Here is a 131785-nt window from a genome sequence, read left to right on the forward strand (position 1 = left end):
TAATACCGGCGATGCCCCTCCTATTCACCGCCGCCTGTATCGAGTGTCACCAGCTGAGCGTCAAGTTATTCACGCAGAAGTTCGCAAAATGCTTGCCAAGAACATTATTGAACCATCATATAGTCCATGGGCGTCACCTGTTGTACTGGTCAAAAAAAGGATGGCTCATGGCGCTTTTGCGTGGACTATCGGCACCTTAACAGGGTTACCAAAAAGGACGTGTATCCCCTACCTCGGATTGATGACGCCCTTGACTGCCTCCATGGTGCTCGCTATTTCTCCTCTATTGACCTTCGCTCCCGCTACTGGCCGACGACTGCCGTGGACGATCTCGACCGCGAGAAGACTGCTTTTGTAACACCCGACGGTCTTTATCAATTCAAAGTGATGCCGTTCGGTCTATGTAACGCCCCTGCCACTTTTGAACGCATGATGGACTCCCTTCTTCACGGTTTCAAATGGCCCACGTGCCTGTGCTACTTGGATGACGTTATCATATTCTCCCCAACGTTCGCTACGCACCTCGAGCGCCTCTCAGCAGTCCTGGACGTTTTTCGTCGAGCCGGTCTGCAACTCAACGCATCGAAGTGTCAATTCGGCCGTCGCCAGATTACCGTCCTTGGACATCTCGTTGACGCGAACGGAGTGCAACCGGACCCAGGCAAGATCCATGCTGTTGCGCACTTCCCTGTTCCGAAGTGTGTCAAGGATGTGCGCAGCTTCATCGGCCTTTGTTCGTACTTCCGCCGTTTCGTAAGAAATTTCGCCGCCATAGCACGACCACTAACCGAGCTTTTGAAAAAAGACGCCCCTTTCCAGTGGGGCGATAACGAGGCCTCTGCATTCTCACATCTAATCGACATTCTCACAACGCCTCCCGTTCTGGCTCATTTCGATCCTTCTGCGCCTACCGAAGTCCGTACTGATGCCAGCGGTCACGGAATTGGCGCAGTACTGGCACAACGCCAGCATGGCCACGACCGTGTTATCGCTTACGCCAGCAGGCTCCTCTCACCCGCGGAGCGCAACTATTCTATCACTGAGCGTGAGTGTCTGGCCCTAGTTTGGGCGGTTGCGAAATTCCGCCCATACTTATATGGCCGACCCTTTTCCGTTGTCACAGACCATCACGCGCTTTGCTGGTTATGCTCACTGAAAGATCCTACAGGAAGACTTGGTCGCTGGGCCTTACGCCTCCAAGAATATTCGTATACTGTCACCTATAACTCTGGCCGTCTACACTACGACGCTGACTGCCTGTCTCGCTACCCGGTAGACGAGCCTGACGACGCCGACAGTAGTAGCGCCAACGGCATTTTTTCTGTCTGCCTTCGCTAACATCGCCGATGAGCAGTACCGAGACCTATCGCTGCGAGCACTTATCGAGCGTCTGCGCTCTACACCTACCGACGCATTCGTTCGACGATATGTCCTCCAGGGTGGCATTCTGTATCAAAGGAACTTCCTTCCTGACGGCTCTGATCTTCTTCTTGTCGTGCCAAAACAGCTACGACAGACTGTGCTCTTTGAGATGCATGACGCACCCACTGCAGGACATCTTGGGGTAACACGCACGTACGACCGCGTCCGCCGCCGCTTCTATTGGCCTGGTCTCGCTCGCTCCGTTCGACGCTATGTTGCTGCCTGTGATCCCTGCCTCGTCGGAAAACACCTCAGGTGCTACCTACCGGTCATCTCCAGCCGATCACCGTCCCTGTAGAACCGTTCTTTCGTGTTGGTTTAGACCTGCTCGGTCCCTTTCCCACGTCATCCTCTGGGAACAAATGGGTAGCCGTCGCGACTGATTACGCCACCCGATACACTATCACTCGGGCTCTCCCTACCAGTTGCGCCACTGACGTCGCGGAATTTCTCTTGCGTGACATTATCTTGCTTCATGGCGCCCCGGACAGCTGCTTACTGACCGTGGTCGAAACTTCCTCTCGAAAGTTATCACTGACATTGTGCGTTCCTGCTCCATTCAACACAAACTGACTACCTCATACCATCCTCAAACCAATGGCCTGACAGAGCGGTTAAACCGTACTCTTACCGATATGCTGTCCAAGTACGTTTCCAAAGACCACCACGACTGGGACATTGCCCTTCCTTACGTAACATTTGCGTACAATTCTTCCCGGCACGACACCGCCGGATTTTCTCCATTTTATCTACTGTACGGTCGCGAACCTACCTTGCCCCTAGACACGACACTTCCTCCTGCTGCGATCTCAACAAGCGAGTATGCGCGCGACGCCATCGCCCTCGCCGATCATGCACGCCAGCTTGCCCGTACTCGACTGACGGACTCGCAAACCACTCAGCAGCGTCAGTACAACGCCCGCCATCGTGACGTACAGTTTTCGCCTGGTGCACTCGTGCTCCTATGGTCGCCCTCCCGTCACGTCGGACTTTCAGAGAAGCTCCTTTCGCGATACACAGGGCCCTACCGCGTGCTGCGCCAGGTGACGCCTGTGACTTACGAAATTGCTCCTGTGGGTTCAACCTCGTCCTCTCTTCTGGCATCAAGTGATGTCGTGCATGTCAGTAGGCTCAAGGCCTACTACACTGCTTCCGAGTCCGATCTTTAGTCGCTCCGGGACGGCGCTTTTGCAGCCGGGGGTAGTGCTGCGGAACAATATGTGCGATCACGAAAAGGCGAGCAGTGCGAAGACGACGACGACGATGAGAAGCTAGCGCGGGCTGTTGCCTCTTGGCCAAGCGCAGCGTATTTTCTTGTAAATATACTTGTACATAACTTTTCGTCTGCGTCTTCCTACGTAACAATATGCTTCAGTAGTGTGGGACCCATACACGAAATAAGATATAATGATCCTTGACAAAGTCAATAGGAAAGCGGTTAGGTTTATATACGGAAAATACAAAAGGGAGACTCTCCCTCGCAGTTAATGATTTCAAAAACCATTCATACACTTGAAACCCGCACAAAGATAAATATACTGATATTCTTGTTTAATAGTTTAACAGAAAAAAATAAGCTCAAGCTTCCAGAGTGCATTAAGCGTCCTCTAGTGAGGACTCGGATCGTTGTTGAGCATTCACTTGCTCCCCTTTTCGCCAAAACTAACAGTTTTAAATACAGTTTATTCCCTAGAACAGTGCAAGATTGGAATTCGTTACCGGCATCTGTTTTTTCCTCACAAAATTTTTCTGGTGCGTTACATCCTCTACTTACCTGATAATATGTATGTTTCGTATCTGTGTGCTGCTAATATTGTATAATATTGTATAATTTTATTCTTTTGGTTTATTCTTTTGATATCCGTGTCCTGCTAATATTGTATAAATTTTATTCTCTTGGTTATGTAACAATGTAAATTCAGTCCTGCTTGGGCCAAGCAATGGCCTGCAGTATTCTGAAATAAATAAATAAATAAATAAATAAATAAATAAATAAATAAATAAATATTTCCAGGACCGCGTTTCTACCAGAAAGCTCGCCTTCGTGCATAGCGTTAGCCGCCAGCTTTTCCCGGGGAACATTACGGGGACATAAGCTGCACTTGCTGGTAAGCGTGAGAAGGAATCAGAGGTCTCTGAATGCTATCGCGTTCCACTCTTAAATGGGAAGCTTAAGCGTCCGCCAATTTTTATCTGAAATCCTCGTGCGCTAAAATGACATGAAATGCGAGTTCTGTCGTCATATAGTAATACCAGTACCGAAAATAGTTCACTAGCGTCGATACCGAAACCAGCAGCTTCACCCTCGCAGCGTTGGCACTTTTATCTTTCTTTGTGACCATGGGTCGAGTCCGCAATAAGCCTGAAACACTAAGCTTTGTGCATGCAAATCAGGTCACAGTCGCACGCCTAAGCATACTCGTCTTTCTGGAAGTGACATCTTACGGAAAGTGGATCAGACCGACATGTTGGGCCAACGATACTGTCAGCTGGCCCAGCTGACTTATGCACCGAGAGCCTCCATCTGACCCTATAGTGATTGGCATGCGCAGGGCTCCTCATCACAGGTTGACAAAAAGAAGACTGCGGGTTGACGAAATGGTGCTTCGGAAATGTCTTTCTATAAGCGGGAGAAACGACGACAAAATAAGACAAAAGTGATTCGTTGTCTCATAGTGGCCACAGGAGGGAGGACGCTAGACCACCCCTACGCTGATAAATGTCCAAAGGGGCCGTAAAACACTTTTCCAACTAATCTTAGAATGGCCTCACTATTAAAGGACGTCGTCTCACGAGTCTCGTGCTGCAAAAATGTTTTCGAGTCCAACTATAAGTGGAGTTATCGCACTGATACCAGGCTTTCTCTCTCTTTTCGTCCCCGCTAGCTCGCTGGCAGCTACACAGCGGAGAAACTGGGAGAAGCCAAGAGAGAAAGCCCGGGTCAAAAGTGGAGTGTCGCAGCGACGAGAGGGCTCGTCGCAGAACTCCGTGGCAGCCGCGGTATAGACTTCACGGTGCAGCACGCCGCAGCTTTGTCGAAGGCGGAAGCGCACTGCCGACGCCACAAGGCGCAGTGCGAAGATGAAATCATTTTCTTTTTCTGCCATTTTGAGATCGAAGACATACACGTATATATTTTGTTCATTTACTTAACTCAGTATTAGCAACTGCATATTGCTGACATCGCAGACCCACACGTATGTACATTCTCATTTATTTAAATTAAGATTAGCAATTGCGTATCGCTGGGAATGCTCTCGCAAACACAAAATTAATGAATAGCATTGGTGGGCCAGCTGTTTTCGATGACGTTGCATGACAGCATTGCGGAAGCGAGAGCAAGCGATATCTCTCTTTTTTTTTTTTTTTGCTGCGTCTGACATTAGATTGTAAGTTCACTGCTACGTGCCGGGCAGTAATATTTGGCTCACATGTTCGCAGCAGTCTCTATGACATATCGGCAACGTTTTCTTACTATGTTCAAGAAAGTGCTTCAGGCGTGCATTAGGTCGTGTATCAGACAATGTCATCGAGTGAAAGTAACTTCACTTCTTCTAGAATGAAAACAAAAAGTCTATGCCAGGAGAATAATATGTGTTGATACTCTGCAAAAGTAGCTCTGCAAAAGCATCATTGCGTGCCTCTTGAACCTAGCTGCGATTAAGTAACTGACGCGGTAAGTGTCATTTCTGTCATAAGTGACAGTATCTGTCATTTCATAAATAAAAAAGTCCTCATGGGCAGGTACCCGAACCAATATAAATTTAACTGAGCCGGCACTTGAGAATGGAATGTACCAAAGTGTGAAAATCGCTATTTGCAGTAAGCGATGGTCATAAAAATAAAGAAACCGTTACTTCAGTAACGGACCTTCCTGATGAATTGAATTTGCATAAGTTTAACCCTTTCAGGCACCAATTCAGTTCGGCAATTTAAAACTTAATTTCACGACATTTTTTACATGTTCAGAATCATAAGAAAAACGTACAGCTACAGAATAGAAAAAAAAATTTAATTCTTTAATGTGCTTTGTCAACTTTCAATAATGTGGACTGTATGCGAAAATTCACTACAGGAACACCGGCCATGAGAACATGAACTATTTCATGTCTAGCAGGCTTAAAAGGCGCGTATCCAGTCACTCCGAAATGCTTGGTGCAAAACATTGCTAAAAACAATGTAATAAGAGAATCCACTACATACAACGACATGCTTACACTGAGCAAAAATACACAACCGTCTACCTTCCCACTCGTTTTGCTCAAACATTTTGCAGGCCTTGTTCAAACTTGCAGCGCAATTTTAATCCGAACTGTTTCATTGATTGAAGTAATGATTTTACATATCATTACTTCAATCAATGCTTTTGCAGTTGATGCACAATCTTGGAGTACACAATTCAGTGAGAAACACTTGCATGAAGTCAGCAATGCCAAGGGAGAAGCTGCAGTCATCAGTAGGAGAGAAAATGCCAATACTAAATTTTGTTTGTCGGAATGTGTCCGTCAGGATGACAGCAGTAGTCGCCAGGCCCACTAAATAATCTTGTAAAGTCCCACTTAACATATTTTAGGAGTGATGTGTTGCGTTGCATAGAACGTAGGGTTGATGATTACGATGAGCCTTTAAAATATATCGCATAACTACAATGGTGGAGGGACAAAGGATCGGGTTGTGCGCAGAGATAGCGGCTTCAGGAAAGTGAACTTGAAAAAGGAATAATTCGAGTAAAAGAGTAGTGAGTAGTTAAGTGAGACCAGGTGAATGGTACGACATATTAAAAAAAAAATAAAAAGGTTCACTGAACAATGTAGAGTTGAAGGAATTTAGAGCTTGGTGTATCGTGCCGTCTTCTTTTTCATTGTTACTGTTTGATTCGACTAGATTCGTTGAGATTGGCTTCGTTCTAAACACATTTATTATGTTGTATGAGAAGGCCGCTCGTAATGTTTGTCTTACGCAGCTTACGCAACATTCTTCGATTCGTTCCTTTCTGCACTTAAAACAGGCTGCATTTTGACAGCTGTTTTTCGTAGTGAAGCGAGGGCCTGGAAGGAGAAGAAGTCGAAGTTCAGTTTTACCAGGCGTGGAAGCTACGACAGGGGTCCGACAGGCCAGATTTCCCCGTTCCGCACGGCGTTTCAAGGCCGCCCGCCGATGCGGCCTGTCTTCCCAATGGGCCCTCCTCCCATGAGCCCCTATCCCATGGAGCCGACTCCCCAATGGCTCCCTATGTGGCCCGTAGCGCCGACGCCAGGAGAGCGCCTCGACTCGACCAGGTACGGCACCTACGGCGCCTACGGCGTCGGCAGAAGCAAACGCAGCCGTTACAGCCTGACCATCCTCGTGTTGCTGTCGGCCGGGTGCTTACTCGTCGGCGGCGCCATCGGCGCTCTGGTGACCGTCGTGAGGGCCCGCCGCGGCGAGGGCGACATGACCGACGGGGAGACCGCCATGCGCCGATGGACAGAGCCCGTGCTACGCCTGGACAGGAGCTCAGGCAGGCGAGGCGGGCTCGTCGATGGGGACTCGGATTCGCCCCGCGCCTTCGACCTAAACGCGACCGCTGTTGCCGGCGTCGACGGCGAGGCCGACAGGAAAGACGAGACAAGCGGGGCCGAACGCCGCCAAGTCACCGAGCTGACGCGGGAGAGCGGGGCCGAGAATGGCGGCGACGTCGTCGACGCAGCGGTCAAGAAAGCTGCGGCGCGTTCGGCGGGAGGCACGAGAAGGCGAAGAACACGGGGCGCCTCCAGAAAAATGCCGCGTCGACGCTCGGCTCGACGATCTCGGCGTGAGGAGTAACGCGGTCAGCCAGGTGCCGGCAGTTGAGGCCGAATAAAGTGCAGCGCTTCCTTACAAGTGCAAGCTTCTGGCAAGATCTGCGCAGCGCCTCCTCGAAATTGAGCTGGCTCTGCAGAAAGATTTGAATTCTGGCTGCCGCTTGTTTGGTAAATTAATAAACGCTCGTGGATCGCTTCGCGGCTCAGTTACTTATACAGCAAGCGCGTGGCTGCATCGGTCTTCTTGTGCAACAGTTTTCCAGTCCGGAGCAGTTTACGTTCTTGAATCTATTGTGCTTCAACCGAGGAAGTACAGTTAGGACATTTGAGTTATAACTTTGTCAGTCAGGATTCATATCAATATTAGTTAATAAAGCCTTGGAAATGGTTTTTTGCAGGCTTTTTTGAATTCTTTGAGGTAATTAATGGAAGTTTTTGTTCCGTCACAAAAAACGAAAATCCGAGGACACCTAAGCATTTTTGATGACTTGTGAATGCGAAAGCATTAATGTCCAATTGAACGCCTCTGACGGTTCTTCCGATTTATGAACGACTTGCAGGCGAGCGAGAGCGTCGAGATGCTTGGCGCGTTTGGATTTGGACTGGCGATAGCTTGCGCGGTCGAGGAACGCGCGGGTAACGCAGGCTCCCGAGATCGAGACTGACGTAGCGTTGCGGCGATGCTCTCGCGCGATACCGCGGCAGCAGGTATCGCGCGGTATCGCGCGGCAGCAGGTATCGCGCAAGCTACCTTGTGCCCACTCTGCTCCGTCGAGGACCGAGCCATCAAGCGCGAGCCAGCATCACGTTCGTGACGTGGCGCCGCAGCGAACGCGAAGTTAGGTCCCATTTCACTGCTACAGACGCTGCTACAGACATTTCGCTGCTATAGACACAGATTCGATGGAGGCTTGTAAGTATCGTTCGTAGTCATATTAATTAAACAAACGATTCCGCAATAACACCGCGCGATTGAGCAGCAGAAGCGAAAGAAGAAAATCGCAAAATAGCAGAGCAGGCGTAGTGCGTGCCAGCTAGCGTTCAAAACGCGCACGCGCCCAGAATTGAAACCGGAAGGAGTTAATCCCATCCGCTTGGTGCGCTGCAGTCGATTCGGCCACTGGGCTCTATGAGAGTGCCCGCTCTTGTTGAACGTCTTCATAACAGCGATAAGCAGGCGCAACGGCAGCACAGCCTGGCACAGCCGCCTAAATGCTATGTCCGTTTGTGCGCGGAACGCTTGGGAGCAGTGCAATCACGACGGGCAAGCGGCCATGGCGCGTAGTTGGTTTTTTTGTATTTCGCGGGCATCCGCAGTATAGCTGAAAAACGCAATCGATAGAAAGACGGAAACTGTTTATTCGGACGTTTTGCAAGCCACTCTGCAACTTTCTAATTTGAAATTTTTTCCCTAGCTTCGTTGCTTCAGGAGTTGGTTAATTAATCTTCGCTAATTACCTAATTAGGCAAAAAAAAGTAGCATGACACAGGCCAGTGCGTGGTAGATCTAATGCCGTCAAAACTGGATGTCAGGTCAAACGAAAAGCTCGTCAATCAGAAAGAAATGCAGTCGTATCTAGTGCAGCAAGGCAATGACAGTACTGAAACGAACATGGAGTACGTTACCAGACGCACCGCGTTAGAGAGTGTGCTAGTGCTCGCTGGAAGAGCTAAGTGCAATACCAGAGCACTGCGCATCGTTCGAAAAAGGAATCGAAACGTGGTGGAACTTGGCGAGCGTATATTTTTAAAAATTAAGAGTCAAATCTTAAGAAATGCAAACAATAAAAACCGAAACTAAATCCGGCGAGAAAAGAAACCATGTTCTCGTCTGCATTTTGCAATTCAATCGCACAACACCCAACAGCAAGTCAGGCATGCCAGTGAGAATTTTCCCATCGCTGTTTGTGAGAGTCGAGGCATCTAATAGTATCAAAGAACAGGTATATACGTTCAAGAAGGCGGAACGGTGTTTCTAAGTTTTTTTTTTGTGCCAGTTGATAAATTGTTGACAATCATCGAAAAACTGATCTATGGTCCAATCCTTCTCACAAACACAGCAATTTGGTCAGTGTGCCAGACGTGTTCGGTGTAAACAACAAATTGGAGATCATGTTCGACGACGTTACCTGGTGACGGCGACTTCAAGTATACCTGGGGGGTAAAATGCTCGTGTTGTGCGTGGGAGGTTTTCCTTACTATTATAAACACTGGACATCATGAGGCAGAGCTAACTATGACAGTAATGAGAGCTTAGCGCGTAGTGTCACATGGTGACCTAATCGTGTCTGAAGTATGTTGTGCGATGACAGTCTTTTCAGCACGGGCATTCTGCGCGCGGCGATGGTTCCACGTCTAACCAGGGCGACCAGGTGCAGTTATGGTATTGCGGGTAACCGCGCTCGTCCGCTTCGTTGTTCGCCGGGCGAGGAGATAATATGGTCGCACGGTACGTTGTCAGTCTACCTAGTAAATCGTCGCGCACCTGTAAAGAAAGAAAGTTAACGGTGTATTGCATGCAATTTTCCTCGTACGAAAACCTCCCCATGTGCCCGTGATGTGTGCTTTATTATTTCCAGCTTTCTTACGAAGTGGGCTTCTTTTGCGGCCCTTTGTAAACTATACTCATTGATTTCTTGAATTTTGCCCCCACCATCAGACCCTTTACCTTGCCCTTGTAATTGGTATGTGTCGTTGCATAAAATTAACAATTACGAGAGCACGAGAACGAGAACAATGACCAGGATAAACACCAACAAAAAAAACAAGAAAATAAACGCAAAAAGTACTTTACACGCGCTACAGTCAGTACACAGACCGCCTCAAAAAAGTGTGCAGGTTGACGATGCACAAAAAGTGCCGCTTGGTAAAAATTACTCGTCCGAGGTCGCACGCTTCATGGTGGAGCCAGATATCAGAATATTGTAGCCTCACGTTAACACGTGTTTAAGCGTTCAATGTACGCCTTGATGACAGCAGCATATAGCTTACACGGAGGTCGCTCGTACTCTTACTTCCATTTTCCTATTTGTACATTCCAATTAAAGAAAGAAACATTTGAATTTCCCCATCCTTTCCTTGGATTCCTCGTTCCCTAACTTCATCTTTTGGCTTCGTTTCTTTTCCGGAATGCGCGCTATTAAAATAGAAGCACTACGCCGAGTAAAGCAGCGTAGATGGCACTTGGCACCTTACCTCACCTCAACTGCTAGCCTCGTGGTGAGGTAGAATTGCAGAATTTGTTTTTATTCTGCCTTGATGCGAGGTTAACTGACACACGACATTGTTCAAACATTTCAACAGATGGCAGTGCGCTGTGTTGGACGGGTAGTTGTGTCACGTGCCGCCGTATGGTGCCCTGATGCCCGGCATGACGACAGGAAATCGCAGCTGCTGCAATGAACCCGACGTTGATCGGCGCGCGTTGTTCGCGAAGCTGGGTGTTCTGATGGCACATTCAACGTACGAAGTTGCAGGAACGGGGCTGTGCAGTGGCAGTTTGCTTTTCTTCTTAAGGCTTGAGAACTCTAAGCACCACATCGCGCAGGTTGTATTCCTGATTGTGCCGTAACATACCGCCCTACTCACCAGATCGGTCGTCTGGTCGCTCGCTAGGTCGCTTACTCGTATGCTCATTAACTGGAGTGACAACCGACCGGCCAACTTAACCGAACCGGGCTAGACCGAACCGACCAACCAACTCACACGCTTCCTCACTCACTCACTCACTCACTCACTCACTCACTCACTCACCCACTCGTTCACTCACCCACTCGCTCCCCCACCCACCCACTCACTCACCCACTCATTCACTCACTCAGCCAGTCACTCGCTCGCTCACTCACTCACTCACCCACCCACTCACTCACTCACTCACCCACCCAACCACTCACTCACTCGCTCACTGCGCCTGACTCTCTCACCTCGGGTAAGGATGATGCCAGATTGTTAATCTCGCATGGGTCGCTGAAGATGTCGAACACGAAGACGGTAGCACAGGGGTCAAAGTCGTCCACCGCGAGGTCGTCTGCCCCGTCGGCGCTGCACGTGACGGTTGCCTCACGGCGCCAGTCGGCCCTCGGGGCGGAGTGGAGGCGCGACCCCGAGTCGGCGGACGCCTCCTGCAGAGCTTTCCAGGCCTCGGACGATACCATGAGGGCGTCCAGGTCGAGCTCTTCGGGAGGTTCTCCTTCCGGCAGGGGAATTCGACTGTCGAGAAGCGCGTCGCAGTATCCCTCGGAGCGGTTTACCAGTTTGTACCTGGGAGTACAGGCAGTTTTGTACAGAGGTTGTACACCGACCTCCCGCACACGTTCTGCGCTGTTTGCGCAACCACGAACCGGAGAAAAAAAAAGGAATTGGGGATAGGCCTCGAGCCGGTTAAAGGAAAAATGCCACGAAGTCTTTCTTCCGCGGCCGCCAAATAACTGAAGTGACGCAGAGAGCAGACTCAAGAATGGCGACGTTGTCAACACAGCGGTCAAGAAAACTGCGACGCATTCTACGGGAGGCGAAGAACACGGGGGATGTCCAGAAAAATTCCTTCGCCGACGGTCAAGTGAGAGTACTCAGTACATCGAATAATGTAACCAAAATCATCTCTTTATTGTACTTTTTTTGTAGTTCTACAAAAAATAATTGTGTACTTTATTGTATTAAGGGAGTAACCTTTACTGCCCACACGACTGCAGCTTTCATGTATATAGCACGAACGACTAAAATGCTGGCGTGTTATTGTCACAGATCCTGCACCGTACAGATGAGCACGCCACGTAGAACATCTTGGATCTGACCACTGACAAGACACCTGGCGCCAAGACACCCGCCACAATGCGCCGCATCCAAGTATCACCCTACGAGTCCATATGGTCATGTTCTGAGAGGCTTCATTCGCCCTGATTGCAGCGGTACTTTATTGAGGAACTAAGACCAGTTGGCTCGCGTATACGACGTCTACCCTGCGTATACTTGCGTGGTTGGTGAAGCTAGACACAAAAGTTAATTGAGGACCGTAAAAAGACGAACTAATTCAAAGCAGCAAGACAGACGTGCCACTTATACAGGTCTTCTCATTCTTTCTAATATGGCACGCTTCCAATTTCTCTCTCGCAAGAATATACCCGCTCTTGCCGATAATTCGAATGCTAGATAGTAATGGCTCACAGGAACACTGATAATAATAGCTCTCTGAATCTGCGTTCCGTTCGTGGTTTGCGCTTTTCTTTATTCCTTTCATAATGAACCAACAAGCCTATCAACGCACATTGTTAAAATAACATCTGTTTCTTTCTTTAAAAAAATTCTGCAGTAGAAAGGAACAGCTTCCGTTTTTATTATTGTTCTTTCACATTAATTTTTACAGTACTATTGAAAGCACTCTCACCAAGTTTATGGAATGGGTATTGCTTAATTTTTTTATTAACAACAGTAATTGCACCTTGGCAGACGAGTGCACCTGGTAGTAGTTAATTTAGCGGATGTGACTAAAATCCCTCTACACCGCCTCCGAGATCTTCAGTGGGCCACTGATGCCGCCTTATCTGGGACGTCGTTCCGAGGAGCCACGCTGGTTCCCAAAGTTACATGTTCTGCGTCATTTCTGGTGAGTGGCAATGACGACGTGTTTTAATATCAGTATATCAGTATCAGAAACGTCTATTTTACGAGCTCTTCTTGACTCAACTCGTATTTAAATACTTCAACGGTTGCACTATATATATATATATATATATATATATATATATATATATATATATATATATCCTGAGGTTAGCACTCCCAGGTTCATACCACCTAACACTACGCTAACACCCCCAAGGTTAGTTCTAGTAGTACCACATAAATACCCAAGAAAGTGGATGGGGAGAGCATCGCACGCGTAATGTGAAGACGTGGGATCGTTCCCCACCTGCAGCAAGTTCTTTTTTCTTCCTCTTTCATCGCCATTAACTTATCATTTCTTTAATTCAATTAGTAAGTACAAGTAATTTTCCCTATGTGTGCCTTGGTGTCTTTGTTGGCTTCTCACGATATGGTTATATATATATATGTATATATTGACACGTGTACTCATCTTTATTGGGCGACCACTTTTCGCCACCTAACAAATGTAATCGCACAGCGCGGGACGCGCCTGCATGTATCCGAAGTTTCTGGAAAGTTATCGATACTTCTACCCGGCTATCTGTTGTCGCCGAACGTTGTGTTATCTGGTTTCATCGTGTGACGCGAATGGTGTAGAACCTTGTGGAAGGTACGCGGGTCCGAACGATTAGTCTGGAACATTCGACGACTGCTGTATAAAAGCCGACGCGCTTGACTCGCTGATCAGATTTTCGACGATCGCCGACCGTGTTCGCCGCTATCGTTGTGCTATAAGTGTAGCCTCTTTTGTGGGCACAGGTTCGCCCAATAAAAGTTAGTTTTGTGTTCCACAGTATTGCTACTGTGTTCTTTGACGTCACGACCACGTGACATCTGGTGGAGGTGCTTTACCTTCATGTACTGGACGCCCCCGACAAGCCGTAACTCAAGCCCGGACCGCAAAGACAACACCAGCGCCGTCCCGGAACATCGAGCAAGCCGCCGTCTTCAACAGCTGCCCCCGGAGCACGGACCTGACACCAAGAAGATTGTGCCCAAGGCAACTCCAATGGCAGCCCCAGCGTCCCCCATCGTGCTGCAGCAGCCCAGGGAACCACCGACGTTCCGCGCTTCCACATTGGAGGACCCGGAAAGCTGGCTGGAAACGTATGAGAGGGTCGCTAAATTTAACAGCTGGGCAAACGAGGACAAGCTGCGACATGTTTATTTCGCATTAGAGGACGCCGCCAGGACGTGGTTCGAGAATCGAGAAGCCACCTTGACGACGTGGGACCTGTTCCGAAGCGGCTTTCTGCAAACATTTACAAGCGTCGTGCGAAAAGAGCGAGCCCAAGCTCTACTGGAGACCAGAGCGCAGCTGCCGAATGAGACGATCGCGATCTTCACTGAGGAAATGAAGCGTCTGTTCCGCCACGCCGACCCGGAAATGTCCGAGGAGAAGAAAGTCCGCCTGCTGATGCGTGGTGTAAAGGAGGAACTTTTCGGCGCAATGATACGAAGCCCACCGACGACCGTAGAAGAGTTCCTTCGCGAGGCCACGAGCATTGAGAAGACACTCGAAATGCGGAACCGGCAATTCAACCGCCGCACGAGCTCGACAAACTACGCCGGAGTTCAGTCACTGGCCACCGACGACCTGCGCGAGACCATCAGGGCAGTCGTACGAGAGGAGCTTCAAAGGATCTTCCCTTCATCGCAACCTCAAGTGGCCACAGTCGCCGAAATTGTCAAAGAAGAAGTTCAGCGATCGCTCGGAGTTCCCGAGTTACAACCACAATCATCGCAGCCCCAGCCAGAAGCGATGACCTACGCCGTCGTCGCCCGCCGTCAAGGTCCCCCTCCACGACCGCGGCAGGGCCCTGCAACGCCGCAATTCCGTCGACCACCGCCGCCGCCGCCAGCGCGCCCACCCGTCGCCCAGCGCAGCTACCCGAGAAAGACAGACATTTGGCGAGCCCCCGACTACCGCCCGCTCTGCTATCACTGCGGAGAAGCCGGCCATGTGTATCGCCGATGCCCATACCGCGACTTGGGACTGAGAGGGTTCGCCGTCAACGCTCCGCGCCCGCAGCAAGGTGAACGCCCTCGCGATATCGCCGACTACCTCGCCGCTACTCAGTGGAGCTCTCGACGACCGTCGCGTTCGCCATCACCAGGCCGCTACCTCTCGCCGCAGCGCCGACCATACACTGGCCCAGCCCGGGGCCGGTCAGCGAGCCCATATCCGGAAAACTAAAAGCAGCAACCGATGGAGGTGCGGTTGCTGTTCGTCGAACTGACGAAGATCCTCCGCCGCCGACGAAGACGCCGAAGAAACCATCTCGACGACATAATAACGACACCCCGCCGTCCCGAGGAAGTCAGGAAGCCAAGACTACACCGACGAAAGACGATTTGACGACGCGTCGTACCAGCTTCAGTTCAACACGACGCAGCCGTGATCCGACGCCAAGACCCAACTGCAACGCAAGACAAAGAACCACCGACCTCGACGTGCTTCTAGACGGCCACGCAGTCACCGCCTTAGTCGACACAGGCGCCGATTACTCAGTCATGAGTGGACACATCGCCGTCCAGTTGAAGAAGGTTAAGACTGCATGGGAAGGCCCTCAAATTCGGACCGCTGGAGGACACCTGATTACGCCGACAGGAATGTGCACGGTAAGAATTACCATCCACGACCGGACTTACCCTGTCACCTTCGTTATCCTCCAACAGTGTTCACGAGACGTCATTCTCGGCATGGACTTCCTCAACCAACACGGCGCAGTCATCGACCTGAAGTCGAAGTCAATAACGCTGTCGGAAGATCATGCGATACCGCCGGAGAGCCCTCGTAGTCACCACGCCTTGAGTGTGCTCGAACATCAAGTGAGCATCCCGCCTCGCTCCAGCATTTTTATTTCGGTCGGCACCGAAACACCCGCTGACGTAGAAGGCGTCATCGAAGGCGACCAACGTCTACTGCTAGACCGTGAAATTTGCGTCGCAAGAGGGACCGCTCGACTGCACGGAGGACACACGAAAGTGTTGCTGACAAACTTCAGCCAGGAGTTCAAGCACATCAACAAGGGCACGACGATCGCATACATCGAGGAAATTCTGGAAAACAGCAATGCGTTTGTCCTCTCGCATTCCGCCGCATCTACCCCGACGACCGCAGTTCCCGAGCCAGACTTCGACATAAATCCAAGTCTCCCCACGATTAAGCAACAACAGCTCAGAAGTCTACTTCGACGATACAAAGAGTGCTTTTCGACATCATCAAGGATTCGACGAACCCCAGTCGCAAAGCATCGCATAATAACCGAAGAGGGCGCTCGACCTCTCCGCCAGAGCCCATACCGAGTTTCGACGCGAGAACGTGAAGCTATAAGGCACCAAGTCGACGAAATGCTGCGCGACATCATCCAGCCGTCCAAAAGCCCGCGGGCATCTCCTGTAGTCTTGGTGAAAAAAAAGGACGGAACCCTGCGTTTCTGCGTCGATTATCGTCGTCTGAACAAGATCACGAAGAAGGACGTATACCCCCTCCCACGGATAGACGACGCACTGGATCGGCTATGCAACGCTAAATACTTCTCGTCAGTGGACCTCAAGTCTGGCTATTGGCAAATAGAAGTCGACGAAAGAGATCGCGAAAAGACGGCCTTCGTCACCCCAGACGGCCTCTACGAGTTCAAGGTTATGCCATTCGGACTGTGCTCGGCGCCTGCAACGTTCCAGCGCGTGATGGACACAGTTTTAGCAGGATTGAAGTGGCAGACCTGTCTCGTTTACTTGGATGACGTCGTCGTCTTCGCCGGAAATTTCGACGATCACCTGAGGCGGCTTGCGACAGTACTAGAGGCCATCAAGTCATCAGGGCTCACTCTGAAGCCGGAAAAGTGTCGATTCGCTTACGATGAGCTTTTGTTCCTAGGCCACGTCATCAGCAAATCAGGAGTACGCCCCGACCCACAGAAGACAGCTGCCATCGCAAAGTTCCCGCAGCCAACCGACAAGAAGGCAGTGCGCAGATTCCTTGGCATGTGTGCCTACTATAGGCGGTTTGTCAAGGACTTCTCACGCATCGCGGAGCCGCTAACACATCTAATCAAATGTGATGTCGAGTTCAAGTGGGAAACGCCGCAGGCCAAGGCATTTCAAGAACTCAAACGACGCATGCAATCGCCGCCGGTACTTGCACACTTCGACGAGGACGCCGATACCGAAATCCACACTGACGCCAGTAGCCTAGGCCTCGGTGCCGTCCTAGTCCAGAGGAAAGAAGGACTTGAACGGGTGATATCGTATGCTAGCCGGTCGCTGTCAAAAGCGGAAAGCAATTATTCTACGACTGAAAAGGAATGCCTCGCCATCATTTGGGCTACAGCTAAATTCCGCCCTTACCTCTATGGCAGGCCATTCAAAGTCGTCAGCGACCACCACGCGTTGTGTTGGCTAGCTAACTTAAAGGACCCTTCAGGACGGCTGGCGCGGTGGAGCCTCAGACTACAAGAATATGACGTCACGGTAATATACAAGTCCGGAAGAAAACACTCCGACGCCGACTGCTTATCACGCGCCCCCATCGATCCCCCGCCGCAAGACGACGAGGACGACAACGCCTTCCTTGCGATAATAAGCGCGGAAGACTTCACTAAACAGCAACGAGCAGACCCGGAGCTAAAAGGCCTCGTCGAGTATTTGGAAGAGAACACCGACGTTGTCCCTAGGGCATTTAAGCGCGGGTTGTCTTCGTTCACGCTACAAAACGACCTCCTCGTGAAGAAGAACTTCTCACCAGTCCGCGCCAGCTACCTTCTTGTTGTACCGTCAGCGCTGCGTCCAGAAATACCGCACGCCCTACACGACGATCCAAGCGCTGGGCACCTCGGTTTCTCCCGGATGCTGCCGCGAATACAGGAAAGGTATTACTGGCCGCGTCTGACCGCCGACGTCGCCCGTTACGCCAAGACATGCCGAGACTGTCAACGACGCAAGACACCACCGACAAGGCCAGCAGGATTACTACAGCCGATCGAACCTCCTCGCCGACCATTCCAGCAGATTGGGATGGGTTTGTTGGGGCCGTTTCCGATGTCAACATCCGGGAATAAGTGGATCGTCGTGGCGACGGACTATCTCACCTGCTTTGCTGAAACTAAAGCTCTACTAAAAGGCAGCGCAGCCGAAGTGGCGAAATTTTTCGTCGAGAACATCCTGCTGCGACATGGTGCTCCAGAAGTCCTCATCACAGACAGAGGAACGGCTTTTACAGCAGAGCTCACCCAGGCCATTCTGCAGTACAGCCAGACAAGCCACAGGAGGACAACTGCCTACCATCCGCAGACGAATGGTCTCACGGAGCGCCTGAACAAGACCCTCGCCGACATGCTAGCAATGTACGTCGACGTCGAGCACAAAACGTGGGACACGGTCCTGCCGTATGTAACCTTCGCTTACAACACGGCGGTGCAAGAAACAACACAGATCACGCCGTTTAAGCTTGTTTACGGCAGGAACCCGACGACGACGCTCGACGCCATGCTGCCCCACGTCACTGACGAAGAGAATGTTGACGTCGCTAGCTATCTCCAGCGCGCCGAAGAAGCCCGACAGCTCGCCCGCCTGCGGATCAAGAACCAACAGAGGACCGACAGCCGACACTACAACCTCCGACGACGCTTCGTCGAGTACCAGCCCGGCGACCGTGTTTGGGTTTGGACACCGATACGCCGACGAGGACTGAGTGAGAAACTATTGCGCCGCAATTTCGGACCCTAAAAGGTCATTCGACGTATTGGCGCACTGGACTATGAGGTCGTGCCAGACGGAATTTCGCATTCACAGCGGCACCGCGCACGATCTGAAGTGGTCCACGTGGTGCGTCTGAAACCATTTTACGGACGCTGACGAACTTCCTTATTTTGTTGTTTTCTTTGCTACGGGTGTTTTTCCTTATTTCGTTTGTATGCAGCATCGGGTCGATGCTTTCCTTAAGAGGGGGGTATTGACACGTGTACTTATCTTTATTGGGCGACCACGTTTCGCCACCTAACAAATGTAATCGCACAGCGCGGGACGCGCCTGCATGTATCCGAAGTTTCTGGAAAGTTATCGATACTTCTACCCGGCTATCTGTTGTCGCCGAACGTAGTGTTATCTGATTTCATCGTGTGACGCGAATGGTGTAGAACTTTGTGGAAGGTACGCGGGTCCGAACGATTAGTCTGGAACATTCGACGACTGCTGTATAAAAGCCGACGCGCTTGACTCGCTGATCAGATTTCGACGATCGCCGACCGTGTTCGCCGCTATCGTTGTGCTATAAGTGTAGCCTCTTTTGTGGGCACAGGTTCGCCCAATAAAAGTTAGTTTTGTGTTCCACAGTATTGCTACTGTGTTCTTTGACGTCACGACCACGTGACAATATATTGTTAAGAATGGCGCCAGTCAGAAGACGATTTGACGTGTAGAGGTAAAATCGGTCTCGACAGCAATCTTTTTTATGCATCGTTGTCTCTCTTGCAAATATCGTAAATACATCTTTATACGTGACTTCTTCAACGTAACAAATTGGTGGAGGTGTGGGGTACCCACGAGAAACAACGGAGCTCTGCAGTGGTCATCTCGAACTGCACAACGTGACGGACGAAAAAGGACCCAATATGGCGCGGCCCTCATCAACGCTTACAACCCCGATGGTTGTGGTGGCTCAGCCGCGGGATCCAGGAACGTTCTGCGGCACCGACCACCTCGACCTAGAAGACTGGATCGCCACGTATTAGCGTGTAAGCGCCGACAACAAATGGGATTCGACAATCGTGTTGGCTAATTTGGTCCTCTACCTACAATTCACGGCGAAGGTGTGGTATGACAACCACGAGGAAGAGCTAAAAGACTGGGACACGTCCAAAGAGAAGCTGAGCGACTTGTGCGGCCGTCCTACAGGGCGGAAGAGCACCGTTAAGAAAGAACTAGCGACCCACGCCCAAACGTCCTGAGAATCGTACGTCTTTTGCATCCACGACGGGCTGGCTCTGTGCCGTAAGGCCGAGAGGCATATGGCTGAGTCAGTCAAGGTTGGGCATCTGCTGAAAGGGATCACTGACGATGTTTTCAACCTGCTCATTTGCGAAAATTGTGACACAGTACAGGACATCATAAGAAAGTGTCAACGCTTTGAGCCGGCCAAGAGTCATCGCATTGCAACGCCGTTCGCACGTCTGCCGAACACAGCTGCGAAATCCTCTTGTGAACACATGTTAGGAGTACAGCGACCATCATCAGATGACCTGACGCGGATATACGTGCGGCGAGACTTTGAAGCCATGGCTCCTGCAGCGCTTTTTCCCGCCCCACTGAGCTGAACAATCTGCCTACAGCAACATTTGTGCAGGCAAAGTCCAGGTCCGCCGAAGAACTAGCTAATCTTCGAGTTCATTCTGTATGTACCGTTGCCGCTTCACAGCTGTCTCATCCTCCAGGTCCACCGACTGGTCCGCGGTGTCCTGCACGCTACCGATATCCAGCCGAGTGGCGAACCGCAGACGATCGGCGAATCTCTTTTGCCTGCCGGCGTATCGGTCACGATGGTCACCATTGTAACAACCGTACTGTCCTCTCCCCTCTGCGGCCGCCATTCACCAGTTATTATCACCTCGAACAGAGCGAGCGTCGTTACCAGCCTCTGTTGGCACCGCAACAGCCAACAATTGCGCTCGTGCTCCTTGGAACAGTCCCTGGTTGTCATTCCGACATCATCGGTCTTGTTTGCCACCCTACGCCCAGGTCCGGGAAACTTAGCGATCCCAGGTACCAGTTTACCGTACAGGTACCAGTTTAGCGATCCCAGGTACCAGGTACCAGGAATCCCAGGAGGATTCTAAATGACGGCCTTTCACCCGTACCACCATAACCAGCACCAAGAAGAAGAAAGAGACCTGTACAATCGTCTAGATTTCTCGAATTGCGTCCTCGCGAAAGCTGATGAGTCACCGGACTTTTTGAGCAACATCATGTGCACAGATGAAGCCAATTTTCGCAGAAACGCCTAGGTAAAGTTGCATAATGCACGCTATTGGAGGGACTCCAATCTACACTGGGTAAAACGCAATCGGCACCAGTACCAGTGGTCGCTCAACGTGTGGTGCGGTATTTATGCCAGTGGTATATTCGGTCCCATCTTCTTCGATCGCACACTGGCGGGACAGCGTTACGTGGATGAAAACCTTGAAGGAGTGGTGGATGAGTTTCTCAGCGAAGTCCTGCTGTCAGGTCTTCCACTTCTGTGGTATGAGCAAGATGGACGGCCAGCACACAGCAGCAGCCGAGCACGAAACTGGCTGGACGCGACTTTTCAAGCGCAATAGATTGAAAGGCACGAGCCTATAAATTGGCCGGCTAGGTTACTTGACCTCCTCCGCTCGATTTGTTTCTTTGGGGTTATGTGAAAGATCGTGCTTACGTGATCGAGACAGACGTCAGCTTAGTTCAAGGCAAGGATAACGAGCGTCTGCAGTAGAGTTCCGGCGTCGGTCATCAAGAAAGCCACTGAAGATGTGATAAAATGGACACAGTACTGCGTAGCTGCAAAAGAAGACCTATTCGAACACGTCCTCTAGGCTGGTGTTCAACGGAGCTTACGAATTCATAGATAATAAAGGGACACTGAAATCTGATGTCTTTTTTGTGTACAAACATCCTGATTGCCAATTCGGCTCATTGAGAAGTCGTATATTTACTTTCCTGAACGAATTGGATTTGCCTTTTCTTTGTACGCTGGTTGCTTCCCGGTCTGTTCATTTCGCTTTAATTTTTTGACACGAACTTGTTTTTGCAGCACGCATACACTTTGATGTAAAATAAAACGGTCACTTTAATTTGGCTTTGGTCCGAAGCAATTTTTTGGCGCGAAATATAGCTTCGCGCGCACTCTTTTGATGCGGTGCGAGCAATGCGGGGATTTTGAAACATAGCCTAGCTATTAAATTACTTTTCGCATTTCGTGCGTGGTCAGAGTGGCGCTTCGGCCGCGTTATCAAGGGGCTTTTGTTATCAATGTGATCAGTCGGCCTTGAGAGAGTGATAATATGTGTGATGTAGAAATGAGAGGAAGGAATAGCTGGGAAGCCGCGAGACCTGCTGTTGATGCTCCTTCCATGCCATTATCAAGCTGATGCGCTCTCTCTTCGGGTTTGCGACCGGCAATGCAAGTGCTTTCAATCAGCTTATTTGAGGGTGCTGCTTTGTCATGCGGGTGGGAGCGCACTCATGTGGCATTTTTCATACTTCGTGAGGTTTCCTTGCAAGTCGGAAAAAATTGCACGCAATCAGTAGGTCGCTGAAAACACCACATTTAGATGTCATTTTGGGGTGTCTACAAATGCCTCATTGACACTTAGAACATTAGGACAGTACTTCTCATGTCTGATAATTATTGCAATTACTAAATTAAATATCAATAAGGAATGAATTACTGGCGGCTACTCCACTGTACTGGAAACAATAAGCACTAGGTTTTCTTCGAGTAACGCAACTGCCCTTCTTTTAGGTCTTCGTGTAGGATAATTGGGGTGACACCGTATAATTCACTCAGTAACCGAAGTGAGCTCAAGCCGGATTCACTCGAAATCAGAATCAACAGCGGTCATGCGCAGCCGCGCTTATACTCCGACTCACAAGAGAGAGAGAGAGAGAGAGAGAGAGAGAGAGAGAGATAGATATATATATATATATATATATATATATATATATATATATATATATATATATATATATATATATATATATATATAGAGAGAGAGAGAGAGAGAGAGAGAGAGGCTGCAGTTCCGCCGGAAAGGCGAAGGAGTATTAGTGATAGCCAAGTATGCGACAATTACACGAAGGAGGATTACACCACCGAGGTGACTCAGGCTGTGGAATTGAACTTTCTCTTACTATGAGGTCTTGTATATACTCATATAACGCCGTCACTGCAGCTCTCGATTCTTCGAGGTCACGCGAAATTTGTTCACGTGCAAGAAATATATACATATATGGAGTTCGGAAAGCCAATCGCTCCCCCCCCCCCCCCCCCCTTCCGAAAGAATGCAAACTCTCCGCCTATGCCCTCTGATAACTTTGCCGACGACACAGAACTTGAGGGTGCTCTTAGCCCTTTTATATATATATATTTATATATATACATATATATATATACATATATATATTCCTTTTGGCACTTTCCAGGCAGTACCGTTGAAGCTACATAAATTGTGCCATTACAGAAGTGTCACTCCTCCGCACGTTTTACGGCACACTTGTTTTGGATCTACGACGGTTTTTTCGAAATAACTACATCGTATGTTGCTATTAGGGCGTCACAATCATGACTTGTTGACGTAAGGCGACGCCAAATTGTGCTCCCAGTATAAGCGTTGTGAGGTTGTGAGTGTTGGTCGCAGAAATCTATGCCTTTGCTCATGTGGTGGTAAGCACGCTAGCGCCTGCGATGACTTGCGTGCAGTATCATTGCGCAATATTTCGCAACACAAAAGTACGAGACAATGGTACATCGAATCGCATGACGAGACGCATCCCTATGTCTTTCCTTCGTACATAGGACTCACTACCTATTGGTCGCGAATGCAAGCAGTGGGAGGAGTTTCGCTATTCTATTGCCACACGTACTGAGTCATCTTTTCCGGTGACCGTCATTCACAGCATAATAAATGTGAAGTGTTATCGCTCAGTGTAAGACGCGCATTTCTGTATCGGAAAGCTTGTCGAATGCTATCGCTGGTTCTATCTGTTGCCTATGTTGCCGCCGAACCTTGTGTAATCGGATAGTGTGCGCGACGCCACTATCACATTCTAGCACTTACGCCAGCGCCAACGGTCATGCTGAAAGGTGCATCGAGCAATCTATACATAGGCGATGCGTCTGATCCGCAGATCGCATTTTCAACGATAGACGAGTGTGCTATCACTGTGTTGAGCCTCGTTTTGCTGAGCACAGATTTGCCCATTAAACGGTTAGTTGCGTGGCTAGCGCTTTTTTTATATCGGTAATTACGCTATTATCATTCAAACGAGATTATGCCGCCATTGTCACCGCCATTGCATCGTCGACAGACAGCCGTTGTCACGCGTACATCGTCATGCCGTCGGCAGTACGGTGTGTCGCCAGATTGTTTGAATGCTAATCGCATTAGCGCCTACACTCATCGCGAGACGGATTCTGCCAAATTCCCCCCCCCCCCCCCCATTTGTCTTGAGAAACCCGCCTATCTCGCAGAAAAATCACGTGCAGCGCTATGCGAAGGGCAGTGCAGCAGAGTAAAAGCGTGCCTACAGTGCATGTGCGGAACGTCACACCGTCCGCATATCACTGTACTAAGCTAGGGCAGTGCAATCAACGGCAGGGCGCTGTGCAACCGCGCGCAAGATGAGCCCGAAGAAAAAAAAAACGCCGGATTTTGCGAAATCAAATTATGGCACTATTCGCTTACTAGCGCAGTGCTTAGAATGTCCGGATAAAAAAAAACGCGCGATCGTTTTTTCGGTTCGAAGTCGGGTGTCTTCGCTTAGTGCGACATTTATCGGCTGATTATCGTTTTCTCCCTCGTCGTCCGGTTAGGTTGTTCAAAGCTAATGTGACGTCAAGCTTTTTTTTTTTAATTTCCTCATCCTCTGTATTAGACAGCAGGCGTTGTGTTTACTTCAGCAGCGCGTCGCGCGTGCGTAGGTTTACTCGTTTTCTCTACGCTTACGTAACCGTGGTTCGTACTACTGGTAGCGTTGGGCGCAGTGCTTACATTTCAGCGATCTGGTTGCTAGATTTCGCAATTTCGTGGTTACTTGAGAAACAACAAGAAGAAAATAAACTTTATCAAAATGAGCGGTCCGGCAGTTTTGGTTGTGGTGGCCTCAGGAGGCGGCTCGAAGTCCTTGGACTGGGGCGGCATCTTCGGCTTGCCGGAGAGCGAGACACATTTTTTTTTTTTTTTTTGGCGATCGGCACCTTTTTGTAGCGACGAGACAGAATCATTGGTGATATTATTGCTATACAACGGACTCTTAATTAAGAGACATGGCGCATGGGTATGGAGCCAATCGTTCGTGTCGGCTTGGACCTCACGGACCCTTTTCCGGCATCTACATAGGGGAACGAGTGGGTTGCTGTCGCTGCTGACTACACTCTAAAAACAGTTTGCACCATTTGAGGTGTATATTTGTCCCACAACAATAATCGTCATCTGCCTTGCTTGCGTTTCCTTTCTTGAAAACTCGGCGCTTGCTACTTTCCTGTCGAGAATGTTGCGTCACACTGATAACGCGCGTGCCGTTCGTGACTGGGAAGTACCGGGCTCGCAGCGTTAAAGAAAGGAAACGCGGGCAAGACAGATGACGATTATTGTTGTGGGACAAATATACACCCCTAAGGGTGCAACTGTTTTTAGAGTGTACGCGACCAGATACGCCATCCGACGCGCTCTCCAAGCCAGCTGCGCTACTGATGTGGCAGAGTTCCTGCTAAACGACGTCATCTTGATGCATCGAGCTCCACGTCAAGTGCTCACAAGCCGAGGCCGTACCTTCTTACCTAAGGTCATTAATGACATCATGCGCGTCTGCTCTATCCAGCATCAGCTTATCACCTCCCGCTATCCACAAACCAATGGCCTGACCGAGCAACTGAATCGCATATCTGTCGACATGCTGGTGAAATACGGTTCAGACGATCACCGCGATTGGGACCTCGCTCTACCTTACATTACCTTCGCCTGTAATTCTCGCATTGACAATGCCGGCAATTCCCCGTTCTGCCTCTTGTGCGGCCGTGAACAGACATTACCGGTAGACACTTTGCTATACTATACACTCTTTTAAAAGTTACACCCTTTGGAGTGTATCTCTGCCACACAACGATAATCGTCATCTGCATTGTTTGCGTTTCCTTTCTTCAAAACGCCGCGCGCGCTACTTTCCTGTCGGGAATGCTATGTCATGCTGATAACGCGCATGCCGTTTGTTACTGGGAAGTGCCGGGCTCGCCGCGTTAAAGAAAGGAAATGCGGACACGAGAGATGACGATTATTGTTGTGTGGCAAAAGGATGTAATTTTGCTTAAGAGTGTAGACAAACCTACACCCTTTTGGGGTGTATATTTGCCACACAACAATAATCGTCATCTGCGTTGCTTGCGTTTTATTCTTGAAAACGCCGCGTCCGCTACTTTCCTGTCGGAAATGCTATGTCATGCTGATAACGCGCATGCCGTTCGCTACTGGGACGTACCGGGCTCGCATCGTTAAAGACAGGAAATGCGGACAGGACAGATGACGATTATTGTTGTGCGGCAAGATACGACCCAAAGGGTGTAATTTTGTTTTAGAGTGTATACTGTCGATTATGACCTCGACATGTGAATATGCGCGTGATGCATTCACTCGCGATGACCACGCTGAAAATGTGCACGCGCTCGCCTATCAGTGTCATAAGAGAGCCAGAATCGTCGCTGCGACTTCTGTCACTGTGAAGTGCAGTTTTCACCGGGTGCCCAGTGCCGCTTCGGTCGCCTTCCCGTCGAGTAGGCATTTGCGAGATACTGCTGTCTTGTTACAAAGGCCATATCGCGTGGTTCGCCAAGTTACTGATATGCATAAGACACGGAATCGTTCGAGCCAGCCTCGCAACGTCCTCGGTTCCGACCACCAGTGATAGCCTCCACGCCGCGAGGCTCAAGCTCTGCAGCTCTCCGCTTGCCACATATATCTAACGGCACCGGGACGGTGCGTCTGCCGCTGGGGGTTGTGTTGCGATACAATGGACACTAAAAGACATGGCACAAAGGGAAACCAAGACGGGCATCTGGGCTCGGAACCCGACTACCCACACTGTCCTTAGTGACTATAAGAGCGCTATTTTTAACTTTGCGAGTGGCAGTGTGGGACTAAATACAGCCAAGATGCTGGGAAACTTCAACCATGATGACCGAACCAAAATCGATTTGGTCTGGTTCCCCGCTCACTAGGAAAGTCTCGGCAACGAGCCAGCGCATAATGGGGCCCGAGGGTTAACAAAGAGGGTCGCGCTCTCCCTCGAACCGGACCCTCCGATAGGAGAGGTAGTGACTTCTTACAACAAACTTACTAACCTACATAAAGAGGACAGGAGAATATACCCTGTACCACACAGGAAACTCACGAGACCGCAGGCCACTGTCCATCGAATTCAAACTAACAGCCTGACCACTTCTCATCGCTTAGCGATCGTTACAAATGAATCATCACCATCATCATCATCACCATCATCATGATCATGTTTTATGTCCACTGCAGCACGAATGACTCTTTCCTGCGGTCTCCAATTACCCCTGTCATGCGCAAACCTATTCCAACTAGCGCCCGCGAATTTCCTAATTTCATCGCTCCACCTAGTCTTCTGCCGTCCTCACTGCGTTTCCCTTCTCTTGGAACCGATTCTGTAACCCTAATGGTCCAACAGTGATCTAACCGGCGCATTACATGACCACCAAGCTCCACTTTTTTCTCTTGGTGAAAAGCAGAATATCGTCTATACCCGTTTTTTCTCTGATACAAGCCGCTCTCTTTCTGTCTCTTAACGTTATGCCTAGCAATCTTCGTTCCATCGCTCTTTGCGCGATCCTTAACTTGTTCTCAAGCTTCATTGTCAGTCTCCAAGTCATTGCCCCATATGTCAGCACTGGTAAAATGCAGTGATTGTACACCTTCCTTTTCAGTGATAATGGTAAGCTTCCAGTGAGGAGCTGACAATGTCTGTCACATGCGATCCAACCCATTTTTATTCTATGAATTTCTTTCTCATGATGAGGGTTCCCTGTGATTAGTTGACCTAGGTAAACGCACTGCTTCACAGACTCTAGAGGTTGACTGGCAATCCTGAACTCTTGTTCCCTTGCCCTGCTATTCATCATTATCTGTGTCTTCTGCATACTAATCTTCAACCCCACTCTTACGTACTCTCTGTTTAGGTCCTCAATCATTTGTTGTAACTCGTCTGCATCGTTGCTGAATAGAACAATGTCATCGCCAAATTGAAGGTTGCTGACATATTCGCCGTCGATCTTTACTCCTAAGCCTTCCCAGTTGAATAGCTTGAATACTTCTTCCAAGTACCCAGTGAATAGCATTGGAGAGATTTTGTCTCCCTGTCTGACCCCTTTCTTTATAGGCATCTTCCTGCTTTTCTTGTGCAGAATTAAGGTAGGTGTAGAACCTCCATAGATATTTTCCAAGGTATTTACGTAAGCGTTCTGTACTCCTTGATTACGTAATGCTTCTATGAATTCTGATATCTCTAATGAATGGAATGCCTTTTCGTAATCTATGAAAGCCATAAGGAGAGGTTTATTGTACTCTGCGGTTTTCTCGGTAACCTGAATAATGACATGGATGTGATCCATTGTAGAGTAACCTTTCCTGAAGCCAGCCTGCTCCCTTGGTTCACTAAAGTCCAATGTTGCCCTTATTCTATAGGAGATTATTTTGGTAAATATTATATGTAATACTTGGAGTAAGCTAATGGCTGTATAATTTTTCAATTGCTAAACGTCCTCCTTTTTGCGGATTAAAATAATCCTTGCATTCTTCCAGTTTTCCGGGACCCTTGCAGTCGATAGACACCTCGTATAAAGAGCCGCCAGTTTTACAAGCATTATGTCTCCTCCATCTCTGAATAAATCGACTGTTATTACATCTCCTGCCGCTCTTCTTCGTTTCATGTCTTGGAAGGCCTTTCTGACCTCATCGCTAGTTATAGGAGTAGTTTCTGTATTCTGTTCATTACTGTTTCTAATGGAGGTATCCCGACTCCTCTGGGTCGTGTACAGGTCAGTATAGTATTCTTCCGCTTCTTTTACTATATCTTCGAGATTGCTGATGATATCCTGCTTATCTTTCAGTGCATACATCTTGGTTTGTCCTATGCCAAGTTTCCTTCTCACTGATTTCAGGCTGCGTCCATGTTTTACGACTTCTTCAGTTTTTCTCAAATTATAGTTTCGAATATCACTTATTTTCGCCTTGTTGATCAGTTTTGATAGTTCCGCGAATTTTATCTTATCTCTTGAGTTGGCACTTTCATCCTTTGTCGTTTCTTTATTAGGTCCTTTGTTACTTGGGATAGCTTGCCTACTAGTTGCCTTGGTGCCTTGCTTCTCACATCAATTGCTGCTTCTGAAGGCAGCCTAGTTACGGTTTCATTCATTAGCTCTATGACACGATGATCATTCTGCTTTAAGGCTGCATATTTGTTTGCAAGTACCAGCCTGAATTTGTCTGCTTTTACCCTTACTGCCTCTAGGTTTACCTGTTTCTTCTTGACCAATTTTGCTCTTTCTCTCTTCACATTGAGGTGAATCCTAGCCCTCACTAACCGATGATCACTGCACTTTACCCTACCTGTAACTTCTACATCCTGAACTATGCTGGGATCAGCAGAAAGTATCAAATCAATTTCATTTCTTGTTTCCCCATTAGGGCTTTTCCAGGTCCACTTACTGTTGCTACGTTTCCTGAAAACGGTGTTCGTTATTCGAAGCTTATTGCTTTCTGCGAAGTATGCCAGCATCTCTCCTCTAGCGTTCCTAGAATCGACGCCGTAGAAGCCAATTGCTTGTTCACCAGCCTGCTTTCCCCCCACTTTTGCATTGAAGTCGCCCATTACTGCAGCATACTGAGTTTGCAGTTCTGTCATCCCTAATCCAACATATCCGAAAAAGTGGCCTGCTTCCTCATCACCGTGACTGGATGTGGGAGTGTAGGCTTGTACTGCCGTTAATGTATACATATCATTAAATTTGTCTGCGGCTACAGCTACCCTCTAATTATTGCTGCAAAATTCGTCAATGCTGCCCGATATGTCCTTATGGATTAGAAATCCTACCTCGTATTGTTTCTTATCTAGGAGACCTCTACAGCAGACAACAAGTCCATTATTGAGCAATATATAGACCTCCCGAGTTCTTCTAATCTCACTAATGCCGATGATGTCCCAAACGACGTCTGATAGTTCCTGAAAGAATCCTGCTAAGCTGGCCTCACTCGAGAGGGTTCGGGTGTTAAACGTTACAAGGGTCAGTTTACAAAATTTACTCAGCCCTTCTAGCCACAATGTTGGTGACATTGAGGCCAAATTTATCTAATTCTTAACGGCTTCTTTGTCTCCGTTCAGGGACGCTAGACAAAAAGAGAAAGCCGGCAACACTGGCTGACACGCTCTCAATCAAGGCTTTCGCTCCGCGTCCGCATTACCAGTTGTGCAACGCCGGCAGGTGTTTTAAAGGCCAGACAGCTGCCAGAGCACTTTAGCGCAAGCTACTAGCAGACAGCTTGAGTTACTAGATGAAATAGCTTAGATACATACCGCAAAGTGGGTAGTTTGCAAACAATGCTTATCGCATTAAAGCAGTTTGCTTAAGGATATGCGTCAGTCTGCTTCTAATGACCACTAAACGCAGTACAAACAGCGGAAGTAAAGTGCACACTAAAAAAAAAAAAAACTAAAACATTTCATCACAAGCGTTACGTGGCAAGTAGCTCGCGTTAAAATATATTCTCACATTGTGAAGGAGCGGACTCCTTTTACGTCATGTTGCGCCGTTCCCGGTGGAAAACATGAACGATGCGACGGCATGAACGAACCAATGGACTCGTTTGCTAGACGATAACCGCTCTTCGTAGTTAGAAATGCCGCAATCAGATACCACAGCTATGCTCCTCTGCTCCGATTTGAAAAATATGAGGTCATATCGGGTCGGCGATTTCCTGATAACACAATTTCTGCGTTTCTCGTGTCTTTCGGTGGGATGGGTTCGTGCAGAGTTCAAGACACTTGTTTAGAACGTGCTCCTCACGAGAAGGCAGCAGCCAGATATTGTGGCGACCAGCAGGGCGAGAGGTGAAGAGGCATCTCGTAAGTGTAGCCGTGCAGAATCGCATCCAGATGGTTTGGCCCCACGTATTATCGCCTTGTCATCAGTGAAGTCACGAAAACGCATTCTAGACAAGTGTCAATTGACCGCCGTGCGAAGGTTTTCTATCATAAAATTTATTCCTTGCCTGCCGGAGATGATGGCCGCCGCCTCGTTCCGGCCTTCAATCTCCAGGATTACGTCCCCACGGTCGATGCATTTGCGCTCAGTCAGCGCCTCCCACTGGTTCTTTCCGTCCACGTCGCCGAGGTCCGAAACGTCTCCACCTTGCAGAAACAACAGTAAGTGCAAAAGTGAATAGGTGTATAAAACTTTAAGCCCAAGTGCAATTAAACTTTACGTTGGCGAAATTGGTAGTAAATTATGAGCCTATGGCACTATACTGACGGAACCTTGGCAAAGGTGCAGGACTGGTAATCGTCAATTTTCTTTTACTGGAGGCCTTAAATAGCACTCAAGCAGACGACACTTGCGTCTGGTGGTTAACATAAGCCGTGAGACCTAGCGTAACGGCTCCGAAATTTGTGAGCGCTCCGCGGGAAGCCGCAGGCGCCAGCTAATCTCGGAGTTCATGCCCAAGAGCCGCTCCTCTTTAGTCATGCGGCGCTTCCGGCGAGTGGTAATGGTGGTATTTTTTTCACTTTAGGTATGAAAACTTAGCTTTTTACTTAGTCTAAAATTGCATTGTAGGTATTTTATGTTCGGCGATTTGCCGCAAGGCATATGTACGAAACATTCAGAAATGGTATAAAATGAATGCGCGCGCACGCACGCACGCGCGCACGCACACACACACAAACATGCACATATTTGAAATGTAAATTTCAATTTGAAATCGCTATCACTAAGCCCCGCACACCAGCAGGTGCCGCCATTTTGGTGTAGTCTGTCTGATGTCTGAAGGTGCGGTGCCCCCGCTGTGCCGTCAGCTAGGAAAGAGTTCGAGACCACATCGGACGGTTCGCTTTGCATGCTCGATATTCGTTTCGCATATTTAGCCTGTGAAGAGACGCTTAGTTTTGTGTCGACGGACGCAGCAAGGTATTCCATTCCATCGACCTTGGGCAATGGAGCATTCCGAAGTGTGTAAGAAAATTGCACAAGGTGTGTTTTTCCACATATAGCCTATTAGCGTAGTTTTGGAAGCATTTAAGAGTAGCTCACTGTGTCTGCACCAGTCTGAAAGAGGAAAAAAAGATGTCTTTTTCGAGGTAAATGCAGTCGTGAACACTGATGACAGTCTTAAATAGCTCCAGGTCATCAGCATATATAAAGAATGAAGAGCGTCGAATTGCAGATGAACTGTCATTTATGAGCACCAGGAAGAGAAAAGGGCCAGAAATCAGTGTCCTTCCACTCTGTGAAGAAGGATGACCAGCGAAGCTGTGTATGTGGGCCTATTGATGGCGAACTGCCCCTCCGCCGCGGGTCAGCCCGGTATTGCACTATCTTCCGGATTTTTGTCTACACGCGGACACGATAGTGGGGAAGTAGCCCTTAACAGCCTCACTGTAAAACAGATCCCTGAGGAACTGCGCTAGTGACCTCATTGCTAACAGAATTAAAAATTAAATAATGGGGTTTTACGTGCCAAAACCACTTTCTGATTATGAGGCACGCCGTAGTGGAGGACTCTGGAAATTTCGGCCACCTGGGGTTTTTTAACGTGCACCTAAATCTAAGTACAAGGGTGTTTTCGCATTTCGCCCCCATCGAAATGCGGCCGCCGTGGCCGGGATTCGATCCCGTGACCTCGTGCTCAGCAGCCCAACACCATAGCCACTGAGCAACCACGGCGGGTCATAGCTAATAGAAATTTGCCTATTAATGCGAACGAAGTGTCGACCTTTTGCGCAGGCAATTTGTTGCCAGGGCAGTGATGGAAGAAGTTATGGAAATCTGCGTGAGCTTTGTAATAAGGAGCTCATGGCAAGCTACATGAAATGCTTTGCTTAAGTCAAAGTCGAGAGCGTCTAATTGGCCCCCTTCTATGTACAACACTTGAAGCATGAGTCATAAATGTGACCAAGTTCGTTGTCCTGGAGCTGCCCGCTACAAAGTCATGCTGTTCATCTATTAAAATGTCCTTAGCACTAACAAAACGCCGGGAATGCAATATAGATTCAAACACTTTTGACGCAGCGCCGAGAGTAGGTAGATATTGGGTGCCTATGACGTAAAGCTATTCCAAACTTTTCTATTGCAGTTTTGCAATCAGCCTTCCACGATTGGTCAAAACATTTTTTTGGGCAACCCCCACTTCGCCTGTCTTTCACACGACGTCACAAAAACCGCGATAGCTAACCATCTGATATGACGTGCGCACACTGATTATGCGTGATTGGACCGAACAAAAAAAATTGTTATTTTTCATTCGACGCCTTTTTGCTATTAGCCCTCGGCTATTGGTCAAAAGATTTCGGGCTGCACCCACTTCACCTGCCTGTCACGCGACGTCACAAAACCACGAATATTCACCGCATCAATGTGACGCGTACGCATTAAAGATGCATTAATACGCAGAACAAAACGGATTTTTTTCTCTGAATAGCCGCAGGCTGCCTCGTTCCGGAAGGAATAGATGACTACCCACTGATTAATCTGGCACTAGCTACTGGGAGTGGCCCCGGATCATGAATTTATTTGCGTATAATAAACATTTCTCCGTGCCAGTATAACGTTATCGAGCCATTTCGGCACGTATACGACGTGGCTCTGCCAACTCTTGTTTGGTGAGGATCCGTTCTGGTGGCATTCTTAATCTTCCGTTGCACGCCGCTGCGATTTTCAATAAGCCACCGCAAGCTAAGTAAGGGGAAGCGGACCAATCGCAGACACCGGCATCACCCTCTTCATCCGGTTATCGATTTTCAGTGCAGTGGCTCGGCCCCATCGAATCCCCCTCCACTTGATGGTGCTCACCGCTTCTTGTCAGCGAATTAGATAAGACAAGCCGCTCATTGTAAGCAGTGTTATTCATTTAGAAAGCAAAGAAAGGTCAGCTCCTATAAACTAAGAGAGCGTTTGATTGGGCTGTTGAGGCAACGCTGTGGGTCACCGCCCGATGCTTGCGTCGGCGGTTACGCAAATTTGACGTGAGGAGATCGGAATAAAAACGTATTGGAATATTTTTACGTTATAGCCCTTAGATTGGCAGTTAGTGGATGCACGTCTAGCACCCGATTTGTGTACGGACACTACGAGTGCTACCTTCGAAGCACTGGGAAACGTGCTCCACTTGAGCGGTCTGTTGAGCATGCTAGTGATAAACGGGACAAGTATGCTTCCGTACGTCTTAAGGAGGGTGGGAAGTATGCCATCAGCGCCACAAGAAAGGGGAGGTTTGTGGCACTTCACACACTTCAGAACAAAATCCTCACTGATTGATAGCGTACGCACCATAACAGATTGAGAGGGAAGTTTGAGGAGAATCGTTTACACAAAATACAAAAAAGAAATGTTCTGCAAACGCGTCAGCAGTGTTCAAGACAACATCGACATTTTAATCAACAAAAGACACATCTGCGGCGCTCTTTTTAGAAGAGTGAGAGCGCACGTAGCTCTAGAAGTTTATTGAATTACGTGTCATGGTGGATTCAACACGTCCAATGTGGTTACCGTGATCATGGTCAAAATAAAACTTTCAACGACAGCCCCCGACAGCACCTAAACTCAAGTTTTCACTTCTCCTAAGGCCAGTTCGCTCTGCTTTTCAGTGTGCGCTGTCTTTCAGTTTTATTGCCAATTTAAGTTCTCTAGAAAACCAATAAAGCTACTTCGGCTTTTTGAACAGTTTTCTAGGTATGAATATGCACATGCAATCTTCAATGACATCTTCAATGACTTTCGTAAACAAGTTACCCTGAATACAACAACAACAACAACAAAAAGAACGAGAACTTTATCCGGAGCTTTAGTGCGTTCATTCAGCTATCGACGAGCTCGTGTGTCACTGCATCGTTCGCACCATAATACGTGCTGCGTAGCACTATTCGTGTACCGAGGAAGTGCTACCAATGTCAATGGTAGCCCTGACGTTACGATTCAGTGGAACCCTTTAAAATGTCTTTTGGACATCAGTTATACACGAGGTGAGAAACAGTCATGCTCGCGCACTTAACGCAGCGGACCCCACCACTACGATTTATAGTGGGCCTATGTTTAGTATGCGGCTATAAGCGATTTGGTAAACAGATTCCATATAAGGGCACCGTCTGTTGTTCCCTGCAAAGCACTGAGTATAGTACTTCAGATTCCATATAAGGGCACCGTCTGTTGTTCCCTGCAAAGCACTAAGTATAGTACTTCGAAGTTCTGATGATGCAATCTGATATGTTTTATGACTCAATCGCTATCTGCAAGATTTGCTCTCCTTATTTGAAAGTTCTTGTCACTTCCAACGGGTTTGCGAGGGCATGTCGAGAACCTTGTCACTTACGGATACTCTTAGCACATGCTCATATCTGTTACGGAGAGCGCCTTCAAAGCACTGAAAAGAAAACTGTACGACGTGGCATCAGAGGAAACCAAGCAAAACAGCAGAGCACACAGTGGCAGAAGCAGGCAGTTCCGCTTGATATGGGCGTTGTGTCTGAATGCCTGAAAAGAGGATAGGCCAGCAGGTGAGCATCCTAGTCTTGTTCTCGGTCCCCTAAAAGCTGCTGGGCTTATGTAAAACAAAACACAGGAAGGCGTACTACCACGTTGCTGCCGGACTCAACATCGAAGGCCACACGTCAGATGAGCAGAAGGCATCGTGCAGAAGGTCGCACTTCCGGGCGGCGAACGCTATGTTGGGCAGAACGGACTTTGCGTGAATGGCTGTCTACGTGAACGTGATAATAATGTCAGGCGGCGCGGCGTAGGAGAGCATTTTGCAGCACACTGCACAGAGTGTGGCTGCATGCCAAAGCGTGAAGGCTGCGTAATTGTAGGCAAGAACGGGGAGAGAACTACAAGATAGATAATTTAGGCTGCCGGGATTGCGTGACATGGAACTATTGGCGTAAGTGTGTCATCAAGTGCCTTCACCAATAGAGTTCATTTGAACATCACACGTTCTGTCGATAAGACGTAGTAGTAACAATATTTCTAGGCGGTATGCTTAGGTGACAAAAGTGCTTCTGTATTTGTCACTTTGTTGTTTTCATTGCACAGTCCTATAAACCTTTCTTTCTGCGAATAAAATCAGTTGGGAAAGTCATCGCTGTCCTTGCAGTTTCTCATCTATCTACGTTTAGCCTTGCGCTGTAAGCACATATGGGATAGATTTCTTCCTTGCGAAAAATTGCAGTTGGTGAAGACGCGCCGTTCATATAATTTTCTTCCTGCCGATAATATTTATGAAGAATTGTTTTCGTGTTAGCTTGAAATGAATAAAGAAGCATTTAAGTCCATCGCAGATGGCCGCGTGCAAAGGTTGGGACAAGGTGACATGGAACGACTCGCCCGCTAGTCAATTCACTCGCTGAGTTTGTGCACAGTACCTGCGGCCGCGTAGAAAGTCGGCGCCCAGTCGACGATGTGCATCACGTGCTGCGATGGCGGCCGCGGCAGGCGGCCGCGGCGACGTCCGTACCAGAAGACCGCCGGCGTCCGGACGCCTCCTTCCCACACGTCTTCCTTGGCGCCGCGCAAGGGAAAGTTGTTGCCGGCGTTGGAAACTAATTGGCTGCTAAGCGGTGCGCCCCCGTTGTCACTGGCGAACACCACGACGCTGTCGGCGAGCATACCTCGGGACTGCAGCGCCGCCAGCACCTCACCCACAGATCGGTCCATCACGTGGAGTGCGCCTGCAGAATGACAGCCGCGTGGGTATGTTACGCAATGTTTTGGCAGTGAATCCTGGCTCACAGAGAAGCGCGTGCGAACGCACGTGCGCGCGCTGGGAACTTGCAATGAGTAAATGGGAATACGTTGCATGAAAAGATGACTAAGGAGGCGCGTACAGGCAGGCATTTTACCGCGGGAGCAGTTTGGCTGGGTCTCCCGCAGACTTCTGTTCTACGAAAAACTCCGTCAGTGCGCGACACGGTGGCCCTTTTCAGGCTAAACGGGCAGTGACTTTGTGACAGATTTGTTCCCTTCGCGTGTAGTGAGCGGTGTTACAGACTTCCGCTACCCTTTCATGATCTCACATCAGCAGCGAACTGAAGTCGTGATCTCTGAGGCTTTCGCGAGATCTGCTCTCAATATCGGGGCGTGGAGGGCTGGCTTAGGATAACTCATGCAGGCGGGCCGCGGCGTCACTGGCTGGGAATGGCGTAGCTAAGGCAGCACACGCTTTTCTTCATAGTGGCTCGCGCCTTGAAATGATTGAAAACTCTGCAGATGTCGACAACAGCACGAAGGCGGCTAATACACGCGTTGGCGCAAAATGAATGAGGACACAAAGCCGGAAGACACAACACTGTTGCAGAATGCTGCTTGCTTGTGCACTTGAAAAGAAATGAACAATACGCCCACTTTGTCGATCTTGTCGTTGCTATAAGCCAGGCCTGATATTCCTAACCCAGAGCTGATTGCCAGACTTGTTGGCAATTAGCTCACTTAGCGTGTAAAAATGGACAGACAAAAGAGCAGGCGCTGTGCTAAACGACTTCAAATATCGTGTCACGTAGTAGTGACGGTGAAGAAGGCAGCAAAACTGTGATTAAGGAACCTAGCGTTTTATTGGGCAAACTTGTGCCCTCAAAATACACGCTATACTCAAAGAACAACGATAGCGGCGAACACACTCGGCGATCGTCGAAAATCTCAGCGGGTCAAGCGCGTCAGCTTTTATACAACAGTCATCGAATGTTTCAGAGTATTCGCTAGGACCCGCATGTCTTCCACAAAGGTCTAGATTATTCGCGTCGCGCATACATGCAATCAGATTACACAAGGTTCGGTGACAGACAGCGGATAGAACCATCGATAACATTCCAGAAACTTCCGATACACAGGCGCGTCCTGCGCTGTGCGATAAGATTTGTTAGGCGGTGAAAGGTGGTCGCCCGATAAAGAAGTACACGTGTCAATAGAACGACCAACCTGAAATAATCGATCGTCTTAAGAAGCATCATTCTGTTCCTCTCGTTTCTCTGCACACTGAACTGATATGGTCTAAAATGAACGCCTTATGTATGGCATAAATGGGAACACGCTATATGTGGCACTAAGAACTCAAAACACCAGAGGTAACTCTACACAGGAGCCCAAAATGATGGCGTCCATCGTGGGTCACGCAGTGTACCACAGTGCCAGTATGAGCGCAACAGTCCTGTGATGACCCACTTTAACGGTCTAACGTTTTAACGTCTAACGTCTAATGTTTTAACGGTTCTCTTAGGCGGAGCCCCCGAGAACCCAATTGAGGACAAAGCCGTTGGTTTGAACCCACACACACAAAGACTTTTAATCAAACTGAAAAGGCATAAAGCAATTAGAAAGAAATAGGAAGCATGCATAATATAAACACTCAAGCGGACATTGCGGTAAGGAACACACATAGGGCTTTAACGAGGGCGCGAGTCCGGGCTTGCCACGAGGGCGGGGACGCGTCGCAGTCTCGACGCGGCAACGCGGCGACAAGCTGGCAGAAGGAGTGGCGCCGGTCTCACCAAAGGTCGCGGCGTAAGCTGACCGACCGGGCGCCGGGAGCGCGCCAGCTCTGGCTAGGCGAGGTAACGCTGGCAGCAGGCGGCACGGCAGACGGGGTTGGCGTTCTGGCCGGGCAGCTGGCGTAGAACTCGGGCCCGAAGCCCGACTGTTCTCGTCCTGCCCACTGGCGCAGAAGCTCACCGGCGTTGAGGAGCTGACGGCACGCTCAGGTAGACGGGCGACGCACAGGAACAGGTTGGCAGGAGGCCCCGGGCGGGTGAAGTCCTGGTGGGCTCGGGTCCGGAACCCGACGGCCCGTCTTCAACGCCCGCTCCCGTGGTTGACCTCCTCCTGCCGTTGCTTCCTGGGACTCTCCTGGCGTCTCCCCGGCGTCTCCCTGCGTGTCCTCTTGTGTGTCGCCCCCCTTCTGCCAGCGCACCACGCTTTTTCTTGTGGTCTGGCCGATTTGGCATTTACTGATTGGCTGCCCGACGCCCCGTGGTCTTTTCTAATTGGTTGTTTTTTTCTTTTTGTTGTCTTTCCTGCGCCGCGCGTTCACGTGCCGGGCGCTCTTCGGCGTCGTCGTTTTCCTCCTTCCAGCTCGGCGCGCGTGCACTCAGCGTCGTCTGCTCTCGACCGTCCCGAGCCCCGCACCACGTCGCGCACCACATATCACAAGTCCTCACGCTCTTCAATAAAGGACGTCGCTGTCAAATGCTTAATTGAGACGGAAACCCGCCTCACCTTAAAGTTCCTACTAGCCAGTTCTTTTGCCAACAATCCCGTCCCTCACATTTATGCCACCAATATGTGTACAACTCACTGAAACAATCAGCTCATTTTCCACTCCGGTGATTCACTTCGGCCAATGCGCCTTTTCACACACGTAATAGCAAAACATTTTATTACGTCCCGTAGAGCCCGAGACTACAACAGCTACACAGCAAAGGAGGCCAAGGTCATCAGCGCACTGCACCAGCTTAGTATTCCCAACGACTCGAGCTTACACACAAGACTTATAAAAAATATCTTGAAGAGCCAGCACCCCAGACCTCATCACCTCAGTCCTCGTGTTCTCCCACCTGGCAAAGGCCGGATGGGAGAACACGCAGGAGATGCTCAGGAGAGACTATACCCTGCTCCAGAGGACAAACTTACGGACCTAGTTTCAGATGATGCGTCAGATGTCGCCCCATTACAAAGTGGCATGTCTTGAGGAAAGGGTCCCGATCTTTCCTCTACAACCACCAGACTTTTTTTAATTGGACCAATAGTATTCGTGATCGCGAACGTGCACGCATCCTGGCTCTCACACAATACGATAATGCCCCGAAAGCAAACTGGCACCTGCTCCACCTGTGTGGGCCCGACACCACTTCCTCCGTGGATGCACGAGAAACAGATGCAACGGCAAGTTACAGAAACGCATGCCTCTAATAACCACCGATGTCACTGCTCCCTCAGACTGTCTCACGAGGCAAAGCTGTTTGGGATGATCTTGATAAAAAAATTCAAGGCCATTCCGCTTTGCGAAGGTGGATGACCAGCGGAGCTGTAAACGTCGTGGTAAGAAAACTTGCGCTGAAGACTTTATTGCATCACTCATTGTCACTTAGTAACAACGGTCACAATGACTTTGTGGTCGCTATAATATACACTGATCGGTACACTCGCAACTGCAGACACCTTCTTTGATAATGTCAAATCGATGCACGTATGCCGCTGGGTAGTCAGTTCGGCCGAATCGGTGTGGCGTCGCAAGCGAGATGTCTGTGACACGAAACGCGTAAACCACTCCCTTGTCGGTCCCGACACATGCACATTGAAATCTCCGACGACGACGACAGGAGAGAGAGAGAGAAAAAACTTTTATTTTTACGCCAGCGTCCGGCGCTCAACCCTGGTCGGTCAACTACCAGCCCTCACCCAACACGTCTCTGACGTGCTGGATAAGCACCGGCAGGAGAATGTTAGTTGCATGGGGTGGTGGAGTGAGGCAGTCCGTCCATGACCGTGGCTTGATGTTAGTGGGAATGTTGGAGTGGGCTGACTGCAGTTTGGGTTGAGTGTGAGGGCAATGCCATAGACAATGCTCTAGGGACGGATATTCCATGCAGTTCGGGCATTTCGGTGGCCGTAGTGTCATCCCAACTAAACCACACAAAGTGAGTAGCCATGAAACTTACGGGACTATGAGCCATTCAATCTTTTTCTTGGTTGCGGTGGTATGGGCCACTGATGGTGAGTTTTCGGTATGCTGTTCTGTATGTTGTATGCGTGATTCGGAAGGGTGTTAGTACTACTGGCTTTAGTTTTCTGAGTGCTTGTAGCCTCTGCGTTATGAGGCTATGAATCAATGCAGCTTTTGCTTGCTTACGGGAGCATGAGTGCTTACGGGGCTGTGCGCCATTGATAATGATAGGTTTTGTGCGCGGGCACGAACATTTTATGGTACGCTAGCCATAAACAGCTCTGCTGTATAAACGACCCGACAACCCGTTGGCTCGAGGTCTGAGGGCTCAACTGCCTGGTACAGTCCAAGACCGCAACATGATCATCACCAAACAAACTCCTATATGTTAGTATGGTACTCCAACTTCAATGCTCTGCGTTTTGAAATATATTGCATCCCTAGCCCTGCCCGTAAAGAAATACTATGTAACCACCACCTTAGGCTCCTCCGGCCTTGATAGGGCATAAAAAATTACTGCCCACCGTAATGCGTTTAGAATTGAATCAACATAGCGACACAACGTATTCCCACTATCGAAACGACCTATGTATGAAATGTGTACTGCACCGGGACTGCCTTCTCGCGCTTTCCTAAGAACACGCTGCGCCAACGAGTGCCGCCGCCGCCGCGAAGCCTGGGGTGGTATCCGAAATGCATGGCCCTCCGTTTCGTGCGAACGCTGAGAAACGCGCCCATGGTAACCTGGCTCCTCTCTCGCACTTCTTTTTGGAGTCGCTGTAGCAGCTGGTGGCACTTTCGCGAAATCCGCGCGCGCAGCCTTTTGAGACGAGAAGCATGGTGCGCCGGCGCGTGCGAACGCTAAGAATCGTTCCCTCGCTGGCCGCACACTCAGTGGCACACACTCGGTGAACCAAGTTGGCGAGAGGTTCACTGAAGGACGCAACACACCCAACGTGTTCGTGGCGCAGCTCGCTGAAGCGTTGGCGCGAAGGACGCTCATTACAAAGGCGGCCCACACGCAGAGCACTTGTGGCGCAGCGTGCTACAGCGTCGGGTTACTGTCCTTGAGGAACCCTTGCGACGTAGGTTCGATTCAGCCCATGAAGTGTCGCTAACGGGCCTGACAATACCATTTTGCAGCTGTCAACTCACCTGCAAAGACACTTCTGTTGTAAGCTGTGATGTAGGCATATTGGTCCACGATCTCTGGGGGTGCCTCTACGTTGCAATCTTTGCAGGCGGCATGAACTGCTTGGTAGGCCAGGTACAAAAACAGGGGCTGAAACGAAACAAGTAAAAACGTGTGTACACTCGAAACACAAATAAAGCTAAAGGTGCGTTCCTCTTTACTCTAGGTGCTTAACTGACCTCGTGCTTAAGGTAAGTTAGATTTGAAACACTATCATGAATAAAGTCAAACACAGACGAAGTTAATACGTTATGTGATTTGTATTCGATTCGAGAATATTTTATTCAGTAAAATCTGATACTTGCTTATGAATAAGTATTTGACGTAATGTAATCTCCGGAATCTCGCCGAGCAAAGAACCATGGTTATTTTATTTCGTTCGGAACGGGGCAACCTGCGGCTATTCAGAAGAAAATTCAGTTTTGTTCGGCATATTAATGCATCTTTAACGCGTAGGCGTCACTTTGACGCGGCAAGTTTTTGCGGTTTTGCGACGTCGCGTGGGAGGCAGGTGAAATGGGTGCAGCCCGAAAGCTTTTGACCAATAGCCGAGGGCTAATGGCAAAAAGGCGTCGAATCAGAAATAACTATTTTTGTTTCGTTCGGTCAAATTATGCATAATCAGTGTCTACACGCCATATCAGATGGGGAGGTATCGCGGTTTTCATGACGTCGCGTGACAGACAGGTGAAGTGGGGGTCGTCCAAAAAAGTTTTTGACCAATTTCGGTGGGCTGATTGCAGAATTGGAATAGAAAAGTTTGGAATAGTTTTACGTTATAGCGCCCATGGTTTCAGAGGCGGCATGCGCATGCGTACGTAGCGCAATTGGAATGCATTCTGTCCGCAAAAAGCGTTTGCTTTCTCATTACTGCGCAGCCGCGGGTGCGTGAAAACGAGCTTTCTGGTTCATTTTTTTTCTTTCCCCCGAGCGGCCGGCGCCACCGCTGCTCCGGATGCGCCACCTAGTGGTGCTGCTAGGAACCCAGCGACGCGCTCTAGGCGAGGTCTCTGCTGTGATTGGTTGGCCTATTCGGCAAGGGAACAGCCAGGCCTCAGCTCCCACGATCACGAAACTTGACGAGATTCGCAAAGAAATTCTTCGCTTTCAATAGAATTTATTGCTGCACATGAATAGCGTTTAGTGAGCCAATCTTGTAGTTAGCTTTGTGAGCTAACGTGTCCAGTGATAAAGCAATGAATACTAGATTGTTTTGATAGGTGCTATCGTGACAATAACATTTTCGCAACGGTGATTTTAAAGGGAAGCTGAAAGGTTTTCCAGAAAAAATCAGTGAAAAGCAGTACGCCGTGGTTTTCAACCCTCTGAATTCGAATATCGCATCGAAATTGAGTGAAAGAAAGCGCAAACATGTTTTATTTCGACGAGAAGTGCAGAAGCAGACACGCCCAGCTCGCGCGCCTCGTTTTCGCCTTTGATTGGTCGGGCGCCTCGTGACGTCAACAATGGTGTTCGTCCGGACCGACTGCTGCAGCTACACACGAAGCACGGTTCAAGGTAGTTTGGTGGTGTTTTGCTGAGACGGTCATGGAAATTTTCGAGAGCTTGCGTTTCCCTGAGGAGTTCGGCGTTAAGTCCAAACTCTACGAGAGCGATTTTGCCCGTGACGGTGACGGGCGACGGCTTCGAGCGACAAAACGGGCTGTCGCTTGAACAGATCGCTCGGTGTTGTCGCTCGATCGCTCGTTTCTAGAAATCTAGAACTCGTCGCTCGTCGCCCGGAAATGCTATGAGCGACTAGCCAATTGTGCGAAGGCGAAACTGGATGTACATAACTCAAATACTGCTGTTTGTCGCACGGAACGAGCAAACTATTGAATTTTACACGTGCAAGAATAAGAACCCAGTGCAAGACCTTCAGAAATATTTTATCCTCCTTCTTCAGTAAAATACATCAACTTAAATTGATAAAGCATGCGTCACGCTAGTTTCGGCGCGTATATTGCTGCCCTCATTCCGGGAAGTCGTCGCTCAAAGCCGTCGCTCGCGTGGAGTTCGGCTTGCAGACGACGAGTGAACGCGACAGCCATCGCCTCGCTTGTAGCGCTGTCACTGTCGCGTGCAAGATCACTTGTAAGGGGTTTATACTTGTACATGCTACACGTACGTATATACTTGTACATACTACATGTACGAGCCGATTCCGAATAGCCGGCCTCTCCAAGAAGCAAAAAATGCTGGTGCAAGCACTGCTTTCCACGCGAACGAAAGCGAAGTGTTAGCATCTCCTTGTGTTGGAAATGTTCTTTGGCGAGTATGTTTTTTGCTAAGCTGCATTCAGCGTTCCAGTGAGTACGTTTCCGGGCAGACAACTGTAGTGTTATGTTCCTGCATGCCTCCTCGTAGAACGTAAGCGGTGATGCGATCTTCAGCATTTGTGCGCTGCCCCAAAGCTGTCGGCAATCTAAACAGACGGTTTAAACGCGGGATAAGTTTACCGGCTGTTGTAGCACGTGTAGTATAGAACCTTCATCAACGCGCCATCCGCACGCTACTCGTAACCGGCGAATTCCGTCGGCTACGTGAGATGGTCGGTTTCTTATGTGTGCGAGAGAAGGGGGAGTGCAGCGTCTTGGCGTGAGCAGGCTTTCCAAAACATGCAAACTTTAGGCTTGCACTGCGTTATGGTAGCTGCATGCAGGCTGTTTCACAACACACATGCGAATAGAAAATTCGCGGCGCTTGGCGATGAAACCTGCGTCAATGGTGGGCGATAAACATGCACCTTCCGTTCAGCGTGCTAACTATCTTTTTAGGAGAACCCAAAGCACGCTTTATTGATAAACTCCGGTAGTAATCGTCACGGAAGTGGTTAGAGCACAACACTTGTTCTTGAGCGCTTGAAGTTGTTTCGCTTCACAGCAGCCTCCCACTTAGCTGAAAGCTTCTTGTCTTGCAGGAACTAATAGAACATCGGAACATCGTCGCGGCCGCTGGTGTTCGTGCAAGCGTAGGCTGCACAGAACGCCGGCATGATCGGCCTACAAGTTCAATTGATGCTGCGTACGTCAACTATCACTCCTGTGTACACATAAATAAAGGAATGTAGGGTCGAGCGAAGCAGATTAGGACGGCACGCACCCAGAAATAAGCCCGGTCAGGCACGGTCGCGGAGGCTGCGAAAGAGCAGAACACCAGTGTTGACGTCACTACGCCGCCGTTTCCGGTCTCCGCTCGCATCGTCAGCGTGAGGAGCAGCGCGCGCGCTCGACGGGGGGCGGAGCTACAACGCAATTTTAACCGACGATTGCGTCGCTCCTAAGTGAAAAATACCCCCAAAATGTTACCTTCATGGTTTATAAGGTTCACGCATCCGTATATGAGCGTCTTATTGAATTCGACAGACTCTTCAGCTTCCCTTTAAAGGTGTCGCCTGCCTGATAAATAACCTCAAGCTAGCCACATCCTGTGGTGTCGACGACATTAATTCTCAAATTCTGAAAAACACCGTCATAGCACCTAGTAGTATACTGTCTCATCTTCAAGCAATCTTAGAGGCTGCCCTCATGCTGGAAGATAGCAAACTTAATACCGATAGTTAAGTCAGGTAATAAACACGCGCTAGAAAACTAGCGTCTAATATCATTAATATCTATATGCTGCAAAATGCTAGAACATGTAATTGCATTAAATGTATACATCCACCTGGAAGCCAACAAATTCTTCTTTTCCAATCAACACGGATTTCGGAGGAACTTCTCTTGTGAGACGCAATTATTAGAATTAACTGATTTGCTTATTAACAAGGAACAGGATCCACAAACTGATTGCGCTTTTCTATACTTTTCAAAAGCGTTTCACCTCGTAGCACATTGCCGTTTAATTTGGAAAATATCTGCTCTTAATTTATATTCTCTTACACTAACATGCATTCGCAATTTCCTTTCTAATCGTCAGCAATTCACAGCAGTTAATAATCTTTTCCTGTCCTTTTTCGCACGTAACTTCAGGTATGCCACAAGGCAGCGTTCTTGGAACATTACTATTTCTAATATACATTAATGACTTACCGAATAACATTTCCTCACACGTGCGCGTTTTTGCGGACGACTGCATTCTTTATCGTTCTCTCAAGTGTGCCGACGTTCATAGAATCCTCCAAAATATCTAGAACTTATTTCTCTTTGACGTAACACTTGGCTAATGATGCCTAATGTTTCTAAATGTTAAATTATCCTTTGCAGCCACAAGCCTACTAATTATACGTTTCTTTGTCACACAAATAACATCACTATTTTGCATGATACTCAAAATAATTATCTTGGTGTTAACCTAACTTAACAATGGTTAACATTGGTTAGGTGGTCAAGGGTTAGGTGGTCAATGTGCGTTGACCGCCTAACGTGGTCAACGCACATTGCATACATATCCGCCAATGCGTCGAGGCCATTGGGGTACAATGTACGCAAGTTACATAATTCTACTAAAGACATTCGTAAACTAACTTCTCTAACATTTGTTCGACCTCAGCTTGAATACGCTGCGTCTGTCTGGTCTCCCCATCAGAAATACTTGATAGAAAAACTGGAATCTATTCAGAATAGGGCGGCGCGTTTTATTTCACGTTGTTATGACTATAACAAAAGCACAACAAAACTTAAACGACCTCTGAGTACATCCCTTGCATGATCGTCGTGATATAGCCCTTTCATCATTATTTCTTAAATACGTCTATAATACAGCGCCATCAGTTCTGCCTCTTGAAACTCCTCATTACCTGCCACAATGGTTGTACAATCGGTTCAATTTCATGTCCCCATCTACGGAAAGATTTACTAATTCAACTACTTCGCTCTTCCAGAAGCTATTCGCCTTTGCGACCATCTTCCTACGCCAACGTTTATGAGAGTGACGAAGAAAATTTCCGCCGTCTTCTACCAATGCATTTTTCTAACTCTACATAAACTAAGTGTTATTTTTTCTTTCCTTTCCCATTATTGATGTGCTACTATCCCTTAAATACTGTCTTCTTATATCCAAATATGTCCTGCTCGCTCTGTAATTCTATTGATTATATTTTACTTTGTGAAAGTTTATTGTTCAGTGACCTCTTGCATTGAAAAGCATTCGGTTTGTCCATTGTACAATTGTAACTCCACATTACTGTATGTTAGCGCAGTAGTTACACAGTATTTCTTGTATATGTATTTATTTATTTATTTAAAATACCTTACAGGCCATCAGAGAGCATTGTGTAAGGGAGGTTACAAAATCAAGGAAAAAAAGAGAGAGAGAAAGCAGGCTTCTGAAGTCTAATACAAAAGATACGCCTCAATGCAGGGCTCATCAACATTACTACCAAGATCAAAAAATGAAAAAGGAAAAACTGAAGTAGTGAAAGGCCACAAAGCTACACTTAAGGAAATAACACGAGTAGAAAACGTAAAGCACAATGTGTATTCAGATATGTATTCTAATTATTGCATATTATAATCTTTGACTGTACTCTCCCCTTTACACAATGCATCTAGGGGCCCTTAAGGTATCTTTAAATAAATAAATGTGCACTAGCCGGCCCCGAAACTTGGTTGCGTGAGACTCAGTTTGCAGCGGCACCTTTGTATCGGAGCTGAAGTTCGACTTCCACCAACCAACCATCGGGCAGCACTAAAACTGCCGAATGAACTAAAGAAAGCTATTGGCTAAAAAAAACACACACACACACACACACACACACACAGAAAACTCCCGGAAAGTTAGAAATGGCATGCTAGCGCACCTTTAAAAACACTGCAATCTGCTGGTGTTTACCTTTTCAGCATCGTGGTCGGCGATGATGCGCTTGGCCTCATCCGTGAACGCGTCCGTCGAGTACGTGCCGTTGAGGTCGGTGACAGCTTGCGTTGTATGGCCGACGTTGCGCCAGAGGTCCAGGCCACAGTGTCCCTCATCCTGCAGCATACCGCGCAACACTTGCTAGAGCAAGGCGTGCTTTGAATCCGCCTCCTCACTTATGAAATCACTGGGTGTTCCTAACTCTTCGCAATGTGCTTATTGAGAGCTTCCGAAGCTGACAGCCTTAACACTTCTGCTACCAAGCCGGTTGCACCTGTGGCACACTGTTCTTCCCAGTCACATTCCACTATTTATGACATCTATTTTTTGTTGAACCTGATCAGCGAAGCAAATAAGAGAAGCTAAGCGCAACTGCAATTTGTCGATCAAATCATCTCCCTGATATCGCCAGGTCTCCTGGCTTGCGCGTTCGTTCTTCGTTACCATCGGGGTCGAGAAAAAAACCTATTGTAGCCTACTGTAAACCATATTGTAATTTCATCGCGACATAACTGTGCGCACATTGCACTGACCAACATGGACACTTTATTACGAGCTGCATGCGACGGCGTCGCAAGCGCCACCGGCCTCGTATCCGACCACTCAGCGCGCTAGGCCCCCGGCTCTCAGCCATCGGCAGCTGTCATGGGTGACGACACTGCAGAAGGCCTTGGCGAAAATTTTCCGCTCTCACAAACGTGCTTTAATGGCATCGTTTGCGTAAAACGAAATAGCCATGCAGAGACGTTTGATTTCACTTTCTTGGGGAAGTTACGAGGTATCTTGAGCGCCCATGCAGGGGTGACGGCTCAGGACGGAGCTATACGCGTCGCTCGATCTTTCGTGTCACGTGTTCCGAGTCGTCGTATGAAACAGGAGGACACCCTAAAGCGTGGCACGACCGATCGCGCACAAAGTCGCGCCATGTGGCTCGCGCTAATGCGGCTTTGCGTCTGCGCGCCCTGCCTTAGTTGTCCGCTTAAGAAACTTGCATGGTGCTTGCAGAAATAACAGAAACGCACCTTCATCATCAGCCTTTTCTTAATGTCCACTGCAGGACGAAGGCCCTCTCCCAAGTATTTCCAATTATTCCCTATTTGCGCTTGCTCATGCAGATTACATAATTTCATCAGCCGGCTTAATTTCCTGCTCTCCTCGACTATGCTTCCTTTCCCTTCCCTTGGTACCCATTCTGTAAGTTTAATGGCCTACTGGTTTTCTACCCTACGCATTACATGACATTCCAAGCTCCATTTTTACCGATTTATGTCAACTAGAACATCAGCTATCTTCGTTTCCCCCCATTTACGCTTAGCATTTTTCGGTCCATCGCTCTTGGTGCGGTCCTTAACTACTCGAGCTTCTTTCCAAACCTCCAAGTTCCTGCCCCATGTATTGGCACCGGTAGACTGCAATGATCATATTGGATTGGATTGGAGCGAACATTATTTATGCCCGCAGTTGGACGCTCGCGCGCCCCGGCGAGGGCCTACGCCATCTACGAAGTCGCCGTTACTCGGCGCGGGTCTCCGCTCGCCTTTGCCGGCTCGCTGGGTCGCTGCCTTTCGAGCGCCTCGAAGACCTGCTGGACGGCCCAGGGCTGTTCGTCTCGGTCGTAGCTCTTCGCGGCTGCCTCGAGCCGCGGTGGGAGCGTTCTTGATTTTGCATCTTCTGGATTTTTAACGCAGTCCCACAAGATGTGCGTGTAGTCTGCGGTCTCCCTCCGGCAGACTCTGCACTTATCGGTCGGATATGTCTCCGGGCACATGCGATTCATCAGTCTCGGGCTCGGTAGTGATCCGGTCTGAAGCTGTCTCAGTACTACCGCCTCCGCTCGACTCAGTCTCGGGTGCGGGGGTGGGAGAGTCCTGCGATCCAGGCGGTAGGCCTTCGTTATTTCATAGTAATCCGTCATGCGGTCCTTGGTTCCGAACCACGTCGGACGGTCTGTCGCCGGGGCGCGCTTGGTTAACCCTCGCGCCGCTGCGTGTGCCGTCTCATTGTGGTTCTCATTACGTTTCGACGCGGCACCCGCATGCGCCGGAAACCACTTGAGTCGTACTTTTCGTTCTTGTAGTTTGACCGCTCGTAGTACGCGCTCAGCCTCCCTGCAGATTTGATCTTTGGCGAAGTTTCGCACCGCCTGTCTCGAGTCACTCAGCACCGTGTGGCAGTCTGCGTCGGCGATGGCCAGGGCGATGGCTACCTCCTCCGCTTGTTCCGCTCCGGCGCTTCGCACGCTCGCTGCAGTCCTCGTGGCGCCGGTTGACGTCTCTATGACGACCGCCACGAAGGCGTTCCGTTGGTATTCGGCGGCGTCCACGTACCGCGCGAGTTCGTCGTTGGCATGCTGGTCGATGAGAGCCTTGGCCCTCGCCGCTCTTCTTCCCTTGCTGAACTCGGGATTCGTGTTCTTCGGTATGAGGTCGATTCTGATCTGGCGTCGGACCTCTTTGGGGATGGGGAGCTTCATCTCCACCTTGTTCGAGCGTCCAATTCCCAGATCGTCCAGTATCTTCCTCCCGGCTTTGGTCATGGACAGCCGCTCCAGTTGAGAGGACCGTTGCACTTCGGCTATTTCTTCGAGCGTATTGTGTATCTCGAGTAGTAACAAGCGGGTCGTGCTCGTGGACTCGAACAGGCCCAGCGCCGTCTTGTACGCTCTTCTGATGAGCACGTTGACTTTGTTACGTTCGTGTTGCAGCCATCTGTGGTAGGCTACAACATACGCGACGTGGCTGATGACGAAGGATTGGACGAGCCTAATTAGGCTCTCATCTCTCATGCCAGCCTTCCGGGGAGTGACTCATTTGAGGAGTCGAATCGCGTTGGCTGCTTTTGCATTGAGACGGGCGATGGTTTCGCCGCTTCTTCCGTGCTTTTCGATGACCATGCCTAGGATCCTAATTTTGCCGACCTCGGGGATCACGTTGCCGGATTTGGTTACGATTCTGATATTTTTGTTTTCGCGTTGTCTGGTCTTGCCTCTGCTGTTTTTGGTAGGTGGGAGTATGAGAAGTTCCGATTTGCTCGGCGAACATCTCAGTCCGGTGCCTTCCAGCTGGTCATCTATTGCGTCGACGGCGGCTTGCAGCGCGCCCTCGATGTGGGCGTCGCTGCCACCGGTCACCCACAGCGTGATATCGTCCGCGTAGATGGTGTGCCTGACGTCTTCGATATCCCCGAGCTTTTCGGCCACTCCGATCATTACCAGGTTGAACAGCATCGGCAATGGATGGATGGATGGATGGATGGAAAAACTTTATTTTCGTCAGAACGTACGTGCGGACGATTCCGTGCTAGATGGCCATCAGCTCATGGCTGACGGCGACCTGGGTGGCCCACTCCATCGGCAAAATAACCGATCCCTGCGGTGTGCCGGTGCTCCCGAGCTTCGTCTCTTGTGTCTGTAGGTCGCCTGCTCGTAGCTCGACGGTCCTGTCCGTGAGAAAGTCCTTGATGTAGTTGTAGGATATCTTTCGCCCATATTGAGCTTGGAGATTTGGGACAGAATCGCCGAGTGTTTCACCTTATCGAAGGCGCTCTGCAGGTAGAGCCCTAGGATTGCTTTGTTGTCGCGGGCGCTGCCGCCATCATCGATGATTTGGTGTTCGAGCTGCAGCATCGCGTCCTGCGTGCTGAGGTGCTGTCTGAAGCCGATCAAAGTTGCCGGGTACAGTCCTTCTCGTTCCAGGTAGTCTTGCCACCTGTTGAGCAGGATGTGCTCCAGCACCTTGCCCACGCAGGACGTGAGCGAGATGGGCCGGAGGTTATCCGTGTCCGGCGGCTTCCTCGGCTTGGGGATCAGGATGGTCTTGGCTGTCTTCCACAGCTATGGCAGCGCGCCCGCCCTCCAGCACTTGTTTTCAAACGAGCCGTCGTCGGGGTTCTTGACCGCCTTGTTCGTGACGAGGTCCGGGCCGGCTGCCAACCGGCTGTTGAGGTCGTGCAGGAGCGTGCTTACCTCCTCGACGTCGATGTCACGATCGAGTTTCGCGTTAGGCAGGCCGCTGGACGGTGCGTGTTGTTCGGTGGGTGTAGTCGGCAGCTATTTGTCGTTAATGCGCCTGGTGACTTCGTCAACGCCGTGTGCTGAGACCGCTCGATGTATAAGCCTGGCGAGTCTGTCGCTTTGGTGGGACTTTGTATTGTTTTCGTCGAGCAGGTGCCGCAGCAGGTGCCACGTCTTCCCGCTGTGCATCTGCCCGTCTGCCACGCTGCAGATCTCGTTCCACTGTTGCGTGCAGAGAGCGCGGCAGTGATCCTCGATCGCTCGGTTCAGCTCCGCCACCTTCTTTCTGAGTCTGCGGTTAAGCTGTTGTTTCTTCCAGCGATTGAGTATCGAGTGTTTGGCTTCGATGAGATGCGCAAGCCGGCTGTCTACTTTGTCGATCTCCACGCCCGTTTCAATTTCTTTGGTCGCGTCACGTACGCTCTTGGTGATTTCGGCCATCCACGAGTCGATGTCTTCGATCTCGTCGTCACCATCGCTCTTCTGGCTTCTGGCGTCTCGAAAGGCATCCCAGTCTATCCATCTGTGTGTTTTGATGCTGGTGTCGTTGTGTTCCGGTATCCCGATTTCCACGATGGCGTGGTCGCTGCCTAGGCAGGTCCCCGTGTTCCTCCAGGTGATCGCGCCCCGGATGTCGTTCTTGACAAACGTGAGGTCCGGAGTGGTGTCCCGGGACACGGATGTGTCGGGTCCTTGATGAGGGTGAAGTCGAGTTCCATGGCGTCTTGGTGCAAGTCGCGGCCCTTTGCTGTGTACTTGCTGTAGCCCCAGGCAGGGTTGATCGCGTTGAAGTCTCCGCACGCGATCAGCATGTTGCGGCCCGCTGCGGTGCTGGCTCTGCGCAGTAATGTCTTGAATCTGTTTTCTCTGCGATGGGTTGCTGTAGACGTTGATACTTTTCTTTTTAGCGACAGTGGTAAACTCCCACTCAAGATTCGGTACTACCTGCCGTATGCACTCCAACCCCTTTTTAATGCAAATAGCATTATTTGCCTACCTCAGCCGTTTTGAGCCTATCAATATATCTGTATACCTAACCTCTTACACAGACCCAATGCCCCAAATTCCCTATCTGCTTGTGCCACTAGGTAATGCGGTCGTCGTCCTGGTGGCGTCATGTTCATGGTTGTTGCATCTTCTTCATTGCAGCTTTGCCACCGTACAATTGCCATGCCCTCATCGTCACGTTATTGCCGTCATACAGTCATCAGGCATTCGTTGTCACTCCAGTTATGTTGTCGTGGTAGTTCAATGGTCGTCATTCCAGCTTCATGATCTGACTTTCGTCATGCTGTAGTCGCCACGCCTTCTGCTCCGACACAGTGGTCCAAGTTGTGTAATTGCTTGCGCCACTAGGTATGTGTTCAGGATCGTGAAACTGTCGTGGTCGCTGCAGTACCGTTATTTCAGCTTTGTTATCCGACTCCTGTCACGCCGTCGTCAACATGTTATCATCGACACAGTCATTTTGTCATTGTCATCACTTCACTAACGTCATTCTATTGTCGTTGGCCTGTCGTCGTCCTACCGCCTTCGTCTTTCCATTGGCGTCAATCGGTTTTTGGAGTTTTATTCTAATCATACTGTCGCCATTAAATCGTAGTCTTGCCTCTTTTGTCATGTCTTCCTCGTCAGACAGCCGCTCATGCTTCCGTTGTCACACCGCCGTCGTAATGCCATCATTCTCATGTCATCATCTACACTGCAGCTTCTTCATCCGACTCTCCTCATTCCGTTGTCGTCATACCCTCGTCGACATGCAGGCTTCGCGATAGTCATCGTCACACCATTGTCATCACACACTTACCATCCCGTTGTCATTATGCCGTTGTCATGGCATCGTCGTCACTGTACCATTGTCATACAGTCGTCGTCGTGCGTTCGTTGTCATATCGTCGTCATGAGACCGTCGCGGCAGTTCCATCGTCATCCTTGCAACTTCAACACTGGACTCTTGTCATCCCGCCGTAGCCATGCCATCGTCATCATACAGGTTTCCCGATAGAGTAATCGTCATGCCATTGCTATCACAGACACGTCGTCATGTCATTTTCATGTCATCGTCGCCATGCATTATCGTCATAGTGTCGTCGTCACGCATTCGTAGTCATACCATTGTAGGGATGCCGTCGCGGTCGTTCCATCGTCATCATTGTCGCTTCGACATACGACTATCGCTATGCTGTCGTCGTCAAACGTTGTTGTCATGCCATCGTCGTCACGCTCTCATTCACCTTCGTCATTGCTTCAGTACCATCATCCCACTGTGGCCATGCCATGGTCGTGATAATATTCTCGTCAATCAATCGACATCCTTTGTTTGTCAATCTATCGTAACCACGCTGTCTTCATTTTGATGTTATAATACCGTGATCAGTGCGTCGTCATCACATAGATGCTATCATGCATCCTATATCATCCATCATCGTCATGCCGTTTTGGTTATGCCATCTACGTCCTTCCTGCTTATCGTTCGGTTTTCGTCATACCATTGTGGTCGTGCCAACATCGTCACTCTACCTTCATCATGCGACTCTCGTCATGTCATCGTCGTTTACAGGCTTCTCTGATGCAGTCATTGCCACGCCACTGTCATAATACACACGTCGTAATCCCATTGTCATCGTGCCATTGTCATGCCATCGTCGTCTCGGCATAATCTTCATACAGTCGGGCGTCATTAATTCGTTGTCATATCGTCGTCCGCATGCCGTCCCGGTCGTTCCATTGTCACCACTGTAAATTCGGTCACCGACTCTCGTCATACTGTTGTCGGCATGCCATCATCGCCATGCTTTCGTTTCGCCATCTTCATCAATTCAGTCACATCGTCTTTTTGTCGTGTGGTCGTTGTCTGGCTACTTTCGTCGATTCACCGAGGCCATTTCTTGTTCGTCATTCTATAGCAAGCATGCGGTCGTCATTAAATCGTGATTATGCCGCCGTTGTCACGCCATCGTGCTCATTGCGTCGTCATCACATATTCGCTATCATGCATTCTTTGCCATACCGTCGCCGTCACACTGTCTTGGTCGTGCCATCGTCGTCACACCCGCTTCTTTACCTGGCTGTCGTTATCTCATCATCTTCATGTCGTCGCCGTCACCTCGTCGACATTATTTCATCGTTACAATTTACGAATCTACACCTCATTGTCGTCTTGCCTCGATGTTATACGTCCTTGCCATTCGATGAGTATCCTTCCTTTCTCGCCATTTTGTAGAGACTGCGTCGGCGTCAAACGGTCGTCGTCGTGCCTCGATGCTAATGGGCGACCTTGGCAAGCGAGTGCTAAGCAAGGAGGGACAATGCCATAGTATGTGACATGAAGGCGAAGCAATGAATGTTTTCAAATAAACACTATGCGTGTTAAAGAAAAGTGACTTCAGGAATATGGTTTGTCTTTATATTGCTCGATTGCTGTTCGCATTACCGTCGACAGTCATCGTGAGATCAGTTTTGCCGTTTTTTATTCTTCTGCAAATTTGCTTGCACGGTCAGAGTCCCGTGTGATTATATGATTTAGATAAATGTACTCCTGTACACATTCTAGAGGCCAACTGGCGATCACGAATTCTTGTTTCCTTGCCAGGATATTAAACGTTGTCTTCTCCATAATCGTCTTCAACCCCACTGTTACACTTTCTCGGTTAAAAAAATTAAATTATGGGGTTTTACGTACCCAAACCACTTTCTGATTATGAGGCACGCCGTAGTGGAGGACCCCGGAAATTTCGAACACCTGGGGTTCTTTGACGTGCGCCTAAATCTAAGTACACGGGTGTTTACACTTTCTCGTTAAAGTCCTCAACCATGTTGCAATTCCACTCCAGAGCTGCTGAACAGGACATTATCTGCAAACTGAAGGTTTCTCAGATACTTGCAGTTGATCCTCACTCCTAAGTCTTCCCAGTGTAAGAGCTTGACTACTTCTTCTAAGCGTGCTGTGAATAGCATTGGAAGCGTATGGTCTATTTGTCATGATCCTTTATGGATAGGTAATTTTCAACTTTTTTTGTGGAGAAGCAAGTTAACTATGAAGTCTTTGTGGATATTTTCCTCGTGTACTGCTTGATTACTCAATGGCGCTATGAGTATTGATATCTCTACAAAATTAAATGCCTTTTATAATCTGTGAAAGCCATAGACGGCGGTTGATTTTATCGAGAATGATCTTGGTGAATATTTTGTATAACACTGAGGGAAAGATAATGGGCACATAATTATTAAATTCTTCAATATTTCACTTCTGATGGATTAGTATAATGTTGGCATTCTTCCAGCTCTCTGGTACACTTGAAGTCGTGAGGCATTGCAAATAAAATGCCGCAAGATTTTCAACCATAATATATCCTCCATCTTTGATTAAGTCGAGTGCTGTGCCATCTTCTCCTGCCGATTTTTCCCGGGGCATGACTTGCAAGGCTCTACTAACTTCATCACTAGTTATACAGGGAGCCTTTGCGTACTGTTCATCACTGCTTCCAACGAAGGTAGAGTGGCTGCTCTTGGTACTGCACAGGTCAGCGTAAAATTTGTCTGCTGCTTTCACTATATCATCGAAATTGATGATTAAATTTCCCTGCTCATGTTTCATTGCATATATCTTGCCTTGCCCTATTGCAAGCTTTTTCTCACTGTATTCATGCTGTGGTGATTTTCTTGTTTTCTCGATTTCTCGAAATAATCCTTATTTTCTTCTTCTTAATTAGTTTTCACAGTTCAGCGGAATAAATCTGATTTTTCAGTAAGTCACTTTTGTACATTGTCGTCGCCTTATTAGATCCTTTATTTCTTGAGAGAGCTTACCTACTGTACTGGGTGGGACCCGAAGAACAAACGTACACATCATCCAGTCAATTCAAGCTCAAGCACTGAGAATACGCCTTGGCCTTCCGAGATGCGCATCTTCAGCAGCAATAGTCGTCATCGCGCCTGATCACTCTAATGCAGCATACATTCCATCCATGCCTTAAGAATGCACATCGGGCATTTCACCTGGATTCAATCACACCACCTCGCCTCACCTCCTGCGTCTAGGCCACAATCTGCGTTCAGCGATATTATTGCTTCACATCGTTCAGTGCTTCCCTCGAACTTCACGACTGCAGTAAGACCACCATTACCGGTGTGGTGCCTAAATTGCCTCGACGCCCTCCTAACCATTCCTGGAATCCGAAAGAGAAAACAGTCGTCATTTTTAGCCCTACAACAAGCCACACAAGTTCTCTTGCATGAGAAATACAGCGGGCGCCTTTATATTTGCACGGATGATTCAGTTTCTTATGCAAGCTCAGCAGGAGCAGTGGTTATTCCTGCGAAGTCCGTGAGTATAAAATTCAAGACGTCGCATTTCACATCCTCGACGGCTGCAGAACTCGCCACCCTCCACGCTGCTCTAGAATTCGTAAGCGAAGAACCGTCAAAGACAGCGCCAACCTTCTCCGACCCCATTGCCGCTCTCCAGCTCATTATGTCGTCATTTCGTCGTGGACCGAATGCACAATTAGTCGCTGACATAAGACTTCACCACCACGCAATAGAGAAAAAAATACATAGTTTATCAGCGGATACCAGGCCACTGCGGTATTTACAAACACAACCATGCAGATAAGTCCGCACGATCGTTCATGATGGCCTCCACTGTGTAGCTGTACCGTTATACAGAGGAGACGCAGCTACAAGGCTTCGTTCGCTCGCACGTGAACTTCCTCTTGCACAGTGGAACTCGACGGAATTTACCAACGACCGCCTCTACAACATGGATACGAATCTACGGCTACGTCTTCCGTCAGGACTATCGGGAGATGAGGATACATTTTTGTGCCGCTTGTGGCTTGGCGTGGCCTTCACGAATGCTAATTTTGGATCGGAATGGCCAGCAGCCATACATTAAGTGGCCTACGTGCGATAACTGCAGGTGCGAGCAAACAATCGCTCACCTTCTCTGTGAGTGTCCCGCTTCAGTGCGCCCAGAAAAGAACATTTAAGAGTGTTAGATAATCTTGACAAAGGCCCCTTTGTCGGAGGAAAGGGTCCTGGGACACTGGCCGAGACCGTCCTCAGCACAGAAAGCTTTGAAACCGTTGTTGCGCTTCTTGCGGAGAACTAGTCTTAGAGCATACTTTACGATGTCCCGTATTCTCCTTTCCTTTTTGCTCTTTCTTTTTTGCACTTCTTCACTTTTTTTGTAATATCTCTTTTCTATCATTTTTTTTTATTCCCCTTGCCTCCTTTCTCCAGCACAGGGTAGCCAGCCGATCTGACAGCTGGATAACCTCCCTGTCTTCCGTCCTATTGCTTCTTCATTCCTTCCTTTCTTACCTACTTACTAGTACTGTTGTCCTGATTCAGCTCTGCGCCAGCAGGCAGCGCCACCAACCCGGCCGCTCAGGCTGACGCCTCCACCAACCTGGTAACGCGCAAACGATACCGGAATACTGGACACGCTAAAACTATGCGTTTTACGGTCGCAGAAACGTCAGCAATTTTCAAAGATGCCTGTTACAGCCGTGTCTGTGAAAATACTGCGAATGCTGGGTGATCGGGGACGTGGTCCGGATGCGAACATGCATGACCCCTCTGAATGGCTGTGCGATGATACCGAAGTGTGATGTGGACATTCAGTCAACTTGTGCTGCATGGCACAAGATCTCAGCGCTGTCAGCTGCATAATGTATCGCAAGTCAGTCAACTTCTATGGAAAATCAGTTAAGCGGAATTACCCAAGGCGAAGGAAGTTTTGTGAAGCGGAATAATTGTCCTCCGCCTGATCGTAGCGTGATGTTAGAAAGGAAACTCATACGGGGATCCTCGGAAGGAAATCTCGTAAAGTGAAGAAAAATTCTTGCTCCGGGTATTTGGGGGGAGGGGGGGGAACTCGGGACCAGCGCCTTCCGAGGAGGTCGCTCTACCATCTGAGCTGACTAGATGGTTAGCAAATTGAAGAGTGAGGCTGAGTTAGCGGACAACTCGAAGCGCAGCTAAGGACTGTGAATATGGCAAATGAGTACTGCGGAAATCCTCAAGGTGAAGGAAGATTCACGAAAGGGAGAAATTGTCATCTGCCGGAGAGCTGAGTAAAGCTATTAGGAAATACCGCACCTTCTTCTTTTTGTTTGTTCTACAAAAAGAAGGCTTCAGCTATTAGCTTTTTTTACGAAACTTGTCCACGTGCAGGATTTCTGCTCAAGCGATTGCCATATTTCGTGCCCCAGTGCGTTCAGTTGTCTGATGTGGCTTTACTCGTCGACCTGATAGGCTTTTGTTTATCTCATATGGTAAAGCGACCGGCTCGTAAAAGCGCTGGTTGCAGTTTCGGTTCCCAAAGTAGAGCGAATTCTTTCAGTTGCGAAGCTTTCTTCGTGCTACTTCAATAACGATGACACTTATTTCCTTTCATGGGCCAACGTTGTAATCGTCAAACCTGTCGCTAAGAAAAGATGGCTACAAACACCACACTCATATTTTATTGATTATATGAATAAACGCTGTAAGGGAACCACCGCGGTGCGGAGTGCTTAGGGATGTAAGAGGAAGTTCTAGCTCGGGGCCAAGTAAGATGCTGCCTATTCAAACACATGTAAAACGAAGAAATGCTTTTCTGAAAGACTGCTGCGCCGTGTTTAGTAAAATTTGTTGCATTTGCAAGAGAAATGCAAATTTTAAGTCTGCTGGAAAGCAATTTTGATTTAATGTCAGAATATGTACAGAAAAATTGCCAAAATCGTCTAGTTCGAAAAAAAGAAGCCACTGAAGCACTCAAGCACGAAGTTTACAAATCTGTAACTCTCCACCAAGAACAGATATCGTAGCTATGTAAACTTCTCTCGTTAGAACACTAATGGAGAAACACTGATTTATTAGTTTATATCTTTCGTGAATATGTAACACTGTTTGCTAAGCTTTTGCAAAATGCTTGCTCACATATTAGTGGTGTCCTTAAAAGCTTTGTACGTTAATCAATGCTTTCACTTTCGACATACTATTAGAAGGTTTTACAGTTTTCTGGTATTTTTATTGATGAGTTACAGAATTGTAAACCTGATAGCTTCCTTTTCTCGTAACTCACAATTCTCAAAATTTTTTATGATACATCGATAGCCTAAATTAGAAATCCGCTTCCAGCAGTCACTACATTATAACTTTTCCTTTTAAATGCAACACACCTAATTAAATTTAGTGCATTAAGGTTGCCGAAAAATACAACTTCTCCTTTCCTATGTATTTACATAGGAGACCCCGAACGAAAGCTTCCTCTTTAAGAAGCTAAAAGGGACAATACAGGCAAATCGTAAGTCATGCTAAAGCGATAGGTTAGTGCTCGAGAGCGTCTAAGGCGTCAATATAATCGCGAACAGACCTTTATAATCGAGAAATTGAGGTAAACGCAGAACGCAATTAAACGCTTCCCCGGAACAATCAAATACTAGCCCGATGACAAACGCACGCCTCATTATAATTCTGTCACTAGTATTCAACCACTCGTGAAAAAAAGATAATTTTATTGCACTTTAAGACGAAACAAAATGCTACTTGCCCAGCTATTGACTCACTGATGTTACCTTGACAACGCCACGGTCGGTCGAAAGGTTTCGCTGTCCGCACTTCCGCCTTTCTATAGTTTCGTTATCACATAGTGCAAAGCTAGTTTTGCTGGCTCGCGAAACTCACACAAACTGCAAGTACCAGAGAATGCCATGTCTATGTGATGTTACGCGATTCCCGAACGGTCCACACCTCTTGAGAAAGAGCCGCTGCAGCGGCGAATCCAAAGCTGTGTCTTGGCTCGATTTCTCCATAGCCGAGCGTTTACGTCTTGCGCAGAAAACCATAGCGCCGTAGGTCTAGCGCCGTTTAATGCACTGACGGCAGTGAAGGGTGCTGATGACGTATGCCACGTCACCACTCTGTGCTCGGGGGCGGGCGATTTGAATTACGCTAAAGATATGCGGAGCCTTCAGAAACAATTTTCTAGTAAACTACGCCTTTTCCAGGCACGAAACAAGCTCTGTGAGAGTTTTGCAATGGAATTTTAATAGTAAACGTCGACTTAGTATTTGCCTTTAGTGTCCCTTTAATCTTAGTTGGACAGGAACTCCAGTGGCTACTCACATCTTCGATGGTGTGATTATAATAAAATTCATGACCGTTGTAGTAGCCGAAGAAGGAGTCGAAGCCACGCCATGTGGGAGTGTACTCGAGGCTCTTGTATCCCAGGTGCCACTGCGCCGCATGCAGCACGATTACTTAGTAAAGGAAAAAAAAAACTCAACATGGGGCAAAAGGGGGAGTCAACAATGGCTTCCTCTCAACTAGTTCGTTACAATTTGCTGTAACGTACAATCTAATTAACTGACAGGACATAAGAAAAAAGAGGCAATACGGCACATATCTAGTCGACTCCTCTAAGTTCTATTTGGCCTGCACGCTACATTAAAGAAGGAAGATGGGCTAGTAAGGGTACTCCGTATTTTACCCTGGTTATGACAGACCACACCACATCAGAGTAGAGTTTGAGGAAAGCAAAACAGCAATAATTATAGACCGTTTTTTCGTAGGCGCCGCCATATTGTGAACGCAGTGGCGCCGCCTATGAGCAGCGCCATACTGGCTTGGGTGAAAGCGGTCATTGGCATGGCAGGTATACGCTCGGCGGTAGGTTCTGGCATTTGTTTTCGCGGTCGTGCGGTCTGTTTAGTATGACGGGCGTCTTCTACGTGGTAAACGGTTCTGTGAGACGTGCTGAAGTGGTTTAAGGCGTCATGGCCGGAATTCTGCTGTCGTTGAGGTGGACGGAACACGCAGCACGATGTGTGCGCGCATATTTGAGCCTACAATCAGCCTCGGAGATCAATTGTGTATTTCCGAATGCTCCAATCACTAATGTGACCTATTGCAGTAGTATCCTCTATTTCTAAGCTGCGGTTTAGGAGGCATGAAACATACGCGACGATCGTAACAGCGTAATAGGAGCTGCGCTGTTATACTTTGACAAGCGTTCAAACTGTTCACTGCAGGTTACATTGCGTGACTACTTGGTTGGATGGATGAAGTTTCCACCCATGAATAAAATTGTTTTGGCTAGTAATAGCAGCATACCTTACCATCTGAATTAAGCTTGTCCAGCAAAGCGACCGTTTACGAACTGCGCAAGCGTCCTAAGCAGTAGTAGGTGCTGGATTACAGATATCTTTGTTCTATATAGCGCATGGTCCAAGCATGCGGCATCAGCGATTATATATTTAAAAAGGTTGTGCGGCGTTAGTCCATTTTCTCTTGCTTTTTAGAGTAAGAGGATGATAACCGAATTTCTTTTTCGGTTGTGTTCGTTCAGTTCTCTACGACGCACTCACACGTATTACGGAAATTTGGCGCTCAAAAATAGCCATCGCATTCTTTTTTATGCGAACCCTTTCATATATTATGGCTGTATACAGGCCAAAAAGGCAATGCCGAAGCACACGGCTTATATATGTATCGTGCTGGCTCACCAAGCGCAGTGATCGCTGTCTTGAGCAGCGCCATGGGCCTCATGCAGCAAGGCTAGCGTAGACATATGGTAATTTCAAGCATACTAGACTTGACATGCGTGAGAACGATGCCAGTGTATCCCAAATATTTGATAGCGCCTGCCGCTCAGATTTTTCGTGGTTGCCTTACGTTGGTCGTGCACGAGCATGCGCTTTTATGCTTTATGTTTTACTCCCCACGCGAATCGATCAGACAGTGAGCTGATTTACTGTTTAATGCTTGTAATGCAGAGACGCCGGTTTTCTTTCAGCACAATGCGTTGGTGGGCTAGTTGGTGCGAATCCATGAATACTTTGTTTAGCGCAAAACGACAAACACAAGTCCTGTCCTGTCGTCTTTCTTGTGTTTGTCGTTTTGCGCTAAACAAAGTATTCCGGTTTTCTTTGTTGTAATAAAATCGATATAAGCAAAATAGTAAACAACACGTACACGCACCGCGACTGATAATGCGCGTACACCGTGGCTGATTATGAGAGTCACATTTTTGCGCCCCAAGACATATTTCTGCCTACAGTAGTTACCGATGCACCGAAAGGCTTTCCTGACGACCTTATATGAACGAACATGGCGTAAATTTCACAAAGTAAGATCTAAAACATCTCGAAATTGTTCCGCAGCACGCGACAACAATACTTTCAAGCAGCGCCGCGCCGGATCGCCCAAGCCAGAGAGGAGGAAAGGCTCTCCGCGCGCCCTATCCTCCTCGCCCGATGAAACGGTCTATATCGGTCAGCAAAAGCTACGTTGCTCTATCTGAACTTTTACAGACTTGCTCCCTCTCCCCTCCCTTTATCCAATCTTTCTATTCGCTCTCCCCCGTCCCCTAGTGTATGGTAACCGACCAGATGCATTTCTTGCTAGCATCCCTGCCTTCTCTCTTTATTTCATCCTCCTCCTCCTTACAGACTTGCTGCCCATTTCGCGGCATTGCGGATTTGAAGCGAATGCAGTTGATCCGTGCGTTTATTACGGTGACTTGTGCCCGAAAGCCTACATAAGCCGACCGCTTGACATAAATAAAGGGGGCGGGGAGGCGGGTGTTTGCAACACGATATCTGCCAGGTGGGCTGTTAAGCAAGATAACGTCAGCATAAACACCAATAAGTCAGATATTGCGTTCGAATTGTTTTCTTGAGAACGCGAAGCACCACGCCATGGTTAAAATATACCACGTAGCTGATCTCCCAACTGGTGTTTTTGCAGAAATGACGCTTCTTTGTACAAAGTTCCTTGATCGTGATCCCTGCCATGATTCCTTGATGCTGTAGTAGTGATCGCGTTACGCAGGCAGTTCATATGCACCAAAATAATAGCGATTATTTGGCGCCTCTACTGAAATCGGGGGATACGGTAATTCTTGTAGCCGATGCGGCCATTGCGATCGCTCTTATCGCGGTCTGCTGAAGCTGAGCCCGCTTGTGCTGTGTGTTCTACTAATGCTGTAGTGCAATGTAGCGCGTGGCTCTGTTCAAGCCGTGAAGCATCGGTTGAAACAATTCTTTTCGAACCCGATTTTTCCGTTCTCGTTGTGCTCATTTTGCCTACATTGCGCCGCCGCCATCCTTGCGTCACAGACAAGCGCAGCTTGTATGTATTCTGAATACCAAGGAATATGCACAGTCGTGAGAAAAAAGTGGAGAGACCGCGGCTCTGGACGCGGGAGCAGCTGCGGAGCCACTACGCGATGCTGCTATCTTGTACCGCGTAAAGTTCCTTGTGTAACGAAGAAGAGTAGCCTGCCTGCGCCACAGCACCATCGCTACCGGCATGAGCTCGTGGTTGCTGTCTTTCGCCGGATGCTTGTGACGGCTACCCGTTCGCTCCCGTTGCTAATAAATCTCTTAGCAAGTGGTGGACGTGCTGGGTTTCGACCACCCTGGAACTTCGGAGTCGCACTCTGCCCCCCATCATGCCCGACGACGCACGCACTCCTCCAGCTCCTCCAACGGCGCCGGCCACATTGGTTTGTGCCGGTGCCTTGCGTCAGCGAGATCCCCCTATCTTCTCCGGCACAGATGACAAAGACGTTGAAGATTGGATCTCGTCTTATGAGCGAGTGAGTGCCCATAACCAGTGGGACGACGTTACCACGTTGAGAAAAGTCACCTTTTATCTTACGGACGTTGCGAAACTATGGTTTCTAAACCATGAAGCCGACCTCACTTCGTGGTTGGTCTTCAAGACCAACTTTACCCAAGTTTTCGGTCGGCCTGCAGTAAGAAAGCTTCGTGCAGAACAACGTTTGCGCACACGATCCCAAGAGGCCGGAGAAAACTTCACGAGCTACATTGAGGACATTGTCGACCTTTGCAAACGGGTGAATGCGTCGATGTCAGAGGAGGAGAATATCAAACATATTATGAAGGGTATTCAGGACGACGCATTTCAAATGTTATTATCGAAGAGTCCTCACACTGTCGCTGAAGTGATAGAATTGTGCCAGAGTTACGACGAGTTGCGCAGGCAACGGCTTCACACCCGACGTCCCACCCCGCCCGCCGACTCTCTATCAAGCCTTGGAGTCGACGACAACCTTGCTGCTCTCTTCGTAAAAATCCAGGAATTCGTTCGTGCAGAGGTCGCCCGCCAGCTATCTTTGATATCTTCTGTCCAGGAACCACCACCTGCTTTGCATCCTACGATCCGCGACTTCATTCAAGAACAAGTATCTCAAGCCGTTCCTCCAGCCGTTGAGCAGACACCAGTCACGGCTCCTCTCACTTACGCTGAAGCAGTTTCCCGACCTCGTCCACAAACGCCCCTGCCGCCCTCTATGCATCGACCACCGACATTTTTGCCGCCATCTATGCCGCTTCACGACCGACGGCATTTTCCTAATCCTCAACCGCGACTCGGACCTTACCCACACCAGTGGCGCACCTTCGATGACCGCCCAATATGTTTTGCTTGTGGTGGTGCTGGTCACGTGGGGCGCCATTGTCGTCGTGGCATGCGTCCTCTTCAGAACATCCGGCGAGCGCCACCTTTGCCCGCTCCGTTTTCCTCTTCACCTTCCAGCCTTCCTACCTCTTCCTTTTCCCCTCACCGCCCAACCGCCTCTACTCGCCGCTCACCATCTCCCCGCCGTCGCTCGCTTTCTCCGATGCGGCGACGTCCCGTGTCCACCGAGCAGGTAAACTGATGGCCGCAGTTTCCGAGGCACGGACTGCGTACACGTCGCAATGCCCAAGTCCTCGTCCCTCTCCAGCCAACGTAATTGATGTCTCTGTCGAAGGAATCGCCGTCCTGGCACTTGTAGTTACAGGAGCCGCCGTATCCGTAATTTCCGCCGAACTCTGCCGCACACTACGAAAGGTTTTGACGCCCCTCTCCGACTTCTCCCTTCGAACCGCGAACGCTCAAAATATAACGCCTCTCGCTGCCTGTACTGCTCGCGTCTTCATTCAAGGTCTACTGTATACCGTCGAATTCGTCGTGCTGCCCACGTGTTCCCATGACATCATATTAGGCTGCGACTTCCTTGCAAATAATAACGCCGTTATTGACTGTTGTCACGCCGAACTCGAACTTTCTGCACTTCCCGACGTCGAGACTACCGAAAACGACCCTTCCAGTGTTAAACTGTTTGTTTACGAAGACAATTCCGTCCCTCCAAGCTCTTCCCTGCTTGTGCCTGTGTCGTGCGCCGCTATTTCTGATGCCACTGTTCTCTTTACGCCCTCTGAGCTGTTCATTCGCCGCCGATGTTCTCCGCTGCCCTTTGCTCTCCTTACTCTTCGCAATGGCGTCACGAAAATGGTCGTCGACAATCACACAGCCTGCCCTTTAGCTTTATTTCATGGTGAATGCCTAGGCCTTGTTCAACCGGTCGACACCTTTTGCATCTTTGATGCTCCTGCCGTTTCTACTTCGGCGGGCCTTGGCGCACTTACTTGTGGCTCTGCGGTTGATCAGTCACTCCTCGACGCTTTGGCAAGTCATCTTCAGAACGAAGCCAGCTTACTGCTCTCCTGCAAAGGCTCAGCGCTTCTTTCGATAGCCATGCTTCCGGTTTGGGCCGCACATCGACCGTTTTTCACCAGATAGATACCGGCAGTCATGCACCTTTACGGCAGCGCCCTTACCGAGTATCCGCCTCTGAGCGCCGTGTCATTGACCACCAGGTTGCTGACATGCTCAAGCGTGGCGTTGTGCAGCCTTCCAACAGTCCCTGGGCATCACCGGTCGTCCTCGTTAAGAAAAAGGATGGCTCTATTCGATTCTGCGTCGACTACCGACGTCTGAACAAGATAACGCGCAAGGACGTTTACCCGTTACCGCGCATCGACGACGCCCTCGACTGTTTGCAGGGAGCTGAGTTCTTTTCTTCGCTGGATTTACGTTCCGGATACTGGCAAGTCCCCTTGGCACCATCTGATCGACCTAAAACAGCATTTGTAACACCTGACGGATTGTACGAATTCATCGTAATGCCTTTCGGCCTGTGCAACGCTCCAGCCACTTTTGAGAGAATGATGGATAATATTTTACGCGGCCTCAAATGGAACACATGTTTATGCTACCTGGATGACGTAGTTGTCTTTTCCGCTGATTTCCGAACCCATCTCAGCCGTCTCGAGCAAGTTCTGAAATGCCTTACTGACGCGGGACTTCAACTTAACTTAAAAAAAATGTCGTTTCGGCGCCCGAAAGCTCACTATTCTTGGCCATGTTGTATCACGAGACGGCGTCCTTCCGGATCCAGCCAAGCTCCGCGCTGTCACCGACTTTCCGCAACCAAAGAAGTTAAAGGAGCTTCAAAGTTTCCTTGGTTTATGCTCATACTTCCGACGTTTCATTCGAAATTTCGCTTCCATAAGTGCACCCCTGACAGCGCTTCTAAATGGCGACAAAGAACTTTCGCTTGGTCGCCCGCCTGTGATGACGCCTTCACGAAATTACGCCGCCTGCTAACCTCGCCACCTATCCTCCGCCACTTCGATCCTGCAGCACCCACAGAGGTCCACACCGATGCCAGCGGCGTCGGACTTGGCGCCGTACTCGCGCAACGAAAAGCGGGGTTTGATGAATATGTCGTTGCCTACGCGAGCCGGACTCTGACAAAGGCCGAGGCTAATTACTCTGTTACAGAGAAAGAGTGTTTAGCCATTATTTGGGCCCTTGGAAAATTCCGTCCTTATTTGTATGGTCACCCTTTCGATGTCGTCACTGACCATCACGCCCTTTGTTGGCTGTCTACCCTTAACGACCCATTCGGCTGACTTGCTCGCTGGGCCCTTAAGCTACAGGGGTACGACATCCGCGTTCTCTACCGTTCCTGCCGCAAACACACGGACGCTGACGCCCTTTCTCGCTCACCGGTCTCCGCTGACTGCGCTTGCCTATCCGCCCTTGAGCCCACAGTTCCATCTCATGCACTACGGAACATGCCGTCGGAGCAGCGCAAGGATCCCTGGATCAGTGCTCTCATCAGCATCCTTTCTGATCCATCCACCTCTTCACCATCTCGCGCTCTTCGCCGCCAGGCTACCCACTTCTGCATTCGCGACGGCCTTCTTTATCGTCGTAATTACCTCTCTGACGGTCGCAAGTGGCTTCTCGTGATACCCCGCCATCTCCGTGACCTTATCTGCGACGCTTTCCACGCAGACCCTCAGTGCGCACATGCCGGCCTCTTCAAGGCCTATGCTCGACTACGCATCCGATTTTATTGGCGCGGTATGTATAACTACGTCAGAAAGTTCATTCGCTCCTGTGCTCAGTGCCAACGCCGAAAATTACCTCCCGGACAAGTCTAGCCGTCACAAACCCTCCCCTGCCCTAGTCGGCCCTTTGATCGTGTTGGTATAGACATATACGGACCGCTACCCTCCACTCCAACAGGCAACCGCTGGATTATTGTTGCAGTGGATCACTTGACCCGCTATGCTGAAACAGCTGCTCTGCCGACTGCCACCGCCCGCGACGTTGCATCGTTTCTGTTACGACATTTCATTCTTCGCCACGGTGTCCTTCGCGAACTTCTGAGCGCTAGAGGCCGCGCCTTTCTTTCCGATGCTTTGAAGGCGCTACTCGACGAATGCCGAATCGTTCACCGCACCAGTACAGCGTACCATCCGCAAACTAACGGCATGACCGAGCGCTTCAACCGTACTCTTGGCGATATGCTCTCCATGTACGTCGCCTCTGATCATTCAAACTGGGACCAAGTTCTCCCTTTCGTGACGTATGCATACAATACTGCGGCCCAAGCAACTACTGGTTTTTCCCCTTACTTTCTCCTATACGGACGAGAACCTTCTACTACTCTCGATACCATTCTGTCATATACACCTGACGCCTCCCAAAGTACTCCGCTATCTGAAGCTGCTCGTCATGCCGAGGAATGCCGCCAGCTTGCCCGCTCTTTTTCCACCGAGGACCAGTGGCAGCAGCACTCCCGTCAACCTGCCGGCCGTTCTGCACCAACTTTTTAGAGCGCAGCTCTTTGGCGTCCGTTCCTGGGTTTCGCGTCGTCGTCGGCGTTGTCGTCGGCCTCGTAACCAGCTCCGCCCCCCTTTCATCCCCCCAGCGCTAGCAGCGACCGACTGATACCGCTGGATGCCGCTGACGCCGCTAGAGAGTCAAGATAACGTGACTGCATAGAACACCGTCGCCGCCATGCAGAAAGAGGAGGAAAGGGTCCCCCCCCCCCTGTTCTTGTGTGGCGGATAGGGTGCTCTTCAGTTGCCGACGCGCCGGTTATTTCACGTAGGCCCCGGCACGTCGACGAATACGTGACCACCTTCCCACGGCTAGACCTGGTTCTTAGCGCTGCGGAAGCGAGGGTATCATATTGTTTGTGTCGGCATCGGCGGCGTTGTCCCTGAAACCAACTCCGCAGCTGGGGTTGACTCACTATCGGCGTCAGCGGCATCAGTCAGTCGCTGCTATCTCTTCCCTCCTCCCTTTATCGTGTTGTCCGCTTGCTGCGCGCGCTTCTGCCCCCATCGTTTGCCGCTGGGTGTACACGCCGCCCCCCTCCCCCCTCTTCCTGCGAGTCTCCGGTTGTCAAAGCGCCGGCTCGAACTTAATTCCTTTCTTCGCTCCTCCTCCAATGCAACCCCTGTGCGGCGGCAATCAGAGAGCCAGATCGGTGGCGGCGGATGTGTATATGTGCACCGCCCGAGCCGAAATTGCCGCTGCCGTTCGCCCTGTGCGGTGGCAATCAGAGAGCCAGATCGGTGGCGGCGGATCTGTATATGTGCACCGCCCGAGCCGAAATTGCCGCTGCCGTTCGCCACTGCGGAATTATCTTGCTGGTAGTAGCTGCCTACTTCGCCCCTACCGCACTCACGAAAGACGTCGTGCACTTCCTGCAACTCGCATTAACCGTCCATCGATCCACACCGATGTTAGTAGTGGGGGACTTTAATGTTGACATAAAGACAAACAGCAATTTCCTAACACTTATGCGGGAGAACATCCCGTTCCTCTCGCTCGTAACGCGTCCCACGGCTGTGACAACCTCGCGAGGCACTTGTATAGATCTCGTCTTTGAGAATCAAGCATTGGTGTACCAAGTCGAACATATATCAGTCTATTTCTCCGACCACAAAGCTTCCTTCATGACTGTCAAGAACTGTTAGTGGAGTCTTTGTTAAAGGAATACGTGTGAAAAAAAAAAAATTCTGTGATAGCGCATACATGTGTTGCTCGATTTCTTTGCCTCAATCTATCGAAAAGGTGAAACAGCTTATTTGCTGCGCTCAAATTTCGCATTAGGAAGTAACGTAATCGTCGATAATTTTTTGCCTGGCTCTCTCGTGTGGCTTCGGGTACCCGCTACTGCACCTGGCCCCTCCTCAAAACTTGTTGCAAAGTACCTAGGACCCTACCGCGTTCTGGAGCAAACGTCCTCCGTCAATTACATCGTACAGCCCCTCACGCCATCGACGGACCTACGCCATCGCGGCCGCGAACTTGTCCACGTCTCTCGCATTAAGCCGCACTACGACCCAATAGTAGTCTCTTCGCCTTAAGCCGCCAGGATGGCGCCTTTTTCTGCGGAGGGCGATTGTAACGAAGAAGAGTAGCCTGCCTGCGCCACAGCACCATCGGTACCGGCATGAGCTCGTGGTTGCTGTCTTTCGCCGAACGCTTGTGACGGCTACCCGTTCGCGCCCGTTGCTAATAAATCCCTTAGCACTTGATAATTTGAAAGTACCGCCACTCTTTGAACTATGCGGCCGCCGCGCAACCTGCCCGCTTCCTCCTCACTCCCTGTGCGTCCCGCCCCTCCCCGCCTCCCGCGTGAAGCGGTCTTGTGCCCGCTTTTCTATACGACGCTTTTTTTCTTTCCGATGGTTTTCTCCCTGCTGTTGCCCTTGGAAACGCACGGATCTTGTGTTTTGCTTGTTTTTTTTTCCGCCTGCGCCATTTTTCTCCTCTGCTCCGCTGGCTCGGCCCTGTAGCTCGGCGTAGCGAACGTTGCGCGCTGTGCTTCCTGCCCTTAGGGCTAGCGCTATGCCGTGTTGTTGCGCATATAACTTCAGCAAGAAGCCTGAAGGTGGTTATGCAGTTTTAATGATGCCAGAAGAAAAGCGTGACGGCTTGCGCAGGAAGCAGCGGCTGCACAACATTGGCGAGAAGAACTTTGTTACGACAAAAAACACTGTTGTTTGCGAGGTGAGGTGTATTTCTTATTGCTCGTATCAAAGCATCTCTAATGCTACATTTTTTTTTTCAGTTCTTCTGGCCTCCTCACCAGCGTCTTTGCTGCGGCAATTTGTACGTTGCATAAAAATAGGGCTGTCCCCAGTATGCTTAATATTTTGCTGGGACTCCATCACCTAGCTCATCGCCACCTGTTGTTATTCAGCCTGAAATGCAGCCCTATAGATTCTGATTTCCGCTGTGAACATTTATATGCGAAGATCAAACTTTTCGCGATTTCAAACTTTATATGCGAAGATCAAACTTTTCGCGATTTTTAGGATCCGTTGCCTATTTCACTGAAAACTGAAATAGCGTGCTTTAGAGGAGCTATTATTTCAGCTTACGTCGATGTGTGCGTCAGTCATACAATGAATGCAGGCGCTGAAAATATTAGTAGCGAGTATACGCGTGGTATTGCAGGTGATGACCGCTAGCTAGTCCACAATGTGTTAAGTTTTAAGGCGAAATCCTTTAGATCTGTTTCAAGGCCGGGTTGCGAACAGAAAATATCACGTGACCCAGGAAGGCCAGAAACGACCCAAAGCATGTCTAGCCGTGTAAAGAGATTAATGATTAGCGAAGTTAAGTATTCATTATTGAATAAATTAATCCGGATTAGGGTGTATTAAGGTGTATTAGGGTGAAGGAGCATTAAGGTGAATTAAAGTGCTTGAACCAGGATTAAGTTGTATTAGGGAGGATTAGGGAAGATTAAAGTGGATGAAGGGGATAAAAGGAGATTAAGGTAGATTAGGATGAATTAAGGTGAATTAGGGTTAATAAAGGAGTAATAAGACCGATTAGGCTGAATTAGGAAACGTTAGGGTGCATAAAGGTGATTAAGGTGGCTTAAGGGGTATAACGGATGAATAAGCTGCATGAACAAGAATTAAAACGTATTAAGGAGGTTTAGGGTGGATGGAGACGGATTAAGTTAGACTAGGGTGGAATAACGTGAATTCGGATTTATGAAGGAGAATTAGGACCAATTAGGCTGGATTAAGGAAGATGAAGGTGTATTAGAGTAGATTAAGAAGGATTAACCTTGATTGAGATGGACTAAGAACTACAGTAGGCTTTACAAGGCTTTCGCATTCGCGCCTCTTAGGCGATACCTAACAACACCTTGGATTTTTGGAATTCGCGTTGAACTGCACTTGCCCACACGCACGAGTGGGCGATGATTAATATTTGGTCTTCTCTCGGATACAGGCAATATGTAGGGGGTGTTCACAGGATCGCGCACGCTTACTGTTGATATCCACATCTAGGCGGTGGCCGGAAATCTTCGCTTTAATAGCGAATGTTTTAAAACCACCTTTCTGCAGTATTTTTCTGCAGAGAAACTTTTTCCATTCATTTAACGCGAGCCGAAATCATTGCATCAATGCGCCTTGATTACAAAGGTTGAGCAATCAGTCATGGTTGTGGTCATGATGTAGTAATGCAGAGAATATTTTGCAGGCAAAAATGTTTAGCACTGCAATGTATTTCATCATAATCCGCCCTGATCCACCTATCTTCCTTCACCGACCTTAATCCACCATAATACTCCTTCATCCACATTAATCCACCCTAATACTCTTTAATGCACCTTAATCCACTCTAATCGACCTTCATCGACCTTAATCCATCTGAATTCTCCTTGATACACATTAATCCGCCTTGGTACACCTTAAACCATTTTAATTCAATCACTAATCAATCCTTAATTAGTTTCGCTAATAAGCAATCATGTCTTATGCATGGCTGCACATACTTTGGTTCACTTCCGGAATTCCTTGTGTCACGTGATGTTTTCTATGCCTCACAACGCGGCCTTGAAACAAATCTAAGGCTTTCGCTTCATAAGCCACACGCAGAGGGATGTGCTACAAGCAATACTGGATCAGACGCACAAAGTAAAGCATCAAACGGCAGAAAAATTGTCTGGAGCACAGAACTCGCCTCAAAGCTCCTTCTACCCCGTTCATAAGGCTTTAGAAAAAAAAACAACCTCCTCATAAATGTTGCCTTCAGCATTATCGAAGCTGTTAACAGCCTTTCTCAAAATTTCAACACGACTGGGGCGTGCAACTGGCCCAAAATAACACACCTCCATAGAATGCTACGGCCCGTCCGCGGGAGCCCAGGAAAGAAAGCGTGCAGTGCGCAGCGCGCACGGTCGGCGGGCGAGGAGAATCAAGGAGGAAAGCGTCACGGGGAGGAGAGTGTCGCTACTTTCGAATTATCAAGGGGCTTTAGCGCCGCGCGCCCGCTTCGAGAGTTCCCCGAGTGACGACAAACTTCACCCTCGCTCTCACGCGGGTGCTTATCATGTTTGATAAATTTCTAGTGCACCGTTCGGTTGCTCTGCTGATGACGGTCGCGGCGAAGGGGATCGCGCATCGAAAAGCGCCTCAAGTGTCTGAAGGGAAAGTAGGCCGACTGCTTCCCTCCTCCTCCGTTTTCAGAGCGGCTTGACGGTTGCGCATCGATGCCGTGCCTGTATCGGCATGCTGTTGGAAGGCGCGCGCGGCTTCCACTCGACTCCCGAATCATTACGTACAGACGAATACATCGAGGCGTAAAATGCAAAGCACTGTGGATCCTCGCTTCGAACACTCCCTTCAAATAAGTATTAAAAATGTTTGGCACTCACAGGTTCTTGATTGCCGTGAGAAATAAGCAATCTGAACGTAACAATCAACTAATACTTAGTCACGGTGTCATTAACGGCAATTACGCCAGCAGCTCGGCGCGGCATCGAATCATACAGTGATGACACAACGTCGGGGAGAGCACAAAGAGTCTGCGTTCCTTGTTTTGCGGCTATCCACAGTTGATCAGCTCTAGCCGTGCGGAGATCCCGTGCCGCAAATTGCTTCTTGATCAGCCCCCACATGTTTTAGATGTCGTTCAGATCTGCACTTACTGGTGGCCACCCCAGCTGTGTATTTGTGATAGAACTCCGTGTTCTACGAGCTGCTGGTGTTATTGCCGTTCATGGCAGCTTTCCTAAGTATTAGTTGAATGTTACGTACAGATTGTTCATTTCCTACGGCAATAAAACGCCTGTGAGTGCCAAACATGTTTAATACTTATTTGAAGGGGATGTTCCAAGCAAGAATCCACAGTGCCTTGCATATTACGCCTCTGTATTCGTCTCTACTAAATCATTCGGGAGTCGACTGGAAGCCGCGCGTGCCTTCCAAGAGCATGCCGATACAGGCACGACATCGACGCGCAACCGTCAAGGCGCGCCCAAAACGGAGGAGGAGGGAAGCAGCTCGCGCTAGAGACTTCAGGTGCTTTGCGATACGCGCTCCCCTTCGTCGCGACCGTCAGCAGCAGAGCAACCGAACGGTGCACTAGCAATTTATCAAGCTTGACAAGCACCCGCGCGAGAGCGGAGGTGAAGTTTGTCGTCACTGGGGGCGCTGTCGAAGCGAGCGTGCGGCGCGAGATAGCAGCGCCGCGTAGCGGGCCCGCAGCTGCACCCGCGCCCGGCATTGTGGCCTCTCCACATTTGCTCACCACAGTACATGCTGGTCGTCCACTTCAGCGTTATGCTTTGCGAAAGTATTGTACAGCTGCGCACCTCCTATTTCCCGCTCTACATCAGAGTCGATCCCGTAACGCTGACGTAAGACATAAGCAAAGTGAATTGTAGGTTCGAAAATATTCATGCGCGCTGAGGCTGCACCGTCGACATTTTTGTACATGGGGAAATTTGTGCTTTAGTTATTCTAAGGTTATGTGAACGAATGTAAACCGAAAATAAATCTATAGTTTTGGTACCAGCGGAGATACACATGTGAGACAAACAGAACACACGCAGAGTGAAAAGTTGTATGCATTCAACATAGAGAAAGGCTTGCTGATGTTTCCCGATCTAAAAGGCGAGTAAAACTCTTGCTTGGGCTAGTTAGTTCATGCTTGAAGTAGTAAAGGCAAGGCGCAGAAGACCAGGACTCAAGAAGAAGAACACAAACGACAGGACCGGCGCCTGTCGGTCAAATTTCAAAAGGCAAATTTTTCCGTGTCGGTGTTCTGTTTCAGCGTGTGTGCGGTGTGCGTGCGTGTGCGTATGTTTGTGTGCGTGCGTGTCTTGCCTGCCAAATGCGCCTTTCTTTTGCGGGCTTAATGGTGCTGATAGCACTACTTTCGGCGTCCTCGTGTTTATTGCTTCCGATATTAGCACGTTAGCGTTAACGGATGCTCACAAGAACGCCGAAATTTCAAGTAGGACAATGTTGCGTCACGTATACATGCTACAATTTCCAAATCTCACCTTTCCCACCATGTGAGTGCTGTATCCTTGTCGCTTCAACCACTGCGGCAGAAATTCAAACGTCAGTGGTACGGCAACCTTCGGGGCCGCCGTCAGTACGTCGTAGCCAAGGTCTGGTGTGGCGCCGAGAAACGTCCAACAGAGAAAACACATGTTAGACCGAGTTCCCTTCAGCAAGAAATTTTCGGCGACGGTCTAATCACAGTCAGATTTCTTTATAGAGGTACACTTACTGAAAGTTTAAACCCAACCAACGCGTTTTCCTATGGATGTTTTTTTTATATATCATCACGAGTTTGGTTGCTTTCAACTTCAATCTTCTGAACCAAGTATGTCAGCGGTCAAGTAAGTTGGATGGCCGAAGTTTGGTAACTGTGTTCATATCGAGTAACCTCCATATGAATCGCCCGCGCCGAAGCGGGAGCTGACGTAAACTCCATATGACGATCTTGTGTACTGCTTTTTGCGATCAGCCAGTGCAGACGTCAAACGAGAGGTGCCATAGTTAAACGTAGGTGACGCCACTTTGACTTCTTTATTTTCGTCCTTTTCTCGCAAACAAAATCTGTTCTCACTACAAATGACGAATTCGTAATTACAGAATCCTAGTTTTTTAATGTAGCTTGATTGAGTACTTTCTTTTAGTGTTCTTCTAAATGCATGCAATTGCCATGAAATGTTTGGAAGGTATTTCGCATACGCAGGCAGCTAACGCTTTTTGCGTAGTTGGCGCTGTGCACAAGTGTAAGTGCTTAGTAGCCCACGTCAGTAAACATTCCCGATTTCAATAGTTCTTTACTCTTCCAGCGCCAACTTACTGCAGAATTTGAACTCGACATATGGACGTCTATTGCGAAACTATGCAGAGACGTCGATGCGAGAAGAATGATTAAAACACGCCATGACGTAACACGTACCTTGAAACATTAACCAGAGCAATGATTTGCTGAGCAAGAACACTGCTGAATTAGGAAAGGCGTTTAGGCATGCTTTTTAGGCGTCACTAGGTCAAGAAGGAACGCAAACAGGTGTTCCATTTCAACGCTCCTCCTTACCCTATCCTATATCCAGAAATTCAGCGTATTCTCATACATCCTTTCCGTTCTCCCGGGGTGAGTGTGGGGGCGAGTGGGGAGGGGTATTTGGTGACAAATTTCGTTCACCTCCGCTTGCTTCATGTGTGATGCTTCTGCCTTGAAATGTGAATGAAAGCCCAGTGGCCTCTCAAAAAAAAAAAAATCTCATGGCACATATATCATGAAGATATTAGAAATGTAGCACATTTACCACAGGAGATTTTAATTACTTCTTTATTTGACTGATCCCGGGCACTTTGTGGTAGGTGAGTTCCTGTCTCGCGTCATTTGTGGCCTTTTCTCATAAAAAGAAATGCGTGACAGACGGTCGAATCAAACGTCTGAGATCAAGCACAGCAGTGCGAGTGTCTAGCCATTAGGCCACGATAGCTATTAGCAATAAATACACTTTACATATGTCCAACGTGCACATTTCAGAACTATTTCGTGTTAACATTTCAAAGCATGGTAACCGCTCGGAATGAACTTTTTGCTTTTGTGCGTAATTTTGTATACTTTCTTTGGAGTACTGGCGTCTCGGCCGTGCATGCCAAACCACCACTCTGTACCTCCGTATACTGTGCAGGCAGATCAGCATGATCAAATCGAACGGATAAAACAAAAAAGAAATTTCTTTTCCGGAAATGAAATCACTTCTATTGGCAGGTAGCGAATTCTATGAGCGTCAAGGAGAAATACGACGAGAAATATCCCACGTCCCAGAAAAAAAAAAGGAAATCTGCGTTACAGCAGTCGAGGAACACATGTTCGATACTTCCCCCTTTCCTGCAGGTGAAACAACTGGTTCCCCATTGCATAACAATTATTCTTTCCTCCATCGAAGGCTTACGTATGAGGGTTTGAGTATGCAGTTAAAGAAATTACGTTAGAAACCATATTAATATTACGGTTAGGGTAAAGGCGATTAGCATTGAAGCAATGCAGCGACGCACCACCTTGCCACCGCCTGAGAGGCCTTATGTATTAGGCCTGTTTCACATATTGCGACTGTAGCGAACAAAATCGGTGTAGTCGCGGGCGTTGATAAGCGATTTTTCGAGGGCACATTTCACACGATTGCGAATCAAAGATGCGGCTGGTGAAACGCCCAGGATTGCTTGCTGTCAGGTTTTGGGATACACGCCGCGAAATCTTTTCAAAAGTAATGAGAAATTCCTGCCCGTTATGATAATGTCCACCTGTCTTCAATATGAGCAAATAATGCGGGTTTTTTGTAGTTTAAGAACGTTTGGAAGTTTAAATTTGTTTTGCAGTGCGCAACTGCGGTTCATGAAGTCCAGTGTGAGGAGACAGGGCGGAACTTCACAGCTGTTCGCCGCTCTGCTTTCAACGCTGTGTGTCGCATCACGTGCCCTCCAAGTCGACGTCGTTCTGCCTGCGCTACAACAAATGACAAGATGACCTATCAAAATACCTATATAGCCATTCTCATCACACATGCACCATTTGGAATTCGGCTGCAGCGAAGTTGTCGTGTCAGCGCACTGAGATCCTCGGGCTACTCGTGCTTAGCGTCAAGTACTGAAAAAATAATTTGCGTATTATTCTCGCAATTGCCCATGAGCGGCGCCTACTTGCAGCCTTATTTTCGAACCAAATGCAGCAGCAGGCACCAATCTGAAAGCCCAAGCCTGTCCCTGAAGGAAACCGCGAATGATCTCTTTGTGATAACGGGGCGTGGAGAGAAATCTGTGTTGGGAACTTCAATCTTAGGGCTAGCCTCGTTGGTCCATGGCGGCGCGCGTGCTGTAATTATGTACAAAAGTCCACTGTGAATATTTTGAAAGGCGTTAAAGCCGACAGCACAATTTTTTTTGAGCTGCAGCCACTTGTGTGCATAGCATCGTAACGTTGTAACAGACGTAGGCGTCGTCTGCTTTCGCGTCCTGTGTCTCCCACTGTTGGTCTACTATGAACCGTGAAGCTTAAATCAATATGCTGACAATACGTAGTGTGGCCGCGTATATAGCCTCAAGGCAAACATTAAATCCGTTGTTAGGAGTATATTTGTGTGTTTAATAGCAAAATATAGCACTAGAAGTTTTGTATTCGTAGTGGCAAGGGGCGTAAAGCATGTAGAAGCTGCCGGATCTATCGGCCCATCTCGTTTACGTAGTGCCTGTGCCTCAGTAATGCTTCAGCATTCACTGCTTCACCTGCGGCAGCCCTCATCTTAACGTGGGGCTCAAAACGCCAGATTACCAAAAAACCTACGCAATTGGAGCAGATTTCATCGTTCCTTCACTTGAAATCAAAGCAAGCATCCTAATCTGTTAAGCTGGTCATGTACTTGACTTTTATTAGAACAATGTTAGAGCATGCTAATAGGATCCATTTCAAACTACATTATTCGACCGAAATAAAGTGCACCTAAAGCCTCAAGGTACAATCTAGTTCGGTATTCCCGAACAGACGTTGTTAGCCAAATTTTGCCTGTTTGAATTGCCTGAATCAACCCAATGCTCAAAACAGGGGAGACTGATTACTTTTCTGGCTGTTGAAAAGCCAGAAATAGCATAAGACATATTGTTCTGCAGAAAAGTGTTAAGCCTTCGCAATGCCTGTGAGCTTTTATATCTGTTTTCTTGATAAACAACAATGGGATAAAACTGTTTACATTTGCAAATTTCATAATTCAGACACTGTCAAATTTTCGACAGCACGACAACAGATCGGAAAGCACCGCCTCATCCAAGGCCATGCTCTGACACGTTCATTTCACTTAAGCCTTCGACCCAGCTTAGCTTCGCACGACATTTGTGAAGCTAAGGTCACCACCGCACAGCTGCGGCTTGAAATAAATAGGCCGTCCTGACCCAGTTAATTTATGCACAAGTGCTAGACGTCCGTTCTGCGTCATGAATATGCTGATTGGCTAGCCTCTACAGCTTTGTTCCCTTTCAATCTGGGTGCACAGCCTTGTCCCACGTATAAATGGATCGATCGTTTCTCGGCGCCTCGCACCGACTAGCGTAAATATTCGCTGGAACATACTATTTTTCAGCATTGCCGCGCCAACGTCACGTAACCAACCTCAAAGCGGCGCGTGATGCGTAATGTCTGACAGCTTTACGCGGTCGCCACTGTGATTCAACGCGTTGTATCACTGCGCCTAGTCCCTTGATATGGCCACAAAACGGCCCGGCCACGACTAAGTTCAGTAATGTGCCACGATAGATTGTCGACGATGACACAAATTGTTCGTCGCGACCTTCTACTACGCAGGCCAACCATTGTTATCATCATCGGCCACCTCAGGCTATGGGGCATTTGGAAACGGCTCATAGGCTATGTAAACATTTTCCAGCGTGATCAGCAGCGTCTTAACAAGGAATATCTCGGGATGTTGCCAACGTTTTGACAAGGGGGCTTGTTTTCATCAAGGCAGCATCACTCACATGGCCATGCGTGCTACTGGGCTAGTAGGTTCATGATCGCCAAAAGGGAACGAAATCTGAGCGGTACCTCGAAATCCCTTTTCGCGAGGAACAGATTGAGATATGACTGTCTAAGGGGTATGAAAATTGGAACTTGCGTGGTCGCTGTTTTCTTCCTCTGTGTGTGAACCAGCATGCTTCCAAAGTTTACTTTAGCGTGGCTTTCTGGCAATGCCATCGGTTGGAAGCTGGCGCCTGTCCTGGTCTTTCTCGTCCGCTTCTTATTTTGCCCTATTCTTAAGCTTACACCCCCTTGGGGGTGGGAGAGTGTGGGCTATAATATGCACAGTGCCAGGGAAAGTAGCCTTGCCGGGACGAAGACAATTCGCGTTGACGAAACGTTGGCTCTGGCCTCAGATATTCCTTGTTCAACGATTGCTGATCAAATGAATAACCCATCTTGCTGGGAACCTCCGCATTGCTTGGACTATGTCGGCGTGGTGCTCAATCTGAAGGGGGTAAACATTACATAGTCAATACTACAAGCACCGTCAAGCTGGCTTTAAATATGCTCTGATTTTGGTCGGTTCCTTAGCTCTTTCGTTCACTTATGCATTTATTTATTTCATTTACTCGTTCATTTAAGTACACGCCGATCGCAGACCTACATGGTCGTCACCGGCATGTTCTGCGCATGCACTGCGAATTGGCAGAAGTAGCGCGTAAGGCATATCTTAAGTTTGTTGTAGACGTCGATTGTAGGATGAACTTGTCGCCCATTTTCTACCAACTGTATCAAGCACAAGTTTGATGCACTGTGCTATGTAAGTCGTCAGTCTAAACCCTGGCGAATGGAAGGCTTTGTTTTCTTAAAGCGGCGCTTTCTTCCCTATTTCCTGGACCTTTCCCTGCTGCTTGCTTCTGGCTGCTGCCACTATCGCGGTCGTCCACGCTGCGTAGGAGGGTGGTTGATAACGTGTATAATATACGTGGTAGGGACGCGGGAGAGGCGTCTGTGAGTCCTTTCAAGCGAGAACTTCCTGGATGTCGGCACAATGTCCTCTGGTCGTTGTCACAATGCCCTCTGAAACTCCCGAGGATGATGATGATTTACTGACATCCCCTTTGAAACAGGGCGGTGAGAAATAGTCACCTGGCCTACTTGATTTATTCAGACGTGCTATACGTGTTTTCAAGCGAAGCTTGTATTCGCTGACAAGTTTCGGTGGCGATATGGTCACGCAAAAACCCAGTGGCTCCCAGAGCAGAGAAGCTGCGGGAATGGTTGCTTTGATGAGTTAAGAGCTGCGCCGGAGCGTGAGTCATTAGCGAGGATTCCAGCTGCATAGGCGCGCGCTCACGCAGCGCGCGCAATCTATCAGAGACGTTTCCCTTCCGCCGGGGAGGGAAAGGGCAGGAAAGGGTATCGAGCTCGCTGCGCCGGCTTCGTTTACGTTCAGTTAATTGTCGGAAAGCAGATAGGAGCGCCCCGCGTTGTACGCTCCGCCCAGGAACTGGCAGCCTGCGACGAGTGGCGATAGGAACACGCCCGTGAAAGGGCTCGCCATCGGCGCGCCGATCCAGCCGTTAAGGTCTAAATATAGTGCGATGTAGCGTGAGTGCGCGCACACGTTACGTCACGTTGGCGAGAACAATAGCGTCTATAGTTTGACCGATAGTTCGACGCAATGGCACCGCAGCTTGGCACCAAGCAGCCCATCTAATAATATAGTAATGTAGTAAACACTGATCTGTTTACTATATTACTACCTGCGTTAAATAGCTGGTGTTGTGAAAGGTGCAATGGTTAGCAAAAAGATTCATCACGTTAGGCTAACTAATTTTATGAGTTACAAAAAAATGAAGTATTCCGCTGGACACAATTACACGACCTCATAAGGAGGTGATCAACATTCCAACAGTTCATCACGGCGCATTACAGCGCATCGGATTTGAAGCAGATCACTATTCGCGAGGGAACACTATATTTTGTAAGAAATCGCATGTTCTCAGCGGTAGAAGTGACGTAACCGGTATCGGTATTTAACCATAAGTGAGTAAAACGAACGCATCACAGTCTTTCGCGCTCCTCGAACGACAGGGTCAGAAAGGAGATACAGACGAGATGAAGAACGATGAGCTCTGAGTGAAGCAGGATGGCCATCCGTCATCGCATTTGTGCTGCCGGAGCGTTAACACGTTGCGTCATTTCTATTCGTCTCCGAGCCATGCGCTTTGCACGCTTGCTGGGTTTGTCTTGCGAGGATGGCGTAGGATGAAAGGAAGTGCCGCGCCCTTGTGCGCTACTCCGGCGCAGCCCGTAGAGTCGCCAATCCCCCACCACCCATTCGGCCCCACCACAGTAGTCGTAGTGGCCAATTTTATTCATTTATTTAGTTATTGAATCACAGTTTCGCCGTAAGGGTGCATAAAGCAATGAATGCGACAGCAGAATTTCAGACTACTAAATGAACTGCAAGGCTTGTAGCTATAGCGGCAGCATCAACTGCAGTAAACGTAAGCTGACTTAATGAACACGCTTGGTGTGGTGCGTGTAGATACGTGTGCAGACAGAACCTCATCATCGTGAAAAAGCATCGGTTTCTTTTTTTAGAACTACAGGACCCTGTCGGCATTGTCGCCTTGTGTCGACCTCACGTTCCCGTGCTGCGGCATGCTCACGGCGGGCCGGATGTGTGCGTCCGCTTTGCACGTTCGAACTGCGCGTCTTTTTTTGTTTCTATTTTTGACGTTCCCTCATGTTTCCCGCCGGGCCACGCTTCGGCACCTCCGGCACTGATATTCCGTGAGTGCCGCTCACGCAGCAGCCCATTGTGGCCGAATCCGGAACAGCGCAGTGGTCCTGGCGCTTACAGGTGGACCCGGCTTACTTCAGTGCGATTCGCGTTTCGCTGGAGTTCCTCGGCCGGCGTTATCTGACAACAAGCGGCTGCATGTTGGCGCGATATTAGGAGCGCGGTGCTTCGCTGCGAAGTCGGCGCACCGGAAGTCCCCACCCCCCGCACCCACTACCACGGCAACTACGCGTTGAAAAACGTTGGCACAAGCTCTCGGGAACTGCACGGTCTGCGCAGACTGGTCTGACGATTCGTTACAGCAAGCGCATGTGTCTAACCTGCGGTCTTCGAATACAGCTGCTCCTGTGCGCCAGATTGAACCACGCTCTCATATGTACTAGCTTAGCGCGCATGCTACGTGCAGTTATTTTTTATTATTGAGCCCATACCTGAATCATATAATAGCGCGATGAGGCTCTTCGAATAATATTTCTTATGAAGTCGGTACCATAGATATTGCGTGATGTTTCTATGGCTTTCCGTATGAAACTTCTGGTGACATCCCAGTGCTAAATATGGGGACACTATCTCGGCGCAACTTAGCACGCATCACCAGGAAGCGAAAAGAAACTGCAAAAATCTGAGCAAGATCCTCACCCATTATTGTTCGTGGAGAGGAGCGAACAGCTTGTCAATTCGAAATTTTCTTATTCAAATGTCATTGCTTGCACTTTTATAAATATTTGCATCAGTGACGTAATGCATGCATAAGTTTCATGAACTGGAGTTTGGCTACGAGAGATGATAGTGGCACCGCAATTGCACGTGAGAAGTTGATGTCACAGGCATTCATGAATAAAATTACATTCTGAGGTTTTACATGCCATGCGACCGGCATTCGATCCCGGGCCCTCCGGCTTGGCAGCGCTACGCCATAGCGGGTGTCACTGGCGATTGGTTCTGGACCGCATTTCGGCCTCGGCTTCACGAGCTATGTGAATGAGTCTTGGATATGTTTGCATACCGGTACGCGCTGGGTAGAGTGACGTGAAGAACGCCGAGCGGGAAGGCGTGCACACTGGAGTCGTGTAGTGGCGCTGCAGGATGACGCCCATCGCGGCCAGGGCGTCCATGTTTGGCGTCGGGATCTGGCGGGAGCCGTGGAAGCCGACGTCGTTCCAGCCCTGCGCGTCAGAAGAGCGCAGCCAATTTTTCGGTGACACAGGCCTTTCCAACGACCACGATACGTGTGTCGGACGACTCCTAGATTCAACAAGTTCACCAAAATTTATATGGATTACGTGTTACACTCGTGAACAATCAGTATGCAAGGTAAGCAGAATGTGTGGTACGTGGTTCGTTCGTTTGGAAAACTTTATTGGCGACAAGGATCAACCAGAAAGCGACCAGAAGCCCACAGGCCCTGGTGGCCTCGTCAGCCCGCTGGTCGACCCGATGTTGTTAGTCTGGATCCGAGCTGAGCAGAGCAGCATCTTTGGTATTTAAAATCGCTAGCCCTCGTGGCGGTTGGTTGGCCGGGCAGGCCCATATCACATGATTAATGTCCGCTTGTCTGTCGTGGCACCAGGGGCAGACTTCAGAGTATTCCCGAGGATAAATTATGGAATATAGATTTAAATTGGCGAAGGTGCTCGTTTACAGCCTCCGCCACTTGACTTCTTGGGCCTTACTTAAAGATTTGTCGCCTGCAGGGTATAGCTTCCTGCTCAGGCGATAGTGGGCGGTGGGAAAGAAACCATCGATTCCTCACCGACGCCAGGTCTTCGTGGCCAAAAGCGCGGTCCGTAAAATCTCGCGCGAAGGAGTGAGCCACTTCGTTCTCTGGCAATGCAGAATGCGCTGGTGCACAGATAATCACGACGGGGCGCCGATATTAGTTTCGTTTCAGCCTCTGGGGAGATACGCCCTTTAGAGAAATTACGAACAGCTCACTTGGAGTCACTGCTTATAATCTTGTAGTTGGAAGAGACGATGGCCAGCGATATGGCTGCCTCCTCCACACGCTCAGTGCTGTGGATTTTAATCGTGCCTCCGGATATGATACCACCTCTTTAGTCTACCACGGCAACTGCATTGGCACTACAGGCTTTACGTGGTGGTGCGTCTACTTAGACTACATCTGCGTTATTAGGATATTGCTTGTATAGTGCTTGGGCCCTGGCTAGCCGGCGCTTCTATTCGTGAGTGGGGTGCGTATTTCTTGGCAAGGGGAGTCCATGGATGTCTCTCCAGTATGGAGGGTCTATACTGACTTTGGGGGACATCATTGTCTCATACTGTATTCCAGCTTTTCGCAGGATGATTCTACGTGGAGCGTATCGTGAGAGGCGCTCGTATTGGTTTATGAGGCGAGCCACGACATTGAGGGTGCTGTGCACCCCCAAACCAACGAGTTCCTCGGTTGATGTATATACAGGAAGGATAAGGGCAGGCTTGTACACTTTCTGTATAATACAATGTACGTTGTTCTTTTCCACATATAGTAGGGCAATTAAATTAAATTATGGGGCTTTACGTGTCAAAACCACTTTCTGATTATGAGGAACGCCGTAGTGGAGGACTCCGGAAATTTCGACCACCTGGGGTTCTTTAACGTGCACCTAAATCTAAGTACACGGGTGTTTTTGGATTTCGCCTCCATCGAAATGCGGCCGCCATGGCCGGGATTCGATCCCGCGACCTCGTGGTCAGCAGCCCAACACCATAGCCATTGAGCAACCACGGCGGGTATAGTAGGTTAAAATAAGGCGCTCTGTATAATGTACGTCTTATAGTAAAGGCATGTACCAGCCTAATGAGCTCAGCCTCCTGTAGCCATGAAGGGTTATTAGGAATTCCGTGCAGCAAACGAAGTATTTACTGTACCTGTGTGTCAAGTTTGTTTATGGTCTCAGTACTTAATCCCTTGTCTTGAACTAAGTAACCTAGAATCCTGATGGTATTAAATTGTGAGATCGGTCAGGCCCCCGACAATATTCTGATTTGGGGGGAGCACTGCGCCTTCTCTGTATCTGGATGGGACCGCGTAGCACGAGAAGCTCGGACTTCTGCGAGGAACACGTAAGTCTGCCCATTTGCGCGTAAACCTGCGTCCGTATGACTGCTTCTTGCAACATTTCTTCTACTTGGGCGCCATTCCCTCTGCTTACCCAGAAGGTAATGTAGTCCGCGTAGAGACAGTCGTGACGATCAGGGATACGGTCAAGTGACTCGGGAAGCAGGGATGCGGCGACATTGAACAGGAAAGGGGACAAAACCGACGCTTGAGGTGAGCCGTCACTTCCTATTCTCATGGTGTCGGATCTAAGGTCGCCAAGATGGAGTTCTGCCTCTCTAGTGGGGAGAAAGGCACGAATGTACCTGTACGCCTTCTCTCTTACGCATAAGTTTTGAAGCCGAATGAGAATGTGGGAGTCTCGGAATTCAAGATCGTGCTTCATAGAGTCTCGGAATTTGGAACTCGAGACCAACAACTGCGTTGGCTCTGCCCCTGGTGTTAGTGTTGAAAATTTGATGCTGGATTTGCAACGTAATCTCCTTTGTGGATAGTCCCCGTCAAAAGCCAGTTATATTGGCAGGGAAGAGATTGTTGCCTTCGATGTGTTTTTGCATTCGGTTTAGGATAACGTGTTCCATTACCTCTCTGCAAATGACGCAAGACAGATGGGTCTCAGGTTATGCAAATCAGATTTATAATAATTAATTATGGCGTGCTTCCACGTTTTAGGTACTTGACCATTGTGGTACATGGGACGCATAAATTTTTGCCTGTGCGCACTGTAGTCGTTTTTATTACAGTTTTAGAATAGCGTTTGGCGCCTTACGTAGGTTAAACGCAAGCACTTTTGCTGAACGTTATGGTGCGCATCCTTTCAAGACTTTTGGTTTATCGTACGTCTGGTGCCTCGTGCCAGACGTATCCAAGCCAAGGCAATCAATTAGCAACCGTTTTGTTGTTATGCGCAGATGTCGCATTAGGCCTACGGGCACCGGAGTTGCCGAGCGACCCCAGAAATCGCACGTGCTGTGCGCTCATGACTAACGTTTCAGGTGAGCTATCTAATAGTTACCCCCTCATTTAACTTGGCCCACCGCCAAATCTCAGTTGGCCTACCCCTACTGTAAGCATCCCCATGCATTTTCTAAGGATCCCTACTTTTGTACCTCTATGAGCATTCTCTTTTTATTCATTTCTACACGAAGCTCTTCAGGGCTAGGGTTCCGCGAATTTTTTGTGTCCGTCAACAAATGTTTGTGAGCAAAAACTATCATCGTCAGCAAAGGCTCGTGCCAATGCTCGCGCGTTCGACGTCGTCCTCTTCCTTCACAGCTGGCTCCATTGCCACTCATCATGACAGCGTTCCCACATTGTCCCTCCCGCTGCGAAAGCACTAACTACACTGGCCCACTGCCAGTCGGTGCGGTGATTTCGGTCTCAAGTTCTCTGCCTAAATATATTGCGAAATGAAAACAAATACATATGACGAATGCATAACACGAATGAACGCGGATGTATAAAAATAAATATGTGTGCGTACGTTTCGTCACGATGACCACCGATCAAGACACTAAATGTGTTCGTAGCTATGTACCAAATACTGTGTCAGCTCTTTGTCGTGTGCTACACAGCTTCGCTGGTCGTCAACATTTACACAGTGGAATCGCTCGTGATTTTCTTGCTTGAAATTGTTCCTTTTCGCTTATAACGCCACGAATCATCTTCGTTTACGCTATTATAACGAATAAATGTCTTGACTTTGCAAATTGCGTATATTTGTGCAGTGGCAAGGCATTACCTTTTCACGCGATGGGGTGGGGGTATTCGCCAAGGAATGCTTACGCATCGAAATTTACGCCAACGTAGGTGACATGCGTGTTCACTGGAGAATCTATTGAAGACGTTAGAAGTACTTGCTTCAGAATACCCTGGAATTTTCGACATTTCGCTTTACACAATTTGTTCGACTTCACCGCAGCACACCAGCATAACTCAATAGGCAGCACTTTAAAAAAATATATTTCGAAGAATCACTCTAGTTTGGACGAGTATTTGTTGCCAACGCCGAAAGAGTACTTGCTTCTAAATAGCATATTCATTTATTATACCTATTCACCGCTTGGTGCTGCGTTATAGCAGCGTTTTGATCCTGACCAAAACATTGCTCTAAAGCAGCAGCAAAGTTTGGAGTGAGTGCCGTAAATGCTTAGGTCATTAATGAAGTACCATTTCGACGTTGCTGTTTGAAATTAGTTGAAACGCGGTGCAATATTTTAAAACGTAATTTTTTTGAAAATGTTGCCGAGTGAGTTACGCTGGGGCACTGCGGTCATGGTTAGAGATTGCCGATGGGCCAGTGTCCAATATTCCTAGACATATCTGCTGAATTACTCTTATACATACTGTAACGTGCTATGGATGACAAAAGTTATTAAATAAAATAAAGATATTTATTTATTTAGTTACTTATTTACCTGTGCCTTCTAACGCATTACATAGGTGGGAACTAAATTTAAATTCCGGGGTTTTAATAATAAAACCACCAGATGTGGCATGACGTAGTGGGAGTCTCAACATTAACTTTGAACACTTGGGGTTCTTTAATGGGCACCCATTGCATGTTAAATTTTTGAACACCGACCTACATGGACATCAGCGCGAGCCGCTGTAAACTCGCGCGGACTGTGTGACAAGTTGACTGTGAGCTGTGTGACGTCGAATTGTATCAGTGGGGCGTCGACAGCGTGTATGACCATGTGGCGACTTCGCACACTGTGTGACAGCGCCCACAGATACTGGTCTGCATTGCGTTTTTTTCTTCCTTTTCTCTCATCAATCACTCCCCTCTTCCTCTTCCCCTGCACAGGGTAGCCAGCAGAAGATATCCTTTGGTAAACATTGTTATTTCCTTTGCTTTTATCTCTCTAGGCATGGGGAGGAATAAAAAAATATCAAGCGTAAGAACAATGTGTACAACATAAATGAGGCATAGGTAAATCAAGAATACGTCTAAAAAATGGAATTTTAGACAGAGAGAGAGAGAGAGAGAGAAAAAAGCTGCTCCAGAAAACGGGGGTGATTTATTACAATATTTGGGTGCGTTACAATAGCGCAAACACACACACGGTTTACGTCACTCACGCCTTGGTGACGACCTATCTGCATCAGAACACAAGTGATAACTACGATTGAAAGAAATAAATAAAAACAGAGAAAAATACATACCAGATTAAACAGAACAGTAAGGCAAGAACATTGTACAGTACGAAGCACACGAAAAAACTTTTGAGTTAGATAAAGAAGCTTTGTAGGTTACGACACATTGACGCATTCTAAGAAATTAGAATTATAGTAGTGCTGCGTGAAATGATGATGATTCCGTAAGCGAGACAAAGATTCAAGGTAAACAATTGTATTCTGCAACACAGTAAACTAGACGCAAATTTTCGTAAGCGGCAGCCCGGGCAAAGATTGGTTTTAATTTATGAACGTGGGTTGTGGGGGTCCAGATGTGATGGGCGGAAGGAATATCGGCTCGAGCAAACGGGATATTACTATTATAAAGGCTATGGAGCAGCGTCGACCATGCAAGGCTCCTGCGGATACCAAGAGACGAATATTGAGGGGTTTCTTTCGGTGGACACACTGTGATAGCGAGAGTACCAAGAAACGATGAACCACGCATCTTTATTTTGAAGTGATTAGAGTAGATTATCGATATTACAGCGTGAGGAGGGCGCGCAATCACGGACACATATTCTAAAGAGGGAATGGTTAAAGAAGCGCATGCGCGAAGTCTGATATCTGCTATCATAAGGTGTAAGCTCCTTACGCGTGCACGTTGCGGTAGTGTGAAGAAAATGAAGTAGTCAGAAATAAAGAAAAGGGAGGAAGGGAACAATGGAAGAGAAAACGCCGCATTAAAAATATGTAGGTAGCACCTAACAAACAATTTCAGTGCCTTTCCACTCCTTGAATAGGATGGCCAGCGAAGCTGTGTATGTGGGCCTCTTAATGGCGAACTGCACCTCCACCGGACTTTTCTGTCCGGCCTCAAGTCCTCCCTCAGCGAGTGGTTGCATTTGTATCACGCGCAGCTAGGAGGCCCACTGCATCAAAAGTGCTGGCCCCGTCAAAAGCCCAGATTCAGATAGTCTACAACCAGAAATACCTGCGAGCAGGGTTTTATGCTCCGAATACAAGTGGATGCTTAAGGAAAGGCTCGCAAAAGTAGATGCTTTTTATACCAACACCGGAAAAAATTAAAGAAAAAAAACTTCGCTATTACTTCTCGCCGGGAGCTACACATGGCTAAAATTTCTGGCTCCTTGGCACGACCTCCGAGACTAGCCATTGCCCGCGGATCTGGCTTCCCGCTAAAACTATCGGATAGATAGATAGATAGATAGATAAACTTTATTAAAAGAATAATCAGAAAAACCGCTAATGGTCGGGGCCCTTAGTCCAGGGCTCCGATGGCTCTTGCCATCTTCTCAGCTCTCTTAATCAGCTTGAGCTGGTCGTCGAGGGCCGAGCTGGACAGCAGTGCCTCCCATTGCTCCCTCGTTGTGTTCGTGTCTGGGTGTTCTATGTTGTGTAGTGTGCACTCCCACGTAATGTGGTATAGGGTTGGTGTGGCCCCACACCATGGGCATCCGTCCCATTAGGCTGTGGGGTGCATCCGATGTAATATGTGTAGGTTCGTGTAAGTGCCTCTCTGGAGCCTACGCCAGGCAGCGGCATCTTCTGTCTTTAGGTTTCGATGGGGTGGTGGATATCGCAAGCGACGCCCTCTGTGGTAGTTCACGATTGCTGAATACTCGAGGTCGACAGGGTCCAGGTCTTCTGCAGCCGGCGTGATGAGTGCTCGGTTATGTATGAATCCTCGAGCTGCTCTGTCGGCTTGCAGGTTGCCCGTGGTGCCAGTGTGGCCCGGTATCCAGATGATGGTTTGGGTGGTGAAGTCCTCAGAGTCCTCCTTGAGTATTCCGGCTAGGACTTGTGCAGCAGGTCTTCCAATTCTACCCTGTAGGCAGTTGCGGCAGGCCTGCTGGGAATCCGTGAGGATCGTCAATGGTTGGTTTGCGTGTAGGCCCTCGCGGATGGCTAACGCGATGACCAGCTCTTCGGCTTCTGTAATCGTGCAGGGGCGGGTCGATGCCGCGGAGGTAACGTGGCCTCGGTGGTCGCATGCCACTGCAACTGTGCCCTTGTTGTTCGTCCCATACATGGCGACGTCCGTAAAACGGGCTGTTGTACTGAACCTGAACGCTTTCTCACTGTACTGGGCCCTTGCTCTCCTCCTGCCGGAGTGTAGGTTAGGGTCCATGTTGCGTGGTATCGGGGCAACGTGAAACCTGTCCTGGACGTGACGAGGTATCAAGCAGGTTTCTTGGGTTCGTGTTGTTATTGCTGGGAACCCCAAGGTTTGTAGGACCTGCCGGCCTGTGCGAGTCCGCACAAGTCTCTGTTGTTGCGAGACGTAATGGCCTTCTGTCAGTTCGCTGAGGGTGTTGTGCAACCCTAGCGCCAATAATTTTTCAGTCGATGTATTCATCGGCAGGCGGAGAGCGGTCTTCAAAGCCATGCTCAAAAGTGTGTCAACCTGCTTTTTCTCTGACTGTGTGAGGTGGTAGTAAGGCAGGCTGTATGTGATTCTGCTCACCACCAGGCTACTGACCAATCGGAGGGTGTCCCTTTCCTTCATGCCTCTTTTCTTGGATGTTACGCGGGAGATCATGCGTGATATCGCCTTGACACTGGTTTTAAGGAGTGTAAGGGTGTGTGTGGCCCGCTGGTTGGACTGCAGCCACAGGCCCAGCCCCCTCAGCAATGGCTTCTCTGGTATGAGGCCCCCGTTGAGGCGTACCTCGAGTCTTCATGTTGGGTCTGTGGGGACTGTGTGGTTACCCCTGCCTCGCCAGACTCGTAGGAGCTCAGAATTCTCGGGGGAGATGTAGACCCCGTTGGCTGACGTAATCTTGTATGACATTTGCTGCAGTGTGCAGCCGTTCTTCTTTTTCAACGAGGGACCCTGTTGTGGTCCAGAGCGTTATATCGTCTGCGTAGATTGCGTGCCGAAGACCTGCTACGTCCTGCAGTTTACTTGCGAGACCGATGATGGCGACGTTGAACGGCGTGGGAGAGATGACTGCACCTTGTGGTGTGCCCTTGTTGGGAGGGTGGTGCACTGGAGTCTGGATCTCTCCCATCTTCAGCTCCGCCGTGCGGTGGCTCAGGAAGCTCTGAACATACTTGTACGTTCGCTCGCAGCAGTTGGCGTTGGCCAGCCCTTCTAGGATTCCTTGGTGGCTGACGTTGTGAAAGCCCCTTTGATGTCAGTTGCTAGGGTGACGTGTTCGCCGCTTCGGGAAACGTTACTGAGGACTTCTTCCTTGATTTGAAGTAGCACATGTTGCGAGGACAGGCCTGCGCGGAAACCGAACATGGTCTCCGGCAGGTGTTTGTTATCTTCCAAGTGTCTCTGTAGTCTCGTGTTTATAATTTTTTCGTACACCTTGCCGAGGCAGGACGTGTGCGATATAGGTCTGAGGTTTTCAATTGCCAATTTCTTGCCCGGTTTAGGGATTATGATTATTCGTGCGTGTTTCCACATCGCCGGTACCGTACCTTGTTCCCAGTGTTGGTTGAGAAAGGCCGTGAGCGCGGAGATAGACTTGTTGCTCAGGTTTCTGATCATCGAATTCGTGATTTGGTCCGTGCCCGCCGCTGTGTTACGGGTGGTGGCTGCGATGACTGCTCTCAATTCGTTTTCGGTGATAGGTTCGTCCATTAGTGGGCTGGGTGGTCCTGTGTAGGGTGTTCTACATGGTTGTGTGGAAGTGGGATCTCCATAGCAGTTGGTCTTGATGGCATCGATGAGGTCTTGTTGGCTGCCTGGGTAGGTGTGTAGTAACCGTTCCAGAGCCCTGTGTCCTTCTCCTTTGGTTTTGGTGGGGTCCAGGATGGCTTTGAGGATGTGCCACGTCTTGGCCGTGTCCAGCGTGCCACCGAAGGAGTCACAGAATCTATACCAGTTCGCTGAGGCGAGTTGCATGGCATATTCTTCTGCTTCCGCTGTTATTTGTGCTATGCGCGTCGTCAGTTTCCTGTAATATTTCAGTTTTTTCGAGCGGCGGGTAAGGCCCCTTTTGGCATCCCACAGGTGTAGTAAGTGGGGATCCACCTCTGGGGTCTCTTCCGTTCTGGCGATTTCCTTTGTGTGGCCGTTGTTTATGTCGACGGAGATTGTCGCACCAGTCTTCCATGTTCGTGATTGTGTTGGCGTCCTGTTCTTGGGCTTCCCCGATTTTTCGCCAGTCAGTGAGTTTAGCTGTGCCGATGTGCCTGCGTAGGCGTCCAGTCTGTAGTGTTATGTTTAGTATGTAGTGATCGCTGCCTAGGTTTTCGAGTGTGTTGAGCCATTCGGCTCGCGTTGTTTGAGTGATGAAGGCGAGGTCGGGAGTGGTGCCGCGTGTTACGCTGTTCCCTTCCCTCGTCGGTATGTTCGGGTCTGTGATGAGCGTGAGGTGACACTGTTCAATTAGTGTTTGTAGCTGGAGACACTTCAAATCCTGCCTCTGGTACCCCCATAGCGTGTTCTGAGCGTTGAAGTCACCTATGATTACCAGGGGACTGTCTTTAGCGAGGCGGAGGGTGTCCCCAAAGAGTTTTCCTATGCTTGCCCGCCTTTGGCTGGGAGGGGGGGGGCAATAAAAAGGCGCTGTGTTTCTGGTTGCCTTTGTATATTATTTCGAGAAGTACATGTAGTATGTCCACGTCATCTATGGGTTTGTGTTGTATGGTTGTGATGTTTCTGTCTACTAGTGTGGCTACCTTCCACTTGTCGTCTTGACTTGTGTGGTATTCTTCGTAGCCATGTAGTGTTGGTCGGGTACCGGGCTCTTGTAGGGCTATGACCCCCGGTGGCATTGAGGAATGGGTGATCAATTCTGTCAGCAGCCCTTTCTTCCTCCGGTACCCACGGCAGTTCCATTGCCAAATTTCTAAGTTTTCTTTGATTTGCCTGTATCGTCTAGGCATCGTTGGACGTTGTGGTCGGTGATGTTACGATTTGGTTCGGTGCTGCTACAGGTGTGGCCTTGTAAAGGTTATGTCGTAGTGTCTTCCGTAGTTTTATGGAGTGAAGCTGGTTCCTAAGCTTGCTATCTACAGTGGTTTCCATGTGTTTTATTGCTGCATCTGTGCGTTGTATTGCAGTCTGTGGTATTTGTTCCAACTGGGCGCGTGTAGCGTCCATGAAGGCTTGCATCTGGGTGCGGATGGCATCGACATGGGTATGTAAGTCAATGATGTCCTCTTGCGGAGCCATTCCTTGTGGTATTTGTGTGAGTTCCATGTGTTTGTGTGAGTTCCATGAGTTCCATGTGTGAGTTCCATGTGTTTTATTGCTGCATATGTGCGTTGTATTGCAGTCTGTGTTATTTATTCCAACTGGGCGCGTGTAGCGTCCATGAAGGCTTGCATCTGGGTGCGGATGGCATCGACATGAGTTTGTAGGTCAATGATGTCCTTGTGCGGAGCCATTTCTTGTGGTATTTGTGTGAGCTGTATCACTTGTTGTTTGAGTTGTCTGTTTTCTTGTGTGAGTGTTTGTATCTGTGCGCGCATGGTGGCGAGTTCCTGTTCCAATTTAACAGATGGTGGCGTCTGTGGTTTTTTATACGAGGGGGAGGCTACTGCTGCCCAGCTTACCTCGTGTTCTTTGGTGGTAGTCCTCTTTATTGAGGCTTCCTTGGCCTTTCGGTGGTGTTGCTGGAGCCCCTTGTCTTCGAGTGCCGCGGTGGCTGGTGCTGCCTGCTGTCCTTGTTTGGGCGTCGACCGAGATCGCCGTCTGGGCGACCGAAAGTGAGACCGGGGGCGAGAGCAGGAGCGGGACCTGGACCTTGGGTTGGAACCGGACCGGGATGCGTAGATGCTCGGAGACTCTGAGTAGTCGGAGTCTTCCCGCTCGGAGCTGAACCATCGCGGGCGAAGGTCAGCCGCCTTGGTTGACTGAGTGACCGGGCGGGGCTGTCGTTGGGTTTTGGGTGTGGTGGTGGAGGCAGGCTTCCATCTGGGTGGAATGCGCTTGAGCTTGTTGAACTCTGTTGCGGCCGTGAGATGGGCCCCTCCGCACAGGGCGCACTTCGGAACAAAGTGTGTCCGGCGTCTTGGTTAATGTGGTTGCAAACGTTGCACGTACGAACCGTTGGGTTGGGGCAGACGTCTGGTCGGTGTCCGGTGATGCTACAGATGGAGAAGAACTGCCTTGTCTGCTGGTAGTCTCGGCAAGGCATCTCCCCTCCGTAGTAATACACAAATCTAGGTACCTGGGGTGCCTCGAAGTGGAGTAGGGCTGTCTGGGATTGTCCGAGCATACGGGCCCGCACGATGCGGACTCCATGTGTGCGGACCCGAAGATTCGCCATAAGCTCGGCTTCGCCGGTGCCGGCGTCGATGCCGTGTACGACACCTTTAAGCAGGCCCTCGGGTGTTGATAGATAGACCTTCACAGGGTGTGATCGTCCGTGAAAGTAGAGGCTTATAATTTCCATGAGGGTGGCCGCCGTGGCCTCGTGAGGGGTGCTCACGATGATGATGTTCGAGCCGTGTCGCAGGCGGACGATGAAATCATCCCCCTTGCAGGCCGGCGCACCTCCCGTGGCTTGGACGATTGCCTTGGCCACCTGGTGGGTCTGTAGTTTTCGAACTATGAGGCGCGGGGTCAGGCGGATAATGATTTTCATGTCAGTGCGCGGGAGTGGAGGCGCGCGTCGGCGAGGCCTGCTCCTTGCAGCCGCGTCTTCAGAAATAGGTGTTCCGGCTCCGCGCTCTTCGCAGGTAGCTTGCGACGTGGCTTTCGCGGCGGCGGCTGGCGCCTGGGTTAGAGCTAGCCCTAACGGTGTGGCTTTCGATGGCGGGGTTTGCCCGACTGGGTCTTGCTCATCAGTGGATTGTTGTTTTTGAAGACGGCGTTTCCGATGAAGGGAAACGACCGTTTGCCACTGAAATTCTTGATTATGGAGCTGTTCCGAGAGGACGGGAGACGGCCCAGGCAAGGCTTCGTCAGGCAGGCGTCTCGGGTGACTCTTGGACACAACTTTCATGGTTTCGGTGTCGGTGGGTTGGTGGGCAATGGTGCCTGGGTTTCTCGCGATCGTAGCGTTCCTGGCTGGGTCGCCCCCAGAGCTCACCGTAGACACGGTGGCTGCTTGCGGGACTCCGAGCTCCCGCGAGCCAGCGTTCGGCGTAAGGGCTAACCCTACCGTCGGCGTGGCCGAACGAATAGGGCTCTCGTTGGTCTTAAAACTGCGGCTCACCGAAGTTCGGTTCCGTAGAATCCCCTTGATGTTTAGAAGTATATTCCGCTGATCCCAGTGGTACCAGGAGATTTTGGACGCTTGGAAATTTTGAAATCACGGAGCCGATGCAAAGCACGTCTGCACGCTTCGAGCTTCTTCCTAAAGCTATCGGAGGCGACGTGCTGGGACTTGCGTCACATCCGCTAACCACCTGGTACACGCGTCGTCTGCTTAGCCGGTAAGAAAAAGCCTGGCAATAAGGAAACTATATAATTGCTAGCCCTGCAGCTTCTGCAAAATTTATTCCGCAGTGTACGCTACTCACTCCTTAGCAATTTAGCAAATGTGAAATTTTGCTGCAGTTGGCCTTGCAAACCAGGTGGCAATTTCTTACAAATGCAAGAGCAGCTATTATATTGCCTTAGTAACTACTTTTCTCTAAGCGCGTCATATGTATCTTATAACGGAGAAAAATTTAGTCCCACTTTAATCGTGGACGCTACGCCGCACCGGCTGTCACTTTGGCGGCTCGCTACCTGACGAGGAAGAAAAGTATTATTTAGGATTGGTGGCATGCAGTGTCAATGGGTAAATCTTCCAGCACAGTATATGTCTAATTATTTTAGCCAACATTTGTAAGACAACATCAAGATGATCAATTTGCACGACCAAAGACCAGACGACATCGCATCCATCCCTTAGACGGCGCGCTGCGCATTTGAAAGTCTTGCCAGTGACGAAGCGCCGGCGCCTATAAAAAAGCGATACGGATTTTGCCGGCAGAGGAAGAACAAGTTTTCACGAGCACGGATGCGTAATGTATTATAAATCACACGTGGAAAAAAAAAAAGAGAAAGAAAAATGGGCCCAGGGTCAACGCCAACCGCCGACTGATTATTATTTCTTGATATTTGAAGCGCTATCATTTAAGTTGAGCAGTTGGACAGCGAAGTGAGTTCGACGATCGTACTCGAAGGGAAGTGCGTTCTACAGCATCATAAGACCATTTCTGTTGAACACCCTGCGAACGACACTAACGGCAACGCACACTTGCTCAAAATGAATCTAAATGTGCCCTTCTGACAGGAGTATCGAACTAAGGCATTAAAGTGTTGTTTGAATCACGGCCGCCATAATATACCGGATGTTATGCCAACTTTTTTTTGGATGTCGCTCAAAATACGTCACACACCGTCCTTCAACTTTTTGTATCGTACGTTACACGGTTATGGCAGCGTTTTTTACGGAGTTACGTCTGACGCAATTGTTGGTTGTTGCATGTTTCACCTTGCGATACATCGGTCATGACCACGCTGAGCAGCTTCCCTCGCGTCTCTGGCGTCAGCGCTCATACTGTGTACGGTGTCCTGCAGCGTGCCCGAGTCGGCACAGCTCCCGCCGATCGGTGTGCCCATCACTGCTGCCGCGAATGCCGCGTCCGTTTCGACAGCGTTGATGTGCGCTTTCACAGCAAGAAGATGCATTGTGGCGGGTGCCTGTCTACGCAATACCATGACAACGTATGCTGCTCGCCAGCAGACCCCCAACGGTGCACCGACGCCCCGCTACCGACACAGTTGATTGATTGGCTTAAACGAGTCCGCGTTGCCGCATTTCGCAATTAAAGAGATGCCGATGCTGAAACTGCGATCCACAAGTTAACAGAATCGTTACCTAACGAAAGTAGAGAAGCGTAACTCTTCTTCTCCGAACAATGAGCTCAGCTGACCGCTCTACGGCCACTTCAGTTTTCGTTCGCCAACGGGCGCGAGTGACCGTTGTCTCACCATTCGGTTTCTCGCTCAGAAGCGCTTGGTTCTTGAGGATTCTTCGAGGAACGGCTTCAGTCGTACCGCTGTGCACACCACAATTAGAAACATAAGAATTAATAGCGAGAATTACGGCCGCGTATGAGACGTCGTAGCCCTGCGTACGCTCAAAAGCTTTCCCGGCCTTGTCCGTACGCACGCACTTCTACTTTAATGCTGTTTCATCTACTTAATGCTGTTAATGATGTACAGGTGGAGCTCTGCGTGAACATACATGCAATAGCTCACTTCGATGGCAATGGCACGAACGGAATGGAAGACTTGGGAAGCTAAATAGACTCGCTATCTGTTGAAGGACAGCTGAAAACGCTGAAAAAATATGAACCGTATCTTCAAGACAGCCACGAAAAGGGCACACCGCACTTGCCGGATGGCTGTGAATCGTCTCTAGGTCATCGGGAAGCAGCCCTGCGCCAGGAGGTACCTGAATGTAGCTCGTCTGGCGTCAAGGAAGCTAGCCGTAATGAGCTTCCTGCTTGGCGTTTGTGGAGGTGAGCCAGATAATTGCCAGCCGCCACATAAATGGCGCACGGGGAAACTGAGCGAGGCACACAGGGAGAAAATGTGCTTCGGGAAAACAAATGGACTCGAGTCATCAGAAAACAGGAATTGAAGTTTGGAGCTTTAGCGCGATACCGTGTGCCAGGAAATCTGGCGTCTAGTGTCGGACATCGTTCTGGCCAAAACTCATTTCGAAGCACATATACCCAACAAAGCCGGCCCTCCATGTAGTGCAAGAAAATTACTGAACTAATTAAATTTCTCGAAGCAAAATACGTCAGCAACATTGCAAAGCATGACTTACGCACAACCTACAGACATGACAGCGTCGGACTGTAATTTGAGTATACGAGAACATATAGTTCTGTTACGCGGAAACTAAAGAAACGTAAACCCCATTTCCAGCGTTTCTACCATTTATGAAGTGACTGTGGCCTCCGCCGGCGCGCAAATCTCAGCAGTGCCGGGCCTACCCACGGCCGAGGTGCAGTTCACCATTGAGGGCCCACATAGACAGCTTCGCTGGTCATCCTTCTTCACAGAGTGGAAAGGCACTTAGTTTTTCTTGTACGTTTCAAGCAGGGCTATAATCGTACAAACACGCCTTTCCCATGACACAGCTGCCGAGGCAAAAATGTTTCTTAGTGATATTTTCATAACTCTTCTCCTTAAGAAAGAAATGAACTTTTAAGACACGTTATCGGGATGCATTGTCAAAAATACGTTATACCTAAAGTGCAAAAGAAGTTCAGAAGCGCGTTCGCATGTTCACGAAAACAGCCAGATATTTTTATATGAAAATGTCGGTATAGATAAAAAACATAACAAGAGCAGTAACTAAATGACCTGACTTTCTTACTATGCCATCTGGGGGAAAGCTGCCAGACTAAGCAGTGATAAAGTGACGAAAAAAAAAAAAAGCAAGGCGCAGCTGGCGTCGAACCCGCGAACTAGCGCACGTGGTACCAGTGGATTTAATCTGTCGCTGTTCAGAGCGCTTGGATGTCAATTCGACCGGCTGCTGCAAGCGAAAACCAGGTTTATATATCTACCACAATGAATTCCATGACCTCGTTATCAAAACAACGATTCTGGAACGACTTTTTACAGCGAAGCTGTTTACCTCGTCCAACCGGCGATTCTTTCGTGGCGGTCCACAGAAAACTCGGCTTTCTAGAAATCGATGATTTAGCGCAAAAAACACATGTAGCGCACACGGGCGGCATGGTGTCACCGTGCGTGATGGATCGCGGCGAGGGCGCGGTCTCACGATCATGGTGTTCTCGCTCGGCATGGAGGGCGCGCCGAACCGGCACTTGTTCCTGTTGTTCGTGTAGCACGTATGCGTGTGCTGGTGAATCTGCAAGGATTCTCTACTCGAAGGTAAACTGCCTCTCCTTTCCAAGACTCGCGGATACTCGTACCCTCCGATTCCGCCGCGTATGCCCCCGCTGAACGTTGTCGAAGAACGGCTGGTTGCACCGCGGATCCCGTTCAGGTCGATCAGGGTATCCCTGCATTTTACGGCGCACTCATTTAATTCGTTAGACTAGAATAGTTCAAGTGGATGGTAACGGCTTCGCTGGCAATCTTCCTTCACAGAGTGGATTGGGCCTTCATCTTTTTTGTTACTTCAAGAACTGCTGCTGTTACAAGCTGAAAGCTGAGTTGTTGAAGTTGATAAATCCCATGGAATATGCCAATCACTGCAATAGATTTACCGCAAATCTCTTTTACTCGCCAAAAAAAAAAAGCCTCCAACATTTGAATGTTTCAATAGACTACCATATTTCAGACTGCGCCAGCAACTTGAAACAGGTTTTCTGCCGTAAGTAATACTACCGCTTGCATGAGGTGCCGGGCTAGGCGAGTAGAGCCTATTTCCATGGGAATATTTTGAAAGATGGCTTCTGTGGTTAGTTATTTGCGAAAAACGACGCCTCCCCCCCCCGCCCTCTGCCATAGAATATGTGCATGTTTGCAAGGACGGCCGCTAGAGGCGCTGTTCGGCGATGTCCCTGTTGCACACGAAAAAATTGGCTGAAGGCTTAGCTTGGTTAAGCCTGGAAGATTGCGAAAGCAATACCCTTGGCTGCGCCTTAGTTCGGCTGATGGTGTGGACATGGTTTCCCTTTGTTAAACTTATGGTTATACATCATCCGACATAGCGCAAGGCAGCGCTGGCTATGGTGTTGCGCTGCTGAGCATGAGGTCGCGGGATCGAATCCCGGCCACGGCGGCCGCATTTCGATGGGGGCGAACTGCGAAAACACCCGTGTACTTAGATTTAGGTGCACGTTAAAGATCCCCAGGTGGTCGAAATTTCCGGAGTCCTCCACTACGGCGTGCCTCATAATCAGAAAGTGGTTTTGGCACGTAAAACCCCATAAATCAGCGCAAGGCAGCGCGCCGACCACTGCGAGCAGCCGAGCTGTAGCCCCATTTATCCTCCTAGCGTGACGTCACACCAGCGAGCGCCCTCTCTCGGTAGCGCCGCAGCAGCGGCGCGCAAGGCTTCGCCTCATGGAGGAAGGAATCTGAGGAGAGGCCCTACCCCTTCCGCACGCTAGGAGAAAAGTGTGGAGGAAATGACGTAGTAGGTTCTCCTTTGTTTTGCTGTTTTTTTATTTCTTTGCTGTAGTGGCCTTTCGGGCCACAATGGCGGCTTTGGTATTGTTCTGTGCGCTCACACGTGCTCCTCATGTAGGTTTCGTACCGTGGCAAAGGCGCCGTGCGGGCAAGTTTGCGTTGGTCACCATGTTTTGTTGCGCTGCGTTACCTGGACCGTGCTCAACTGGAAGTTGCTGTGGCGAGGTGGGACAGGACGAACTAGAATAAAAGGTTTGTTCGATTCAGAAAAAGGTGCACGGCACCTCAAACGAAAAAGTGCAGGGGGTGCCGGGCTGCCCGCACCCGCTGCAAGGTTCAAGGGTGCAGTGCACCGCGGCGGCACCTTGCATTGCACCCCGTTTAATCGAGCACGGGGTTGCAGGGTGCACTGCTGCACTTTGGGGAATCGAGGGTCTGGGTGCAGTGCACCGTGAATAGGTGCAGAAGGTGCAGAGAAACTTGGCTGAATTGAATAGACCTAAAGTTCGTGAAATGAACGCGCATGCAACGCTGTACGCAAAGTACCGCGCCACGGCAATGGCAACGGGCGAAGGAATATCCGCGGGAAATTTTGCCCTCTTTGGCGGAATCATGATAACGTGCTAACGATTGTTTAGTATTGCTGCGGAGCGCGCGGGTCTGAGCAGCACGGTTGCGCGCAGCGGCGTGGTTTCGCCAGAAATGTAAACAAGAAGAGCAGCGCTGGTCCGATAGGTGGAGCAACGGCATGAGCAACGCCAACTTCCGGCTTCAATTTCGCTTCACAAAGAGTGACGGCAGGGCCTCTCCTGAGTTTCCTTCCTCCGTGCTTCGGCTCCACTATCGATGCCGCGAGCTGGGGCTCCGTCTCTCGGTCTGGCGTGACGTCACACGGTCACGTGACGCGCAGCTGTGTAAGGAGGCGCCACGACCACCGATGGGCCGAAAGTGCGAGCAGTATTGCTTTCGCAATAAAACATTAATTAACAGTGGAGGAAAAGAACTAAGAAGCTTACCAGCAAGTATGCGGCCTGTAGGGGGAGCAACATAGCAAGAAAGAACGTCAAGCAGAAAGTCAGATAGGCTGAAATAATCTCATGTGTGGCGGCAATGAAAAAGAAACCTGCGATGAGTAACTAATTAAGAGGAATAAATGAAATCAGGAAAGAAACAATTTATGGCAACTCGAAGGGAAGCTCATTAATTTTCGAAGCGAGGTAAAGAAGCCTTAGAACACGCACCTATAAAGCGAGATATAAGCAGGAAGAAGAAGCATGTGCTTGCTGCGGTAAAGCTGGGGAAACGATGGAGCATGTTTTATTAGAATGTAAAGAATGTGAAGCCCTTAGGGTAAAGGGAAAGTAAACATGTCCGCAGTAGAGATTAGTAAGAGGCGATTGGAAGTTTTGTGGAAGAAAAGTAGGGAAACAACAGAAAACAGAGACGTACAAAAACAAAGTTCACAGTAGGGGGTTAGAAAATTTGGTTATGAGAATTCATCCTGTTTTTTTGTTTCCTTTTCTTTTTGTTTTCTTTTTACCATAGTAAGGCCATTAGGTAGTATAATATAAAGGGTATGGCGGCGCAAACCACTGCCCCGTTCCAACGGGGACGTTCATAACATCCATCCATTCATCCTAATTTCTAGTCATGAGTGGTGGGCCTTGCACCGAATATACGGAGCTTTGAATTAGTGGTTCCGCACATTCCATCCCAGGTACAACTATGGGAAGACCACGAGTAGTGCGTACTCCTGACGAAGAAGATGCCTACCGCAAAAATGAAAACGGGGTGAAAGAATGGTGAAACACAATATTTACAATATAGGCTTCTTGCGAAGTTTGACTTGCATGCTGTAACACGGTGTAACTAACACAGGTTCGCTGTTCGACCATCTTCACGGACCGGAAGGGGCTGTGATTTTTTACAGCGAAGCTGTATACCTTTACCGTCCATGGAATTTCTTGTGTCGTAAGCAAAAAAATTCCCATACGTGGGCCGATCCCGCCGATGGTGCAATGCCGGGCCGACCCGCGGCGGAAGGGAAGGAGGTGTTAAACGTGGACAGATCCCGAAGATAGTGCAATGCCAGGCCGACCCGCGGCGGAAGTGAAGCAGGCGTTACGCAATCTCTATACGTGGACTGATCCCGAAGATAGTGCAATGCCGGGCCCACCCGCGGCGGAGGTGAAGCAGGCGTTAAGCAATCTCTATACGTGGACTGATCCCGAAGATAGTGCAATGCCGGGCCGACCCGCGGCGGAGGTGAAGCAGGCGTTAAGCAATCTCTATACGTGGACTGATCCCGAAGATAGTGCAATGCCGGGCCGACCCACGGCGAAGGTGAAGCAGGCGTTAAGCAATCTCTATACGTGGACTGATCCCGAAGATAGTGCAATGCCAGGCCGACCCGCGGCGGAGGTGAAGCAGGCGTTAAGCAATCTCTATACGTGGACTGATCCCGAAGATAGTGGAATGCCGGGCCGACCCGCGGCGGAGGTGAAGCAGGCGTTAAGCAATCTCTATACGTGGACTGATCCCGAAGATAGTGCAATGCCGGGCCGACCCACGGCGGAGGTGAAGCAGGCGTTAAGCAATCTCTATACGTGGAGTGATCCCGAAGATAGTGCAATGCCGGGCCGACCCGCGGCGGAGGTGAAGCAGGCGTTAAGCAATCTCTATACGTAGACTGATCCCGAAGATAGTGCAATGCCGGGCCGACCCGCGGCGGAGGTGAAGCAGGCGTTAAGCAATATCTATACGTGGCCTGATCCCGAAGATAGTGCAATGCCGGGCCGACCCGCGGCGGAGGTGAAGCAGGCGTTAAGCAATCTCTATACGTGGACTGATCCCGAAGATAGTGCAATGCCGGGCCGACCCGCGGCGGAGGTGAAGCAGGCGTTAAGCAATCTCTATACGTGCACTGATCCCGAAGATAGTGCAATGCCGGGCCGACCCGCGGCGGAGGTGAAGCAGGCGTTAAGCAATCTCTATACGTAGACTGATACCGAAGATAGTGCAATGCCGGGCCGACCCGCGGCGGAGGTGAAGCAGGCGTTAAGCAATCTCTATACGTGCACTGATCCCGAAGATAGTGCAATGCCGGGCCGACCCGCGGCGGAGGTGAAGCAGGCGTTAAGCAATCTCTATACGTAGACTGATCCCGAAGATAGTGCAATGCCGGGCCGACCCGCGGCGGAGGTGAAGCAGGCGTTAAGCAATCTCTATACGTGGACTGATCCCGAAGATAGTGCAATGCCTGGCCGACCCGCGGCGGAGGTGAAGCAGGCGTTAAGCAATCTCTATACGTGGACTGATCCCGAAGATAGTGCAATGCCGGGCCGACCCGCGGCGGAGGTGAAGCAGGCGTTAAGCAATCTCTATACGTGGACTGATCCCGAAGATAGTGCAATGCCGGGCCGACCCGCGGCGGAGGTGAAGGAGGCGTTAAGCAATCTCTATACGTGGACTGATCCCGAAGATAGTGCAATGCCGGGCCGACCCACGGTGGAGGTGAAGCAGGCGTTAAGCAATCTCTATACGTGGACTGATCCCGAAGATAGTGCAATGCCGGGCCGACCCACGGCGGAGGTGAAGCAGGCGTTAAGCAATCTCTATACGTGGAGTGATCCCGAAGATAGTGCAATGCCGGGCCGACCCGCGGCGGAGGTGAAGCAGGCGTTAAGCAAACTCTATACGTAGACTGATCCCGAAGATAGTGCAATGCCGGGCCGACCCGCGGCGGAGGTGAAGCAGGCGTTAAGCAATCTCTATACGTGGAGTGATCCCGAAGATAGTGCAATGCCGGGCCGACCCGCGGCGGAGGTGAAGCAGGCGTTAAGCAATCTCTATACGTAGACTGATCCCGAAGATAGTGCAATGCCGGGCCGACCCGCGGCGGAGGTGAAGCAGGCGTTAAGCAATATCTATACGTGGACTGATCCCGAAGATAGTGCAATGCCGGGCCGACCCGCGGCGGAGGTGAAGCAGGCGTTAAGCAATCTCTATACGTGCACTGATCCCGAAGATAGTGCAATGCCGGGCCGACCCGCGGCGGAGGTGAAGCAGGCGTTAAGCAATCTCTATACGTAGACTGATCCCGAAGATAGTGCAATGCCGGGCCGACCCGCGGCGGAGGTGAAGCAGGCGTTAAGCAATCTCTATACGTGGACTGATCCCGAAGATAGTGCAATGCCGGGCCGACCCGCGGCGGAGGTGAAGCAGGCGTTAAGCAATCTCTATACGTGGACTGATCCCGAAGATAGTGCAATGCCGGGCCGACCCGCGGCGGAGGTGAAGGAGGCGTTAAGCAATCTCTATACGTGGACTGATCCCGAAGATAGTGCAATGCCGGGCCGACCCACGGTGGAGGTGAAGCAGGCGTTAAGCAATCTCTATACGTGGACTGATCCCGAAGATAGTGCAATGCCGGGCCGACCCACGGCGGAGGTGAAGCAGGCGTTAAGCAATCTCTATACGTGGGCTGATCCCGAAGATAGTGCAATGCCGGGCCGACCCGCGGCGGAGGTGAAGCAGGCGTTAAGCAATCTCTATACGTAGACTGATCCCGAAGATAGTGCAATGCCGGGCCGACCCACGGCGGAGGTGCAGTTCGCCATTAAGGGGCCCACATGCACAGCTTTCTTCTTCCAGAAAGGAATCCTTCTTCAAAGAGTTGAAGGGCACTGAGATTTTTTTTTCATCGAGTGGAAATTTCAATGGCAAGAGAATTGAGACAGAGAAGTCATTACGGAAATTAAATTTCATTTCCAAAGTGTAAAGTGACTATAATGTCATGTAGTAGTGACGGTGAAGAAAGCAACAAAAATGAGAAAGATGAAACTAGCGTTTTATTGGGCGAACTTGTGCCCTCAAAAACAGGCCTTCTCTCAAAGAACGGCGAAAGCGGCAAACACAGTCGGCGCTTGGGAAAAATCTGATCAGTGGGTCAAGCGCCGGTTTTTATACATCAACCATCGAAGGTTCCAGAGTAATCGCTGGTGCTCCCGTGTCTTCTGGAATATTCTACACCAGTCGCGTCGCGCGTCGATGAAATCAGATTACACAAGGTTCGGTGGCATCAGACAGCGGATGGAATCATCGATAACGTTCGAGAAACTTCCGATACATGCAGGTGCGTACTGCGCTGTGCGATAGCATTTGTTAGGCGGTGAAACGTAGTCACTCGATAAAAATAAACACGTGTGAATAAGCTTTTATTGCAGAAGGATACTTTATACCTTGTTTGAAGATTACGAAATATGATAAAGTACGTGGAAACTTCAGAGTTAGCGCTAGTCAGCGTAACCTTTAGAATTTGGCGTCAACCACGTAAATCTTTATGAAGCACAATATAAGCGAAATTATTAGCGAAATGTGTGCACCGCTCTACAGTTATCCTTCGTGCTGCACTTTCCTCTAATACACATTTCGGGCTTGAGCTATGCAATAATGCGTTAGCTGATGAGACTTTCATATGCGGGCATATGAGTTTTAAGCTATACATGAAAAAGTTGCACGAGCTTAAGCATGCTTTAATCATGCAACTTGTCGTTTCGCGACTGAGTCGCGAGAACGTTGTCGGGCTTCCCAGTCGCCAGGATTGTGATCTTATGGAAGGCAAATAAAAAACAAAACATGATGTTTGTTGCCATATATTTACTAGCTTTTGTAAAAGTAACCCTCGACAAAGTATGTATGCAGAAAGTTCGAGGCCCCGTGCTAGTCTTGCTCGCGTTGAGAATGCAAGTAAACAAATGAAATGCAACCGTAGCGTACAAGATACCAAAGGTGGTGGTGGTGGTGATAAACTTTATTGAAAGGGGGAAGGGTAAAGAGGGACGTGGCTGAGGGTTAGGGCTCAAGTAAGGCCCTGGGCTTGCTTGGCCTTTTCCGCCCAGTCCACCAGTTCAAGTTGTCGGTCGACGTCCCCGGAACTGAGCCAGGCTGTCCAGTCAGTCTCGCTGCTGACGGGGGGATGAGAGAACGGGAGCGAGGTGCATTCCCACATTATGTGTGTTAGTGTTCCTGTTTCTGAACATAGCCTACATTTGTCGCTTTCCCTGCCCCCTGTGATTTTGTTAATGTATTTTGGGTGTGGGTATGTATTTGTCTGAAGTCGCCGAAACGCGACCGCTTGCGTTTTGTCGAGTTGCTTGGCCGGTGGTGGAAGCGCGCGACGCCTCAAGCGATACCGATGAGCTATTTCATAATAGGTCTCGCAGGGTTCCTCGTGTCTCTCCTCCTCATTCACGCCGTCCGCATCCGCGGACGAGGCTCGGCGCGCGAGATCTTGAGCCAAACTGTGAGCCGACGCGTTGCCGGGCACAGCCGCGTGAGCGGGGGTCCACACGTGGGTTTTCAAGCCGCTTAGGGGGCGTCGTGTGAGGACATGGTACGCCTGTTTGCAAATTCTACCACGGACGAAATTGCCGATGGCCTGCTTGCTGTCGCTGATGACGGTATTCGCTTCCGCATGCATGGCCATGGCAATCGCGGTTTCCTCCGCTTCCACCACTCGGCCAGCCGTGATTGTTGTATATTCTATCAGTCCTCCGTTGTGATCCGCTACCACCGCGGTCATGAGGTCACCCCGAGGGTGTCTGGCTGCGTCTGTGTAAAGCACTCCATCTTGCGAGCCGTAGCGTCGCCAAATGGCTTCACTGCGTGCTTGCCGACGGCCCTGATGGAACTCGGGGTCCATGTTGCGGGGTAGAGGTGGGGCATAAATATGCCCCCTGACCTTTCGCGGAATCGTAATGTACTCTGTCCCCTCGGGGATAGCCTCGAGACTGAGCTTCCGGAGGACTGTGCGGCCAGCCGGGGTTAGCGAGAGACGACGGATTTGGGCTGTGTGGTGAGCGTCTAAGAGCTCCTCGATCGTGTTATGCATGCCTAAGGCCTCTAGCCTTGCGGTGGCCGCGTGGTCCGGAAGGCCCAAGGCTGCCTTTGTGCTTCGTCGGATCATGGTGTTTAATTTGGCTAAGTCCGTGGCTGCGAGTTTGACATATGGTGTCGAGTACATGGTTCTGCTGGTTATGTATGCCTGCACAAGCCGAAGCAGATCGCCCTCGCCCATGCCGTGGTGCCGATTAGCCACCCGGCGAATGAGCTGTAATGTGTAGTTGGTCGCCCTCTGGAGTTTCTTTAACATGAGCCCGCAGCGCAGCGTGTTCTGAAAGTCTAGCCCCAATATTTTGATACTGGGGCGCTCCGGGATGGTAAGTTCTCCGACCTTAAGTTCAAGGAAGCGCCTTCTCCGTGGTAATCCCCTGGGACATCTGCTTCTGCCGGGCTTGATCAGTAGGTATTCGGATTTTTCCGGTGAGCACGTCAGGCCTCTCGACTCCGCATAAGCTTGTACGACGTCGATGCCGCGTTGCATGATCTCTTGAAGAGTTTGTGGATCATCCGCCGCTGCCCATAACGTCACGTCGTCAGCGTAGAGGCTGTGGTGAAGCCCAGGGATAGAGCACAGCAATTCCGGGAGCCCGCGCATCGCCGCGTTAAAGAGAAAAGGGGAGATGACTGATCCCTGCGGCGTGCCTCGGCTCCCCAGCTCTATAAATTCAGTTTCATGTTCGCCGACTTTGATCCGGCACTTCCGGTCGGTGAGAAAGTTTCGGACGTATTGGTATGCTCGGTTTCCGACACCCAGTTGGGTCAGGCCCTCGAGCACCGCTGCGTGGGCGACATTGTCGAAGGCCGTCTTCAGGTCGAGGCCCAGGAGGCACCGGAATCGGCGAGCGTCGACCGGACTTTCGGGTTGCATCACCTGCCTTTTTAACTGAAGGAGCACATCTTGCGAGGACAGGTGTGGCCTGAAACCAAACATAGAGTGGGGGAACTCGTCCCCATCTTCTACGTGTTCATTGAGACGGTCTAGGACCACGTGCTCCATCAGTTTGCCGACGCATGATGCGAGTGAAATCGGCCTGAGGTTGTCCGCATTGAGTGGTTTGCCTGGTTTTGGTATAAAGACGATCGTTGACGTCTTCCACTCTTCCGGGATGGCGCCCGTCTTCCAGCATTCGTTAATGAACTCGGTGAGCTGCTCCATTGCGGCCTCGTCCAGGTTGCGTAGGATCTTGTTGGTAACGCGGTCCGAACCCGGCGCCGAATTCGTCCGCAGCTTGTAGGCGGCTGCCGACACCTCAGCGAACGTAATGTCTTCGTCTATGTGCGCGTTCGGCCGGCCCTGGTAGGCCGCAGGTAACGGTGTCTTGAGTTGCGGGCCGATGTACTTGTCTCGCATCTCGGCCAGGAACGCCCCCGGGTCCTGAGCATGCCTGTGGATTAACTTGGCCATGTTTCTTCTGCCTTCGGCCCTGGTGGTGTCCGGGTCCAGGAGTTGGCGTAGGAGGTGCCACGTCCGGGCTGCGCTGAGGCGTCCCCTCATGCGATCACATATTTGGTACCATTGCTGCCGGGTGACCTCGGTCGCGTGATCGGAGATCTCTGCGTCGAGTCTAGTGATTCTTTCTTTTAGGGCTTGGTTATCTTTCCCCTGCTGTTGCCAACGCCGGAGCATGCTCGATCTTGCCTGCCACATGTGAAGCAGCCTGCTGTCGACGTTGGAGGTTTCCGGGGCGTCTTCCGGGTCAAGATGTTCCGTATGCTCTTCCACGTCGGCCAGGAGTTGGCTCGTCCAGGATGAGATATTGGCGATGGATCCCTCACTGGCTCGCATTCTTCTGGACTCGCGGAATTTGTCCCAGTTTGTAACCGAGAAGCGATGCTTCCGCCGACGCTTGCCGCATGCATAGATTTCCGTGTGAAGGATGCAGTGATCGCTTCCGAGAGTTTCGCCGGTGTTCGTCCAGGCGTAGTCTTGCGAGTGGACGACGAACGTCAGGTCCGGGTTAGTGTCTACCTGACCTCGGCTGCCGATTCTGGTGCGGGTGGTAGTATCGTTGATTAGCGTGAGGCCCAACTCTTGCGCGGCTTCTGCTAGATGTCTACCCTTGCGGGTGTCGCCCAGGTATCCCCACAGAGTATGACCGGCGTTGAAGTCCCCAACGATGAGCAGGGGGCAGTCGCGGCTGACTTTGAGAGCCGAGCGAAAAAGCGCATCGAGCTTCGGGTCTGAATGCGGGGCGACGTATACGTTGAGGATGAATAAGCTGGGATCTGACGTGCGCGTCGGGATGATCTCCACGAAAACGTGGGGGATGCCGGAGGGGGGAGAAGTTTCGATGTCGTGGATCGCCGTCACCTGTTCTCTGCGAACCAGCGTAGTGACTTTCTTGGAGTTGTTACGGCAATGGAAAGCCCGGTAAAAGGAGAGGCCGGCTTCCACGTTGACTTCTTGTAGCGCTATGATATCAGGTTTGTAGGATTCTTGCTGTGCCGTGTTATTAAGATGCTGGTGAAGGTTGGCCTTCTTTTTGAATCCGCGGCAGTTCCACTGCCAAACGTGATAGGTGCTATTGGTTGTTACAGCCATGTTGATTGTTGGGGAGTGTGTGGACGGCCAGGTCCAGGCGGGAAGGGCGGAGGACCGCCGCTGCGCTGACGGGTGCCACCTGAGGAACGACCGCGGGGTGAGGGAGAGTCTGCTCCGGCGGGACGGGCGCTAATTTCGGGATGTATTGCGCGATTTGTGCGACCTGTGCGGCTAGCGTGTTGTGGTTCTGTTCGAGTGCCGTAATGCGGTTCTCTAACTGCTGGAAGCGTTCAAAAATCGCAGGGAGGATGGCGTCCATGGCCGCCTTGACCGCGCGTTCAACGTGTTGCTCTACGCGTTTCATTAGGTCTGCGTCCTCAATTGGGGCTGTAGTGGGAGTCCTGTGAATGAGACTGGCTTTTCGTTTGTTCGGTGGACCCTGGGAGTCCATATCGGATTCTTCACTTTCGGTAGTTGTTGGTATGCTAATAGGCACCGAAGTCGGTGAGGGAACTGATAGCGCGCTGGTTGCCGTGCTAGGGTGTCGGTCCCTGTCCATTGGTTTTGGGAAGCAACCGCTCTCGTAGGCGCGGATCTTTGTATCCTGTTGTGCGATCTTTGTCTGCATGTTTTGGATGGTTTGCTGTAGAGTCTTAACTGTGTCAAGTGTAACTGTTTCGGGATGCACCTCGCTCCCCCTCCCTGCCACTACGCTGGCCCAGTTTCTTTGGGACGTCACCTGTGATTGGGCTCCTTGTTGGTTTCGTTGCTGATGCTGCTGTTGGCCCCGGCCTCCACGGTTGGCTTGGCCCCCGGCTGCTGCATCGGGGCGTTCCGCGATCTCGACCGGCCGCAGCGGCTCCGGCTCCGACCTCGGCTCCGGCTCCGACCCCGGCTGGTAGACCGACGTCTTCCGGCCGTGGCGCCGCCGTCACCGGTCGACTCCCCGTCCGCGAAGGAGACTGACGACGAGCGCCTCTCCCTAGACCGGCTGCGGTGGTCGTCGCCCCGTGGCTGCGGTGATTGAAGCTGCTCTTCCCGCTCTCGAGCCTGCCGATCGCGGCGCTGGCGTCGGCGCTGGCGGATGATGAAAGGGGTCTCAAACTTCTTCCGGCACTCCCGGCTTCCCGTGACGTGGCTCTTGCCGCACAATAGGCAATGTGGCGTGCACTCGTGCCCGTCGGTCGTGTCGGGTGCTCCGCATTCTCTACACTTTTTGGTCGTGCCTCGATTCGGACAGACGTCTTCTCGATGCCCGGTCTGGTAGCAAATCAAGCAGGCTTGTACTCTGCGCCGGAATAAATTGCATCGGTGCCATGCCCCGCCGTACATGACGTAATGAGGAACTTCCTGCCTCCTGAAGACCAGCAGAACGGTTTCGGACTCGCCTAGACGGCGGAACCCCACTATGTCGGGATTCATGCCGCTCTCGGACAGATTCTCCTGAATTTGCTGTTGGGTGTGGTGCGGAGGAATTCGGCGAATAATGCCTTTCCCTTGATCTTCAGTTGGGAAGTAAGCATTAATCGGATAGGTTTGACTTCCCACCTTTAGCGTCGATAGCGTCGCGTAACTGTCGGCTCGGTCCCCATCCTCGGTACCCACGACAACGAAGTTGCCGACGGAGTCCAAACGTACCATGTCCTTGCCGCAAGCTTGCTTTGACAGTCCCGTGGAAACACACAATGCCTCCATGATGGCTGATGGGCGTTGTCCGGACACATTAAAGCCACCGCTGATTCGCAACACCACCTTGAAGTAGTGCGGAGGGATAGGGGGCTCCCTCGGGTGCTTGGGACGTCGCGCCGGGTTAGGCCTAACAACGACTCCGGCCGTGCTCGCCTTCTCGCGGGGCGAACTTATCGCTGACTTGCATTGGGTACGTTTGTCGCGCTGCAGCGTGCGCCATCCTTTATCTGCGAGGTCTTCGGGGGTGATTGGCGTCCCCTCCACGACGACTTCCATGTTGGCGTGGCGTCGTGGGCCGGTCCGGCCCCGACCACTTCAGACAGGAGCTATGCCTAACGGCGGTTTTCAGGCGAGAAAGCGGTCAAAATTCGACGTACCGAGGTGGGAGCGGTGTCCGTCGATGCCGCTTGACTTGTTGAACGTGAGGATGCAATCGGTTCCTTCCTAGGACCAAGGGAACCTGGCGAAACAACACAAGATAGCGGACCCCGTTTCGCATACGTGCGCATAGAAGCGCCTTCGTCTTCTTCTCATACCAAAGGTGAGTTCCACTGCTGACGTCACGGCAGCTCCGCTCGCTGCAGCGCGACCATCAATCACTCACATAGAGAATATTGACCCTTTTCGCGGCGATCCCGTGGCCACAGCCACGCTGGATCACGTGGTGGTGCGTCCATTGCTTGCCTAAACTGGCTCCGTTGCTTCCGCGTCTACAACGGGTTTGTGTGATGCCGGTGCGGCTTCGCAAACCTCTATTTCTGCAGATATCGTAGACGGTCGACGACACGAAGCTGTGGCCACAACTTCGGAGGACATTCAAAAGTGCTCTGGAAGCTGATTACGCTAAGTCCCACCGTCGCGGGCAGCGTATATGGTGCTTGTTTTAACAACGAGGCTAAATGTGTGTTCCAAGCTACCCAAACTTTCCGCTAGTGAACTGAATCGGGGTGAATGTGTTTTGATTATCGTTCTTTATTTGGGCAAACATTTTGAAGCAGCGGCTTTTCACATTTCTGACTCATTAAATTTCCTTGGTGCGGTCACTATCTGATAATTTCTGCCTAATCGCTCGCGGGGGTGCCCAGTTCCGATAGATTTGTTCATGCGGCGCGCAAGGCGTGAAATGTGGCCGTTTTGTAAGCTGTAATATCTTGTAGCAAATCTTTATTATCGATACTAACTCGCTTATTCTTGTAGACCGTCACGAAACATCCCGCTTCGACCATTCTCGCGCTATCGGTGTAGTCCGCCATTTATCGGCGCGTATATGGTGCGCATATATTCAAGTGTGCGCCCATTCACTTATTGACACGTTGGTGATAGAGTGGGCGTAAGATTACGTGCCAGTTGGGGTAGTTGTGTTTAGGTGCTACGCGCGAAACGTACTATGACAGGAAACGGCGCTATTCTCTTCGTTATTCTTTAACGAGCGGTACGAACTCTTGCCGATGTTCCGGGGTTGAAGCACTTATTTTTGAGGGCTAGTGGTACAACGCTGGCGGATGGGCAAATTTCTGTATCCTTCAAGAAAGCCGTAGATCTCGAAGTGCCGGTAACACGTACGCACAGTTGCAGCAACGGTCCGCGAAATTGGCTACACAGATTCATTCCATCACTTAATGTGCCAGTCACTATTTTTGCAGCCAAATACTGCACACATCTTAGATCCACATGATTCTATTCGGCATGACTGGAACACAGTGCGTTAGCAAAAGCTCAGTTGCATTTCCGGCCGCTGGGGCACGATCGGAGATATTTTGTTCGATACGCGTTCTGTTCGGTTGCTGCAACGTCACAAAGTTGCAGTATGCAAAATTTGTGACAGCGGGGCGGAGAGAGCAGCCAATCAAGAAGCGGTGCCCTCTACGGAAGTTTACTTCCATCGTTTGTCGTCTGCTTGCCGACAGTATGCTACAAAACGAAATGTTCCTGGTCTTCCAAATGAATGAAATCTTTAGCTAAAAAAATGTATTTTTTCTTCTCAAGCCCGAACATGTTTTCAAATAGTAGTACGTGGGACTACTGCAATTTATGACTATTAGTTTCTTTGCGTCGTCCCTAGGTGGTGTCGCGCACAGCGAGAAGAAAAAAGAAAAAAAAAAAACGACGGGAAGAGTGTTGCACTTTTCAAGAGGCAGCGACAACATTCCAGTGGCTCGCTCGCACCGATGATGGGGTCGATTTCTCTGTACAACCAACGAATTATTTGTTTCCAAAAACAAGAACGACGCCGGAATTCCCTTTCTGCCATTTCTTCAAACGCGTTTCGCACCGTCACCCGCTCTCCTCCTTTCTCTAGAACCGCCAGGGCAACAACCTAAGTTCCCAACGGAAGCGACATTTTCTCGAATTAAACTATGGATTGGATCCAAACGTGCCATGCCGCAGCCGCCGGTTGGATCCAATCCAATCCACCAGACGCGCCATGCGAACCCGTTGATCGCTCCAAACTTCCCAGCTCCCGTCGGGTGCGGCGCCTAGCAGACTAAATGTTCGGTGGGAGGATGATTGACAGGAACTTGTCGTCATTTTGACATCACCAAAAACGTGGCCGCGCCCCGCGGCTGGCGACGTCCGCGGAGTAGGCCAATCGCGCGCGCCGGTAACCGAACGAACGCGCCGAACAACCATATCCGATCGCACCCCTGATCGCACAGAATGAAGGTGGCAGCGGTAATGATTTCGTATTCGCGCGCTATCGCTGAGGCGACCCGTGGGGCGCCGCTCAAAGTACCATCCCGTTTGTTCAGAGCAAACTGCTCCCCGAAAAGGGCCAATAGACACTCATCTTTCGAGGTAAAGCTTCTTTATCTCAGAAGCTCTTCTCTTAATAGATATTTTACTTATAGTTAATTACCTTTTTTATAGATACCGCAATAAGGATGGATAGATGGTCTTTCTCGGCCCTCACGACTAGATCTGGAGTGAGGTTTCTAGTATTGATAAGAAAATCGTAGAAACACACCGAACCTACATTTTTGACTTATGCTACAATTTTGTTTGAACTATTGAAAATTGCAAGAAAGAAAAGAACTGAAGCATCCTGTTTACATCATGCAACTTGGTAAAAAATATCGCGCATTTGTAAACTGGATCTATAAAGACATGTATAGCGGGGAAAACTGATGAACTATACACCACCTTGAAATAAACCACTTACCTGTAAGTACGGATTTTGCGAAATCTTTGCAACATATGTGGGTTCCAGAAATCTTTGCAACAGATGCGGGTTCCAGAAATACGATATCTGTATCTGGTGCAAAGTCACGAATTCGTAAACACTGTGCTTCAGTCTTTTTTTTTAACTTAACAACTTCTGGCGATTTTCGTAACAATAATATTAACATCATAAAAAAAATTCTGCTTCCTTCAGTAGGTAGAACTGAGTTTTCCCTCTTAAATCCAATAAATCCGTTAAGTGGTTGCCTAACAATAAATTTTCTTTAAGTTGCGTTGACTTAAAATCGGGCAAAAGATTACGCCGGATTTACTACAAGGGTTACTGATTTCCGCGATTAAAGTCATTGTTACTCAGGTCGACACAAATATTGGTCCTTTTCGTACTCACAAGGTCATCCGCTAGGAGGAAGATGATATGCGGAGGCTTGGAGGCTGAGTCCGCAGGTTCACCACGAGATGTAGCGAAGAAGCAGAAGGCCAGGCTTCTCAGAAGATTGAAAAAAGGAAAGAAAAATGCACAACAAGCACAATCACACGCCCACTCTACTACTTCAATTGTTTAGTGATATTCTAAAAAGCAGTGGCAAAGAAAGCTTAGAAAAAGAAAGATCGCCATTGAAATTGGCAAATCTTTTTATTTTTTTTCTTTCACATATTGTAACCTGTCGTTTAACACTTCAGTAAAGCAAAACAGAGCCAATTCACTGTACTCAGTCAAGTCTGGGCAAGCCGCATGCTCGCGCTGGAGCCCGGTGCACGGTGTGCCACCCGCTGGCTAAGCCACTGCTCCACGGCGAACCCCGTCGTGGCTGTGGCGTCGATCTACTCAGCATGAGGTCGGAGGTTCGATTCCCTGCCGAGGCGGCTGCATTCGGACGAGGGCGGGAATGCAAAAAGCGCTCGTGTGCCGTGATTTCGGGCGAACGTTGAAGAGCCCCGGGTGGTCGGCAATATTACGAAGCTGTCGACTACACGCGGCGTTCGTGCCTTCTGAGCCACTCTGCCGTTCCGGGACGTTAGGGCGAACAATTTTTCTTTTTGTTACAACACGACGGGCTTTCTTACCTGAGCGAAACGCTTCTCAACATCGCTCGACGAGTGTAACAACTCGAAGGCCAGGTGTTGGCTTTGTCGGAGCGATCGCAGGGACGCACGCCTCGTAATATCCGCGCGGTGGCCGCCGAGTCTGTGCCCTGTATAAAATTGCTGCCAGGAGCGCGAGGTTAAACTTCGGTTTTCATTCAACAGGTTGTTTCGCTTGTGCGATGCGATGCTGCGAGTTACAGTACAGCTGGTACGATCTAAACGGGGTCGGCGGTCGCGTTTCGCGAAAAACCTTTTCATCATCTAATATTTTTTGCCCTTCGTCATCGGCTCGCACAAAGTTGCGCTGCCATTATGGCCAAACGAGCGGGATGGTGAAAAATAATAGAATTTAAATAATTGTTAAAAACATTACGGAAGCGCAAATTTAGCGCGCTGTTTCTGTCTATGAGCGAGTCGCCGGCCACTCAATGGATCCTGCAATTGTGTGTTTGCAATAGGGTGCTTTTTATGAACGAACTCTAAAAGAAAGCTTCCATCCTTTGATGGATCATGTTGTCTTTTTCGACACATACCCAGTGCCATATTTTTTCTCCTAGGCAAGGCAGCAGCCAGTAAGTACACTACCGAGCTAGCAGACAATTTAGGTCATTCGACCGACTGGCGTAGACGGTGACATAGATAGATAGATGGATGAATAGACAGATAATGGATAGAATAATAGTTGGATAGATAGATAGACACACAGACAGACATGCAGATAGATAGAAAGCTTGAAAAGAAAGAAAAGAACAGAAAAAAGACAAAGAAAAACAGAAAGATAGAAAGTTAATGAAGTAAACTAAGAAAGCGGTGCGCATAATATATTCTAGTAAATCAAGGAAACCGTTAAATATAATGATATTTCATAAAGAGATTTCTGTACTTTAGAAGTACCTATGAGCCGACATTGTGGCTTCAGATTGTACGTCGGAAGTTGTTCACTTGTTACGCAGAACCGAGGTTCGCTTACTGGCACTACTTTTCGGCCAACAAACAGGGGTCGCATGAGCCCATTTGCTGGTACTAGCATTCGGCACCCATATAAAGTTCGCATGCGTATCCATAAATATATCCACAGAGATGATGACAGTGATTGTGATGATGATGATGATGATGTAGAAGCGGTGGCGACGGTGTGGCTTAGGGACAAGCTACAGAGCCTGGCGTCAACCAATCATTTTAGCGAGAAGCAAGACACATGTCTGGGCTAGTTCATTAGGCATGATTCAAAGAACAGCACGAATATGGACCTTGTGGGAAAGAATGAAGTGGTGTTTTCGTTCGAAAAAATGCTTTGTTTTGCCCAAGTTCTGCCTTCGGCTGTTAGTTTAATGCCATTGGCCATCACCCAACATCGCCTAGGCGCAGCATTCCTTGCAGGAGCGTCGGCGGAGTGGTTAAGATGTAGAATTTGCGAATGGCAATCTGCGGGTCCTGAATTGGAATCAACACAACGAACTGTGACTTTTTAAAGAGGAAGGTAATTTTGTCCCACAGGGATGTCTTCATTGGCAAGCGTTAATGCGTTGCGACACCACGTACCACGACACCATGACACACAGGCTTTGGACCCTCCCGCGTCTAACAGTGTGGAGCTTAGCCGTGTCCAAGGAAAAGCGGATCCTGGAGGTGGAGTCGATGCCGGGACTTTGGACTTTTACGGCCCCTCGGAGGAAGCAACGCGCCACTTTGGCCTCGGCTTCTCGTACACCGTACCCCCGGGCTGACCTACTCGGGGGAAATCGGTAGTTGCCTCTTCCTGTCTCGCTCTCCCTGCAATCTTCGTCTTTCGCTGTCTCTTTCCAGCTTTCGAGCTTTCCTGTGTTCATTTCCTTTTATTTCCCATTTTCCTGGCAGCAAGGGTTACCCTAGGGTAGTTTATCCAATCTTGGGTATATTATATTAGCTTGTAGTAGGATGTACAGCTGGCGTCTGCGTTTTCTTCGGGTCTCGTAGCGTCCCCTTGTTGGGTTCGATGGTGGGTCGATGGCACAGCCGCCAAAATTAAGCAATTATTTATGAATTTATCATCCTTCTTCCGTCTGCCTGATCGCCCTCTTAGAAAAAGAAGAGGTACCGAAGAAATGCTGCACTTTTTGGTCAATGCAAAGAAACCTTTCGCCGATTTCACGTCGTTCACAGTGAAAACCCTGAATAGACCACCAGAATGATTTCTCCTTTCAATGTTGCCGAATGTACTAGGCGCCGGCATAAGTTAATGAAAAATGACCTCCTCCTTGAGGTTCGCGACAAGCACCCGCATGGAAAATTTTCCAGTCTTGTAACAGTCGGCGACATACAAATTACAGTGACCCCACACCGATCGATGAAGACATCCGAATGAGCAATTTCTTGTGTAGACCTCTTGAACTTGACCGAGGGAGACGTCCTAGAGGGCTGGAAAGAACAAAACATAACACAAGTACAACGAATCAAGATCAAACGAGACAACATCGAAATTCCCACGAAGCATCTAATCCTTACATTTGGCTTCGGTACTCTCCCAAAGACGATCGCAACAGGATATAAGAAAATCCGAGTAAGACCGCATATTAAAAACCCACGAAGACGTTTGAAATACCAAAGATTCGGCCATGGTTCGCAAAGCTGCCAAGGGAGACAGACAGGCGCAATATGTGCCGACCATAAACACAGTTCTGACGACTGTACTGGCACCCGGCACTGTCTAGACTGCGATGGTGACCATGCAGCATATTCTCGATCCTGTCCTACATGGAAAAAAGAAAAAGACATCATCAGATTAAAAGTAAAGGAAAGCATACCTTTCCAAGAAGCATGGAGGCGTGTTTCTTTTCTTCACACCGCAGAGTATGCTGCTGCGGTGCGGAAGGGGACAACGCCGCAGCAGCATACCCTGCGGTATACGCCAGGCCCACAAAGAGTGTGGTCGCGGCCGCGCCAACAGCTACCCCCACCCCCCCTCCCTACCCGCGATTCCTGAAGGTGGGCTCATCGTCCCCTGGGTTCGTGGCCTACAGGGTTTCGTCTCTTCAGGCGATGCCTACCCCGAAAACACCCCGCTCGTGTGAACGGAAGTCCAGCGGCTCCCTGGAGTCGATGGACACAACCCAGAGCCAGACGGCGCATTCAGTGTCTCGGGAGTGGCGTGGTACTCCCGACCGCTCCAAGAAAGGAAAGAAACCCGATCACGGGGCCTGGAAAGGTTCCGTAAGCCAACTTCACTCGTCTTGACATACAGCATAAAAACACAAACAATATGGATATACAAATAATGCACTGGAACGTGAGAGCTCTTATTCACAACCTGGATGCCATTGAAGAACTTTTAAACAAATACAATCCTAAGGAACTGCTTGTTTAGCAGACACATCTTAAATCTACACAAACTCTCCGGCAATACGCTATGTTGCGGAAAGACGGAGCCGATCCTGTTGCGTCGTTTGGAGGTTTAGCAATCTTTGTAGGGAAGACTGTAGCTTGTCAACATGTGCCTCTTCAGACGGGGCTTGAGGTAGTGTCTCTTCGGGATTCTTTTCAACATATCAGTCACTATATGTTCCATATATAACCTTCTAAAACAACCTAAGACCACCTATAACAATATAAAACCATAAATACCCATCTCGGTAAAGCAGATTTTTACAACCTCGTTGATCGGCTTCAGAAACCCTACATACTTGTGGGCGATTTTAAAACTAACAGCACGTTGTTGGGAGACTCGCGATGTGATGCGAGAGGTTGGCTGATAGAAAACTTCCTTTTATATTCTGGTGCGTGCCTCTTCAATAAGAACGAACCAACATATTACAATGTTCATCATGATTCATGTTTATCAATGGGTCTGTCGACTGACCATGCTTCTATATTCCCTAAATTAGAATGGCATGTAATCGAAAAATCCATTCGGAAGTGACCACTTCCCAATAATATTGCATTTATTAACGCAACATGACTCGCTTCAGCATGTCCCTTGCTGGAAACTAGCCTCAGTTAACTGGAAATGTTTAAAGGAATCCATCTACCTATCACAAGAATTTATAAGTAACTTTAGTGTAGGCCATGCCGCACCATACTTTGCCGCTTTTATCATTGATGCAGCTGAGAAGTTCATCCCTCAGAGAAATGGTACTTCACACAAAAAACTGGCCCCCAGGTGCAATGATGATTGCAGACAGGCACGAAGGCCGCACAATAAAGCCTGGGGTGAACTGCGCGAATGCCCTACTGCTGAACATGTTGCCGAATTTACACACGTTAAATCTCAGGGAAGAAGGACGCCCTGGAAGGGCAAGCTGGAAGAAGTTTCTTTCAGGTATATATTCACACAATCAGGCGACGAAAGTGCGGAGCGGTATAAGAAGGCTCAAGGGACAGGAAATACATCTGTTGCCCATAGTGAACGACAAGGGAAACAACCTGGAAGACCAAGCTGACGCTCTTGGCGAGCACTTCAAACGCATATCCGGTTCCAATAATTATTCCAACGCGTTCCAAAGACACAAAGAAGTAGCAAAGATGAAATCAATCAACGGCAAATGCAGATAGAAAGAACCGTATAAGCTTCCCTTCAACATCGCCGAGCTGAGAGCTTCTTTGACCTAATGTCGGAGCGCTGCACCGGGTCCTGACAGAATCATGTACGACATGATTTAACATCTCCACAGTGACACTCAACTGGCACTACTGGTACTTTTCAATGCTATATGGGTTGCGGGGTACCTACCATCAGATTGCAAAGAAGCGATTGTCATTCCAATTTTGAGACACGGTAAAAACTCCACATTAGTCATTAGCTACAGCCCAATTGCCCTGACAAATTGTAACTCCAATCTCTTTGAAAAAAATGATTAACCGCAGCCTTTTACACTTGCTTGAGTCAAATGAATTTTTTTATTCATATCAGTGCCGCTCTAGAGCGGTGGTCTACAACCGACCACCTCGTGCGCAAACGAAGCAAACATTCGTGATGCGTTCGAACAGAAACAGTTATTCTTATGCGTATTTCTCGATATGAAAAATGCATACAATACAACGTGGCGTTACGGCATCCTGCGAGACCTGTCGGTAATGGGCACCCGCGGCAATATGCTAATCATTGAAAGCTACTTACACAACCGTACATTCCGGGTGAAAATAGGTAATGCACTGTCACGCGCATTCATGCAGGGAACTGGCGTTCCTCAGGGAGGCGTGTAGTGTTTCACCCTTTTTGTTGTTAAGATGAACTTACTTCGAGCATCATTACCTCCAGCTAAGTTTTATTCGGTCTACGTGGACAATGAACAGATTGGTTTTAAATCTTGTAACCTAACAGTGTGCGAGCGACAAGTGCCACTTGACGTCATCAAAGTGTCAACTTGGCCAGGACAAAATGGCTTTGTACTCAATCCAAACAAAATTTATTGTGTTTTTTTCTTGAAACAGACAACTCGTGTCCGGGCCAACTATCGAACTGCATAGACGAATATCCGTTAGCAAAGAACACAAATTTTAGGCATTATACTTGATTCAAAAGTAACCTTCATTGCCCCGTATTAAATATGTCAAGGAAGAATGCCTAAAAACAATGAACCTTCTGAAGATTCTATCCCAGACAACATGGGGTAGCGACAGAAAGTGCGTCATGAACCTGTAGGGGATCGTCATACGTACACCTTCGGACTATGCCGCTTCAGTATATCAGTCTGCTACACCAAGTTCATTGAAGATGCTGGACCCTGTTTAACGTTTAGGTGCCCGCCTAGAGACGGGTGCCTTCCGGACAAGTCCAATGCCGAGCCTGTACGTTGAGTCTAATGAGTGGCTTCTGCACCTGCAGAGGACATATTCAAGTTTTGCATATTTTCTAAAAGTAGAATAAAATTGTGAACCTCCTTCACATCCTACGATAAATGACACATCTTCTATCGTGCTTTTTCACAACCGACCCCTAGCAAAAAAGCCGTTATCTCTTCGTGTGAGAGAACTCGGCGAAAAAATGGGAGTACAAATCCTCCATTTCCATCTAATGGCTCCAGCAAAGCGGCCACCACCATGGCAGGGGACTCTGATAAAGTGTGACGCGTAGCCTGTTGCAGTCAATAAGAACGCTCCGGAGCTACATATAAAAACGCACTTTTTAGAACTACAATAAAAATAAAAATCATCTCCCAAGCATTCCGTACAGATTGTTAACCAGCGAAGCTGAAATATGCCCCTCTCCCCCCCTAGTGTTTATCACTGGGTTAATCCCGACGGTTAGTTAAACGACGGCTTGGTGGGCTAAGGAATCCTCGGTACGCAGTTGCTGCTTGCACTCGGCGGCACAAGTCTGTTTTTATGCGCAGCCTGCCGCATCGGCATGCCGTAGATGAGCTCGTTTCCTGCTCTGCTCATGGCGTGGCTGATCGAAAGCTGCCTGCTCCACAGGAGTGCGTATGACGCGTGGCCTACCCATTTTGGAGTCAGAAAGAAACTGCTGCGCGCGTGCTCGGCTGCGACGGAGAGCCACGGCGTCGCTACTGGCGCAGCCAATCGCACGCCTCTTTTTCTCTTGAGTTTTACGCGCATGCGCAAAGGGTTGCAGCGGATGAGTTTTCGGCGTACGGGCAACAGATGGACGGACGGACGAACAAATGGACTAGTCATACACAGAAGCGCTGCAATAATTGTACAGAACTGTACGCAGATGCATGAAAGTCGCATGCCCGTGTCTTTTATGCAGCGCTAGATCCAATGTTTTCAGAATCCGATGTGCTGCACCCAGAAACCAGCATCTTCAGAGCAGCCTGCGTAGTCATAGCGGCTGTGAAACATATTAGGGTAACGAATCTAGTAAAAGCTGTCGTATTCATAGACTCACTAAGCGTCGTGACAGCTTTAATATCACCATCATATCTGGTTAACCTCCCTGCCTTTCCTCTTCATTCTCTCTCTCTTAATATCACTACGAAAATAGTCTAATCAACGATCCTTATTCGCTGATATGCGCAAGTTATGCATCTAAGCAACATGTCGTAATATGCTGGGTGCCTGGTCACAGAGGCATCGAGGGAAACGTCCTTGCAAATGAGATGGCTACTTCCGTAATGACAAAAGCTGGCTACCCTTACATTCCTCTTACAGCCTCAGACCTGAAGTCATTCTTGTGTGAAAATCTGCAACTTGCAACACTTGTGGGATGCTAAAACATCATATTGGCTCCACGTAATTAAGCTATACTTGGGAGATTGGTCATAAATAATAAAGTCACGATGATGTGATATCCCCTTGTGTCGACTCAGAATAGGGCACTCATATGGAACGCATTCTTACCTTCTGACGGGCCTTGAGCCTCCCGTTTGTGGTAGATGTGGAGAGAGGATAACCATCCTTCACGCGCTACTAGAGTGTTCCGAAGCAGATGGTGAAAGGAAAAAGTACTTTGCACTAGCTTGCGGAAAACATCCCACTTCACCCCGTAATGTTCCTTGGTAAAGAAACATTATTTGACATAAAATCAGTCTTAAGTTTTTCAATGAAGTCTCCAGGCTACATGTTATCAGCTCAATAAATTTGTGGCACGGTCTCTCTTGAGAGGCCGCTGTTGCGTTGGTAGAGTTTAGTATAGCACATGCCTCCAGGCGCTCACATACAAAGGGCGCTACTGCCATTGACCCATATCAGTCTATCAGCCCTTCGTAGGATATTTTCTATATTCATACTACGATGTCATTGCCCACATCACTAAATAGATAGTGTCATTGTTGTAGTCCCTTTGTCTTGCACATATACAGCGATAGTTATTGTCGCTCTTTTACAGCCATGCCACGCCTCGTTTTTTACCCGCCCCTCGTAATTCACTATTTATGTACCACTAACAAGCCAATCATCGCCTTGGCGCTCTTTGGCCAGATCTCGCCTTTGCACCAACAAACTAAACTAATCATCATCATCATTATAAGGCAATTTTCGGCGAGCCCGCACCCTCTTTTCTTATCAGTTATGCATGTTTTTAGCCTCTTTCGTGAGCCAATCCCGCAGATAATCATCACCAGCATCACTCTATTTTTACTTGTACAGCAGGACGAAGGCCTCTCCCAGCAATCTCCATTACCCTTACCTTGCGCTAACTGATTCCAGTATGCGCGTGCAAATTTGCCAATTTCATCACCCTAACTAATTTTCTCCACTATCGCGGAGACAGTGCAGTTTAAAAATGTGCGCGGATCCCGTAGACATGGTACCGGTGCTTCCGGTTGTATGGGTAACGATGGCACCACAATGCGATATAGGTGTTATAGGGGTCGGCGATATCGGCGCTACTGTCAATACCGTAAGGTCACTGGTATGAGTGCTACCACCATGCGATACCGGTGGTATCAATGGTACTGGTACCGGTTGTAGTACTACCAGGCATTTACATCCGTCCTCCTGGTAGTTGCGGCGGTTTTAAAGTGCATGACGAATTGTGAAAGGCATGGCTTGGCGGCGAAGGGCACGAAATTGTCGAGCGGGTGAAGAGGTGAAGAGAACATTCAAGAGGCATGTGATCCAGGGGTGTTTGTGCTGTTCCGAAGGAACGTCTGCGATAGTGAGAGCATCCAGGGAAAAGTAAACTGCTCAAGGTGGCTCTTTGTCGGATTTCATGGGTGATCGAGAAAGTGCATCCGGGTCAGAATGCTTGCGCCCGGATCAGTAAACGCGAATGTCGAATTCTTGCATACGAAGAGCCCAACTACTGAGACGACCAGAGGGATCTTTTAGGGACCAGTAGAGTGCGTGATGGGTTCCTACAACGTCGAAAGGCCTGCCGTAGAAAGAGGGCGAAAATTTCCTAAAGCTGCGAGGCACTCTTTTTCGGTGACCAAATGATTCGCTTCCGCTTGGTGAGGGCGCGGCTTGCATACGCTACAGCACACTCAGGGAAGCAGGGCGTGCGTTGTGCGAGAACTGCACCAAGGCTGACACCACTGTCGTCTGTATGCATTTCCAATTCACTTGGCGCAGCAGGGTCATAATAGGGTAGCACGGGTGGCGATATAAGTAGGGGGCGCCGTGTCGCAAAGGCGTCGTCTCGGGCCGGTGTCCATGCAGCGAGGAAGGTATCTGGGGCCGGCGAGGAGCTTCGTAAGCGCTGCTATGATTGAGGCGAAATTTCGGAGGAAGCGATCAAAATAGGAAGACAAGTCGACAAAGCTTCTCAGTTATTTCATGTTAGGAGGCTTGAAAAATTCGGGAACAGCACGCAGTTTGTCCGAGTCTGGGAGAACTCTACATTTGGAGACCACGCGGCTAAGGATAGGGAGCCGGTGAGCCCTCAAGTGACATTTCTTCCGGCTGAGTTGAAGGGACGCGTTTTTAAGGCAGCGGCGATTTGTGCGTAAGTGAGCGAGAGGTGTGTAGAAATCGAGGAAGGGGGGGGGGGGGGGACACGACGATGTCACCGAGATAGCAGAGGCATGTCTAATGCCGTCCGTCATCCGCTGAAACGTTGCGGGCGCATTGAAAAGTCCTAGCGGTATCACTGTAAATTCATACAGGCCACCCGATGAAACGAACGACGATCTCAGACGATCACACTTCGCCATAGGGACCTGACAATATCCCTATCGCAAGCCGAGGGAAGAACAAAAGGATCGGAAACTTCTACGCAACTGAGGGCGTCGTCTATTTGAAGAACAGGATAAACCTATTTGCGAGTAACCTTTTTCAGACCCCGGTAGTCCTCAGAGAATCACTACAGCCATCTTTATTTTTAACCACTACAACAAGAAAGGAGCAGGGGCTGCCAGAAGGCGCGATGACTGCGCGCTGAAGCATGTCGTTAACTTTCTCCTTAATTAAACGACGCTGCGCAGGAGACACACAGTACCGGCGCTGTCGCAAAGGAGCACGAATTCCAATGTCAATCCTGTGAACAACTACGCTAGTTCGGCCTACTGACGCTTACGGGAAGTGAAATGAATTGCGGAACTCATGTAGAAGGGCGAGAAGCTGCGTCCGTTCAGCCGGAGCCAGGTCGCTGTTGATGGAACGGTGAAAAGAATGTGAGAGCATGGCGCCGGACGCAAGATGAGGTGTCGGAGCGTTCATCTGATGTTATGTCTCAGGCGCGGAGGGATCGAGGGGCACGATAACAAGACCGTCTACAGGTTGAGCGTCGCCAAGTGTTTCATTACGGTGAAAAGTCTGAGGGGCTGAGTTGGGGCCGCAAATAAGTAACCCAGGAGTATCCTGCTGAAGCGCAAGTAGGGAAGGTGGCAGTGACGTATTCTAGCAGCGACGAAACATGTCAGATGGCGTGAGCAGAACGATAGCATCGGAGAGGGTGGCACAGGAAACGGGAACAGTGCAGGCACTGTGAGGCGGCAGGTCCGTATCGGCGGTAACGACACGTTTTCATCCCCAGGAGCGGACACATGAGCGCAAGGCATCTTAAAAAATATGGTGAGCTCTATCAGAGCAAGAGCGCCATGGATAATGGCGTGCTTGGGAAAGTCAGCTCAAGAAACTTCACGCTATAGATTACGTCCTACGCTGCAACGTGTTCAATATGTTGCGCGCTCTCAGTACGGAGGGAAAACACACAAAGGTGGCGTCGTCACTTTACGGATGGAGCGGCCAAACTTCTGGCTCATTAGAGAAATAGTGTCTACCAGGGCAAGTGTTCATGCCACTTCAACAAACACTTCGATAACACTGGAAGTCGACAAGCGAGGACTTGGATAGGTGCACGAAGGCGCAGCTCGTGCTTCACAAGATGCGGCAGTCAGTTTTCCGCCTCAATAGCATTCCACTCACGCACAGGCGGAAAAGAACGGCGGCGTGGTGAGGGCGAGCAGCGATAAGCGAGTGGTTAGACACCGGAAGTGGGCTGGGGATCACGGGAATATGCTTCAGGTTCTTGTTCTGGTTGTATATGCTATATGGAAGTCGTAACGAGTAATTAGGATATCTCGGTGCACTCGTGGTCACCGCGAAGCGCCGGCGACACAAGCCGGAAAGATGACCCGGGATTCCGCAAGCGTAGAAAATCGGCCGGTTGTCAGCACTGCGCCAATGACCGATGTGCTCTGGCGGTACACCACAAAGCAGCGTTTGAGGGTTCAGTGCTGGCAGAGGATGTGGCTCGATGATGGCATTCGCATACGTCAGAGGAGCGGTAACAGGAGTCAGCGGAGAGGCAGAGGGCACCGCTGCTGGCATGTATATATATATGTATATATATATATATATATATATATATATATATATATATATACATATATACCATATATATATATATATATATATATATATATATATATAGCGTGGGCAATGCAGCAGCAGCAGCTTCAGCATGTTGCCTAAACGCTTCTTCATGTTTGCACAGCTCCTGGATTTCTTCACTGGTCATGCCGTTCGTCACCGGGGCATGGCGTGCCTTGCACCGGTTGAACACGTGGTTGATGCCGGCAATTCGTCATGGTCCTGCCCTATCGTCCAGGCATATGACTGGCGTACATTTCGTGCGCACTTTCTTCATCTGGCAATTTTGCGCACTCCTGTGGATGCTCCTAGCGTGGCCACTCCGACAGGGGACGCCATGGGATCAGTGACGTCAAGCTTCATCAGTACAAAACCTCCGTCGTTCCGGCACCCCGACAGTGGGCAATGCAGCAGCAGCAGCTTCAGCATGTTGCCTAAACGCCTCTTCTTGTTTGCACAGGTACGTCACTTGGACAACTCGTACTGTATCCGATCCGATAATCGATTCCTGCTGCTGCTGCGTTGCCCACACAGTCGTTTGCGTAGTAGACTGACGACTGTAAAAAGCGCTTTGAGAGCTTTGTTACCGTTCAAAATGAGTCTTTTGGAATGTGGCGACGTTGAGTCAGACCCTGGCCCAACGGATAGGGAAATGTTGTCGCAACTTTTATCTGGCCAAAGTAGCATGACTGCTTCTATCAATGATGTACTGGCTAAACAGAGTAAAATTGAAACAGATATCGCTGAATTAAAAGAACGCATGCTCAGCTTGGAAGCTCAACTGAGTATTTTACATTTATTACAAACAGATGTTATTAATGTAAAAAAAAACAGTAACTGATTTGGAAAATGATGTCTCCAGCTTGCTATGTAAAGTCGATGAATTAGAAAACAGAGCTAGAAGAAACAATTTGATCGTGTATGGTCTAAATGAACAAGACGGGGAGACGAACGATAGTCTCTTGAATGTGGCTGGATGTTTTCAAGGAAAGGCTTGGACTTACTATTCATAATGTAGAAAGATGTCACAGGCTAGGAAAAAAAAAGGAAAAAGCACGCCCCGTGATTCTAAGATTCGTGGACTATCGCGATAAAAGTTCAGTGCTGAAAGTGTGCAAAAAGCTTAAAGGGACAACGCTTTGTATAACAGAGGACTTTTCTTTGAAAGTTCGGGAGATAAGAAAAAAACTATGGCAAAGCTCAAAAGAAGAACGTTATCAGGGCTCCAAAGTTAAACTAGTTTTTGATAAATGTAGCATTGATGGTGAAATGTTTGTGTGGGATGTGGAAAAGGACAAGCGCTGTAAGCTAAAAAGAAGGAGCAAATGACGCGCTAACACTTGCCAATCACCATTCACCATCTTAAACCTTAACTGCCGCAGCGTTGTCAACAAAGTAGAACAGCTTGAAGGCGTCCTTTGCTCGCTTGACCCCGATATTGCCGTATTGATGGAAACGTGGTTAAATGAAGATATATGTGATAGCGAATTTGTCCCGATAAACTACAGAATAATGCGAAAAGACCGCGATAGAAGAGAAGGGGGCGTAGCCATTCTTTTTAAAGATTCCTTTAAAATCTTAAGAATGCCGGACACCTCTGGAGTAGACAGTGTTTTCTGCACATTTTGTATTAACAACGTCAAATACATTCTTGGTGCCGTATACAGGCCCCCTAACTCGCCTGTCGAAAACTTGGAATGCTTAGGAGAATATATGTGCACCCATATAAAACAAGCAGATAAACTAATCCTAACCGGCGATTTGAACTTGCCAAATGTCGACTGGAGCACATTCACGTCCCACTCCACCACAAATATTGATAGTGAGATGATCGATATTGCTTTTAATTTTGACTTATTACAGGTAGTTAAGGATTTCACTAGAACTCACAAAGATTCAAATCCAGTTCTCGATCTATTTTTTGTGAGTGGAAATATACAACATAATGTCTCATGTATGGTCACAGACGGCATTTCAGATCATCAAGCATTGGTATTGTCGTTTCAATGTGCCCCTCGTAGTAAAAACGACAAGAATCAATATTACCCTAATTTTTCTCGTGCAGATGACGAGTCTGTAATTGATACACTAGCATTTGATCTGGACGACTTTAAAAATAACACAGCTAGCATGAATGATCTGTGGCTTCTATTTAAAGGTATTATATTCAACTGTATACAACAGTTTGTCCCAAAAATTGCGAGAAAGGCTACGCGTCGGAATCCTTGGATTTCCCGGGAGACGTTGCGCCAGCTACGCAGGCTTAAACGGCTTAAAAATTCCGCAAAATTGAAAACTAGTTCCAATCCCGAAAGGGTCATTGAGGAAGCATCAAATAAATTAAAACAAATGATCATAAACGACAAACGTAATTACTTTAATGTACAGCTTCCTAGTTTCATGAAAACGTCTCCAGGGAGATTCTGGAGGACGATGAGTCATTCTTCTTCCCTGTCCGATATGTTTATAATAGACGGTGAGAGTGTACGCGATGAGCAGGTTGTATGTTCTGCTTTTAACAATCATTTCAGGAGTGTATTCACAACGGATGACTGTTGTCTGCCCTCTTTTTACATGGATTTGCCTCCCACTCCCGATATTGTTATTTCTGAGAATGGTATACGTCACTTACTGTTAAAAATTGATGAAAAAAATCCCCCGGTCCTGATGGCATGCCAAACACTTTCTTAAAACGTTATGCCGAGTGGTGTGCGAAATACTTGGAAATTTTATTTAGTAAATCGCTTCAGGATGGCATCCTTCCGGATGACTGGAAGACTGCAATAATAAAACCCTTACACAAATCGGGAAACAGGAATTATATCAAAAACTATCGACCAATTTCCCTGACTTCAACAACATGCAAAATTTTTGAACACATAGTCTATAGGCATGTAATCGGTTTCCTTGATGAGCATTGCGGATTGAGAAACGCTCAGCATGGATTTCGGCAGGGCTTTTCCACAACCACTCAGTTAGCAGAAATAATTCACGATTTTGCCAACACAATAAATAATAGTAAACAAACTGACGCTATATTCATGGATTTCAGTAAAGCATTCGACAAAGTAGCCCACAGCAAATTACTTCACAAATTAAGTTTTATACTTATAAATGATAAGCTATTCTAATAGATACAGCCGTACCTAACCAACCGTTTCCAATACGTTAAAATAAACCAGACTTCCTCCAACACATTACCTGTTGCCTCTGGCGTTCTGCAGGGATCCGTGCTGGGTCCTCTTTTATTCTTGCTTTATATAAATGACATTGGCAATAATCTATCTGTAAAAATTAAGCTTTACGCGGAGGACTGTGTACTATATGATGAAATTGACTCACCCCAAGATCAAATCAGGCTAAATAGTGACTTTGGCAAAATAGTTGCATGGTGCCATCAATGGCAAATTGCTATTAACTATTAAAAAACCGTCTTTATGAGAATAACACTAAGAAAAATGCCTCTTCTCTTCCACTATTTTGCCCAGAACACTTATATCTCCGAAGTATCTCACTATAATTATCTCGGTGTACACATATCCCATAATCTTTCCTGGTCCAAACATACTGACACTGCAATGGCTAATTGTCTTCGCAAATTGTTCACCCTCAGACGGTCGCTGAAATTCTCCGCACCAACTGTCCGCCTCCTGGCATATAACACAATAGTTCGTCCTACTTTAAGATATGCAATAAATATTTGGGACCCCTACACAAAAACAAATATTGAGAAATTAGAAAGAATTCATAAGAAAGCTGTCCGATTCATCTACAATTCTTAGGGTCGAACTTCTATAACAGATCTCCTTAATCGTAGTGGCTTCTCTTCGATTACAGAACAATATCGTGTATCCTGATTAAAATTCGTTTTTCAACTAATGAATGGCCACTACCATATTGATACCTCACACATCTTAACACCTTCAACTGGTTATGCTACTCGTCATAAACACTCCCTAGCAGTAACGCTCAGATGTGGAGAGTGCATTGTAGAGGAAGCTAGCATTCTGTGGAGATCGGCTGCCTAGAGAAATTATGGAAGCTGTAGATGCAAAGACACTGGGAGAATCTTGTGTCAGCATGGCCTCTGTTACAATTTCAGAGATGGATGCGTTTCTTGTTGGGATCTGTATGGACACACATCAGATCTTGCTTCTGCTTTTTGTGTAAGTTTGATTTATTGCTTGTCGACCAGCATTTACTCGGCATGTTCAATAAACTTTCATTTGTTAATACACTTCATGATTGTCTTGGTCTCTAGCAGAAAGGCGTTAATTCTTTTTACAGTGAAGCTGTGTATGCCTAGGTGAAACACTCGTGGTCCGATCACGAAAACGCTAGTGTGGGGGTGTGAGCCATTGTTTAAGGGGGCGTGAGCCATTGCATTCGTCTTGCATGATGGACGGAGAAATTTCTTGTTGGGTAGACAAAGAAATGCTTATGGATTTCAAACATACATTTATCTACATATTATTGCAGGGAAGGGACACAGAGGGGGACGGGGTTAAGACAAGATCATGATGTCGTTATTATCTCGCAGCAAAGGTGTGGTGGGCCATTCACTAGACCGATAGTGACGTCGCTTCTCTCTAGCAGCAGAGCGCGCGTGCAGCAGTCTCTCTCCGACTTCCCAATAGGTTCAAAAATGTGTCCCTGTATTTAATTAAATGAAATGTGCAGCCCCGGTGTGTCACTTGGTAACTACAGTGCATAACTGAGTCATAAACATTATGATTAACGCATTAC

The 131785-nt window shown here is 49.1% G+C and overlaps 1 protein-coding gene across 1 annotated transcript; it reads right to left on the reverse strand.

The window, feature by feature from the left end:
* Nucleotides 1–8544: 8544 nt before the first annotated feature.
* Nucleotides 8545–95035, reverse strand: LOC129385805 (arylsulfatase B-like). The gene is made up of 13 exons (XM_072289499.1): nt 94496–95035; nt 94002–94433; nt 83292–83451; nt 74996–75108; nt 60646–60756; nt 47496–47660; nt 41687–41813; nt 40283–40386; nt 38248–38353; nt 36243–36548; nt 30884–31022; nt 11129–11465; nt 8545–9690 (listed from the first exon to the last, which is right to left on the reverse strand). Exons 1-13 carry the CDS (start codon nt 95033–95035, stop codon nt 9523–9525), a joined length of 2808 nt encoding a protein of 935 aa, XP_072145600.1. The 3' UTR covers nt 8545–9522.
* Between the last annotated feature and the right edge of the window lie 36750 nt (nt 95036–131785).

Source organism: Dermacentor andersoni, chromosome 7 (assembly GCF_023375885.2).
Source record: "Dermacentor andersoni chromosome 7, qqDerAnde1_hic_scaffold, whole genome shotgun sequence".
Classification (NCBI taxonomy): Eukaryota; Metazoa; Arthropoda; class Arachnida; order Ixodida; family Ixodidae; genus Dermacentor; species Dermacentor andersoni.

Excerpts from the sequence above, each read along its gene's own strand:
- LOC129385805 (XM_072289499.1), bottom strand. The coding sequence starts at position 95,035 with ATGAAAATCATTATCCGCCTGACCCCGCGCCTCATAGTTCGAAAACTA. Across the intron at positions 60,757-74,995 it reads GCACTCACATGGTGGGAAAG|TGGCACCTGGGATACAAGAG; the intron begins GTGAGATTTGGA and ends CATGCGGCGCAG. Across the intron at positions 11,466-30,883 it reads GCGGCCATCATCTCCGGCAG|GTACAAACTGGTAAACCGCT; the intron begins GCAAGGAATAAA and ends CTGTACTCCCAG.